General features: G+C 38.5%; 11 protein-coding genes, 1 long non-coding RNA gene and 2 pseudogenes across 16 annotated transcripts in view; 11 read left to right on the top strand and 3 right to left on the bottom strand.

The window, feature by feature from the left end:
- The first annotated feature begins 10,157 nt into the window (after nucleotides 1-10,157).
- LOC121811697 (alkane hydroxylase MAH1-like) lies at nucleotides 10,158-11,896 on the top strand. The gene has a single exon (XM_042133364.1). The coding sequence runs from the start codon at nucleotides 10,241-10,243 to the stop codon at nucleotides 11,738-11,740; it is 1,500 nt and encodes a 499-aa protein (XP_041989298.1). The 5' UTR covers nucleotides 10,158-10,240; the 3' UTR covers nucleotides 11,741-11,896.
- A 3,878-nt stretch (nucleotides 11,897-15,774) lies between these two features.
- Nucleotides 15,775-17,577, top strand: LOC121810242 (alkane hydroxylase MAH1-like). The gene has a single exon (XM_042211008.1). It carries the CDS (start codon nucleotides 15,859-15,861, stop codon nucleotides 17,356-17,358), a length of 1,500 nt encoding a protein of 499 aa, XP_042066942.1. The 5' UTR covers nucleotides 15,775-15,858; the 3' UTR covers nucleotides 17,359-17,577.
- Nucleotides 17,578-19,572: 1,995 nt separating this feature from the next.
- Nucleotides 19,573-20,433, top strand: LOC121741022. Its single transcript, XM_042133704.1, has one exon. The coding sequence runs from the start codon at nucleotides 19,630-19,632 to the stop codon at nucleotides 20,251-20,253; it is 624 nt and encodes a 207-aa protein (XP_041989638.1). The 5' UTR covers nucleotides 19,573-19,629; the 3' UTR covers nucleotides 20,254-20,433.
- A 27,728-nt stretch (nucleotides 20,434-48,161) lies between these two features.
- LOC121811416 (auxin-responsive protein SAUR71-like) lies at nucleotides 48,162-48,813 on the top strand. The gene has a single exon (XM_042212273.1). It carries the CDS (start codon nucleotides 48,267-48,269, stop codon nucleotides 48,624-48,626), a length of 360 nt encoding a protein of 119 aa, XP_042068207.1. The 5' UTR covers nucleotides 48,162-48,266; the 3' UTR covers nucleotides 48,627-48,813.
- A 10,575-nt stretch (nucleotides 48,814-59,388) lies between these two features.
- LOC121742079 lies at nucleotides 59,389-65,571 on the bottom strand. Its single transcript, XR_006037965.1, has 3 exons — nucleotides 65,372-65,571; nucleotides 64,886-64,975; nucleotides 59,389-60,593 (listed from the first exon to the last, which is right to left on the bottom strand). It is a non-coding gene; the product is annotated as an uncharacterized LOC121742079 (long non-coding RNA).
- Nucleotides 65,572-68,757: 3,186 nt separating this feature from the next.
- Nucleotides 68,758-77,924, top strand: LOC121742078 (annotated as a pseudogene).
- A 972-nt stretch (nucleotides 77,925-78,896) lies between these two features.
- On the bottom strand, nucleotides 78,897-81,052 carry LOC121742403 (porphobilinogen deaminase, chloroplastic-like). Its single transcript, XM_042135527.1, has 5 exons — nucleotides 80,739-81,052; nucleotides 80,080-80,485; nucleotides 79,590-79,796; nucleotides 79,346-79,523; nucleotides 78,897-79,254 (listed from the first exon to the last, which is right to left on the bottom strand). The coding sequence occupies exons 1-5, from the start codon at nucleotides 80,951-80,953 to the stop codon at nucleotides 79,142-79,144; spliced, it is 1,119 nt and encodes a 372-aa protein (XP_041991461.1). The 5' UTR covers nucleotides 80,954-81,052; the 3' UTR covers nucleotides 78,897-79,141.
- A 9,044-nt stretch (nucleotides 81,053-90,096) lies between these two features.
- On the top strand, nucleotides 90,097-90,597 carry LOC121741066 (annotated as a pseudogene).
- Nucleotides 90,598-92,935: 2,338 nt separating this feature from the next.
- On the top strand, nucleotides 92,936-100,070 carry LOC121742598 (peptidyl-prolyl cis-trans isomerase CYP59-like). Its single transcript, XM_042135791.1, has 14 exons — nucleotides 92,936-93,553; nucleotides 94,639-94,743; nucleotides 94,987-95,104; nucleotides 95,214-95,264; nucleotides 95,801-95,892; nucleotides 96,005-96,104; nucleotides 96,730-96,852; nucleotides 96,949-97,026; nucleotides 97,154-97,200; nucleotides 97,292-97,347; nucleotides 97,985-98,025; nucleotides 98,755-98,857; nucleotides 99,019-99,157; nucleotides 99,244-100,070. The coding sequence occupies exons 1-14, from the start codon at nucleotides 93,456-93,458 to the stop codon at nucleotides 99,815-99,817; spliced, it is 1,725 nt and encodes a 574-aa protein (XP_041991725.1). The 5' UTR covers nucleotides 92,936-93,455; the 3' UTR covers nucleotides 99,818-100,070.
- Nucleotides 100,071-106,109: 6,039 nt separating this feature from the next.
- LOC121810669 (auxin-responsive protein SAUR78-like) lies at nucleotides 106,110-106,451 on the top strand. Its single transcript, XM_042211420.1, has one exon. It carries the CDS (start codon nucleotides 106,110-106,112, stop codon nucleotides 106,449-106,451), a length of 342 nt encoding a protein of 113 aa, XP_042067354.1.
- Nucleotides 106,452-106,459: 8 nt separating this feature from the next.
- LOC121741698 (serine/arginine-rich splicing factor SR45-like) lies at nucleotides 106,460-112,807 on the top strand. Its single transcript, XM_042134580.1, has 12 exons — nucleotides 106,460-108,158; nucleotides 108,603-108,671; nucleotides 109,238-109,326; nucleotides 109,538-109,584; nucleotides 109,670-109,750; nucleotides 109,827-109,992; nucleotides 110,095-110,314; nucleotides 110,417-110,482; nucleotides 111,850-111,963; nucleotides 112,169-112,229; nucleotides 112,328-112,377; nucleotides 112,496-112,807. Exons 1-12 carry the CDS (start codon nucleotides 107,932-107,934, stop codon nucleotides 112,572-112,574), a joined length of 1,269 nt encoding a protein of 422 aa, XP_041990514.1. The 5' UTR covers nucleotides 106,460-107,931; the 3' UTR covers nucleotides 112,575-112,807.
- Nucleotides 112,808-113,320: 513 nt separating this feature from the next.
- On the top strand, nucleotides 113,321-115,284 carry LOC121742633 (60S ribosomal protein L27-3-like). Of its 2 annotated transcripts, XM_042135833.1 has the most exons (3): nucleotides 113,322-113,852; nucleotides 114,347-114,394; nucleotides 114,991-115,284. In XM_042135833.1, the coding sequence occupies exons 1-2, from the start codon at nucleotides 113,452-113,454 to the stop codon at nucleotides 114,348-114,350; spliced, it is 405 nt and encodes a 134-aa protein (XP_041991767.1). In that variant the 5' UTR covers nucleotides 113,322-113,451; the 3' UTR covers nucleotides 114,351-114,394; nucleotides 114,991-115,284. The 2 variants fall into 2 exon arrangements, with proteins under 2 accessions (XP_041991766.1, XP_041991767.1); XM_042135832.1 differs by lacking the exon at nucleotides 114,347-114,394 and having other exon boundaries at nucleotides 113,321-113,852.
- A 1,159-nt stretch (nucleotides 115,285-116,443) lies between these two features.
- On the bottom strand, nucleotides 116,444-122,498 carry LOC121741606 (BTB/POZ domain-containing protein At1g04390-like). Of its 4 annotated transcripts, none has more exons than XM_042134448.1 (9): nucleotides 122,239-122,484; nucleotides 122,013-122,124; nucleotides 120,990-121,113; nucleotides 120,384-120,885; nucleotides 120,160-120,293; nucleotides 119,627-120,072; nucleotides 118,293-119,426; nucleotides 117,713-117,868; nucleotides 116,444-117,113 (listed from the first exon to the last, which is right to left on the bottom strand). In XM_042134448.1, exons 4-9 carry the CDS (start codon nucleotides 120,856-120,858, stop codon nucleotides 116,672-116,674), a joined length of 2,787 nt encoding a protein of 928 aa, XP_041990382.1. In that variant the 5' UTR covers nucleotides 120,859-120,885; nucleotides 120,990-121,113; nucleotides 122,013-122,124; nucleotides 122,239-122,484; the 3' UTR covers nucleotides 116,444-116,671. The 4 variants fall into 4 exon arrangements, with proteins under 4 accessions (XP_041990382.1, XP_041990381.1, XP_041990383.1 ...); XM_042134449.1 differs by lacking the exon at nucleotides 122,013-122,124 and adding an exon at nucleotides 117,227-117,281 and having other exon boundaries at nucleotides 116,928-117,113; nucleotides 122,239-122,498; XM_042134447.1 differs by lacking the exon at nucleotides 122,013-122,124 and having other exon boundaries at nucleotides 122,239-122,497.
- A 17,520-nt stretch (nucleotides 122,499-140,018) lies between these two features.
- LOC121810667 overlaps nucleotides 140,019-144,179 on the top strand; it is an 8,623-nt gene continuing 4,462 nt past the window's right edge. The window contains exon 1 of the mRNA XM_042211419.1: nucleotides 140,019-140,280. Coding sequence (XP_042067353.1) covers nucleotides 140,019-140,280 — 262 coding nt within the window. The remainder of the gene's footprint in view (nucleotides 140,281-144,179) is intronic.

The following is a 144,179-nucleotide window of genomic DNA, read 5'->3' as shown; positions in this document are numbered from 1 at the left end:
CGAATAGCTCGCAAACTATTATAGGAACCTGCGGCATTTCGTCCCGGGCAGATATTCCACCGGTCAGTTGGCAACGCTCGCAACTTCTGCAGAACTCGTACGCATCTTTGTTGAGTGTTGGCCAATAAAAGCCGCTATCCATAATCTTCCTTGCCGTCTTCTTGGATCCGAAATGTCCTCCGCATGCTAACGAATGGCAGTGGGTTAGAACATCCCGCTGCTCCCAGTCAGGAATGCACCTTCTTATCACTTGATCGGATCCTACCCTCCATAGGTAGGGGTCGTCCCAAAAGTAGTATTTTGCTTCACTCTTGATCTTCATTCTTTGTGCCTTGGTAACACTTGGTGCTTCTGGAAGTTCTCCAGTTACTAGGTAGTTAGCCAGGTCCGCATACCATGGCTCCTGCCCTACCTTCTCCTTTCCTTTTGTTGTATCATTCTGACCAGTTAGTTTGTGCACTACTTCCCAATCAATTTTTTTGGGCACAAAAATCACCTCAAATAAATGTTCTTCTGGAAACTTATCATGCACTCCGTCACTGTTTCCATCTTGCATTATTCTGCTCAAATGGTCTGCCACCTTGTTCTCGACTCCTCTCTTATCTTCCACCTCCCAATCAAATTCTTGTAACAAGAGTACCCATCGGATCAAGCGTGGTTTGGATTCCTTCTTGGCAATCAGATACTTAATGGCTGCATGGTCAGTATATACTATGACCTTGGATCCCAACAAATACGGCCGGAACTTCTCGAAAGAATACACCACTGCCAGCATCTCTTTTTCAGTGGTATCGTAATTCCGCTGGGCTTGATTCAAAGTCTTGGACGCATAAAAAATTACGTACCTCTTCCCATCGATCTTCTGACCCAGCACGGCCCCTACCGCAAAGTCGCTGGCGTCGCACATTACTTCGAAAGGATGGTCCCAGTCAGGAGCCCGTATGATAGGTGCGGATATCAGCTTTTCCTTGAGGAGATTGAAAGCAGCCTTGCATTGCTCATCAAAAACGAACTCCAGGTCATTTTGAAGTAGCCTGGTAAGGGGTTGGGCGATTTTGGAGAAATCCTTAATAAATCGTCGATAAAATCCGGCATGCCCCAGAAAACCCCTAATCCCCTTCTGATCAGTAGGAAACGGTAATTTAGATATAACGTCCACCTTTGCTCGATCTACCTGGATTCCCCTTTCCGAGACCACGTGTCCCAGAACAATCCCTTCGGTGACCATAAAATGGCACTTCTCGAAGTTCAAAACCAAACTCTTCGCTTGACATCTCTCAAGAACTATATCCAAATGATGAAGGCAAGAATCGAACGAGTCTCCGTAGACCGTAAAGTCATCCATGAATATCTCTATGCAATCCTCAATCAAATCAGAAAATATGCTCATCATGCAGCGTTGAAACGTACCTGGAGCGTTGCATAGGCCGAAAGGCATGCGCCGGTATGCATACGTTCCAAATGGGCAAGTGAAGGTGGTCTTATCCTGGTCTTCAGGATCCACGTAGATTTGGAAATATCCGCTGTACCCATCCAAGAAGCAAAAGTACTTCTTCCCAGCGAGTCGCTCCAACATCTGGTCGATAAAAGGCAGAGGGAAGTGATCCTTCCTTGTTGCATTGTTCAGCTTGCGGTAATCGATGCACATTCGCCAACCCGTGACTAGCCTCGTTGGAATCAGCTCATTCCTCTCATTTTGGACGACTTGGATTCCCGACTTCTTTGTAACCATGTGGATTGGGCTGACCCACTCACTGTCTGGCACTGAATAGATAATCCCTAGCGACAACAACTTCAAGATTTCCTTCAATATTTCCTCTCGCATGTTAGGGTTTACTTTCCTTTGGGCATCTCGATGTGCCCTTGCTCCATCTTCCAGCCTAATATGGTGCATGCAGACGTCGGGGCTAATTCCAACTAAATCTGTAAGACTCCATCCAATCGCCTTCTTGTTCTTGCTCAGCACGGTTAGTAGCCTAGCTTCTTGTTCCTTCGTAAGGCTGCTGCTGATGATCACTGGATAGGAGTCCTCACCTCCGAGGAAGGCATACTTCAAATTTGGTGGCAACTTCTTCAGCTCAACTTGAGGTGGAAGTGTGTCTTCGGGTAGAGGGTTTTTCTCAATCTCTCCTTCTTTTTCTAAACCTCCCTTCGATGGTTCTTCTATACTGGCTGGTAGCTGAACCCCTGCGGCTCCAGTGAACTCCGATTTCTGACAGAATTCCTTGATTGCTACTTCTATTTCTTCATCAGTCAACCCTTGGCTACTGATCATTTCACACCATGCAGCGGCTTCGACGTCAGCCTGCTCATAAACATCTAATGTTTGGAGTTTTTCCTGCAATAGTTCGGTCTCAAGGAAATCTTGGACAAGGGGGTCAATTCCGTCAACATAGCACAAATTTTCAGAATCAATCGGTTTCTTCATGGCTTCATTGATATCAAAAGTAAATTTCTCTCCATGGAAATCAATGCAAATTGTCCCCTCGGCCATGTCTACTATTGTCTTAGCCGTTCTCAAAAATGGTCTTCCTAACAAGACTCCACTCGACTCCCTCGCTTCATGCTCACTCATTTTGATCACATAAAAATCAGCAGGATAGGTAAAATCATGCACTCTTACTAACACGTTTTCTAAAACTCCCTCAGGACTTATGCACGACCTATCAGCCAGTTGGATCAACACCCTAGTATTAGACAATCTAACTCCCTTCAATCGGTTATAGATAGACAATGGCATAACATTTATGGACGCCCCCAAATCACACATTGCATGTTTGACCTTCACATCTCCTATAGCTATAGGCAAAGTGAACATACCTGGATCGGCCCTCTTGGGTGGTAACTTCTCTTGCACTATTGCTGACGCTATTCCTTCCACCACAATCTTGCCATCCTTCTGGGCTCTCCCGGCTATGAAATCCTTTATGAATTTCCCAAGGGGGGGTAGTTTCACGGCTTGGAGAAATGGTATGGTGACATCCAACTTCCCAAAAATCGACAAATAGTCAACCGGGTTCTCTTTCTTCCTATTTGTAACAAATCGGAATGGGAATGGTTTCTCCCCTTTTTTCTCATCTACTTGTCCCTTAGCACCCTTCTTGGAGTCTTTCCGGGGTAGTTCCTGAGTCTGGGCTTCCATTCTGGGCTCTTCCTCTCGATGAGGTTCCTTTCTGGTCAGTAGGGTTTCGGGTTCATCTCCTGCAATTGGTGTAGCATCCAAGAAGAATGGATCCTGCATCTGAGGCATAGGTCTCCCTAGTTCTTCCGCTGAAACGGTATCGCCTCCTATCTTCGTTCCGTTAGATCCTCCACTAGGTCGTTTGGGTTGAGGCGCGTCATAAGTAGTTCCTGACCTCAACGTAACCTTACTCACATTTGCCTTTTCGGGCATTTGGACTGTAGATGGTAGTTTCCCTGCATTTTCCTTCAAATCACCCACCGAACTGGCCAGTTGGGCTAACTGCCTATTCATCATATCCATGTTCGCCTTATGTTCTTTCTGGGCATTTTGCATCCCCTGCACGACCTCGTTATGGGATTGCAATTCTCCTTTGATGCTCTGTTGTGACGCTAGCATTTCACCCATCATGTCCTCAACGGACCTCCTTGGCCTGTTCGGACTTTGGAAATGATTCGGCCCTTGGTGTTGGTAGTTCTGGAAGTTTTGTTGGCCTTGATTAGGCGGGTATTGGTTATACTGGGCAGGAGGGACGTACTGATCTTGAGGATATTGATTCTGGTGCTGGGCTTGAAACTGATTTTGGTTTTGATGGTGTTGGGGTGCATGATTTGGCTGATTTGGAAACTGTGGAAGTTTCTCTGGTGGGGTGGTACATAAACAGGATTCGGGTTTTGGCTTTGTGGGCTTTGATTTTGGGTTTGTTGGTTTCTTCCTGACCAGTTGGGCTGGTAGTCTGGGTTTGCTAGTCCACGGTTAGGGTTTTGGTTTGGATTGGGGTTATACTGGTTCTGTCCTTGGTTCTGATTTTGGCCCCCGTCTCCCCATCGAAAGTTTGGATGATCCCTCCATGGTGCATCCCGTTGTCTACCCTGAATCCAATGCCCACTGGAATTGAAGTACCCCGCAGCATTGACATGTTCCATATTCACGTAGTCACTAGGCTGTTCATAGTTCGGTCCTTGATTTCCCTGTTCTGCACCTTTGTAATTCCCAGCTGGGGGAGGTGGTGGGGTGCTCTTCTCGATCGCACTCAGAAGTGACTTCTTCAGCTCATCCATCTTCAAGTCCATTTTCTGCTCCAGTTTATTTTCCTGATCAGTAGACAAGACAACAGCAGCCCGCTCTCGGTTGTATCCTTCCCTTGAATGGTCATACTCTTTCTTTGCATTCAGTAGCTTCCTTAGGACTCTCTTCGCTTCGCTGACCCGTAATTGTGTGAAGCTTCCTCCTGACGATGAATTTGCTAGATCCTTGGTTTACCGCGTTCATACCTTCGTAGAAAGTATGATGTACTTCAATGTCCGCCATGCGATGGTTGGGACATGATTCCAAAAGACCCATGTATCTTGCCCAATAATCGCTCAAAGGTTCATCATATCCTTGCTTCACATTAGTTATTTCCCTTTTCAGCGCGCTTGTCTTTGATGACGGGAAAAACTCGCCTAGGAATGCTGACTTGAAATCGGCCCAAGTCTCAACGGAGTTGGGGGGCAGGCGCATGAACCAGGTGTTGGCTTCCCCCTTGAGCACAAATGGCAAGGCCTTCAACCTATAATCATCCTCATTCGCTCCTGCTGGTCTCCTCTGCGCCCTACAAATTTTACAAAACTCATGCAGAAACTCATACGGCCCTTCATAGCTCTTCCCACAGTATGTAGGCAGAATCGCGATCACATGAGGCTTCACATCGCAGACGGTTTGCCCTGGAGTGACGACTATGGCTTGCGATGGTTCTCCCTCGGTATGCGCGTTAAGGGTACCGATCTCTGGATCCTCATCTCCGTTGGCGGCCATCAGAACTGGAATGCCTTCCAACAGTGGTATCTCCTCTGGTATTGGTCCTTCTATGTTGTATTGCTCTTCGTCGCTACTCGAACCTAAGTCAGATAAAGCCGTCGACAACCCGGATCGAGTGGTTACGAGTATCGATCCTCGCTGAAGTATCTTCGGCCTCCACTGGTCAGGAGCCGAACTGCTTCTCATAAACTGAAAAGAAAAGGAAAAAAAAAGAAAAGTTATGCACAATATATACACCGAAGTATCACTCACAGTAATTGCAAATAACGCGTTCGATCCCCGGCAACGGCGCCATTTGAAAGGACCTAAGGTGCGGAGGTGTCGTTCAAGCAAGGATATATCCTACTGATCAGGATAGAAATCCTAACTAACCTAGACCTTGGTTTCAAAGATTCCTCAACCCACTTCTACTGATCAGTATAGTGGTGGTAAGGGTCGAATCCCACAGAGATGGTGCGTTCTTAAACTACCGCGGTGACAGTCGGAAGATTTGGTTAGCTACCACGCTGGGTTGAGTTTCTACCTAGGCTGGAACTTAAAGGAGGTGTTCTACTAGTCAGACGGTAAGGAAAACATTTGGAATGTAACTGTGTACGTGGAATGGGGAGACAATTTTGTAACAGAAAATATTTGGAAGGTACGGGTTTCTATTTCGGGCTAAACAGAATATTCAGAGTGTAGTGGAAGTTTTGTGACTGGGCTGACAGGGCTTAACTAAAAGTGAAGGACAAAAGCAAAAGCATCTTGAAAAGTAAGTGGTCCCCTCCAATTGAAATAGACATCATCTTCTTCAACAAACACTTCCAAAATTCAGATAACAATTCCAGATTCCACACGGAAAAACTCAGATTAACAGCTTACAAACACAGATCCAAAACTAAGAAATCAAATCCGAAATCAAACACTGAAACTGGACTTCTGCATACTGGTCAACATGAAAGAACGATTCAGAAATTAAAACTAAGCTTTGCATGCAACGACCTACTTTCCGATCGAACAGTACTTGTTTATCTATCCTAAAGAAATTTGTTACGTAAACGGAATTGAGAGAATCAGCACTTTAAACACCGAGAAACTTTAGATCTAAGCTAACTAGGCAAGGGAATAAAGAAACACCACAATAAACGAAACGGAAATCAACTTCATAGCATAAACACGTTCGGATCTTCAACAAAGTATTTCAAAAGCAGAAAATATCCCAAGGTAAACAAGATCCAACGTAAGGAAAGCGAGAAATTTAAAACTACGAAAGCAATGTAAAAGTGTTTTGCCACTCCGGGCGATGAGACTCTAAACTACGATCTTGCTGGCTGGAATGGACGATGACTGGAATTCTGGGAACATCTGAACGTCAAGTGATCATGGCTACGGCGAGGCAAGAAGTGGGACACGGCTGAAAGACTGAAACTACCGAGAGAACTTTCTACCTAAAGATGGTGTTAAATGAGTCCCCCTTCCCCCTCCTCTCCAATTTGGCTTCCTTTTATAGGGAGGCTACCCTTGATTTTAGGGTAAATCCTCGTTGCAATTTGACTTCTTTGCCCTTAATTGTGGGTAATCCGTCCCAGCTATCCGTCTTCTCCATCTCAAGCCGTTTTAGCACGAATACTGATCAGTATGAGATCATGCTAGTGCCTTCTTCACCTGAACATTCCGAAACTTCCCTACTGGCTAGAATGCTTATCCTGCACACTTTAAACAACTGTTTTGCAAATATAATCAATTAAGCACATCATACTGACCCGTAACCAAGGCCTAGAATACGACTTATCAACAATGTTGGGAAAATCGACTGGAACTAAGGTTGTTGCACATTGGCCTTTTTGCAGCTTTTTTTTACTTTTTCTATCATTTCTCAACAAACACGTCAAAATATCAAAATGTATAATATATGCAATTTCAAAACATAATTTGTATGATTGATAAAACAACTCAAATCTAGGTCTTAAAAACATGCAAAACCCGTATTTGTCGTTGTCCCAACTCATTACCCATATACATCAATTTATTTATAGCATCTTCAACCATTTACACTAAACTTAAACTCATTTTAGTGTAAATGTCACATTAAATATGATTTTACTCTAACTATTTACACTAAACTCAAACTTAAAAGAATATTCTCTATATTATGCTTTTTTTACTTATAAATTTTGAAAAACTTTTGGGTTTGGGTTTAGTGCAAACCTAAAGATAGGTATTTTTTTCTCAAAAACCAAAAATGAGATTGGTTTTGGAGTACTATTGAAGCTAATTACCTATCCTATATTAAGTTTTAGTGTACCATTGGAGATGGTCTTAAAACTTATACCACTAGGGCCGCCATTAAACACTAATAATAATATGAGTCATACTATCCACTAATACTACTATTCACATCATCTCTCTTAATTTACCAATTTTGCTTTAATTCTTGTGTCATTTTTCAAATACACATATTTTTATGAGCGGAGTGAGTATAAAATTAATATATAAAAATGTGACTCGCATTCTACTAACTTTCACTCATTTCCTTTACAAAGACAAACAATTTTTAAAAACGCGTACTGAATCCAAATGTCTCTTTAAATTACAGGCGGAGGGAGTGTAAAATTATACTCCATCCGTCCGCCATTAAATGTCGCATTTTTCCTTTTTCGTTCGTCCGCTCATAAAAGTCCCAATTCATTTTTCCTATTTTTAATAAGTCGACCCCTCATTCTACTAACTCAATTCACCCACATTTTATTATAAAAGTAATATATAAAAATATGACTAACTTTCCACAAAATCAAAAAATTTCTTGAAATGTGAAAATATTTAGTGGTGGACCGAAGGAGTAACCGCATTCCATTAACCTTTTACACTCACTTATAATCTAAGCCCGGTCAACTTATGCCAATTAATGGTGAATTATTTTGAATATAACAAAATCTTATAATCTGCTATTTAACATAATCTAGATGGTTGAATGTTGATCATCCTAATTTCTCTAATTTGATCTCAATTTTGATTTAAAACTTTTCTGTATTTTGTTCCAGAGTCTCATTATTCACAAATCCAGTCTTAAAAACCGAATTAGAGACCAAATCAGGGTCCTCCATTTTCTTAATCTTGTGGTTATGATTAATTTATAATTAATTTAATATTTTATTCAATAAAAACTCTTTAATTTTTTTTGTATATTTTTATATTTTTTATTCAATAAAAACTTGTCGGAGTAAATAATGAACTATATTCACTAAATAATGAACTAAATGAACCTATGTTATGAAGTAATTTTTACATGTTATTGAAATACATTAATGATACAATAAATTTTAGTGTTAAACGTTAAGCGGTAGTAATGAACTATATTCAATAAATAATTAACCAAATGAACGTTAGTAATGAAGTAAATATGACATTTTATTGAAATACAATGTTAACTGTGTTAAACGCCTAGCAGTAGTAATGAACTTATTACTTCATTCAGTCATACTATTAATTCATTCCATTAGTTAATTACTTCATTCCATTAGTTTATTACTTCATTCAGTCATGCTATTACTTTATTCCATTAGTTTATTAATTCATAATGTGTTATGACATAATTATCTTTCAGTTAAAGTAAATTCGATATGTAATGAATGCAAAAAATTACTTCATAACATAGGTTCATTTAGTTCATTATTTAGTGAATATAGTTCATTATTTACTCCAACAAGTTTTTATTGAATAAAAAAATTATAAAAAAAATTTAAAAATTTTAAAAAAATTTTAAAAAAGTTTTTTATTGAATAAAATATTAAATTAATTGTAAATTAATCCTAACCTCAAGATTAAGAAAATGGAGGGCCCTAATTTGATCTCTAGTTCTGTCTTTAAGAAGGGTTCGACATTGATCACAACCCATTTGTTCCATTCCCTATATATAATTACATATATTAGTAGTTTTTATTTTTGGAATACTGAAAATACATTTTGATCCCTCTAGCTCATAATATAGTTGTTCTGCGTGCTCTCTACTTTGTTAATTGTTTTTAGTTAGGGACCAATCTTGCCGTTTAGACTTAATAGCATAATTTCAACATTTATACATAACTAACTCTAGCTAGCTAGCTACATCCATAAAAGGAGCGAAATGGCATATCATTTTAAATATAAGCCATTTTTATTTAATCATTAATCTAAATTTAGTGATTTCAAAGAAATAAAGATCACTTCACTTCTAAAAATGTAAAGAATGATTTAAATAATCGTTTTGTATTAAAAAATGTTTGATCTATGTATTACTTTGACGATCAAAGTCTTTTAACCAACATTAGCAACATAATCTTAGTAGATCTGTGGTCCTTTGTCTTTCTTTTATAATTAATCTACTCGTTAATGTAATGCGTACACGACAACAATTAAAAAAACTGTGACGGACATTTTTAATGCAATTAAGGATGCTATTTGGATTGCGGACAATTTGAGTCATGGTACAAATTTTCGGATTGCATTACCATATCTACTTACCTTCACTAACATAAATTGCAAGGCGTTCAACTACTTGTTTGTGTATAGACAAGTGATCAATGTATAACTCAATCTTAATGCATTAATAGAGAACAAATCTCAATCGTTAGATCAAAAAATGAAAAGATGAGATTGATGTATTTTGAAAATATAGAATTTACTATAAGGACGTTTTGGTTCACTCCATGTTTTCAAATCCATTTTATGAACTAAACGTCCTTATAGTGAACTAAACGCTCTTATAATAAACTACAACATCCTTATAATTAAATAAACCTAATTACCATTCACTATAATGACGTTTTCGTTCACTCCGTATTATGAACTAAAACCTTTATAGTGAATTAAAACGTTTTTATAGTGAACACCGTGTTTTGGTCTCTAGTTAACATTTAAATAGCGGTTGCGTATATGATATTTTGAACATTAACACTTGATAAAAAATATTTGTAGTATTAAGTTTTTATAGTGGAAATTAGGCACTTTTATCAGTATGTATTCAAACACGTGAAAAAAATATACACCATGTATTGTTGAAAATTGTAACTCTATTCAGAAACTAGTACAATAGAAATAAAATGTACCAGTAGTAGCTACCTAATTCAAAACACACTAGTTACCACGAAAGTGGCCATAGCTGCCATAAATTTATATACTCCATAAACCTTTTTCTTGAATCGTGAATCCGAGAGTTAACCAATTCGGAGCAAAATGAAATGATTAAATCAAACACATGATATAATCAAACCCTAACAAAAAAGATAAGAAGGAGTGAAAAAAATGGGTTTATTAGATTACCCGGAGCTTGTGCTGTTAATCCCATTGATAGCATACATAGTAACGAGAAGAGGAAAGGAAATCCTCACCCCGACGAACTGGCCGGTGTTGGGAATGCTTCCCGGAGTCCTCCTCAATCTCCACAGCCCGCACGAATATCTCACTCAATTCTTCCACGACCGCGGCACCACCCTAGAGTTCAAGGGCCCGTGGCTCTCCGGCATGAACATGGTCTTCACCTGCGACCCCGCCAACATCCACCACGTCTTCAGCCGCAACTTCTCCAACTACCCCAAGGGCCCCGAGTTCCGCAAGATTTTCAATGTTTTGGGCGATGGAATCTTCGGCGCCGACTTTGGCCTCTGGGAGGTCCACCGCAAGACCACGCTTTCGCAGTTCAGCCACGCTACGTTTGCGGCCGACCTCGAGGCCACCGTCTGGGGCAAGGTGGAGGCCGGCCTCCTCCCCTTGCTCCGCGGCTTTTGTGAAATGGGGATTGAGTTTGATCTGCAGGATATATTCCAGCGCCTGACGTTTGATAATATTTGCAAGCTTGTGTTGGATCATGATCCCTGCAGCTTGTCCCCCGAGCTTCCGCACATCCCGTGCGAGAAGGCGTTCAGCGCCGTTGGGGAGCCGCTATTGTACCGCCACGTCATCCCAGAGTTCATCTGGAGGATCCAGGCGCGGTTCAACATAGGGAGGGAGAGGAAGCTGGCGGACGCGGCGCGTGTGTTTCATGAATTCATCTATTCACGAATTGGATTGGGATCTGATGAGGAAGGGAAAGGGTTTAACATGTTGAGGGCTTTTGAGAGGATGTATTTGGATAAGAATCTTGGGCCGGCGTCCGGGTTGAGGGATTTTCTCAAGGATACATCGCTCAACCTGATGTTCGCCGGCAGGGACACCACCAGCACCGCTCTCACTTGGCTTTTCTGGCTCGTGGCGCAGAATCCAGCGACGGACAGGAATATCAGGGAGGAAATCAAGATTGAATTGAACAACATGAATGGAAATAAATGGAGATATTTTACCTCCCAGGAGTCGCACAAGCTAAGATATCTGCACGGCGCTCTGTGCGAGTCGCTGAGGTTGTACCCACCGGTGGCGATGGAGCACAAGGCGCCGCTCAGGCCGGATGTTCTACCGAGCGGGCATTGCCTCGAGAGTAACTCGAGGCTCATAGTGAGCTTCTATTCGGTGGGGAGAATGGAGAGCGTGTGGGGGAAGGATTGCTTGGAGTTCAAGCCGGAGAGGTGGATTTCTCCGAGTGGGAAGATCAAACACGAGCCGTCGTATAAGTTTCCGGCGTTCAACGCGGGGCCGAGGACTTGCTTGGGGAAGGAGATGGCGTTTGTGCAGATGAAGATGGTGGCGGCGGCTATTATTTACCATTACCATGTTGAACTGGTTGAGGGGCATCCAGTTTATCCCCGCGATTCGGTAATTCTTCAAGCCAAGCATGGGTTGAAAGTGAGGTTATCTGCCATTGATTCGTGAATCATAATGTCATTATAAAAAATATGTTACGTTTAATCAACTGTAATTGTATACTGAGCTAGTGAAATTAATTAGGTTATTGTATTAAGAATAATACTACTAAGTGACTAACAAGTTACAAGTTGGGTCGGTCTGTACAATTATGTGGTCAGATGATTTTATGTGATACACTACATAATATATTTATTTGTTTTGTTTATAATCAAAGGAAAGGAGAAAGAAGCATATCCTCTTAAACGCGAGTTTTTCCTGGTAAACAATAGATGCAAAAACACAGTGGCGGACACAGTAAGGAGGGAGGAAGGGCTTAAGCCCCTCCCAACAACTTTTTTTGTGTTTTTTTCTACTTCAATTTTTGCAAAATATTTCGTATACACTCTTTAGCCCTTCCCAAGTTTATATTATTGAAGAGTAAATCATCAAAATTGAAATGGTAGAAGGGGCTAAACTTTGGAATCAAAAAATTGCAGAGGTGAAATTACATAGATGAAAATGGCTCCTTGTTTGAAGGAAGAAGAAGACGTCCTTTTTAAAAAAAAATTAATAAGTGGAGCAATATAATATTATTTTATTCTAAAAGTTTCCTTGTGAATAGTGTAGAATATGTGGACTAGTTAAGCTATAATAATTAATAACTACTCTGTTAATATATTCACACATAGATTAAAAGTACAATCAATTCATAAATTTAATTTCAAAACATTTTTTTTGTAATAATAGTGTTGCTATTAAATTGTTAATTGTGTTCAATTTCCATTTAGGTAATGTAATAATTCTAAATTGATAATATAGCTTTTAGTACTATACTATTAATCATTCTGAAAGTATATACAATGTACCAAAATTTCAATTTAGTAGTCAAATTTTTGTTGTTAATAGTTACATCAATGATAGGCTATAGTAATAATTTACTAGTAATTGATATTTACTCTATTGAATATCTTACAACCTTGTGTAAAATAGAACATTTCATTATTTATTTGCAATAGTAATTTACAAAAAAATTGATAAGTCTAATTATAATAATATACATTAAAACTTTAATTTTCTTTAGATAAATTGGCCGACTATTATTTGATTTGAGTTTAAGATGTTAGAATTGGAGTTTGGTTCAAATTAGATTCATATACTATTTTTCTATCTTTTTTTATATATATTTGCAACATAGTAATATATTGATTTATGCATTATAATAATTTTTTTTATAATTTTTTTTTAACATTTTTATAGTTGTATTTGTGATTTTTTTAATATATTATTAAGTTTTATTATATTTAGTGTTTTATTTATTGAATATAGTATATATATATAGGGTATAAATGCAGCCCCTACCAATAATATTTTCTGCGTCTGCCACTGCAAAAACATCAAATGAGAAAGTCAAATTACACGTTGTAGTAAATGTCTCGTATTTAATCCGTGTGTTCTAAAAAATTATTTAACTTTGTGAAGTATAATGGATAGAAAAAATTAGTGAACCCTTCTTTTATTAATTTTATAATAATTGTGAATAGAATAAGTAATGAATTATAGGGTTTACTTACTTAAAATAATAAAATTAAAATGAGATATTTATTAGGGACCAGAGGGAATAATAATTAGTCATTAATTTGGTTTTAACAATAATGAACTTTATATTTGATCTCTAAAAATTGCACTTTGCACCTCTTTAAGTTCTCGAACTCAAAATAATATCACTACATATCTCTAGGAATGAAACATAGTCTCCCTCCGTCCCACAAAAGTATGCATTTTTTATAGTACATGAGTTTTAATACACAATTGGTAAAATAAGAGAGTGATAGAAAGAAAAAGTAATTAAAGTATTATTATTGGAGAAAGAAAAAGTAATTAAAGTATTTTGTTTATTAGTACTATAAATTTCGGATATCCTAACTTCCGCTTCTTGCCCGAGGATGATGATTGACACATTTGTTTTGTTAGTTTTGGCTGTTGAAATAATTTGCTTAGTACTCCCTCTGCCTGCCAATTAAAAATACATTTGACTCGACACGAGTTTTAAGAAATTGTTTGTCTTTATAAAGAATATGAATAAAAAGTTAGTGGAAAGTGGATCTCATTTTTATATACTCCCTCCGTCCTTAAAAAATAGACTAGTTTTACCATTTTGAGTGGTCCTCCAAATTTAGACCAATTCTAAATATAGAAGGTTTTTAACTAATTACACACCACTAATAATGTGGACTCCACAATCCACTTATACTACTTCTACTACATTTTCCCTCTCACTCTTACTTTTTCTTATCTTTCTCTTACTGTACAAGTTTGTCTATTTTTTGCATAGTACACTATTTCCACTATACTACTTCCACCAATTGCACATTAATACCCGTACTATTTACAAGTTTGTTTATTTTTTTTAGGAAGGTAGGAGTATTAATTTTATAGTAGAATGTGAGTGTAATGAGTTAATGGAGTATAAGGTCCACCTACTAAAAGTGAAAAAAGGTAAATGTGTCTTTAAATGTCGGATAACCCAAAATGGCAAAATGTGTTAGGTTTTGGCGGATGGATGGAGTAGTTTCTTAAGTTGATTGTAGTTGTTGGTTAGATTTTGATTCAATGGTTGTGCCCGACTTGTGGGGCTCCTAGATTTTGTTTCTTGTTCTGTTGTTGGGTTCAAGTCACTTTCGGGCTTGGGTTGTGTTTTGAAACGATTATTTTTTATGTTAATAACAAAATGCACTAGTTAACCATTTGTTGCAACAATATACAAATTTTGAGAGTTGATTTTAACAATTTTATGTGAATGTGGTAGTATTTTATACAATTGTGATATCTTTAAATTAGTTTGAGTTTTATGTAAATTGTTAAATTACGCTCTTGACTCATTAAATACCAGTAGTATTATTATTTTTTAAAATTTTGTGTAAAAAAAATCAACTATTTATTTTATGCGTCCTCATAAAAGGTGAATAGTTTATATATTTAAATTGTAATTAAAGTATTTAAATTGTAATTAAAGTATTATTAAAGAATATGGACTCTTATTATTGTTTCTTATGTCTTCCTAAAGGTGTATGGTTTATGTATTTAAGTTTGATGAGCGGATTGGTGGACCGCTGGAGTTGGAGTTATGTATATCCAATAATTGAACATAATTGAATGGAGGGGCCTCCACCTCAACTCGCAACTAATTGAGATCTACGACACGTAAGTACAAAATGCTTAATTATAGAAACAAAATTGATAAATTATTGTCATATATACAGATTATTGTCTTTATGCACGTATTCTATATGTACACACACACATATAGGAGGTAGGAGGTGGATCAATTAGTCTTACCATCAAGTGTCCATCTTGCAAACTATTGTGCTGTCGCCAAAGCCTTCTCATATCAATTTAAATACGACGATCGATTTATTTCAAATGAAATCATCATCACCACTAAGATTCAAACTTCAAAGCTTGAATATATCGTCAAAGAACACTTGAAAAAATCACATCAGAACTAGCTCAACTAAAAATTAGATAGATATGATCCTCTTAATTGATTTTATCAAATCCAACTATCTCAATTACTGTTCGGAAAATGCATCGAAGAGAAAAATCAAAGGATAATAGAGATGTGAAATACTCCCTTCGTCCATCTGTAGTCGAGTCGTATTCCTTTTTGGATTGTCCCACTGTAGCTGAGTCATTTTCTTTTTTGGCAAAAAATATTTTATTCTCTCTTCATCTCTCTGTCTTTTTCCTTTCTACTTTATTCTCCTTTTACTTAACTCATTTAAAATAATTTTTCTTAAATCTCGTGCCAAAAAAAATGTTTCTACTAAAGAGGGACAGAGTGAGTATTAATTTTATAAAAAATGTGAAATATTAAGTTGATAAACATCATGATATTTACCTAAAAACCATTATTATATCATCAAACAAATCAACTTCATACCTAAATTTGAGCGTAACTAATTATTGTCAAGTTAATTAATAGTTCAACCATCAATTAAATCTCCCATAACGAGATGATTGCCCCATTTCCAAGGGTCTCCAAAAATCATTATTTAAAGACAATGTATCCAAGCAAAAAGCCAACATTAGACACATACTACTATTGAGATAGGCAAAAAAAAAACAAAATCTTCACTCTCTCCGAAATGGCCATACTTGAATTCCAATACCAGTCTCTGCTGATGATAACACCACTGCTTGTGGTTTGGTACTTAGCAAGCAGAAGAGGCAAAAAACCGCCGGAGCCTACAATATGGCCGGTTCTTGGGATGCTGCCGGCGGTTCTTCTAAATCTGCGGCGGATACACGACTATGCGACGGAGGTCCTAACCGCATGCGGCGGCACTTACCGGTTCTTAGGGCCGTGGTTCTTCAACATCGACATGCTCTTCACCTCCGATCCCGCGAACATCCACCACGTTTTCAGTAGAAACTTCTCCAACTATCCAAAGGGCCCTGAGTTTCGCAAGATCTTCGACGTCCTCGGCGAGGGAATCTTCGGCGCCGACTTCGAGCTCTGGGAGATTCACCGGAGAACCACTATGGCGGAGCTCAAACATACCGATTTCAACGCCTATCTCGAGAGGACTGTGTGGGATAAAGTGGACACCGGCCTTTTCCCGATTCTCGATCAATTTTCAGGAGGGAATCATTTGGATTTGCAGGATGTTTTCCAGCGGTTTGCTTTTGATAATATCTGCAAATTCGTGCTGGACTACGACCCCTGCACTTTGCGCACCGGCTTGCCCTTTTTCCCTTACGAGAAGGCTTTCAGCACCTTGGCGGAGCCGCTTCTGAGGCGGCACATATTGCCGGAATGGATGTGGAAGCTGCAGAGGTGGCTCGACGTCGGAGACGAGAGGACCATCGCCAAGGCTAAAGCCGCGTTCGATGACTTCATCTACTCACATATCACTTTCTCCCTTAGCAGTGATAATAAGAGGAGTGTCTTGGATGCGTTCGAGAAGGTGTATAGAGAGAAGAAATCAGTGGTAATCAATGGCACTCTAAAATCGTTCATCAAGGATACCTCGTTGAGTTTGATGTTTGCCGGGAGGGACACGACGAGCACGTGCCTCACGTGGTTGTTCTGGCTCATCGGTCAAAACCCTACCGTGGAAGCGAAGATTCTAGAAGAAATGGAAGCGGAGCTCGGTGTAAAGAGCAAGTGGAGGCCGTTTTCCGAGGAGGAGTCGCATAAGCTAGTATACCTGCATGGAGCGCTCTGCGAGTCGCTGAGGCTGTTCCCGCCTGTGGCGCTGGAGCACAAGGCACCTGTGTCGCCTGACATTCTACCAAGCGGGCATTACCTCCCGCGCAACGGGAAGCTCATCATATCGTTTTATTCGGTGGGGAGAATGGAGAGTGTTTGGGGGAAAGACTGCTTGGAGTTCAAGCCGGAGAGGTGGATTTCTCCGAGTGGGAAGATCAAACATGAGCCGTCGTATAAGTTTCCGGCATTCAACGCGGGGCCGAGGACTTGCTTGGGGAAGGAGATGGCGTTTGTGCAGATGAAGATGGTGGCAGCGGCGATACTCTACGGGTACAAGGTGAGACTGCGCGAGGGGCACAAGGTTTCTCCACGGGACTCGATAATTCTGCATGCTAGGGAAGGATTGAAGGTGTTGTTGTCAAAGAGAAATTGATGGGTAGGGTGTGAACCAATGATTACAAATTAAGATAAGATAATACAGACTGTTATCTTTTGCTTTATCCAACTTGCAGTTGCAGACAACCATTGTGCTTGTATTTGCTTCATTTGTGTATTTTCTTCTTTTCTAGTAGTACTATTTGTATTGCTGCTTAGTGTACAAAACCATTGATTTTATGTAATAAACACATTATTCACTTTTACGGATGATAAATAATGCGGGCTTTGTGTCATAGCAGAGCAGAAAAAGTTTTTATGTTGTTGTTTGGTAGCAATGGTAGGCAATAAATTTTCTAAACATGCTATTGCTTTTATAAACTTAATATAATTAGTTGCCTTGTCCCTCTCAAAAGGTGATAGTTTTGTGAAAAGAAAGTAGGTTTCTGGGGTTCATTGATTAGTACACCTCCGGTGCTGGTAAGGTCGGCAATAAATTTTCTAAACATGCTATTGCTTTTATAAACTTAATATAATTAGTTGCCTTGTCCCTCTCAGAAGGTGATAGTTTCTTGACACGTCTAGATATAACGGTAGCATAAGACAAAGTATCTATTGTTCGAGATCGAATGATACAAATGAGAACCATTTAGGCATTTACCAATGTCCCGTACCATGTATTGTATAGGTAGGTGCGCCTTATGTGCAGGCCCAGTGAAAGATTAGGACATGAGTGTCAATTGATAAAGGTCCACTTCTCAACCTGTAGTGACAAGAATTAAGTCATGGATGTTCCTACCTTCTACTTCTACTTCCTCCATACCTCATTATTTGTCCATTTTTGTTATTTTCATCCAATCTCTATTAATTATTCATTTTCACTTAAATTGTAAGTATGTCTCACATTCCACTAGTTAATTTCACTAATATTTTATTACTCCCTTCATCTCATAGAAATAGACCATATTTTCTTTTTCGTCCGTCCTATATAAATAGTTCAGATGCATTTATGGCAAACATTTTTCTCTTTCTCTTTCAATATTGGGGCCAACCATCCAGTACAAATTCTCTACTTTTTCTCTTTCTCTTCCACTTTATCAATTACACATTAAAACTCGTGTCAACCCTAAATGGCCTAATTCTGTGGGATGATTGAGTGTGAAACATATTTTGAGTTATTCATGTATTTTATTTTATATTTCATTCTTTATTTTAAATTTTATAGTAATTTTTAATACCATTTGATCCAAGGTTTCCATTCAAATTCCAACAACGACAATTTTCTTTGGGTGTGTCGTATTCAATGACGATTAACAAAAGTCAAGGTCAATCTCTCTCATGTTGGATTATTTATGAAAAAGTCAGTCTTCCGTCACGACAACTGTACGTTGTTGTATCCAGAGTCATAAGTCGTGAAGGTTTGAAAATTTAAGTTTGTGGAGAAGATGATGATAGTAGGGGTGATTCTACCATTATTTATAAAGAAGTTTTTCAAAATTTATGAACTATTGGTTTGTTGTTATTTTTTTTAATATTTTGTTTCTATTTATGAATATCTATGTTTTGTTGATCAAAACTATTGAACTATTTATTTAATCATAATATATGCTTATTTCCTCTTTGTTATTTATTTTATTTTATTTTACTCTACTCATATCAGAAATTAAAATTTTATAAAATCTTTTGTTGAATATTAAATGTTTCAGTTAGAGTGAGTTGAGAGAAGTACATTTCTCTTTTTTTATTGATTATAATATTTTTAATTGTTTATAGTGTTATGAAATTGTAATTAACACATATTCTTAACTATAAACATCATTATATTCTACTCCCTTCGTCCCCGAATAAGAGTCGCTAATTTCCTTTTTTGGGCCGTCCCCCATTAAGAGTCACTCTTTATTTTTACCATAAATGGTAGTAGGTCTCACATTCCACTAACTCACTCCACTCACATTTTATTATAAAACCAATATAAAAAAAAAGTGGGTCTCACATTCCACTAACTTTTTCAACCAACTTTTCTTTACATTTCTTAAAACTCGTGCCCAGTCAAACAACGACTCCTATTAGGGGACGGAGGGAGTATTTATTATATATTTAAAATTGAGTAATTTAATTAATTATTGTTATGGAGTAATTTAATTAAATATTTAAAATTGATTAAGATTAAAATCAAATAAATCAGCGTCCGGCGATTCGACCGTTGCAAATTAAAAAAGAAATAAATTCGAAAGCGGACCGTTGCATATGAAAACGCTCACGCTCACTCTCATAAGTCATAACTGTGTTTCCTAATTCTCTCTCAATAATCTGAACAGAGCAGCAATAAATGGGCGACAGCAACAGTGACACAACAACAACATCATCATCATCATCGTCATCAATTCTAATGGAGGCAAAGGCAGCGCACCCGCTCCAGCAGATCGCCGGCAACCCGACCCACAAACTCCTCCTAAAGCAGTGGCTGAAAGAGGAGGACCTCATCTTCAACCGCCTCTCCCTCAAGGAAACCCAAATCGACGCCACCCGAAGCCAAATCACCCACCTCTACTGCCTCTTCTTCCTCTTCCACTCCACCTCCCTCCTCCTCCTCTCAACGGGGCACCCCGCCCTCTGCACGCGCTCCTGGCTGCCCTCCCTCTGCTCCCTGCTCTTCTCGCTGCCCTTCATTTGGGCCATCCGCTACAAAACCGATGTGGAGTCGCATTTGGAGAAGATGCTGAGGCGGGAGAAGGAGGACTCCAAGCTTCTGGGCAAGTGCGTGGAGGAATTGAAGAGGAAGGGCGTGGAGTTCGATCTGCTCACCGAGGTGGATGCGCTTCGTCGGGCCAAGAGCTTGCGTGTCGAGTCTAAGGCCGTTAGGACATGGTCGGCCCGGGATTTTGTTACCATGTTTTTCGTGACGCTCTCTTGTGGTGTCATGGTTTTGAACAGGCTCATCTTGTGCACTTAAACACGCACTCTGTTTTGCTTGTGCACTATAACTTTCGGCTTTATTGTTTAGATTATAGTGCAAATCTCTCTTTTGTGTAACGTGGATAGAGACATATAGTTTCATTTGTTATTACAAAGATTTGAATGTAATTTGAATTTGTGTTATAGGTGGAAACTTGAAAAGAAAAGTGAATGTGTGTCGAATTTTAGTGGAAAATATAGGCCCATAATCTTAAATTTCTACATTTCATACGATGCATTAAGAACGGAATGAATTAAAGAATAATACAAACCCATCTATCTATATTATAAAATTATCCAAACCAACCATTTGAAAATTCCAAGCCCCAAATCTATCACACTAACTAAGCTGGGCCATGCCACCACTTCAACCCATTGAAAGAACGAATTCTATACATCACTCATTTTTCTCCAATAAAAATGTTTAATGGAACCTCAATTTGTTTTACTTACAATAATCATTTTCTTTGGTTATAATTTATTGATTAGCGCCTCTACTCAAAATCTATGATTGCGCCACTATTCTTGGTTGTATTTATATTAGGGATTGCCAATCGTGATCGATTCTATAATTGCATGATGAATAACTCTTATTTTATTTTTTTTAAAATTATCCTACCTTTTATATTATTTATTTATATGGGGTTAAATTATTGATTCAAATTAGTCATGGTTATTGGTAGTCCGGGTGGATTTCCGTAAATTATGAGATTTATATTTGTACACTATATAAGTTTGGGGTTTTCTGAACTGTCATCCACTTAATATATTGGGCTTAATAATTACTATATGACAGAAATAGGCCCAAAATAATTATGAAAACAGTTAAACGGCTCTTATGGTGTATGAGGGTCATTTAACAACTCAAAAACAATCTATTAGCTTTAGTGACACAACCATATCAACCCCATGTCACACTCAACTTACGAACTACTCCTAGCATTTTTTTTTTCAATCAAATAAGACGCACTGTATCATTTAATAATGGAGGTCAATGAGTAAACTTATCTCAAATCCACTGATGTTGGTGAAGAAATATGTAGAATAGTGAAAAAACAGCACAATATAACTTGATGGAATCAATATCACCATATCAAGAATGTGCATAATGCATTATCATCCCTCTGAAATATGTAAGTGCGCACCTTTAATATTAATGAATTATAATCAATCAAGCATATCATAAAATGCTCTTTTCTCAAGATTAGATTAATTTGATAAGTGAATACGATAAGGAAGCCAAAATGTAAGAAAACTTGGCTCTTGGAGCTGTGAAAACACAATTCAACAGTCAATACATTTGGGTTGTCTTGACTTTACAAATGCATCTAAAGACAAAGGTGTCGGCCTCTGTTTCACTACTCTTATCAAGATTTTCAATGGAGTTTGTTTAGCTTAACAAAATCAGATCAAACTCAAGTGAAGACGTTTAAAATTAATCCTAATCTAGTCTATTCCTAAAAAAATAACTAAAACGTGGTACAATTAGATTATAAAACTCATTCAAAACAAACTAGATGCTTCATTGCTCCTAATTTCTTGCCAAAAATGCCATCACTTTGAGAAGCATTTTGGGGAGACAATAGACAATTGATTGAGAGCATTGTTGACACGTAAAATTAAAATTAAGATACAATAAAATTTTGACTTAGTTCGTTATACATGTGAGGCTTTGGGCTACATGTTAGCATAACAAGAGGTGTTCTTACATTTTGTTGAAAATAAATAACTCATCATTGTATGAAAGATAATGCAACGTGCAAGTATACAATTAGAGGCCGTCAAACTACTAAACAATTCAATAAAATGTTGAAGAATTAATTAGTAAAGAGAAACAAATATAGAAAAATCAAGTCAAAGCAAGAGAAATTGGATGGGGATGGGGCCGAGTACGTAAATATCGCACCTAAATTGGTGCTTGACTCGACATCGTAATATCAATATCAACATCTGGGCCCCACTCCTTTTCCATTTACGGATGGGGTACCGACCTTTTCTCCACGCAATTCAGTTTCCCTTTTTGCACCATTTTCTACCATGCCCACCTTTTACTTTTATTTGTGCACTGATTATTTTCTAAAATATATTTGTGCAAAGATGCAGTGCTATACGCATATTTCTCCTTTTCCCCTCTCCCCATGTCAAGAATTAATAATAAAAACAATAGTAGGTAGGCGGAAGAGGTTCATGGTTCACTTGCTATGGAAATATTATTCACACGAAACTAGTATGTTACAATAAATCTGAAATTATCAAACTCATACTTCAATTTATAATTGTATGATAAAACAATGAGAGACAGTGGATGGATGCGCACTTAAGTGTATATGCATTAAACATTTACTTTTATCCTCCTTTATACAGAGATAGGCCACCGGTTTGTGGAAATCCATGTCATGTCCATCACTAGCGGGCCTCCCTTTCTCTATTTTGTGTACGATTAAAGACTCCTAACTCAAATGGAAATGAATAGTGTGTGGATGCGTCTACAGTATTACCGTACGGCTTATCAACGGCAAGCGGGCCCCACCTCATTGTAGCACGTAGGCCGTACGTCGACGGTATATGTCTACGTTGCGATGCTACACTTTTTGTAGCCCAATCTCTAAATTTTATAATCTCTCCTACCTAAAATATAATCCCTCCCATCCAATGTACTACTCCCACTGTTCCCAAAATTTGTCGAGTTTTTAAGAAATTATTTGACTGTGTATTAAATGAAGGTGTGCAGTGGAATAAGAGTTCCACATTGAGAAAGTTGAGATTGTATTTAATACTCCCTCCGTCCCGGGCTACTCGCACATTTGCTTTTCGGCACGGAGATTAAGGAATGAGTGTATAGCAAAGTCAACAATTGCGGTTGTAGGTGATAATTTTTACTAAAAATGGAAAGAGTGCAAATAACTTGGGACGCCCAAAAAGGAAAATAGTGCAAGTAACACGGGACAGAGGGAGTATCTATTTTTGGTAAGATTCCAAGTGGGACAAACTTTGTGGGACGAACGAAAATGGTAAAATTGGACAAACTTTGGGGGACAGAGCGAGTATTATTTTTAATAGTAGAGTGAACTACATAAATGATACCTCATCTTTCACTTTCGCACGTAAATGATACATGATCTTTATTTTATATCATTTTTGGTACCCCCGTAACAAAAAATAACCCTAGGTACCAAACATATGATTTTTTTTGTTATGGAGGATATTTTTGAAAATTTTAATTAAATAGTCCCAAACATTTCTTTTTAGTGTTTTATACATACATCTAATTACATTCATAATATAAATCAAGAACAAAACACCTAATTAAATTAATTATTTAAAGTAATTAAATTAATTGAATATTTTTTTATTAAATTATTTTAAACTCATTTTAGGGATCAAACACCCAACTAAAAATATTCAACTCTTTATATCATTATGAATACAATTCATAATTTTAAATTTTTATTAAGATTAGTTATTAATTTAATTTAATATAAAATAATAATTATTATTATTATATAATTTTATATGATTCATAATTTCAATAATTATACTATAAATTACTACTACTAGTTTTTAGTATTAGAACAATAATATTATTATAATAATTAAATATATTTACAAATATAATTATAATTAAGTATATTTGAATAATATTAAAAAATTAATTAATTATTAATTTATTACATCAAAATAATAATATTAATATTGATTAATAATAATAGTATAAAGAGTGAGGAGAATGAGATAAGATATTATAATATCACTTTTGGTACTAGTTTTGTGTATGATCAAAATATCCTCTATGACACATGAAAAAACATATTTTTTAGAGGGCATTTTGGCGTGAAAATCGCATCAGGTACCAAAAATGTGATTTTTAGGTACTAACATCGATATAAAATAAAGATCAAGTACCATTTATGTGCGAAAGCGAAAGATCAGGTGGCATTAATGTAGTTCACTCTTAATAGTAAGGACGTGTTCACTTTGCCCTAATTCCAATTCTGCGATGTTGAAGATTTGAATTCTTCCCAGTTTTGAAGCAGATTTGAGAGTATATATACGGAATGGCAGATTTGTTCATCCCAGCACCGAGAAGTGCTTTCCCGCCTTGGCGTTAATTTCTTCAAACACTTCTTGAATGAAGATTCTCGGGAAGGTAATTATTGGCCACGACTTCTGCCTAGCATCTCGAACAACGATCGAAGCAAAAAGAAAGACGAGATCTGCCGTCCATCGCCCCTTGTACAACCAACCCTCCTGAGGCGGAAGATTCAGCAGCATTTTTAGCAAGGAATTGCCCAATTCGGGCAAAGTGAACACGCCCTAAGTGTAAATACAAACATTATTTTTAAAACGTGGTTTAGATAAATTTTCTTCTTGTGCACATCGGTTTCAATTTTTTCAAAAAAATATTCCCATAAAGAAAATTAAGAAAAAATAAATTACTTCCTTCGTCCCTTATAATTTGTCATCATTTGACCCGATACGAGTTTTAAGAAATATAATAGAAAGTGAGTTGAAAAAGTTAGTGGCATGTGGATCCTACTTTTATATATTAATTTTATAATAAAATATAAGTGGGAATGAATTAGTGGAATGTAGGGTCCACTACCAAAAATGGTAAAAGTGAAATGTGACAAATTTTTAGGGACGAACGAAAATGAAGATAAGTGACGAATTTTCAGGGACAGATGGGAGTGTTATCTTTTGTATATTGAATATTTTTACAAAATGATATATATAAAATTAAAATTGTTAAAGTAAATTAAATTGAGAATAAACATAGAATGAGAGAGATGAATAAAACATTAAATAAATAAAGAGAAGAAAATGAGAAAAATAGAAAATAAATACTCCATCCGTCCCATTTAAGATGACACACTTTCCTTTTTAGTTTGTCCCAATTAAGATGACACATTTCTATTTTTGGTAACTTTCTCTCTCCAATTAATACACACAACCACTTTTCTCTATCCAATTAAATATTCAACTCCATTTCTCTTTCTATTTAATACTTACACTCACTCATTCTCTCCAATTAACTACATTAACCATCAACTCCTAAAATCTCGTGCCGACTATGAAATATGTCATCTTAGTCAGGACGGGGGGAGTAGTAAACATAAAGACCAAAGTATTCTTTAAAACTAAAAAGGATTCAAAAAAAGGCAAAAAAGTCAGAAAATAGTACAAAAATTCCTCAAATGAAGTTAAATTTTTGTCCAGAAACCTTTAGTGATATACTCTCTCTGTCCCATTAGAAATGAAACGTTTTCCTTTTTGGTCTGTCCCATTAAAAATGAAACGTTTCTAAAAATAGAAACAATATTCTCTCTACTTTTTCTTCTCTCTTACTTTACTCTCTCTTCATTAACTTACAAAACAACACTACATAAAATCATGTGCCGAAAAGCAAATGTTGCATATTTAATGGGACGGAGGGAGTATTTTTTTTCCGGGTACTAAAAATGTGCAAACCATATTCAGAGACTTTTTTGTAGTCATTCAAAAAATATCCTTCATTGGATATAAATCAAGCAAAATTAGCGTAAAAGATTGTACTAATAGTCTTGAAATCTCACAAAATTTCAGTTCATCTTAATAAACATCTTATAGTTTCGATACTCTCCACTTTTCGAAAGGAAACGCACTTCAGGACTATTACATAACATAGGTTTCCAATGGATAGTGATAAAATGCAAACTTATATATTGTACAAACTCCAAACTTTTCAACACAGTGTCAACATATCATCAACACAATGTCAACACACTGTAAAATTTCAAGATTTTGATGTCAATACAATGTCAACATGGTGTCAACCGTTGACACTGTGTTGATATTTTCTGTTGCTATTATTTTATAATTTGCTGATATTTTTTAACGGTCCAGATCATAGTTTGGAGTTTGTATAATATTTAGAGTTTGCATTTGATTACATTCATGTTTGCAATGCCTCATGGTACTCATTAATAAATCAAGTCATATTAGCACAAATAAGACTCTATCCATTCCACAATATGAGTCATATTTAGTGTGAGTACAGTTTTAAGAAAATTAAAAAATAGTGGATTAGAAAAGTTGGTGGAATATTGGGTACACTTTTTATATTGATTTGATAATTGAATGTGAGTGAATAATTGAATGTGAGTGAAGTAAGTTAGTAGAATGTGGGACATACTTAACATTTATGGTAGAAGTTAAATGTGACTCTTATTGTGGGACGGGCTGAAATGACAAAATGTGACTATTGTTGGGGACCGAGGGAGTAATACTTTGTTGCATATATACCAAAAAATATTTGTCATTAAGGTGCATTATCATATACTCCCTCTGTCTCACAATAAGAGTCACACTTTGCCATTTTGGTCCGTCCCACAATAGGAGTCACACTTCTTTTTTACCATAAATGGTAAGTATGTCTCATATTCCATTAACTCACTTCACTCACATTTTATTATAAAATCAATATAAAAAAGTGGGTATCATATTCCACTAACTTTTTCAACTCAATATTCTTTACATTTCTTAAAATTCGTGCCTACAATACGAGTGACTCCTACTGTGGGACGTAGGGAGAAATTAATATAAGCCTGACAGTTCATATATACAGTACTATGTATTTAGATATAATCAAATGAGTAATATTCTTAAGCATCTGATTTTTAATAAAAGAAGTCAATTTGAAAATGTGTTAAGTGCCGATAACGAAATGCAATGACCTTTATAAAGACATGTATCCTACATTTTACCCATGAAGACGACAACACACGTATGCCACATTTTTGTTCTGTTATTTCATACACTTTTATTATCCATAACTTTCTTGCTCTATAAGTCCAAATCCAATCTACTTTCCAAAAAGTGGGACCCAAATTTAAGAAAAGCAAAAAAAGATAAGAGAGAAAGTGAGGTATGGTATTAGTTTATTTCAAACAAGATGCGAACATCGGTGTAGCTTTTTCTTCTTTAAGCTACAAAGCCATTAACTTATCTGGACATCTTTACCAAACACCCTATCACTTTCATATTAATATTATCGGCGCTAATTAAATACTTCTAAATCAAAAATCATAAATATATTTATGAGTAATATATGTCATATTCATAGTTATTATTGACAATTGAAACTAAAAAATACTACTAACATACTTCCTCCATCTCACGTTACTTGAGGCTTTTCTTTTCGGCACGAGATTTAAGAAAGTTGTGTTTAGTAAGTTAAATAAAGTAAAATAAACTAAAAGAGATAATAAAGTAAGAGAGAGGAGAGAGTAAAGTAAAAAATAGAATAAAGTAGGTGTGATTAAATGTTTTATTTTTAGTCAAAAGGATAAATGACTCAAGTAATTTGGGATAATCCAAAATGGAATACGACTCAAGTAACTTGGGACAGAGGGAGTATAACTATATATCACACATTGATGTCAAGAGGAAACAGATATCACTGTATAAATCCTATGGACTACTCACCTTATCACAAATTAGTTTTCAAGATGAAATTCATATATTTTTACTATTAGTTAGTATTCTCTAACAACTAATATTCATAAATACTAAAAAATTATTATTATTTTTATTATTAGTATTATAGACACTGGTCGAACTTAAAATTGACTAATTTGGGCGAAAATAAATAAAATAAAGGCGGAAATGGCATGATTACGCCGGAGAGCGTCAAAAGAGATTATTACTATTATGGTGACAACTGATACAAACGATCTACAGAAAGTAATACCAATAAAATAGTTTAAAAGATAAAAAAACAAAAAAAAATATAGAACAAAGATAAAACAAGTAACGTAAAGCTATATTGGCTCATAGGATATCAAAATAATTGTACAATTAGTTTATTTTTTTATGAATGTCACGCGTCATATGACTTAAAACTTCAATCTATTTTGGATACTTTGTTATGAGATGGGATACAGAGAATTTTGATACTCAAACTATTTTTTCTGTTTTATTATTGTTAACCTGAATATATAAAGTATTTAATTATTTACCGTGAATAAGGAGAATAATGGAATGTGAAGATTGATAGTATACTATTTTATTAGATAAGTATACTTATTTTTAAATATAACATTTATTAAATAATATAAATAGTAATATTAGCAAAATTTCTTATTGCTATAACAAAAAGTAAAATGTTATGGGAAATGATTATCCTCAGTTACTTCTTATTAAAAGTGATGCCTGCAGAAACGATGAAACAAAAGTGAGGTGTTTCAAATCGGACGTTGTTTTGTAAAAATGATATAATAAATAGTTAGAGTAGAGATAAAGTGAAGTAAATAAGATAATAATGTATATACGACCTGCTTCTATTTTATTCTCCCTCTTACTTTACTTTCTCTCCGCATTAACTATTTATTATCATATTATCAAAACAATGATAAAAAAGAAACGACTCACTTGTAGTGGGACAGAGGGAGTATGAAACAACAAAAATTATGTGTCGCGCATAGGATGATTGGAGTGCATCCCATAATGAATATTATAGGCAAAAAAGAATAACCACACTATTTAAATTACGTTTTCTTTTACCTTAACGGGCCCACCACTAGCTGAATAGTAGGAGTATTTCTTTTTGAAAAAAAAACTAAAACCCCAACTCCAACGGCCTTCACATCCCGGCCCGACAATATTGCGAGGAATGTTCAATCTAAGTATGTAGTAGCCTGCTAAGAGGGATGACTAGACTATTTTTAGCAATTAAAATGTCACCCGCAAGTGTACGGGTTTTGTAGGTCGTGGCAAGTTAGAATTATCGATCCTCAAACTCTAGTGTAGGAGTCTCCTCCCTACAATTCGAGACCGACTCCCAAAAACAACGAATCCAAGTCCTCTCTCTATTTCATGCACTGGCGGAAACACATAGGCATGAGGGATGGCTTAAGCCCTTCCCAATTTTATTTTTTTTTACTTTTCTAGTTGTATAATATTAAAATTTTGTTAGTAATTTGTGTGAATTAATGTGCAAAAGCCCCTACCAAAAGAAAAAAGTATAAGAAAATTATTATCCCATATAAAATTTGAATATATAGCCTCCACCCTGACAAAGTTCTGCGTCCGCCACTGATTTCATGCATCTCTCAATCACATATAAAACACGTAGTTGTTGATTATCTAACTAGTCTAATCAAGTATTTCTCAATGGCAATAATTAGAGCAAGATTTACTCAATTGTTAGCTAGGCAATTGAATATAGAAAGAGCAATAATCAACAAAACCAATACAAGTGATAAATAAGCATTAAACCAAGATCAAACCATGGATTTCATGCAAACTTCACCAAATCCTAAAAGAAATCTAGCTACTCATAATCAAAGACAAAACAAAAAAGAAACACAAAGAAATCAAAGCAAAACATGGATGGAATTGGAACTAAGAATTCCCTACAGGTGGAATTGATGGTGGGGAGTCTTCTCCTTCAATCTCTTGAAAGGGGGGAACTCATTGCCTTCAAATCCTCTTCAATCTCTTGTTTCAGCTCAATTTGGATATAATGGAAGTTAGAGATCGAAATTGTTCAAGTCCCTTTTATACTTGGAGTGAAAATGGGCAAAAATGGGCATCCGTTGTAATCGCCCGGCCGGGCAATTTGTAAGTGGGAAAAGGCCCGGCGGGGCGTTTCCTCGGCATCGTGATCTCTACTACAAACGCCCGACCGGGCATTTTTTCGGATGAAAAATGCCCGACCGAGCAAACTTTTTGTATTTCTCACCGAAACGCCCGGGGCGGGTGTTTTGTGACTGAAAAATGCCCGACCAGGCGAACTATCTGGAATCAGGCCGTTTGCTCCGTTTTACCCGTTTAGCCTGTTTTTACTTCAAAACTCCAACAGACTCATTAATTCATCTAATTAGTGATTAAATGAGTAAAAATCTATAATAAACACCTTAATTCAACAAAATCATGTGTTAATCACCTCTAAAACCATCCAAACTATGGGTTTGTCAGGGGAGGGTCGTTAACCCACTGTCCTGCTAGAAGCCCACCTCGTACAGCCTCACACTTGTGCCTGAGAGATGTTGTAACTACACGACAATAGTGTAATCGATCCTTGCCCTTTCTTGCTACTCTGCCTCTCCGAAACCAAATGCGTTGCCCCCTGCGAGCGTAGGATATTTCAAGAATGTCTCAAAGTGCAAGGGCTTTTTAATACATATGTATTGGTTAATACAATATGATACTCCCTGATTCCCATTAAATATGAAACATTTGGTTTTCGACATGAGATTTTATGTAGTGTTGTTTTGTGAGTTAATGAAAGAATAAAGTAAGAAATTGGAAAAAGTAGAGAGAGTGTTTTTTCCATTTTTAGAAACGTTTTATTTTTAATGGGACAACAAAAAAGGATAACGTTGCATTTTTAATGGAACTGATGGGGTACTTAATAGGTGAATGATATGTTACATATCTTATGTGACACTGATGGGGGGTTGGCAGCGGAAGCACAAATAAATTAGAGAATTAGATCTATTTTTGATTCTCCAAAGAATCGCATATTGCTCGCTACTTCTCCACGTGAAGATCTTGAGTACTAGACCACAGATCTTCTAACTGGTTCCCGAACTATATTCCGATATCAGTGTGGGCTGATCTTATCAGGATACTAGGACTTACATAATGAAGACAGAACTCCCACTTAGTGTAGGAAGAGGGAAAAATCATCCACTCCTTAGCGGGGGGGGGGGGGGGAAATTTTATAAAAATAAATTGTATTTCTATCTATCATTTATTCTCCGATTTATATTAAGTTCATATTTTGACCTAGTCAGGGATCTATGGAGGTTTGGATGTGGCCTCACACAATTAGCTTTACTAATTAAATTGAATCCACAATTTAATACAAGCTTATATTGGAATATCATTATCAACCACTACAGTAATAATATTGCACTGCCCATCCAAATCCGAAATTACAAGTAATCCGAGTTTCCATTTTGTTAAATGTTTATTTCCCGCACTTAAGATAGAAATGTCCATTAATTAATTATTGTCTGGTATAGACGTAATTAATTAACTTCTTACTAATTCCAAGAGTGGACGTAGCAAGAAACACTAATTTATTATTCATAGAGTAATCAAACTCCAACTTGCTAGGTTCCGATTAATAAAACCTTGTTTCGCGCTCCTCTTGAGGACATTATCAAATAAGACTCACCCCGCGCACGTTCTAACATAATAGCAATCCTAGCACCGCTGGACATTAATCACCACTACCCAATATATCAGGATTATTGGGTTGCGAAAAGCCTACACCATTTGATAAGTCAAAGTAGTGCATAATCAATACCGTATGCTCAATGCTAAAATATGTTGTTTAAGAAATAGTTATTTATCAAGACCTCGTCTTTCAGTAGATAGCATAAAGACATGTCTTGCTGTTAGATCCGTTCAGTGTTATACCACACCAATGTCATCTTATTTAAGTAAGACTTAGAAATATGTGGACTGACATTGCAACCTTACACGATAGGTAGTCAAGCCCTGTCTAGGTTGTGAAATTCTGCTCTTTCTTTATTCAGAACTGACCGTGTTACCTTAAAGTGGACGTCGCCCACAACCGGTCTACTTAAACAAAGACATTGACTTGTTATGTTTCTTATAATATTTAAATATGTAACAAACAACCATTAAATGCAAAACATAACATCATTATGACAAAAATAATCTGTTTTATTCATTGGAAAATAAAATAAGAGTTTTTACAGTATTCAATCACTCGAAAGGTGATTTCTAGTATACCAACTCTAACAAGCACCACTCTTGTTTGACGCACGTTTAATGTTGTTCGTTTTGATTTATATTTAGTTTGATTCTAATACATTGAAAAGTGTTATTGAAAATTATAATTTCTCAAAATCCCTATGTCGAAAAGAAACGTCTTTATTATAGATGGATGGAGGGAGTAAATTTCAAGTAGGGTTGGCTCTAGGATGGTTGGAATGTCACCTTACATGCATTAGTTGAATCTGACATGTCATAGTACAATTTTTGGCTTTTGTTTTAGGAATCATGGAAGCAACTACAAGAATATTTAAGGTTGTTGATTTTTAGTTATAAATAGTATGAGGATGGTAACTCATACTACTAGTATTTAAATATTATCTAATAACTCAATTTGGACTATCTAATTTTAAAATATGTGGTCTAAATTGATTTCAGAAAAAATACTAATTTTATCCGATATTAGGAGTCTTAGTTTACCATTTTAGTTTATTTGTGATTACGAGTATCGGTTCACTTTTACTATAAAAGTTAGATAGACCCCAAATTTTACTCACATTTTACAATAAAATTAATATAGAAAAATGGGTCTCACATTTCACTATTTTTTTTCCACCCACTTTTCTTATATTTCTTAAAATTTGTGTCGAACTCAAACAAGACTCCTACTGCCGGACGGAAGGAGTATAACCAGAAATTAACATCTCAACAAGACTCATTTTTGGACTGGATATTTTGGTCATGGTGTAGTTAAAGAACAAAATGCTCGCTCAGTTGGATTTGGAACTGATAAATTGTTCAACAAATCAGTTATGAATTGTATTTAAATGGAGGCATGTAGTTTGATTTAAACAACCAAACATCACTAGAAAACAATACTCCTTCCATCCCAAGATAAGTGAGGAGCTTCTTTTTCGCCCTCATTTTGGAAAAATAATATAAAATAGTTAGAGTGGAGAGAGATTAAAGTAAGCGAGAGAATTATGTAGAGGAGAGTCTTCTATACATAATTCTTTCTCTTACTTTGATTTTTCTCCACTTCAACTATATAGTTTTTCAAAACGTGTGCGAAAATGAAGCGCCTTACTTATCTTGGGACAGGGGGAATATCATTTTTCATTCGAAATGTATCATTTTCAATCAGCAAAATGATCATTTTTACCACTTAGGATACTATTTTTGATTTAGATAACAATAAAATAACAGTGCATTACCATACCATTTTTCATTCGAATGCTTCGTTATTAGTCGAAATTTATTACCACTCAAAATATTATTTTTAATTTAAACAACAATAAAATAACACTGCAACATAATATTATTTTTCATTTGAAGTCACCAAAATGATCATTTCTTACCACTTATAAAATTTATTTTCTTAAATCTCATACCCAAAAGAAATCAATTAGTTATAGTGGGATGAGGAAAACTTAATAATTTGAAACGGAAAAAGAGGAGGAAAAAGACTATCTAATTACACAAAAGAAATTAAAAAATGATAAAATGACATTAGGGAAGGTTGAACTCATGGTTCTTCACAATCATCACATATATTTTTGTAAGATAATTCTGAATTCAATATTAAGAAATACTCCTTTAATCCGTTAGTAGGAGTCTTAGTTTACAATTTTAGTCTCCCCGCGATTAAGAGTTTCGGTTTATTTTTACAATATATGATAGATAGACCTTACATTCTCCTAAATCATTCTCCTCACATTTTATTATAAAATTAATATATAAATCCGGGTTGCACATTCAACTATTTTTTCCACCCATTTTTTCACCCCTTTTTCTTTATATTTCTTTAAACTAGACTATTTGTTGTTGGACTTATGTATTTATTCGGTTGGGCTGGCCCTGACTGATTAAATGCAGAGGCTCAATGTATTGAAGTCCATTACTTACCTGATTAGCTGGATGGCCGCAACGTGTCCCCACCACTCGGATCACCATATGTAACTGTTGATCTGAGGGTTTTGTTTGGTGAGTGTGTTAAGTCACTCAGCCTCTTTGGTTCTCATTCATTCTAGAATCATCTCTCTCTCTCTCTTGCTCTTTGGTTTTCTCCTCTGCCTTCTCTCTTCACTTCAGGCGAATTTCGCCGGTCATCTCCTCAGATCTTTAGTGTTCTCCGGTTAATCCTTGTTTTAGAAGGATCTATCGGAATAGATCTTGAGTTAGGTTACTCTCTCGGTTTCCTACAGAGTTCATGGTTGAATCTGACCTAGAGTTTTAGAGTTAACTTGGTTTGGCGTTTAGAGTGTTAGTTTCAGTGAGGAGATTGTGAGATCTTTGAGAAGTAGCAGTGTTTGTGAACCGTGGTGGATTGACTAGTTGTGGTGGTCGAAGCTAGGGTTTCTGATCTCCAAGTTCAACGGTTTCTCATCTTGTGAATTGTGGTAGAAGCGTGTGGGGAGGTCCTTGGCCTAGTGTAGTCATTGTTGTGACCTGAGCCATATCCTTACTTGTTCTTCCTTGGTTTCTGATTGTTCTTGTTTAGATCCGAGAGGATCTTGTTTTGGTTTACTAATACTTCCACTTAGTGTGCAGATGATAGAAGGAGCTGGAACCTCAAGTCTGGTGGAAGACTTGAGAAGAGCTAGGGTTTCGATTAGGTGGTTCTGTAATAGGTAGACTTGTATTCTTGTATTCCTTTTGTATCTTGGCTTGTAATTCTGAGATTAGCCATCTCAGATCAATTTTAATAAAAGAGGTCCTGGTAATTAGTGAATCCCAAGTGATCTGATCTCTACAGTGGTATCAGAGTCACGGGGGGATCACTTAGGCACGTCGGGTCGCAAATTAAGGAGGTGGGCTCGTCAGAGTAAGGCTCAGCCTCCAGTACAGGCTCTGAGGTAACTCGGGTTCTTCTTAACGATAGGGTTCCTGCTCTGGTATATTGGCTAATCCCTAAAACTTTTACAGCTTTCTAGTTTTAGGGGTGGGCAGTTGTTTCTGGTAGTAGCCGTTGGCCGTGGCTTAGGTTTTTTGTGCTCTTGTTTTGTCTCTTGCATGTTTCTTGGTACTTACAACTTTCTTGCTTCCGTTGTTGTTTTCTGTGTTACTATTTTAAGTTTAAAGTGTGAATTACCTATCAACCATGTGCCTTAACCGCCTTGAGTGACCCCATGTAGAAATGCCCAAGGTTTTCGGTTCCGGCGGTTAACCGCGGAACTGTAACCGCCGGTTCCAGTTCCAAACCGGAACCGTGACTTTTTTCTTGAACCGAAACCACCATATTTTGAACCGCGGGCCGGTTCCGGTTCCAAATTTTACGAACTGAAATCGAGCCGGAACCGCCAGTTCTGGACTGTTCCAAACCGGAACCGTGAAAAATCGCCGGAAACCGGCAGTTCGGAACTGGAACTGGAACCGGAATTGGAACCGGAACCTCCAGTTTTCGAACCGCAACCGGAATCGTGAAATAGCCTCACGGTTCGGTTCTGGTTCCACATTTCTCGAAACCGGAACCGGCTTACGAACCGTGGGCATGTCTAACCCCATGCGCCCTTATTCATTGGGTGATTGTGAACTGGGAAATCCTCTTGCCGGGGTACATGTGACAGATAGGGAAGAACTCATTTTTGAATTGATTCTTGTGTCTGGGATCACTTTGAATTGTCTCATGTGTGTGCACCTTGCTGTTAGTTGCATCTGTGTTTCTTGCATGAGAAATCCCTGCAAATCTGTTCTAAGTGGACTCCTTGACTTGTTCTGTGTTTAAGTCCCCTCTCTGTGATAGTAGGGTTGCTTGTTGTGCCTTCTGTGTGGTTGGTTCTTTTGTGTGTGTAAAAATCTTTCTCAAAATGTCCCAACCTGTTGGCATTGTTCCCTTCAATGGGAAAAATGATTTTGTTATTTGGAAACAAAAAATAAAGTGTGTGTTAATTCAGCAGAAAGTTTTTAAATCAGTAGAGGGAACTATTCCTGATACTGAATCTGCTAAGAAAGTGGCTGAAATGAATGAGTTAGCTAGGTCTACAATCATTCTCAACCTTTCTGATTATGTGATTAGAAAGGTTGGGACCATTGAGTCTGCTTCTTAGATGTGGACTAAGCTAGATACTCTGTTTACTGAAACCTCTATGTCATCCAGAATGTATCTTCCTGAAAAACATTTAAATTCAAACTGAATCTTTCAAAGGACATAGATGATAATATTGACAGATTTCAAAAACTTGTCCAGGACATTAAAAGGTCTGAGGACAAAACTATTGATGTGTATACCAGCATAGCCCTCATGAATGCTATCCCTGATACTTATAGTGATGTCAAGACAGTTATAAAGTATGGCAGGGATAGTGCCCCTCTAGACCTCATTATCAGTTCTTTAAAATCAAAGGAATTGGAAATTAAGGAAAACTTGGATGTTAAATCTTCTCAAACTAAGGGTCCAAGTGTTAGAGGAAGGTCTAAATCTAGGGGGGATGGGAAGAACTCTGATGAGAATGGTAAGAAGCACGACAAAGGCAGGTCTAGAACTAAGAGCAAAGACTTTAAATCAAGAAGAAAATGTTTTAATTGTGTGGAAGTTGGCCATTATAGATCTGAATGTACAAGGCCAAAGAAAGGTAAAGTCCACAATAATAACAACCAAATTGAGTCTGTTGCCAATCTAGCTACTAAGAAAGGTTCTGATGGGGTTTGCTTCATGAGCCATGATCTGCTTTCTGTTAATACTGCCTCTGATTTCTTCTTTACCCAAAATGACTGGCTAATTGATTCTGGATGCACCTTTCATATCTCTCATTTCAAAAATGTTTTCTCAAGTTTCAAACCCATTGAAAATGCTTTTGTGTCTATGGCAAATGACAAGAACTTTCAAATTCTTGGCATTGGTACGTGTGTTTGAAGTTTGAAAATGGTTATGTGCTTACTTTGAATAATGTGAGATATGTACCTGATCTGAGTTATAACTTGCTTTCATGTTCCTGCCTTGAATCTGAGTTTTGAGGGTAAGTGGGGGCAAGGGGTTATGAAGATCTGTAAAGGTGTTATGTATCTGTTTAGAGCTGTTAAGAAGTGTAATCTCTATGTGTGTTTTGTTCAGTCTATGGTCAGTGCTGGTAATTCTACTAATGTGGTCAAGGTTGATAAAACCATGTTGTGGCATAATAGGCTTGGTCATATGAGTGAAAAGGGTCTAAATATTTTGAAGAAAAATGAGCTTTTACCTGAAAATGAGTTTCAAAATAGTCTCCCTTTTTGTGATACTTGTGTTTTGGGCAAACAACATAGAGTCCCCTTCCCTACACCTACTACTGAACATATCAGTACTAGTGTGTTAGAGTATCTCCACATGGATGTATGGGGTCCAGCCGCTTATGTTTCTACTCATTCAGGGTATGTGTATTTCTTGTCTGTTATTGATGATTTTTCCAGAAAAGTGTGGTGTTTCCTTTTGAAACAAAAGTCTGAAATCTTTGAAAAGTTTTTAAGTTGGAAAAATCTTGTTGAAAATCAAACGGGAAAAACCATTAAGGCTATTAGGACAGACAATGGTCTTGACTTTTGTAACTCCCAAATGGATGCTTTTTGCTCCAAGTATGGGATTAAGAGACGCAAGACCACCCCTTATACCCATCGGCAAAATGGAGTTGCTGAAAGGATGAACAAAACCCTTTTCGAAAAAGTTAGGTGTCTTTTGTCTAAAATTGGTTTATCTAAAAAATTTTAGGGTGAAGCCCTTCTGACTTCAGCCTACCTTGTGAATAGGTCACCCTCAGTACCTGGGTAAATGTCCTGAGTATATATTCATAGGTAGAAAAATTTCTTTATCCCATTTAAGCATTTTTTGGTTGTAGTGCCTTTATGCATTCCAAAACTGACAAGCTAGATCTCAGATCCAAGAAATGGGTGTTTTTTGGATATTCTGAGGGTGTAAAGGGTTATAGGATTTTGAATAGGAGTAAACCAGGGTTTAGGGTCACAATAAGTAGGGATGTGGTCTTCAATGAGGATGAGTTCCCCTGTCTTAAAACTGCCCCCGATCCCTCTCCAATAAGTGTTGACAGTGAGCCTCTTAGTGAGGTGGAGTCCACTAACACTCTCACTGAGGTGGAGTCATCTAATGATGCTCCAAGTTGGATGGAGCACTACTGGAATACAAATCCTATAGCCCCTAACCCTGAGCCAGAACCTGAACCTCAGCCTGAGCCCCAAAATGTGACTCATCGTGATGACCAAGTTGTTGAGCCTCAACATGAACCTAACCCTGTTCCAGATTTGAAGGATTACCTCCTGTCTAGAAATAGACTTAGAAGGAATCCTAATCCTCTTGTTAGGTACTTAGGTCTTGTGAATTTAATTGCTTTTGCTTTTAATGTGCATGAATCTGATGGGGTGAACCTCAGTCTTATAAGCATGCTCTCAAATCTAAGTTTTGGAATCTGTGGCACAAAGCCATGGAAGATGAAATGCTATCACTTAAAGTGAATTGTACCTGGTTACTTGGTCCCCTCCCAGCTGGTGCCTCCATTGTTGATTGCAGGTGGCTTTATAAAATTAAAAATGAGGTGGATGATTTAAGGTACAAGGCCGGACTTGTGGCCAAAGGGTTTACTCAACAAGAGGGGGTAGATTATACTGAAATATTTGCTCCTGTTGTGAAATTTACTACTGTTAGACTTATGCTTGCTCTATGTGCTCATTTTGATTGGGAGTTGAAACAAATGAATGTCAAAATTGCTTTCTTGCATGGTGACCTAGATAAACCTATCTACATGAGACAGCCTGAAGGTTTTGTGGATCCTAAGTACCCCAATCATGTTTGCTTGCTTAAAAAGGCTTTGTATGGTTTAAAGCGGTCCCCTAGACAATGGAATATCAAGTTTAATTCTTGTATGCAAAAACTTGGGTTTGTGAGACGTACCTTTGATGCTTGCCTATATGTGAAATATCTTAATAAGGTTCTTGTGTTCTTATTGCTATATGTAGATAATATGCTGATTATGGGACCCTGCCTTAAATCTATCAAGCATGTGCAAGCTGCTCTGTGTGATAACTTTGATATGAAGGATCTTGGTGATGCTCAAAAGATATTGGGTAACAATATCTTTAGGAACAGAAGGGAGTCTGTCCTTGTGCTTCACCAAAAACCCTATGTGCTTAAGATCTTGTATAAGTTTAACATGACTGCTGCTAAAACTACTTCTGTGCCTTTAGCTGCTCATTTTTTGTTGAGTAAAGATTTGTGTCCAAAGTCTAATGCTGATATTACTGCTATGAAAAATGTGACTTATGCCAATGCTATAGGTTCTGTAATGTACTTGATGGTCAGTACTAGACCTGACATTGCTTATGTTGTTTCTTGCTTAAGTAAATATATGTCTAACCCTGGACCTGTGCACTGGGAGGCCCTGAAATGGCTTCTTAGATATCTGAAACATACTGCAAAGTATGGTCTGTGCTTTCCTAAGTGTGATGATGATGTTGATCTATGTGGTTTTGTTGATTCCAATTATGCTAATGACAAGGACAAGAGAAAGTCAACTACTTCCTATGTGTTTACTGTGTGTAGGTCTTGTATAAGTTGGAAATCACAACTGCAACATATAGTTGCCCTCTCCACTGTTGAGTCAGAATGTATAGCCATCACAGAGGCTATGAAGGAGGCTATATGGTTAAAGGGGGTTCTCTCTGAACTTAAATTCTTGAAAAATACTCCTGTTGTGTATTCTGATAGTCAGTCTGCTATTCAATTATGCAAAAACCTTGTGTTTCATGATAGGACCAAGCATATAGATGTTAGGTTCCATTTCATCCGAGATGTTGTTGGAAAAGGTGAGGTTTTGTTGCATAAGGTGCATACTGATAAAAATCCTACTGACATGGGTACTAAGTGTTTGTCTGTTGATAAATTGCTCATCGGCCGCCATATCAGTAGCGGTCCGTTATGAGAAATTTGTGCATGGAATGAAGACTCGCCCAGCGACCGCTGTGCAATGTGTGGCGACCGCCACCCAAGAGACAGAAACTTCGGATCAATGCATGGCGACCGCTGGCCAAGGTGCAGCGGTCCACCACAAAAATGCGGCGCACGATAGCCTGTGTTCAAACTCATTTTTTCGACGATACCGAAGTCTGATCAGGTAGTTCTAGATTTCATTCTCTGTCTTTGAAAGAGTTTCGCGTTGGCATCAAGATCATCTGAATTGGAGTTCTGTGGACAAAGTTATGGCCATTTTACGAAGGTCGCGCAAAGCTGTCAAATGCAGTTTATGTGGAAATTTAAAGAAGGAAATAAGACATTACCTTGTGAAGCCAAATCTTTTCCTTCTACAATGGGGCACGAAAATTTCATCTTTACTGTTGCTTGGAGGAAACTTTTTTCCAAATTTAAATCCTTTTCAAGCCTATATATACCACATAACCTAATTCATAATATTTACCCTTCCATAGCCCCCAAAAGGGGAGCCTTCATAGCTCCTCCTCCAACCCTAATTGATCTTCTTTTTGCCAATTAATTCCATAGCATAAATTTGAGAGTTCTTCATAGTGCAAGGGGTTGAAGAAGGAAGTAAGAGATCATCAAAGAGCTACAAGGATTCAACCTTTGGGTTTTATTTGCTTTACCACTTATGTTCATTTGTCTTCACTTCAATCTATGTTTTTAGCTTATTCAATTATGTATAACTAAATTAATATGATTCTTTGGATGTTTTAGTAACTTTTATTGGTTTATACAATTCCGTTTTGCTATTTAATATCCATTTATTTTTACTTTGTTTCTTCCCTTAGTTGTTGGATAATGTTTCACGTTTGAGTGTCACATTCTGTGATGAATTAATATAACTTGCTACATAATCGTGAGAGGGGGTTGGTGAGTTAGGTCCACTTAGTAGACACTACAATTAGCTTCCCTTAAAACGACATTGTTAATTGAGAGTGAGGACTTTATAAGGGTTTTAGGAGCTTTTAGGAGTTACGGATCTAGGATTCCCTAGTGATAGTAATCTACGCTTGTGTCGCATGGACAAAACTTATGTGACTCGTTCTATCGAAGTATAAACTGTGCTAGGGTATTGTAGTTGGAATTTGTATAACCATAACTGTGAACGCACATCCCTAGAATTCTCTTATCTCTCATACTTTATCTTTGTGATTTAATTGCAATCAGGTGTTTATTTGCCTAAATTACTTGCTTTATTTATTTAAACCCAAAACTTATTTGTTTCTCTAGATAGTATTAGACGCTTAGTATATGATAGCTAGTTGCAATTATATTCCACGTGTTCGATATCCCGATTAGCTGGCCCTGATTGATTAAATACAGAGGCCTAATGTATTGAGGTCCATTACTTACATGATTAGCTGGATGGTCGCCACGTGTCCCCACCACTCGGATCACCATCGGTAACCGTTGATCTGAGGGTTTTGTTTGTTGAGTGTGTTAAGTCACTCAGCCTCTTCGGTTCTCATTCATTCTAGAATCCTCTCTCTCTCTCTCTCTCTCTGGTTTTCACATCCGCCTTCTCTTCACTTCAGGCGACTTTCACCAGTCATCTCCTCAGATCTTTAGTGTTCTCCGGTTAATCCTTGTTTTAGAAGGATCTATCGGTATAGATCTTGAGTTAGGTTACTCTCTCGGTTTCCTATAGAGTTCAAGGTTGAATCTGACCTAGGGTTTCAGATTTAACTTGGTTTAGCGTTTAGAGTGTGAGTTTCGGTGAGGAGATTGTGAGATCTTTGAGAAGTAGCAATGTTTGTGAACCGTGGTGGATTGACTAGTTGTGGTGGTCGAAGCTAGGGTTTTTGGTCTCCGAGTTCAACAGTTTCTCATCTTGTGAATTGTAGTAGATGCGTGTGGGGAGGTCCTTGGCCTAGTGTAGTCACTGTTGTGACCTGAGCCAAATCCTTACTTGTTCTTCCTTGGTTTCTTATTGTTCTTGTTTAGATCCGAGAGGATCTTGTTTTGGTTTACTAATACTTCTACTTAGTGTGCAGATAATCGAAGGAACTGGAACCTTAAGTCTGGTGGAAGACTTGAGAAGAGCTAGGATTTCGATTAGGTGGTTCTGTAATAAGTAGACATTTTAATCTTGTATTCCCTTTGTATCTTGGCTTATACTTCTGAGATTAGCCATCTCAAATCAATTTCAATAAAAGAGGTCCCGGTAATTAGTAAATCCCAAGTGATCTGATCCCTACAATCACGGTATGAATATTTTAAATACTTTAGAAAATAGAAATCTTAAAATCACTCAATGTTTCAAGTTATTTTATTTCAATTCAATATTAATTCAATTAAATTAGATTTATTAGTATATTAAATTATAAAAAAAATTGAATTGTAATCCGGTTCTCATTTAGGAACCGGTCGGTTCTAGTTCTAACCGGAACCGGTTTTATATAAAAAGTTGGAACCGATACCAAAACTGGAATCGGTTTTCTGGTTTTCGGTTCCTCAATCAACCGGCTGGTTTCGGTTTCGATTAACTGAGAACCGAGGAACCGTTTAAGCACTCCTAGATATCAATAATTAACAATCATTAACACTCTTATACTTACATACCACTAATGAATTGATTGGATAAACCAACCAAAATTTACCTTATGGTAACAGTCATAGCAAAATTTACTTATGTTAGTCAAGCGGTAGAGTGGGTGCTGCTCAGATCAAAGGTCACGAGTTCGAATCGATCATGCCACATCCTTTAAATTTTTATGTTTATTTGTCAATAAAAAAAAGGGTATTCTATTAGTGACATGGTCTATTATATTTACACCTCATCCGTCCTATAAAATTTGACACTATTGTGACGATACGTGTTTTAAGGAGCAATTGGTAAAGAATGAATGGAATAGAAAAAAATATGATTGAAGTATGAAAGAGTTCTTCATTAGAGTGAAAAAAAAATTACTACAAGTAGAAGTGGACTATTTTTATAGGACGGAGTAAAATGAAAAAAAAAAACTCTATTTTTATGGAATGTATGGAGTGTATACTCCATCCATCCTATAGAAATATGTCATATTTCATTTTTCGTCCTTCTCATATAAATAGTCCATATATATTTATCGAAACTTTTTCTTATTTTCTAGTACTTTATCATTTATGAGTCACACCATCCACTAATACTATTGCAACTACCTTTTCTTATTCTCTCTAACTTTATCTTTATGGATTCCACCATCCACTAATATTAGTTCAACTATCTTTTCTTATTCTCTATAACTTTATCTTTATAGATTCCACCATCCACTAATATTATTTCAGTTACCTTTTGTATCATTCTTTCTTATTTTACTAATTACTCCATATGTCCTACAATAAGAGTTACATTTAATGTGTACATGATGCACTCTTTATTAACACTAAAAATACATGCAAGTATACATGGTAAGAATAGTATAGCTAAAGGTCAGTACCGGATATCGAACACAGGGAGAATAATCACAAATTGGCTACCTTCTACTAAGCGTATTTCACTATTTGAAAATCCGAGAGAATTTTGGATTTTTGAAAATAAAAACATAATGAAAGCAGAAATAAACAACTTTTGCAAATAAAACACAGAGATAGATATATGAGATACGGGAATTCCAGGGATGTGCGTTCACAGTTATGGTTATACAAATTCCTACTACAATACCCTAGCACAGTTCTTACTTCAGTAGGACGAGTCGCCAAATTTATGCTCATGCGATACAAACATAGATTACTAACACTAGGGTTGTCAATCCTAGATCCGTAACTCCTAAAAGCTCCTAAGACCCTTGAAAAGTCCTCACTCTCAATTAACAGTGTCGTTTTAATGGAAGCTAATTGTAGTGTCTTCTAAGTGGATCTAACTCGCCAACCTCCTCACACGATTATGTAGCAAGTTATATTAAAACATCACAGAATGTGTCACTCAAACGTGAAGCATTATCCAATTACTTAGGGAATAAACGAAGTAAGAACAAAACAGATATTAATTAGCAAAACGGAATTGTATAACCAAAATAGTTACTAACACATCCCTAGAATCCTATGAGTTTAGTTACACATGATAGAATAAGCTAAAAACATAGTTTGTACGGAAAACAAAGTGAACATAAGAACTAAAGTAATAAAACCCAAAGGTTGAATCCTTGTAGCCTTGATCTTCTCTTGATTCCTTCTTCAAACCCTTGCACCTTGATGAACAAGTAAGAACTCTCAAATATTATGCTTTGAAATTATGTTGCAGAAAGAAGATCCTTATGGAAGAGGTTTGAGGGGGTATATATAGTTATAAAATCATCCATCAGCAAATAAGGCAAAAAGTGGCTAAGTATGGTAAACCTTGGAGGGAAAGTAGGTCAAATTTGTGCACCGCATTTTCCCAGCGGACCGCTGCACCTGGGCAGCGGTCGCTGTGGGTAGATCCGTAGCCTCTGCCTCTCGGACAGCGGCCGCTACACTTCGCTCCAGCAGTCGCTGGAAATCGTCCCGTAGCTTCTGGACCATTCGAAGCGGTCGTTGGGCGTGTTCCTCTTTTCATGCACAACTTTCAACAGTTGGTGGTCGCCAGCGGTCGCTGGCTGAGTTGCAGCAGACCGCTGGACGTCTCGAAAGCTCCAGATTTCCAACTTCAACTTTTAGCTATCTTTTTAGGTTCGAATACGCACATTTCTCACAAAACACGTCAAGATACCAAAATAGATAAAATATGCAATTAATGGACGTGTAATGGAACTGTGACACTCAAAATAGACCAAATAAGGGTCTTAAAACAGTGCAAAATCCGAGCGTAGCAGTACACTAGTTTTAGAAATGTAAATAAATAGAGGATTGGAAAAGTTAGTGGAAAATGATTGAAGACTTGAAGTGGTCCATTTTTTTATATTGGTTTTATAATAGAACGTGCGTGAAGTGGGTTAATGGAATGTAGGTCCTACTTACCATTTATGGTAAAAGTGAAATGTAACTTATTGTGGGACGAACCTGAAACGATAAAATGTAAATCTTATTTTGAAACGGAGGGAGTATGTATTAAAACTTGTGTCATCCTCGAATAACTTATTTCTATATAACAGAGGGAGTATATATTAGACTAAATTGAGGAAATAAATATATGGATTTATTGATATACTATTATAATATATAGTCCAAAGTCAAATTTCTTCTCGAATAAATACTTCGAAAGGGTTTACTGGACAAGGTCTGATTGAATCATGACTCCTATTATTTATATGAAGTTTCCATACTTAGTGTTTATAGTATAAATTTAATTTGTTAACATAAAATAATACTATACTATTATTTTAAAATGACGGAAAACTTCATGAAACTACAATGCAAATACGCGTCTCATGTTAATATAATACTTATAAATATAGAAATTCCAGCAACGTAACCTGTTTATGTTCTTGTACACCACGTAATTAATACATAGTGCTAATGATTGATTTTAAATATTTTATAAATAGGAATATAAATAAATAATTAAACATATATATTTAATCTAAAAATATCGTCGGCGTACTGCCTATTCCAATGTGAATACACTTGTTTTAAGTCTGAACTGGATGTGGAAAATTTCTTGAATCGGAAGAATCCCAGTAGACTCAACTGTCAGAATCATATTGTTTATTTTTATTTATTTACATAAATATTATTCTATTCAGTTTAGTAGACTGTTTCTCACCCATTGGACTATGGTTTAATTAAAAACAATGATTGTTCTTTGTTTATAAGCATAATTAGGTGAACATTTTATTTAGTCACCGTTTTCCGTTGGTACTTATATTGGGCTGAAGAGTGAATGAAGTCATAATATATGGTTTCATATATAGTGGAAGAAATGTGGCTTTATGTATCAATATTTTTTAATAGTTAATACTCCCTCCGTCTCGCACTACTTGCACTTATTTTCTTTCTGGGCATCCCAAGTTATTTGCACTCTTTCCATTTTTGGTAACAATTTATACCTACAGCCGTAATTGTTGACTTTGTCTATCACTCATTCCTTAATCTCCGTGCCCAAAAGGAAAGGTGCGAGTAGTGCGGGACGAAGGGAGTATTTAGTATCCAAATTCTTATATTTTAGAATTATGTCTAGGTTCGAATTTGTTCGGCATCTGAAATTCAGCGGGACATGGAATTCCAATCTGAGTATTTATATTTAAAATTCATATGTCGTCAGCTCAAAACGACATTAGGCCATCCACAACGCTGTTCCTATACCGTTCCTATACCGTTCCTTAAACCACTATTTGAGGGCCCTTCCTCGCTCTAGCCGTCTTCGCCGCCTTCGTCCCTTGCGGCCGACGGCGCCCACGGCTGGATCCCCCGTATTCGTCGGGCGTTGGATCCCCCGTACCCCCAAACACCTGCGGTGTACCCTCGCTGGCCTCACCGGTGTCACCAGACGAGTAGTGGTCGCTCGTCGTGTGCTTCGTGCGCTTTGAGGTTGAGCCCGAGCTCGAGCGGACATCGCCGGCCCACCTTTCCTCGTCCTTGACGAGCTGCCAAATATCAACATATTTGAACTGTAGACCGGTGTCCTGGTAGAAGACGCGCAAAGCCGCCCTCAGAATGTCGGCGCCCGAAGCTCCGCTTTGGTAGTTCGCCGCTTCGGCCGAGTAGATGCCGCAAAATTTTTTGACCTGTGCGTCGACTCGGCCAAAGTGAGCACGGAGCATTGTATATTTGCGCTTCCGGACCCCTTTCGGCTTAGTCTGGTGGTAGACATCACGGACCTTTTCCCAGAAGCACTTGGCGGCTTGTTGGTTCCCGACGATGGGATCGTACGAGACGGTGAGCCAGGCGGTGTACACCGCCTTAGTTTCTTCGTTGTTGTACGGATGCCGGCCCAGATCCTCCAGTTCCTCCTCCTCCTCCTCCTCGGGTGCCTCAGACGCAGCCCTAGAGCTTCCACCGCCTCGGCTTCCTCCCTGGGTGGCTTCTACGGGGATATCCTCCCGAATCTGGGACAAACCCTGAGAAAGCCGCGAGCCGGGTGGTCGAGCGTAGGCATCCACTTTGAAAGTGAGTGGTTGGTACCCACCCGGCGTCGCCGACCCCTGGGTGCCCGGCGTCGACGACCCGGAACCACCTAGTGTGTTGTACATGGTCTCCCAATCGCCGAACGCGTTGAGATCCCACCCACCGGAGCCGCCACCGCCGTATTTTCCGTCGCCGGACATTTTGTGAAGGAGATTGAAATAGAAAATTGGAGAGGAATTGATGTTGGTTTAGGAAGAGTAGATGTGTAGTTGTGTGTGAAATGTAATAAATTAGGTGTATTTATAGAATAAGAAAATAAAAATAAAAATAAAAAAAATTAAAAAAAAGTTAAAAAAACGGTAATATGACCGTTTTAAAAAAAAATTTATAAAAATATATTTTTTTAAAAAAAAATAATTATTGCGTCATCGCTGACGTGTCCCACTCGCGGGCCGACGAGTGGGAAGCACGCACGAAGCGGGGAGCGCCACGTCGCCCGAGCGCGTGGCGGCACAAGCCGTGCCGCGTTCCGTGCCGTCGGCACGCGGAACGGAATGGGAGCGGAACGGTGCGCCGCAACGCGTTCCGCGGCGAAACCGTTCCGGCGGAACGGCACGCGGAACGCCGGCGGAACGCGTTGCGGGTGCCCTTATTCTGATAAAAATTGACAGTTTCGAAATATATGAAATAGTATTAAATTTCTCAACTTGTCCACCGCCTCCATATTTGCTTCTCTTTCAAAATGTATGAGGGAGACATTAGAATAAGTGTAACTTAAATGCTCATGCTTAATTTCAGGAGCTCATTAAAAGAGTTTGCGCATTTGACTACATTCCAGCATGGAATTTGGAAGAAATTTTAATCAAATTGACAGTTGATCATTTGTAGTACTTGTGAAACTCCAAACTTTTGGTCAATTAATCAAATAAGAAATCTCCTAAACTCGCAAATGAAGATTTAAACAAGTTAGTCCCAAAGTAAAATTTGTAAATTAAATTTAGTTTAGGGTTTTAAAATTAAAAGCAGTTAAAATAAGGCGAAGTAGCGGTGTCACATGATTTGTGTTTCCCGGTCCGTGAAAAGTGCAATTTCCACTCCGGGAAAACATTTGTGTGTAAAATGTTAGTTAGTTGTATAAAATTAGGCAAATTATATTAAGCAAAAAGTTAATTAAATAAGTCTAATAATTGTACCTGCCAAGTACGCACATCTGTACCTCTCAATAACCTTTCTGTGTACACTCAGTATTTATACCCCTACTCTTCATCTTCCCGTCCATTACTCTCTCTCACTAAACCTAAACACCTCTCTCTTTCGATTTCGATTTCGATTTCGATTTCAATTTCAATTTCGAGATCTCAATCGACATGAAGAAGCTCATCAGAAGATTATCCAAAGTCGGCGACTCGTCGCAGTACTGGCTGCTCAGATCGCAATCGAAATCCGAGTCGCTGCGGAAGCGCTCCTCCTCCGTCGGCGTTCCGGAGGGGCACCTGCCGGTCTACGTCGGCGACGAGATGGAGCGATTCGTGGTGAGCGCGGAGCTGTTGAATCACCCGATCTTCGTGATGCTGCTGAATAAATCGGAGCAGGAATACGGTTACGAGCAGAAAGGCGTGCTGCGCATCCCCTGCCACGTGTTCATCTTCGAGCGCGTGCTCGAGGCGCTCCGCATAGGCGTCACCGACGCGCAGGACCTTCTCAATTCGCTCACCGATCAGTTGTAGAGCTGTGCTATAATTTTTCCTTTTTCTCTCTGCCTTCTGGATTGTACAGTATATAACTTTGTTGTGAGCAAAGTGGAAGCGGAGAGGCTTGGGTTTTGTTCAATAGAAAGTTATGACGGAAAAATAGGATTAATTAAACGTATTTTTCTTCAGCTCTGATATAATAATTTGTTTGATTTCTCTGAAATTGAAATTGCAGAAGAATGTTACTACTCCAGGTGATAGGCAACGTATAATAATACACGTGAATATACGGAAAGGTACAAAATGAAGTATAGAGGGGAATGGTGGGATTGGGAAAGTGTACGGTTCGTACAACGAGGAAAACGGAAAGTAACGGTAGAAGCGGCGTGACTGAGTTATGGAGAAAGGCGCCGTCGCGTGCGGCTTTCGAAATTGGAGCATCGGATTCCAAAATCGAGGGGTAGTTTCGTCACGTTGGTCATTTCGTGAGAGGGGTAGTTTCGTCACGTTGAAAATATCTGTTTATTCTAGAGGAATATTTGGGGTGTACGGATATGTGATAATAGAGGGGTGGTGTGGTGTCCATGCCATCTCACCTACTCTCAACGGTAGGTGTCATCAATTTTTTTCCATTTTTTCTACCTCTTGTGTTGTTTATCAACTTCTTTCAGATTTAGTTCAAAATGCATTGCCTAATTCAGACTCGTTAATCTGTTAACAGAACTTACAGATAAAGTATAATCGTGAAAACTTCAAAGGAGTAGTAGTAATCAAAACAAATAAACACATATCTAATTTATGTGATTAAATTGTAGTAGCATTCCAGATTCTTCTTTATCACACATATAAATTAGCGAAATATTAAAAATTTAGTTCCGTCAATGAAAAAGTAGTCTTCCTCCAAAATCTTTCTTTGGAGCGACTTAGCAATTGCCGATAATATTCAAGGTGGAAATTGTAACAGAAAGTAAGATAAAATGATTTGGATTTGAAATTAAATTCAAATTTTATACACATTCAATTTAATAATTTGAATTCTATATTTAAATAAATACCATGGAGTGTCAATTAAGTATTATTTAAATTAAAATATTATAACTTCAAATTTAATAATCTAAAATTGCAATTACAGTGACAATATAATTACAAATTCAATATACAAAATACTCACCAAAAATGATTTTGATTTATTTTATTTAGAAAAACATGATTGATGATAATTGTGCCACGAAATCCGCCCCTTTGGGCCAACATTAGGAGGTGGACTAGAAGAAGTATAGCTCAAGTTGGTAGGAAATTATGAATTTTGATTTTTGAATGCTAAATCCGCCCCTTTCCTTTTTTCAAATCTCTACTGCATGCTAAATTTTTGACCAGGAAACTAAGCCCTACCAGGCTCATTATTTATTTACTTGGTTCTTGTCCTACCAGCTAGATCAAAGCAAAGCATATGCATGCACCCAAAGGTTTCATGAACTTTTTTATTAGTTACTAGTATCATTTAAGTGTTTGTTGTTCAACTATTCAAGGCTGATATGCCTGCTGAATTTAAGGATACTTGCATGATTAATAATTAATTTACTTCTCCTTTGGAAAAAGGAAAGGATTGTTTTTTTTAAATGTAGTTCTGGGCGGTGTCATTCTGGTAAAGGAAAATTAAAGTTATATAAGCGAAAATGGGGAGTAGTATATAGTAGTACAAAAAATATGATCTAGATTTATATATGAAATTATGAGTCCGGCATTAGACTATATAACATAGAGAATAATTCTTGTGTAATACTTTCAGCAATTGAGTGAATCATGTAGAAGAATTCACTAATATTAATATTCATAAAATTATCCGATGCATGAACATTTTCTAGAACAGTTCAATTTAAGAAGGCAGGGAGATCTTAAATATTATGTTTGCTTCAATTAATTAATTGGAGTACTTAAATATCATATACGTACTTAATATATATTAATCCAATTTATATATCTTTTCACCTATCTTAAGGTGTGATTGAATGTAACGTGAAATTAATAGAATTGATCAAGGCCGCTCTTTTTTTTTTTTTTGCTAAGTTGTTTGAATGAATTACAAAAAGAAGTTATGGTTTCTTTTTCTTTTTTTCTTTTTAGATTTTTATGAATCAAATTGTATTTTATATCAAATCAAATAAGACTGGATCGGAGCTTAATCAACGGGATTCTTGTCAAAAACCATTTACGACAAAAATTTTACCAACGATCTTAATTTTTGGCCCAGTCATAGTTGTCTCTTTTCCACACCTAAAGCAATTATTATAGACGTTTCTAGTAATTTATTCGATAATTAATTAACATTTTCTTAGGAGTACTTATCACTATCAATCGGTTAGAAAACGTTTATAATCAGCTACTTAAATATGATCTTGTAATAGCTAAACTTGCATGGTCATAATCAATATTGAATTAAATCACGGTGGTTAAATGAATATTTTTCGAGTAGGGGGGCTACCTAGTAATGACAAGAAATATGTAACTCCTAGTCCTATTTAAGAGCTTGCATGCAAAAAAATATGCTTTATATATATGCAAGAAAATCAATTTTTATGTTACCGAAGTTTGGTAGTTATATAAAGATAAAATGGTCAAATACGAAAACTACCAAACTATCATGATCGTTTATTAACTCAAGCATGAACTATCATTTTTTTACCATATGGAGTAGTTCAAATAAGGACAATAAAACTAGAAAATAGAGTTACAATCGTATTCCATTTTAAGTTATATCCTTTTACATGTTGTATCTCATCATTATTTAGACCGGTCAATACCCAACAATTTCCTCTGCTTTTATTGTTAGGTTTTACAGTCTCCTAATCTTTTGTTAATTATACAAGTGCGTTATATAAATGTGCACTATATAAAATTGAGGATCATCTACTCAAACTACAATAAGAAATTTAGAAAATCATTCCAATTAATCATGGAGCCAAAGCAAAAAAATGATTTTATTTATTAATCCATGAGAATTTCTTTTATGCTTAATTAAATACGAACATGTGGATGGATCAAAGTCATCGGTTTGTGGAGTATGTTTTTTAAAGGGGATACTTAAAAAAATCTATTAATCCTGGCATACTTTGGTTCAGATTTAGTTCCATCAATTGATAATTCAGGTCAATGGAACATTTTCTAATAATACCCTTTCCTAGAGGTCTACCCTACGAATTATGAATTTTTGATACATAGGATCATTAAATAAGTGACACTTTCACATTGCTATTTCCGTTACATTCCATGCTAGTACTAAAAAAATCAAATTAATTAAATGATTGATCGATTGTACTTTGTAGCTTTAGAAAATTGAGAATACTAAAATGTAGTCATATTATCTCCAACATAACATGCCAAGTGGTGGAAGGATTCGTCTTCATATGCAAACTGCTTTCTTATAAGATGACCCACATGATATTGGATTGAAATTAGCTAAATAATCAATCAATTGATTTCGAATAAATCAGACCATAAATTATTAAAGTTACATTTAGACCCACCTACAACTGAAAACGATACCTCAAACTGACAGCCTGGATTATTTTATTTTTATCCGATTTTCATTGCAGAGGGATGGCGAAACGGGTTACCCACGGGTACCCATACCTGATTTTAGCCAAACTTGTTGTCTCAATACCCGCCCCGCGACATACCCCGTGTCGGGTATCTCGTACCCGACCCAAAATCCTAATAAAAAATTTAAAAACCATAATAACCATCAATGTACCCTAATTTACTTTGTTAATATCGATGGTAAACGTTGAATAGATTGAGAATAAAAGTGAGGGGACACTCAATAGCTAGTTTCGGTGAGTTTTCAATTGTATGTTTGTTTGAATATAAAATGTTTTAAAAGAACTCTTAGATTATATAAAGTACTCTCACTGTTCCGCCTTAGTAGAGGCATTTCATTTTCTTCCCTCATTTTGGAAATATAATAATATAAATACACGTCTCTACATTATTATCTATCTTACTTTATTTTTTCTTTGTTCTAACTATTTATTTTTAATTTTTCAAAATGAGTGCGTATATGACTATTATTATTTAACTATTTACTTTTTTTCTCCACTTTAACTATTTGAAACATCCTATTAATATGGAACGGATAGAGTATTAAAAGATGGAATATGACTAATACTAATAATAACGGGTATTATCGAGACTAACGGGTATACCCGCGCGGGAAGTGGGTATATCCGCTACCCGCAAAACTCTAAAACACACTACCCGATCCCGCCCCGTTTCCCGTTATCGTCAGGTAGCGGGTGTTGAGAAAAGGGGAAGTATCAATAAGCATTAAAGAATAATAGAGTTCCAAGAATGGAGTTCCAAGAAGCATTGAAGATGTGCATGTTCCAATAATAGTGTAGTTCCATGAATATACATTTATTGTAGGATCTCAAAGGTCACCAACATCCCTATAAATATATGGGTGTTGAGTACCATTTCATCATTCAATCAAATACAATTATCTTCTCCCATTGCTTTCTTCTCTAAATATGTTGTCTATACCATTTAACATGGTATCAGAGCGGGTTTGGACTCAGATAAGGTATCATCATCGTCCTTGATACCTTTCTCGGCCCCTTCTCATTTTTTTTTTGTTTTTCCTTTTTCCGTTGTACCTGTAACCATAAGCCAAAATGTCAAATGACAACTATATAGTAACCGAAACCTCAGATTCATCTATGGCAGATGAATTTGCCCGGCAGTTTACCAATTTTATGCGCAATAGTTTTGCGATGAACCAACCAAATCCACCAGAAACAGCTGTCGTGCCATTCAGAATCGACACGCAGCCCCTCCACATTGGTGGGAACAAGTTAAATGGAGAAAATTACGCCCTTTGGTCCGTATTGATAAAGACGGCAATAAGTGGTCTGGGAATGGTCTCTCACGTCACCGGAGTGCCTCCTTCCCCACCTCGAACTGATCCAGCCTTCACACAGTGGCAACAAGCCGATCACTGTGTGATCACTTGGTTAATACAAAACATCGAGCCTCGACTGGTTAGTCGAGTTTCACAACATCCGACGGTGAAGCATATCTGGGATGCGTTGGCCGTCACATATGGGAGTGGAAGAGATAAAATCTAGGTGTATGACCTTCAGTTCAAAGCAACCACACTAAGACAAGGAATCAGTTCATTAGAAGAAATATGGAGCCGGTTGGGAGAGATCTGGATTTCAATTGATCAAAAACAGACGAACCCAATGAAATGTCCAGAGGATATGGAGATTCATAACAAATTCATACAAGATCAGAGAGTATGTCAGTTTCTATATGCAATTGATAGCAAATATGAAACAACCAAGAGGGAGATACTGAAAATGGACTCGCTTCCCTCCGTCGACTATGCGTACAACCTGATTTAGCAGGAGGAGACACGACTCCGAGTGTTACAACAGGCAAACACCGGCGGAGCAGCTGCCACGGATGGAATCGGAACCGGCCTCGCCATCCGAGGGTGGCAGAACCCTACCGGCAGCTCTCGGGGTGGCGGTCGCGGCAGCAACGGTGGTGGTCGCGGCAACCACGGTGGTGGTCGCGGCGGCAATGGCAGAAATCGGCAAAGTGATGAAGAAGACAAGTCAAAATTGGTGTGTTCCTACTGCAAACGGAAAAGACACACAAAAGATTCATGCTTTGAACTAATTGGGTATCCAGATTGGTGGGAAGAGAAGCACGGCAAGCCGCCGCAACCACAAACACCCTGGAACCGTGGCGGGCACGCCGCCGCAGCAGTTGGAGGCGACGGTGGCAACGCCGTGCAGGGGGTCGCACAAACCGCCGGTGCTGTCCAGCCAGGAGGAAGAACCGGAAATGAAGCTGTTCAGCCGGTGAACACAACCGGGGCAGCAAACTTCGTCACCGGCGGAAGTGGGAGTGTTGTTCGTGATTGGAGTGAAGAATTTATGAGGGAAGAGGCGGTGCCCGATTCAGGTAGATTAGGGTTAGGGGGCTCTTTTATTGGAAGCCCCCAAATCTTTGGGAAATTGCAGGTTTTACCCCACCAAAATTCTCAGTCACAATTAGCCCCCAAATCTCCTGAAAATTCCATAATTTCCCAAACTACTTGCCAAAATGGATTTCAGCCTCTCGAGAAGCTTGGAGTTGTGTGTGCAGTATCTAATAGCCATGAGAAAAATGATAAATGGATTTTTGACTGTGGGGCAACCGATACCATAACATATGATGCCTCAGACCTTACCAACCTTCAGAAACCTCTAAAATCTCATATCCAAACTGCCAATGGGGAATTTACAGTGGTTGAGGGGGCTGGAACCGTTAACATTTCCCCAACTTTGCAGTTATCAAATTGTCTATATATTCCTTCGATGTCTCATAAGTTATTATCCATTAGTCATGTCACAAAGGAATTGAATTGTACGTTACTAATGCAGCCACAATTTTGTCTGTTGCAGGATATCCGAACCGGGGAGATAATTGGGCTTGGCACTGAACGTGATGGGCTTTACTATGTGGATGAGATAGCTCAAAAAGGGACTGCCATGTTAACTCACGGATCAGCTGACCGGAAAGCTTGGCTTTGTCATCGGCGCTTGGGTCATCCATCTATCGGTTAATTAAAATTGTTATTTCCTAGTATTATTCCTAAGCATGACATGTACTGTGAAACTTGTCTTTTATCCAAAAGTCATCGGAACTCTTACCCATTAAGTAATACTCGTGTTGAAACCCTGTTTGCCTTAGTACACTATGATGTTTGGGGACCCGCACCAGTTATTGGGGGCAAGGTTTTTGATATTTCTTAGTTTTTGTGGATGATTGCACTCGCATGACCTGGATATATTTCATGAAACAAAAATCTGAAGTTTTGTCACACTTTACCCATTTCTATAACCTTATCCAAACTCAGTTTCACAAAACCATCCAGGTCCTTCGGTCAGATAATGGGGGGGAGTTCGTTAATTCTACCATGAAACAATTCTTCCAAAACAAAGGCCTAATACACCAAACCACATGTGCTCATACTCCCGAACAAAACGGTGTGGCAGAAAAGAAAAATCGATCTATCCTCGAAATGACTCGTTCTATGCTTATAGAGTCAAAAGCCCCGAAACACTTCTGGCCAGAAGCCATTGCCACCTCAGCCTATCTCTTAAACCGATTGCCCACAAGTATTCTCAAACACAAAACTCCTCTACAAGTCTTGTCCACCTTCACAAAAATTCCTCCGCCCTTGACTCTTGAACCTCGCGTCTTCGGATGCTCTGTTTTTGTCCACATTCCTAAACATGAAAGAACTAAACTATCCCCATGCGCTATCAAATGCGTTTTTGTAGGATATGGGGTAAATCAAAAGAGGTATAGGTGTTTCGATCCAAAGTCCAACTGGATGTTTGTTACAATGAACTACAACTTTCTTGAAACTGAGTACTTCTTTACCCATCTTAGCGGTCAGGGGGAGAGTAATGTTAGGGAAAACAATGATACGGACCCGCTAAGTTGGATCTCAATGCCACTGCCAACGCCAAGCAATCCTGATGTGGATCTATCAGAGAAAACAGTAAACAATTCCGCTGAGCAAGTCTCTGATGTGGTAGAGTCCATCGTAGAAGGTGGCATCGCCTCAAATATTTCTTCGTTAAGGTTATCCAATGTAAGTAATCCTGTGGATACAGATAATTGTTTGGCTAACACTGTAAGTGCAGAAGAAAATTCAATTGAGACCGAAGAAAGGGAAATTGAGGAAGTCGAGGTCGAAGGAGTTGACCCTGACACTGGGAGGTACATACTTCCACCAAGGTCAAACAGAGGAGTTCCACCCAAAAGGTATACACCAGAGAGGATTGACAGGAAAAGCGGTACTCTGTTGTGAACCTAGCCAAAGGCCATTTATCAGACATGGCTCGGGCTTTCGAGAATGCACTATATGAGGAAGAAGAAATACCACAGACATGGGAAGAAGCTATGAAATACAAGCATTGGAGGGAAGCAATGAAGAAAGAGATTGATGCACTGATTCGAAACCACACATGGGAGAAATGTGCTCTACCAGAAGGGAAGCGACCAGTGGGTTGTCGATGGGTCTTCACTATCAAAAGAAGACCTGATGGCTCGATAGAAAGGTACAAGGTACGACTTGTCGCAAAAGGCTATACTCAGACATATGGAGTTGACTATTCTGAGACCTTCTCTCCAGTAGCTAAGATGAACACTATTCGGGTGTTGTTATCCATTGCTGCTAATAGGGACTGGCCATTACACCAGTTTGATGTGACGAATGCCTTCCTACATGGAGAGTTGAAGAAGGAAGAAGAAGTTTACATGGAGGCACCCCCAGGTTTTGCAAAAGATTTTAAAGCATGTGAAGGGTGCCGATTGAGGAAGACCTTGTATGGATTGAAGCAATCTCCAAGAGTATGGTTTGGGAAGTTTGCTGGGGCAATGATTAGCTATGGATATACACAGAGCAATTCAGACCATACGCTATTTTTTAAGAAGCATGGTGATAAGATCACATGTTTAATCATATATGTTGATGACATGATTATTACAGGTGACGACCTAGAAGAGATTGAGGAATTAAAGAAAAATCTTTTTCAGGAATTTGAGATGAAGGACTTGGGGAATCTCAAGTACTTTCTTGGGATTGAAGTGCTAAGGTCAACCAAAGGAATTTTTCTGCGACAAAGGAAGTATATCTTGGACATCCTAGCAGAGACTGGCCTACTGGAATGTAAACCAGCAGACACTCCTCTGGCAGTTAATCACGGATTACAAATCAGAGAAGGAGCCAAGTTGGCTGACCGTAGTCGATATCAGCGACTGGTCGGAAAACTCATATATCTCTCGCACACTAGGCCAGATATTGCATATGCAGTTGGGGTCGTAAGTCAGTTCATGCATAAGCCGCAGACAGATCACATGGAGGCAGCACTTAGGATTTGTCGGTATTTGAAGGGAACTCCAGGGCATGGAGTGTTGTTCGTCAAAAAAGGGCATCTTGAGATTCATGGTTATACAGATGCTGACTGGGCAGGGAACCCAAACGATAGGAAGTCTACAACAGGCTACTTTACCTTTGTTGGAGGTAATTTGGTAACATGGAGAAGCAAGAAGCAGAAGGTGGTGGCTCTTTCGAGTGCTGAAGCAGAATTTCGTGGGATTAAAAGTGGGTTGACCGATATTTTATGGTTAAGGAGATTGATGAAAGAGATTAATCTCTCTCCAAGCAAGTGCCAGTCGTGTTGTGATAACAAAGCTGCTATAAGCATCTCACAAAATTCAGTACAACATGATCGAACGAAGCATGTGGAGGTTGACAGACACTTCATCAAAGAAAACATTGAGAATGAGATTGTCGAACTCTCTTTTGTTCGCTCTGAGGATCAACTTGCCGACATCCTAACTAAAGCAGTTAACTCAAGGAGCTTTGAAGATGTGCTTTCCAAATTGAGTTTTGGAGATCCCACCACTCAATTTGAGGGGGAGTGTTGAGAAAAGGGGAAGTATCAATAAGCATTAAAGAATAATAGAGTTCCAAGAATGGAGTTCCAAGAAGCATTGAAGATGTGCATGTTCCAATAATAGTGTAGTTCTATGAATATATATTTATTGTAGGATCTCAAAGGTCACCAACATCCCTATAAATATATGGGTGTTGAGTACCATTTCATCATTCAATCAAATACAATTATCTTCTCTCATTGCTTTCTTCTCTAAATATGTTGTCTATACCATTTAACAGCGGGTACCCAATACCCAGCGGATAGCGGGTCGAAATGGGAATTATCCATTACCCGCTATCCATTTTGCCACCCCTCACTCTAAGTAAGTCTCTGAATCCTAAATTCATACCTTAATCAAAGTATCGTTTAAAATTTTTAGAGCATATCATTTCATCAATAATCAATAATCAACAATTACAATTGACATGTATTATCTTACACGGTAATCACTAATCTCCCACCAAACCAAATTTCACTAAATCGATCTATTTATTGATATATACGAATTTACTTTATTAATGAAAAATCAAATGTCAAATCGTATTTGTCCTCTTTGAATTCCGCGTTTGGGAAAGGAAGACTCCCAGAATTTTGGGACATATATAATATAATTAACAGAAATGAAGTGAGATAATGCATAATTAAAGGAGACGCAACTGTCAACCATAATCATTAACCGTAGAAACGCGTTTGTGAATTGACACCATTCTTGATTCACGTTCCACCCACATGCTATCAAATCTTCGAGAATGAAATTTTCATTATTCGTTCCATACATTTTCGAAGAAGCCAAGCTATTTTGCGTAACGTAGGATTCCCAAAGAGAGAGAAACATGTGAGGGACAATTGGACAAATGTAAGAAGAGGTAACATGTGATAAAATCCTACCCCATCACTTTGTGTAAAATACTACTCACATTGTAACTGCCAGTACACAACATTTATGTAACAACTAATCTGACCTAGTCTTCATAGGAGTACTCGATTTGCAAGATTGTATACTGAAATTAAATATATAGTGCATTTGGTTCATAGGATTCAATCGCACAACTCAATTCTAGATAGATAATCATGAAATAATTAGTCATAGTTAACCCCTTATGACTAATCTCACAATTCAATTCTAGATTATATCTTGATATTATTATTTTATCTAGAAAACGGAACGCCACCCTAAGATACTAATCATCACACTCAAATGATATTTAAGAGAAATCAGGGCATTAAGAGTAGATCAAATTGAAAATTAGTTTAGTGACATAACAAACAACGAACTAAGAAAAGATGTTTGGGGATGATTAATCACAAGGAAATTCATATAATTGACAAAGAAATGACATACTACCAGCTGAATTGGCATACTGAACAAACATCAGGACGAAACCAACAAAGTAAAAGGTGTAGGGATCAGACCAGTCCGGGTTCACTAATTACCAAGACCTCTTTGTTCTTCTTACAAGAGAGCTCAGTCAAACTCTCAACCAAGCCGCTGATATTAATCAAGAATTACAAGTATGTTTACAAGTAATATATCCTAGCTATTACAACTCTCTGTTGGAACCATAGCTAGCCCCTTGATTACTTCACAACCTGCACACTAAGTACACGAGTCAGTAATAACAAGTAAGATCCAAAAGGATCCAAGGTATTACATACAAGAAGAACAAGAAAAACAGAGGACACCGAATAGATCAAAGATTTTGGCTCAAACACCCGCCAACAGTTCAGATCTATCCAAGGGAGAACCATTGAATCGACTAGAGATCAGCCTCAAACCGTCAATACCTCCACCACATAACCCCTTCACACCGGATCAAGATCCACCGAACACAATCTCAGACTAAAGCCCTCACACACAAAACCCTAATTCTCACCAACACACAGGCAATCGAAGAGGTTGCCTTCACCAGCACTCACACTGATCAATCACATTCAGAGTAGTGAAGGATCAAGAAGAAGATTGCCAGAGAACTCATCGGAGAAGAAGAGAGAAGAGAGAGCACACACTGAATTGAGTGAATAGAGAGAGAAAGAGAGAGAAGTGTAAAGTGAGGAACAAAACCAGCATACACTTCACACATAACAAACACAACCCTCCATCCAATGGTGCAGAAATATAATCCAAGTGAAAAGGAGACGTGGCAGCAATCGGATGGTGGAGAGCAAAGGTCTTTGGGCTAATAGGCTTGGTCACATGGACTAGGCCCAATAATTTGGCATTGGACCAAATTAAATCACAGCCCAAATAAATGTCCACCAAATATATTCAATAGAAGGCAAACACAGTAACAGATAGAATTCTTGTTTTATTACTGACTGATGTGCTGATGATATTTATCTTGGACATATGCTTTGTTTCAGAGCCATTTAAGAGAAATGCGCATACCTTCCTTAATCTCAAGTAGGGGACTAATTAGTTGCATCTTCAGATTAATCTCAAGAGAAATGCACATACCTTCAGATCTTGATCAGATGAAACAGCTTTGTAGTCTGCATTTACCTGCAAGCCTTCAATTGTAAGGCAGTTTATCATAACAAAAACAAGCACCAAACACTTGAACAACAGAGATATACCTCCGGTCTAGTCTTTAACATCATAAGAAAACTAATGCAGCAATTGAGATAAATTACCTAAAAAGGAAACTGCATGCAATCAAATACTCAACACAGAAGATAATTAGATAAATATCACTGTTTTGTTTTGATCTGCTACGTTCTTATTGATTGCTTAAATATGTGCAGCAATTTTAATTCGGGAGCAGCTCGTACCAGCTATTTTAATATCAAGTAGTCACCTCATAAAATAAAATAAAAATCAAATTTTGTTTTTTACAGACTGATCAAATCAGTATAGATTTAGCATAAAGTAATCAATAAACTCTCAAACAAATCAGAACATGCAAATAACAGGAAAAAAGGTGAGACAGAATGTTTGTTTATATCAGCAAGCATGGGCGAAGCACAGAACCATGCATCTTTTGACAAGACTACATTAATCTTATTCACTTTTTTCGCTAAGAAAATGCTAGTATAACTTGGCAATCCTATGGAATTTATAACATTGTAAGGTTTATCATGTCAAGTTACTAGTTTGCATCTAGAACGAACCAAGAAGTAACATAAATTTTTAACGACTCTTTGTTTTTTTTTTCTTTTCAATTTTATTGTTCACTCGGTAATCCACACAATGTGTTCTGTGATACAATCACGACTCTGTTGAAGGCCTTAGGTGGACCTACGACTCGTTCGATGTCCAAGAAGATGCTCGAGGGTGTGTTCGTGCTTGTCAAGAGGTTTTGGAACGAGGAAGCAAGAATGAAGCTCGGGGGGAGGCGGGACAGAGAGATGGAGCGGACTGCTCAGCCCTTGCGGAGGAGCCGAGCAGCCCGCTCGTGAAGACCGCACCATGGCTGGAGGATAGGAGGTTTGGAGCGGACTGCTCCAAGCTTGCGCCAAAGTAGAGCAGCCCGCTCCGTAGGTGGCGAAATGGAGCTGGAGGTCTAAGACTTCGAGCTTGAGTTATTTTTGTTTGCCTTTTTAAATTTACCTTGCATTATTTTTTAAGATATAGTTATTTTTTGAGAAGGTATATAAATTATTTTTTAAGAAGATATAATTATTTTTTTTAGAAAATAAATGAAAAATATATTCTCAATTTATCTTTCTCCTTGGAGTATTAATTAAAGAATAATAATGACATGTACTACTAAGTTTTAAGCAGGCCTGTAATTTCGAAAATGAAGGTAGTCGAGGGAGGTAAATGCAATTTAGAAATCATATTAGGGTTTAGACGACTCGCATTAGGGCACCCGCAACGCGTCTCGCGGGTGCCCCTTATCTCGTCCCTCCGAGACGAGACTGCCGCGGGACGCGTTGCAGCGTCCCATCTCGTCCCCAGCCCGCTGAGACGCCCGTCCCACCGAGACGGCGCGCGAGCTGTCTCGCGACGTGGCGCGCTCCGGCGCTATGCGTGACGCCCACTCGCCGGCCCGCGAGTGGGCGTCGTCATGCTGACGCAATAAATCATTTTTTCGAATTTAATAAAAAAAAAATTAAAATTAAAAACGGTCGACCGTTCAACGGTAATTTTCAAAAAAATTATATTTTTTTCTTTTTTTATTCTACAAATACTCCTTTTTCACACACACAAACACACATCTATTCTTCTCAAATCATCTCTCTTTCCTCTTCAATTTTCATCTCAAATCATCTCTTTTATTCTTCTACCAAAGTTAATCCATTCATGGATCCATTTGAGCAAATGCGTCGAATAATGGAAGAATCACTTGAAGAAGATCGACGTAGGGAGGCGGAGGAAGCCGCGCTGCCCCAAAGACGATCCCGGACTTACATCCATCGTAACCAGGAGGAAGCCGCCGCAAGGTTAGTACGCAACTACTTCTGTGATAACCCGGTATGGGGAGATACCTACTTCCGTCGCCGTTTCCGCATGCGGCGACCGCTATTTCACCACATCGCAAATACATTGGCAGCCCGGGAAGAGTTCTTCCAAGAAGGGTTCGACGCCGTCGGCCGTCCCAGCCACACGACGCTGCAGAAATGTACTGCAGCAATCCATCAGCTTGCGACTGGACAAACGGCGGATTTGTTCGACGAATATCTCCACATTGGAGAAAGCACTGGGAGAATGTGCTTGATGCAATTCTGCAAAGGCGTCTGGGGCAGCCTTCACCAACGAATTTCTCCGGAAGCCAAGCACGGCAGATTGTCAGTTATTCTCCACCTTCACGAAGAAGTGCACGGATTCCCCGGGATGCTTGGCAGCGTCGATTGCATGCATTGGCAATGGAAGAATGCCATGTGGCGTGGAGGTGGGCATACACGAGCGGCCACAAAGTCACCCACCCACCGTTATACTCGAGGCCGTTGCCAACTACTGGCTAGGATTTGGCATGCGTACTTCGGGGGCCCCAGATCGAACAACGATGTCAACGTGCTCAATAATATTATCAAATAGCGGATATGGCGGCGCCATGGCGCTATGGAATGACGTTCGGTGGTGGAAACGACATAGCACCATGTCGCTGCCATAGCACCGCCATATCCGACATTTGACAATATTGCGTGTGTACTGCATTTAGGAATAGAGTATTATGCAAGAAACATGGTGGTTAGAGTGGTATATTATGCTTTATTAATTGTTTAAAGTGTTTTAGATGTTATATTTTTAATATTTTTAATTTTTGAATTATATAAATATATAAGTATTATTTTATTTATTTAATTTTTTACCGTCATATCCACCATACTAATACGCCATATCCTTGTGGCGGTTTTTAGGCAAACCGCCATAAGCTGCCATGCGAGATTGATAACATTGGTGCTCAACCAATCCGACCTCTTCGCCGAAGTTTTGGATGGTAAAGCGCCGGCCATCAACTTCTTCGCTAACAACCGGCGGTATAAAATGGGGTACTGTCTTGCCGACGGCATCTACCTGAAGTGGCCAACCTTCGTGAAGACGTTCAATAGGCCGGTGAATGAAAAGCAGACTCTTTTTGCGCAGAAGCAGTAGGCTGCTCGCAAGGATGTGAAGAGGGCGTTCGGGGTTCTCCAAGAGCGCTTCAACATTATCAAAGCTCCGGCTCGTACGTGGTTCATGGAGAGTATGGTCGACATCATGTATACGTGCATAATCTTGCACAACATGATTGTCGCCGACGAAGGACCCGAGGCGGGAAATTGGTTCAACCCAAAAACCCCCGGAAGCTCTACCGCAAGTAGTCCGCCTCGCAGTGGAGTGCATCCGTCTTTGCAAGATCGGTTGTCTATTCGGGCAAGGACACGTGATTCTACCGCCCACGCCCAACTCCAAGATGATCTAATGGAGCACATTTGGGAAAAATTTGGCAACCGGTAGACGCACATGATCTTTCTTCTGCTTCTTTGCGCTTTGAGATTTTGAATTTAGAGAGAGTGAGCGGAAGAAATTAAATTATGTATTTTAAATTTTTTAGGATTTTTAATTATGTTTTTTTTAAGAATTTTAAGTTGTAATTTTATTTTATTTAATGAAGTGTGTTTTTATTAATTGAATTTATTGGAAATAAAAATAAAAAATGAAATTGAATGAATAGTTAAGGGATGAGATAAGACACACATAAGAGATGGAGGGTTGTAGGATCTATCTCTTAGTTAAGAGATGGAGTGAAAAGTACAGTGGGGCCAATGAATAGTTAAGGGATGAGACGGATAAGAGACAGCGTTGCAGATGGCCTTATAAATCTTAGTGGCCTACTCCCTCTCTGCAGCCGCGAGATTTCATCTCAAGTAAGTTTTATCTCTCTAATTCCTTTTCCATGCTCCTCTGAATTCATCATTTTCTTGACATGCAATTCATGTGTTATACATCATTTTTAGCGCTGACTTCTTAACACCATGCTGTCTAATCTCTTTAGATGGTTACTTAAGTAGTAGTAGGAGGAGCTAATATACACATCCTGTTATTAATTGTAGGTACTTTTGCTGATTTGTGAGACTCCGTCAAAATGGTAACCATGTGGTTTAATCACTTTTTGGTTGTAACCTATTTATAAAGTTATGTGATCTGATCAAACACTGGGTTCACAATTTATGTTTGCAGGTGAAGTTCACAGCAGAGGAGCTCCGTGCCATCATGGACCTCAAGCGTAACATACGTAACATGTCTGTTATTGCCCATGTTGATCATGGTATGCAAGTTGCAGTATTGATATAATTAATGTTTTTTACAATCATCTCCATTCTGTATGAATTGCGTTACATGGTTCTCTAGTATGAAAGAAAGATTACCTGTGAATGGTGTTGCAGGAAAGTCCACTCGAACAGATTCCCAGGAGGTTGCTGGCAATGTTAGAATGACAGACAGAAGAGCTGATGAAGCTGCAGAAAAGGAACTACTGAACAGGATGCATCTTGAACAAACCAACAAGTAATATAAATTTTTAATTACTCTTTACGGTTTTGTCTTTTCACTTTTAATTAATTTTTAATTGTGCCAAAAACATTTCTCGTCATAAAAACACGCCCCAATACTTGCTCCACTTCCTCCTTTGCCTCTTTCCTTAATTTCTTAATCATCAAACGTTTCCCAACCATACTTGGGATATCCAATTTACCATACTCCATAACCCATCCCAAATTGTACTGTTTTTCGGTTTTTGAACAATAATACTCCAAATTTGGAGTAGCATTGTAGCTACTGCAAATACTATTTGAAAATTGCAATTGAATCCTTCATATTTATGTATTTTTTTGAATAGAGGCAAGCAGACTTACCCAGAGAATGTTGGCGGAAGAAAAATTTCTGGTGCAGAGAAAGAAATCCAGAAGATGGAGCGGCGTGTGCAGAGTAAAAGAATGAAATTAGGTTTATATTTGTAGTTTTAATGGGCTGGACATGTTTAAGTAAATGGTAGCAACGAGGAAAATTGTGACTTAGCAGCAGGAAAAAGTGAGAGAAATTGCTTCTTTTTGAACACCAGTAGTGTTAAAAAATTCGTTATGAATTGCTTACATTGAAAAAGTATGTGATGTTAATTATATGCATTGATTCTAGAAAATGAAGAAGAGAATGAAAAATGTTATCAAATGATGGTATTTGACTTTAATATTGAAAATTTTCATGATAATTAGTTAAAGTATGAGAAATTAAAGTGAATGAGAGAATAATATGTATGAGACATCTTACTTTATTTTCTCTCTACTTTAATTATTTATTGATTTTTTCAAAACACGAGCGAAAAACAAGCGTGTCTTATGAAATGAGACAGATAGAGTAATATTTTAAAATAGGAAGTCTCGTGAAAATAAGTTAGTAGAAAATACAAAAACAACATAAATACAAAATTAAATACTCCCCCATCCCTTATTAATAGTCATCAGTTGATTTGGCACGAGTTTTAAAAAATGTAGCGAAGTGCATTGAAAAAGTTTATGGAATATGTAGCTAACGGAAACTTTACCCTCAATTTTAAAATGGGTTAAGCCCACAAATCTGATAAATAACACCAGTAGAATAACAAAATAGTTAATGGCCTAACAACGTAATAAAACATTGGTTGAGCCCAATAGGTCACCTTCTCCAACAGAATACAAAAGAGACGAAGTCACAACCTTTATCACACTTCTGTCAATTTTGGTGCACCTGGGTCCAGCTCCGGCAAAGCCCCAACTGGAGCGGCGGCTTAGCCTAAGCTTGATCCGTCACTATGTGGATTAAAGGAGGAATGGAGGATGGCTCATTTTCATGTGCAAATATATGCTTATATCCGATTTTGAAGTAAAACAAGTTCTGTCACGACTGCCCTTTTTAGGGTTAATAAATGCGGGTGGTCGCGACTAAAGGGACTTTAAGAAAGGATAATTTTCTAGGGTTTCGATAAAGAGTTTGACAAAGATAATTAATATTCAAATAACGAGGAAAAATCAGAATAAATGCTTAGGTTTTAAAACCCAAGTCAAACAATTATCATAACTTATAATCCAAGAGTGAAAAGGGGTTCACAAATATCATTTGCGAAAAATAGTATTATCTCAGCGAAAGCATTTAAGAGTAAGAGTGACACCATGTATGAAGACACGACGCCCCTCGGAGTTCAAAATAAATCCAACAATAATTAAGGTTCGACTCAACACCACCCCAAGCTCGTCGCCGCTCAACCTGCACATAAGGAAAACACATGTAGGGCTGAGTACTATAAAAATACTCAGTGGACTTATGGCGAAAACAAGTTATAAAAAAATATTATATTTATCATGTCATTTTCAAGTAACCATCGGGGTTTTAGCTTTAAAAAGGCCTCAGGCACCAAAATATTCCATCGTTCAAAATCACGGTCGGCCGACCAATTTCCCATAGATGTCAACCATATTTGCTCATGCATGACTTGGAATGTGGCCACAAACCAAGTCACTAGACCGGCCAACCCATACACTGGCACGCGGTCTACCATAGGTGTACACTAATCCAAGTAGGGTTTGCGGTAGGGCTGGGGAAAAATATTGAAAAAATGATATATCGCTCGTATCATATTGAAAAATATCGAAAAATTATCGAATTTTTGATATATCGTAATTTTCGATACGATACGATACCGTATCATAAGTTTTCGATACGATAACGATATGCATTTTCTTATATCGCGATATATCGTTTTATATCGAATATACGATATATATCGATATTTTCGATATATCGTTTTATATCGAATATACGATATTATATCGTATATATCGAAACATATTGAAATTCAATACATATTAAAATTTAAAATTATAAATATATATAAATCCATTTAATTGTACTTGGTTGTGCTGTATTTTGACTATGGAGATAAGAACACTATTAATTTTATTGTGTTGAAGTTTTATTAATTTTTGTGTGAATTTTAAGTTCTGAAATTATAATTTTCGATATACAGGTATTCGATACGATATCGATATTTCGATTTTGATATTATCCATATCGAAATTCGATATATCGAAATTTTCGATACGATAACGATATGAAATTCTTTCATATCGATATTTTCGATACGATATACGATACAACGTTTTCGATACGATATCTCGTATCGACCCACCCCTAGTTTGCGGCCTACAAGGACCCAAAATCGATTTAAATAATAAATGGCAAAGCCATTTCAGATAGGCGCATTAAAACGAAAATACGTCATGATAAACAATTTGCATTTCATTTCCATCGATAAAATAGTTAGGATATTGTCCTTATTTAAAAAAGAGCCCAACTCGAGTGCTTAATTCGAAATTATATTCATTCTCTTACGATCACGATTTACTTGCGAGATAACACATAAATCAACCCAATAAATCAAGTATTAAATAAGATGCATGCCTATTATTTTTATTAATAGGATTTTAAATATTTCCCAATTAGAAACTTAGGTATCCAATAAAACAAAAAGACATATGTACTCCCATTTTAAAAACACGTACACCCACTGCCATTCCGTTTCAACAAACCAACCTCAAACATAGGCCATCCACAATAGGAATAGCCCGACCATAGCCTAGCCACAAACTCCTCCTGCCACATCATCAACACTAAAAATCCTCCTGCCACATCATAAATAGCTCAGCCATAGCCTAGCCACATCATAAATAGCCCAGTCACATCAATAGTCACATCACTCAAAATTATATAAAACAAATAATTAACAATCACACAAAATACGCAATTTAATTTACGATACATATACGAGAAAATTCAATAATATTATTAAAATTTAAAAAGTACATTAATTAAAAAAAATTACATAATTAACAAAAAAAAACTACTGCCGTGCAGTCCTCCTAACAAAAAAAATCAATAATATTGTACTTGTACTCGTTAATACAAGTGGTGCGAATGAAAATGACGGGCAAGTCGCGTATATATAGTGTTTCGGAAACAAAAAAAAAATTAAAAATTCGCGCCAGGCGGTGCGCTAGGCGATCCGGATGCTGCAATAGCGCCTAGCGGATCGCCTAGCGCCACGGAACCGCCGAGCGCTAGGCGGTTTTTTTTCGCGAAAATCGCTGGGCGGCTGCAATAGACCGCCTAGCGCCGGCGCTCGGCTAGGCGGTGCGCTAGGCGCTATTGTGGATGATCTTACAAATTCCAACATAAAATCTTCAATTACACCCCAAATTCCAACTCTCTCTTTCACATTCTTCCTCCTCCAACAACAATTCTCTCTCTCGATTTTTCTCGCAAAAAAAAAAGAAAAGAACGAATCAAATCAGATCCCCAAAGCAGAACCCGCCGCTGCTTCTCGATCTCACACCGAACAATCCCACAGATAAGTTCTTGGTTTTAATTCCGATTATTTAAAAGTTCGATCTTTAATTTAGTTTGCTTCGATTGATGTTCAAACAGAATTTGCTAAGGCAGATTATGCATAAATTACATGTTCATGCTCTTGACGGAAAGTGGGATGGAATTAGGATATTAAACAGAATATGAGGATTACCTCTGTGGATTTGGAGCAGAGATTACAGAAAAGGGTGAGGCGTCTCCTTGTCGGCTTCTGTCATGGAATTTCAAGAATGAGTAAAAAGAGTAGGGGTATGTGAAACGGAATACGATCGAAATTTACCTCTTGGACTTGGGTAAGGGAGATCGAATTTAGTGAGTGTAGCTTGAAGCCTAAGAGCATCTCCAGTGGGCGGATGTCCCACTCGGACATCCACTAGGACATCCCGAAAACACCTCTCGCCACGTCACTAGGACTTCCCATCCCACTGCCACGTCACTAGGACATCCCCTTCACAATCCGCCCTTCCCATCGCCCTTCCCACTAGGACTTCACGCAATAAAAAAAATCACAAATTCATAAATAAAACAATTTACGTTTACGGAAATAAAATTTCAACACGAATACGAACGGGAAAAATTAACAACTTCATTTAAAAAAAACATACATGATTTGAAAAAACATACACGAATACGAACGGGAAAAATTAACAACTTCAACGAGCCGTATATATAGAGTTTAAAAAAAATTTAAAAATCGGACGTCCGACCTACGCCACAATGGCGGACGTCCGCCCGCCCGTCGCGCCGACGTCCGAGGACACCCGACGTCCTCACGGAACGTCCGTATCCGACCTCCCCTGTCATAATGGCGGACGTCCCGGTCGCCCGTCGTGCACGTCTGACCGGACGTCCGCCATTGGAGATGCTCTAACTGCTTAACTCTATGCCTCCTCTCTGTTCCATAGAATTCCATAAGTTGATTGAAAAAAAACAGGAGCTTGAGATGACAGACATGGTTAGGGAATACCTTAATCGAATTTGAATGCGAATTTAGGAGGGGTCAGCCTCGTTCTTGAGAGTGGATGTTGGAATCATGTGGAAAATGTGAGAAATTGGAAGGGTCTCAAAGCCTTTCATTTTCTTAAGTCTTTTGGCTTTTCAACTTAAGGTAACCTCCATGTGGTTTATGGGATCCTTAATGCCAAGACTTTTGAAGTGGTCTCTCCTATCCTATAAATAGGTGGGTTTGAGAGATGAGAAATACACCAACACCACAACAAGCATTCTCTCTTCTCTAGCTCTCTACATCCTAGTTCACATATAGGAGCATTGTCTAGCTCGATTCTCGGAACTCCATCAAGTTCGCCGGTGCCTAGCGGGTTTGAGGTGCTTCTACACGCTAGGAGGAAGTCGTTTTATCTTTGGGGGCAATAAGCCATTCCGTGAGCACTAGCCGGGGCGTAATTTGTCTTGCGGAAAGAGGGCTTTCCTCGACTCGACTTATAAATTTGGTTTGCTTTATTTCCGTTGTAATTTTCATTCATCTTTTTGTTGCAAGTTTTCTTTCGATTGTATTAGTTAGAGTACCGCCTGTACACGGCTTGGGAATTTCTTCCCACTATTTCTAACAATCGCAAGACAAATTAGTGTACTCTTCTAAGACAGGGTTATACCAATTGAAGTTGGAGGAAACATGAGCACCAAAGCTGGAATGAAGAAACGAACTGTCGCAATATTCATGGGCTACGAAATGGTTAATTCCCTGAGATCAATTCTCTTGAGAATTGTGTTTATCGTTTGTCAGTTGATAAGCAAGACCAATTTAGACTTGGTAGTAGTAATTGGGATGCTTGTGGTGTTGAATATACCAATGCACATATGGTTCGATATAATTGTGTACTTATTGTTGGAGACGATATTGTGCAAATTATTTGAACGAGTTGTTATAAACAACAATGATCACAAGGTGGTCGCAATGGTCTCCGACGTGAACCATGGTAACAATCCAAATGAATGGTTTGTTGATACGGGTGCCACATGTCATGTGTGCTCCGAGAGAAGCGTTTTTTCTACCTACAAATCTGTTGGAGGTAGAAAAGTACGTATGGGAAACCAAGCCTCTTCTAAGGTGGTTGGTGTGGGTAATGTGTTCCTAAAATTAGGATCTGGAAAAGTTCTTACCCTTAAGGATGTACTGCATGTCCTAGACATCCGAAATAATTTGGTGTCAGACTCACTTCTAGTAAATCATGGATTTTCACTAGAATTTGAGTGTGAAAAGGTTTTATTGACCAAATATGGAAAGTTCATAGGTGAAGGCCACCTAGTAAATGGACTTTTTGAGCTGAATGTTACGGTCATTCACCGTGGAAAAGGAATAAGCAATAAGGAATATGACACGTCCTCTTATTTGCTTGAGAGCTCTGATTTATGGCATAATAGATTGGGACATGTAAATCTAAATGCTATAAAAAGATTAGTAAATCTTAATTTACTAAAAGTAGATAAGTTTAACTCACAAGAAAGATGTGAAGTGTGTGTTGAAGCCAAAATGGCTAAACTGTCGTTCCATTCGGTAGAGCGAAGCACAAAACCTCTTGAATTGATCCATACAGACGTATGTGATTTAAAATTTGTGCAAACAAGAGGTGGTAAAAAATACTTCATCACATTTATAGATGATTGCACAAGGTATTGTTACCTTTACTTATTAAGAAGTAAAGATGAGACAATTGAAGCGTTTAAAGACTTCAAAAATGAAGCTGAAAATCAACTTAATTGTCGAATTAAGTGTGTTCGAAGTGATAGAGGTGGTGAGTATGTAGCTCCGTTTGCAGAATTATGTCATGCAAGTGGTATAATTCACCAAACCACAGCTCCATATTCTCCTCAATCAAATGGTGTTGCTGAACGCAAAAATCGAACACTAAAAGAGATGATGAATGCCTTGTTGATTAATTCAGGATTACCCCAGAACATGTGGGGGGAGGCTGTGTTAACAGCGAATCATATCCTGAACAAAATTCCACTAAAAAAATAGGGATGTGACTCCTTATGAGTTGTGGAAAGGGAAGAAACCTTCGTATTCATACCTCAAAGTGTGGGGGTGTTTAGCGAAGGTAGAAGTACCACCTCCGAAACAAGTTGCAATAGGTCCTAAAACAGTCGATTGCATCTTTATTGGACATGCACTTAATAGTAGTGCCTATCGTTTCCTAGTCCATAGATCAGCTGTGCTTGGCGTGGCTGAAGGAACAACGATTGAGTCAAGGAATGCTATATTCTTTGAGAATGTTTACCCTTGCTAGAGGCAAGATGATCGTTCTAGTGAAAGAATGATGGATGAATCCACTAGTTCTAATCCTCCAAAAAGGACGAGGTCAAGTCTTGAGGATGTTGAACCAAGACGTGGTAAAAGAGTTAAAGTTGCTAAAACATTTGGTCCCGACTTCATAACTTTTATGTTGGATGACGAACCAAAGTCATTGGCGGAAGCTCTGTCTGGCCCAGACGCAGCGTGGTGGCAAGAAGCTATCAATAGTGAAATTGAATCCATCATGAGAAATAACACTTGGGTGTTAGTAGACTTGCCTGAAGGCTGTAAGGCTTTAGGGTGCAAGTGGATTCTGAAAAGGAAATATAAGCCCGATAGTACTATAGATAAGTACAAAGCTCGCCTAGTTGTCCAAGGCTTTAAGCAGAAAGAAGGGCATGACTTTTTTGATACCTATTCACCTGCTACGAGAATCACTTCCATTCGGGTGCTTCTTGCGATTGCTGCTTTGCACAATCTCGATATTCACCAAATGGATGTAAAAACTGCGTTTCTGAATGGTGATCTGGAAGAAGAAATATATATGGAACAACCCGAAGGATTTGTTGTGCTTGGGCAAGAGCGTAAAGTATGCAAACTGGTAAAGTCATTATATGGGTTGAAGCAAGCACCATTACAATGGCATTTAAAATTTGACAACGTGATGTTGGGAAATGGATTCACTATCAATGAGTGCGATAAGTGTGTTTACATTAAGAACACAGATAACGATTTTGTTATTGTGTGTCTTTATGTAGATGATATGTTGATTACGGGTAGCAATAGTGTCATTATCAACGAAACCAAAAATATGTTGAAGAGAAATTTCGACATGAAAGATATATGTTTAGCTGATGTGATTCTCGTAATCAAAATTAAAAGGAATCATGAGGGAATTGCTCTGACACAATCTCATTATATTGAGAAAGTGCTAAAGAAATTTCACTCGTTCGATTGTGAGCCAGCTAAGACTCCATTGGAACCCAACGTGCATTTGAGTAAGCACACGGGTGAGCCTATAGCTCAAGAAGAATATGCAAAGATTATAGGGAGTTTGATGTTTATCACAAACTGCACCCGACCAGATCTTACGTGTACGGTGAATAAGCTGAGCCGATTTACGAGCAACCCAAGCAAGGAACATTGGAAAGCTCTGCGTAGGGTTTTGAGATACTTGAAGTATACTCTTAACTTTGAGCTGCAGTACACAAGATATCCTCAAGTACTTGAAGGGTACTGTGATGCAAATTGGATCTCTGATTCAAAAGACTCGTTCTCGCCGAGTGGTTATGTGTTCACTGTGGGGGGTGGTGCTGTTTCGTGGAAGTCGACGAAACAAACGTGTATAGCTCGTGTCACCATGGAATCTGAGTTTATCGCATTGGATAAAGCAGGGGAAGAAGCCGAGTGGCTCAGAAATTTCCTAGAATGTATTCCACGTTGGAAGAAGCCAGTGCCGACAGTAGTGATATACTGTGATAGCCAAACAGCTATAGGGAGAGCACATAGTGGCTTATACAACGGTAAGTCTCGACATATTCGTCGGCGACATAATACCGTCAGACAATTGATCACAAGTGGTGTTATCACAATTGACTATGTAAGGTCAGTTGATAACTTAGCGGATCCGTTAACAAAAGGTTTAAACCGTGATCAAATGCATAAATTGCTAAAAGGAATGAGACTGAAAACCACATCTTAAAAGATGATTATAGTGGTAACCCAACCATACGATTGGAGATCCTATGGGCTTGGTTCAATGGGAAAATGAAGCTATATGAATATAGTTGTAACACTCAGAAGATTTTTAATCTTCGCCCATTCTTTAGAAAGCATTGAGTGTTGTAACCTGCATGTGGTAAGAGGCTAAGTTTTGACTTTTAATGATTCTTAGAAACCTCGAGGAGGTGGGTATTGCAGGATACCTAGAAAAGAATCACCTATGTAAGTGAAGAAGTGTGGGCCGCTTCAACATGTGAATCACTTATGAATCCAATGTGGTGTTCCATGGCCAGTAAAGGACACAAACGTGAGAACTGAAGAGTTTGTAAATAATATTGTGTCAATATTATTGTCTCGGTATACACCAAGGAGGAATGGTTCAAGGCATCACGTCCACCAGGCCGCCGGTATGCCCGATAGTGTTGACTATGGAAAGTTCAAAGCCCCAAGCTACTATTCCAAATGCAATATTGTTTCTCGAGAATTGAGGAAAAAGTCTGCATGCATGCATACACGTCTTGTGTTGGTTTGAGCTTGCAGTGCTCTAACCAATGTGGGGGATTGTTGGAATCATGTGGAAAATGTGAGAAATTGGAAGGGTCTCAAAGCCTTTCATTTTCTTAAGTCTTTTGACTTTTCAACTTAAGGTAACCTCCATGTGGTTTATGGGATCCTTAATGCTAAGACTTTTGAAGTGTCTCTTCTATCCTATAAATAGGTGGTTTTGAGAGATGAGAAATACACCAACACCACAACAAGCATTCTCTCTTCTCTAGCTCTCTACATCCTAGTTCACATATAGGAGCATTGTCTAGCTCGATTCTCGGAACTCCATCAAGTTCGCCGGTGCCTAGCGGGTTTGAGGTGCTTCTACACGCTAGGAGGAAGTCGTTTTATCTTTGGGGGCAATAAGCCATTCCGTGAGCACTAGCCGGGGCGTAATTTGTCTTGCGGAAAGAGGGCTTTCCTCAACTCGACTTATAAATTTGGTTTGCTTTATTTCCGTTGTAATTTTCATTCATCTTTTTGTTGCAAGTTTTCTTTCGATTGTATTAGTTAGAGTACCGCCTGTACACGGCTTGGGAATTTCTTCCCACTATTTCTAACAGTGGATTGCAGAGTTTGAGAGTTCTTGATATTTGAGTAAGAGTAAGAGTGTGAGAGGCGGTAGAAAAGACAATAAGATTAGGGATGAAATAACGTGTCTTGCAGGAGTGATTGTGGTAATTGATTCTCATAATAAATGAGATTAAAGGATGATGCATGGTTATTTTTGGAGCAGATTGAGGAGTGGGAGAAACGGTAGGAGCGTGAGGAGAGGGTGTAAAAAGAGCAATTTATTTCACAATCAAATTGGGGATTTATTGTTGCCTTTGACTGATTTCAAAAGTTGTAAAATTATATGCAGATTGGGAGAAGAAAATCACGGTAGAGGGAGAAGAGATCAACACTAGGATCCTTTATTTTTCTTGGAATTATTTAGTGTAGGATTTAAATTATTTGGGCTAAAGACCCTTTTTATTTTATTTGAATTGTGTAGCCCACAATTTATGTTTTACGAGATTGGACTTATATTATTTATTTAATTTATCAGATTCAACACGGAACTGAGTCAAATAAATATTCCTCACGGAAAGTAATTATTTAAGTGCACTATCGCGATTTCAACCCATAAAACACGTTCTCGTGTCTTGCTAAGAATTCTAAATACCCGAAAAAAACAATTATATCACAAAACATCAATTACTCTAAAAGTCACGTCACGTAATCAACGAAGTTGACTCATTCAAAACTCCAACTCGAAACTAGGTCACAAAATTATCAAATAACAATTCCACTCGACATTTAATCCATGGACTTCACGACATTAAAAGCATTAAATGCAAAAAAATATTAGGGTTCAAAAAGTGGGGCGTTACAAGTTCGTTGTTATCTTGATTTTTTAGCACAATGATTGTATCTCATTGTTGTACATTGAAAATTTTGACTCTCATTTTGTATACTCAAATTGCGATGTATTTTAAATTGTGTATACATGAACCGGGTGTTAATGTAAATGAGTAGTGACGATTTTGATTATATGATTATTGATAATTTGAAATTGTATGATAGAACGAGTAACTAAATATTAGTACAATTGCATAAATGATGTTGAGGTTGCAGGGGTTAGTATATAGAACTCATGGTCCAATGTATAATCAACTAGTAGAAGATAATTTGGTTGATTTTCTAATGTTGAATTTGTGGATGTAGTGTAGTTTATAGCTCCTGAATTTTTTTAACATGGTGTGCATAAACAAATTTGAAATTCAACTAGTAGAAGCTTGGCATAGTGATGAAGTCTGAGGAGAAGGATTTGATGGGTAAAGCTTTGATGAAGCGTGTTATGCAAACATGGCTTCCTGCTAGCTCTGCTGTCTTGGAGATGATGATATTCCATCTCCCCTCACCGGCTACTGCTCAAAAGTATCGTGTTGAGAACCTGTATGAGGGACCTCTGGATGATCAGTATGCTACTGCCATCAGGAACTGTGATCCTAACGGTCCTCTCATGCTGTACGTGTCTAAGATGATTCCTGCCTCTGACAAAGGTAGGTTCTTTGCTTTTGGCCGTGTGTTTGCTGGAAAAGTTTCTACGGGTTTGATAGTCTGAATCATGGACCCGAACTATATTCCTCGTGAGAAAAAGGACTTGTACACCAAGAGCGTTCACAGAACTGTCATCTGGATGGGTAAGAAGCAGGAAACAGTGGAACATGTTCCTTGTGGTAACACAGTTGCTTTGGTCGGGCTTGATCAATTCATTACCAAGAATGCTACCCTAACAAACGAGAAGGAAGTTGATGCTCATCCAATCAAAGCCATGAAGTTCTCTGTCTCACCTGTTGTTCGTGTTTCCGTGCAGTGCAAGGTTGCATCTGACCTACCAAAGCTCGTTGAAGGGTTGAAGTGTTTTGCCTAATCTGACCCTATGGTTGTCTGTACTATTGAGGAGTCTGGTGAGCATATTGTTGCTGGTGCTGGTGAACTGCACCTTGAGATCTGTTTGAAGGACTTGCAGGATGATTTTATGGGTGGTGCTGAAATTATTAAATCCGATCCTGTTGTTTCCTTCTGTGAGACGGTCCTGGAGAGGTCTTGCCGTACAGTTATGAGCAAATCAGCTAACAAGCACAACCGGCTGTACATGGAAGCCAGACTGATGGAAGAGGGTTTGGCTGAGGCCATTGATGATGGGCGAATTGGTCCAAGGGATGATCCCAAGATTCGGTCAAAGATCTTGGCAGAGGAGTTTGGGTGGGACAAAGAACTTGCTAAGAAAATTTGGTGCTTTGGTCCTGAAACTACTGGTCCCAACATGGTTGTTGATATGTGCAAGGGAGTCCAGTACTTGAATGAAATCAAGGACTCTGTTGTTGCTGGTTTCCAGTGGGCCTCCAAGGAAGGTGCATTGGCTGAAGAAAACATGAGAGGCATTTGCTTCGAGGTGTGCGAGGAGGGTTATCTATGCCTCCCAGATCACAGCAAAGCCTCGCCTTTTGGAGCCTGTCTACCGTGTGGAGATCCAGGCACCGGAGCAAGCCGTTGGTGGTATTTACAGTGTGCTGAATCAGAAGCGTGGTCATGTGTTTGAGGAAATGCAGAGGCCGGGCACCCCTCTCTACAACATCAAGGCTTATCTTCCGGTTATTGAGTCCTTTGGTTTCTCAAGTACTCTGAGAGCTGCAACCTCTGGTCAGGCATTCCCACAGTGCGTGTTTGATCACTGGGAGATGATGGCTTCTGATCCTCTTGAACCAGCTTGTTACTGATATTCGCAAGAGGAAGGGTTTGAAGGAGAACATGACACCTCTTTCTGAGTTCGAGGACAGGCTGTGAGTTACCGATCAATTTTGTCAGTTCAGTGGCACCGTCACCTAATTTTGGTGTTACAGCATTTTTTTTTCAGTTACTCTTTTTTATAATGTACTGTGATGAACAAGTTACTTCTGGATTATGCTGAGTATTTTCTGTTACGTGATAGTATTATTTTCTAATTTTGCCTCTAATCTGATTTTCCTGTGCTCAAACTCAGTGTGATTTAAGTTCCAGCGTTTAGTAGACATGATTAGTACAGATATAGGTGTAATAGTACAAGTTATTTCACTGCTTGCTAATACGGGTTAGAAGTTTGTGATGTTGTAATAGTATTAAACCTAGACCTAGTTGAATAGGAATCCGGCTTTAAAAAAGTAAGTAAAGTTATCAAAAATACAAATGTGTTGTTTTGGTTGAGACAAATTGAAAAGGAAAGTGTGGCATCTGATAGAAATCCGTGGGTTCCATCCTAAAACCAATTGGTTATAGGAGGAGGGGCCCATGAGACTTATATACTAGTTTCAGTTTTCTCTTGACACCGATGTGGGACAGTGGAGGAGGGGCCCATGAGACTTATATACTAGTTTCAATTTTCTCTTGACACCGATGTGGGACAGTTATATGTTATATTTTTACTTTCAATTGCCAACACCCTCCCTCAAACCCTTCAAGGTGAACCTTGGAGGGGTTGGACTTTTTTCTAATCGATTGGACAATCGGCCCAATTTTTTTCGATCGGTTGGACCACTTGGCCCAAATTTTTAAGTCCAGATATACTGCTGGGTCAGTCATTTTTTCGGTTTCGGCCCAGATATACTGCTGGGTCAGTTAAATTTGACCCACAGTCGGCGACCCGCTCTGATACCATGATAGAAATCCGTGGGTTCCATCCTAAAACCAATTGGTTATAGGAGGAGGGGCCCATGAGACTTATATACTAGTTTCAGTTTTCTCTTGACACCGATGTGGGACAGTGGAGGAGGGGCCCATGAGACTTATATACTAGTTTCAATTTTCTCTTGACACCGATGTGGGACAGTTATATGTTATATTTTTACTTTCAATTGCCAACAGCATCTTAGTTAGTTGGGTAAAAGGAGTAAGTAAAATACTTTGTCTTTTACATGATCAAATATTATTGGTACACTAAATTTAATTTCCCAAGGGCAAACTGGCCACACATGAGATCATACTTTTCAATAACATGAATATTCTACAAAAATTCCAACGGTATATCAAATGGACTTTTAGCCAAAAATTCCAACAAGATTAACAAGATGCTATCCATAGTACAACACTACAACCAAACGCAATCTTTACTAGTGTCTAGGTGCTAACCAGAAATGGAAAAACGTGACTCCGGTTCTCTTCTCTCTCTCTCTCAACATTTGACTACTCATCGGTCAAAGAAATTAGGACCAGCTCGAGATAGAAGCTCCTCACCGGCATCTTTTCCCATCTTAACCATATCATCAAAAGCATAAGGGCCACTTCTAGAGGTTTCAAGTACTGCATTTGTAACAGAATACGGATATGTCAAATGCCCCTCGAGAATAATAACACGGCCGTTTTGAGTAAATTTTCAACATTTTTCAACTACCTTGGATTCCATCAGGAGATGCCACCAGTCCTCTGAATAGACAGTTTCCATCCTCATCACGACAGGCATATCCAGCTATTGGAGTACGGCACGATCCATCCAATTTCTCCAGGAACGCCCTCTCACATGCAACTGCTAATCTGGTATCCTCATGATTCAAGGCTGCCAAATAAGTGGCCTGAATACAAAATGCTTCAATTAGATGAGCATTTTCAAATATTGATAACAGCTCAAGAGGGCATACCATCTTTTCATCATCACTTCTACATGCAATTCCTATAGCCCCTTGAGCTACAGCAGGGAGCATATCATCAATGGATAGAACAGAAGTGACATTTTCTGTCATGTTTAGGCGCTTCAATCCAGCCAATGCCAATAATGTTGCTTGGACTACTCCTTCATTTAATTTTTTCAACCTTGTCTGTACATTACCTCGAAAATTCTCCAGTACCTACACAGACAAAAGACGCGCAATGACTGCACTACAGAAACATAAATCAAGCATGGGAAAAATCACGATTTGTGCCTAGTTTGTATGATTTTACTTTCAGTTGCAGCTCCGAAATATGTATTAATGGAATAGATGAGATTTCGCGATCGATATCTTTTAAGTCAATAAATCATATAGGTACATCTACGCATGAAGCTAAAATGGGATGACACTAAAATGCAAACACATGGATACATCATATATCATACTACAAAAGAAAGCAGAAACAAGTGAACACACTCACCTGAAGTGATGGATACCTGTTGAGAAGTTGTGACTTCCTTCTCAACGAAGCTGTGCCTACAGTGCTTCCTACAGGAAGCTCAGCCAGAGAGGCTGCGGTCAAGCAGATAAAAGCATCCCGGACATCCTCCCTCGGGAGATTGCAAGGTATCATTGTATTTTGGGGAAGATACGTTGGAACATCTTTCATCGAGTGGACAGCTATGTCGATATCGCTGTTAATGAGCGCCTCATCAATCTCCTTAGTGAATAAACCCTTTCCACCGATATCTGCAAGAGGCTGAGTCAGAATTTTGTCCCCTGTTGTCTTGATGACCACAATTTGAATTGCTCCCGTTTCAGCTAACTGAGGATTCGACCTAATCAGTTTATCTCGAGTTTCGTAAGCTTGAGCGAGGGCGAGTGGACTGTCCTACCAAGAGTATTAAGATCAATCAAGCCATTCAGTAATGAATTGAATACCAAAGAGAGAAACTAATCAATGATTTGTGCACATTAATCCAACTAATGAATTATCAACCAACAACCAAGCAAATCGCTAAAGTAATAAAAGCACAAATTCAAACATTACATACTCTATTTTGGGAACCAAAACCAATAATTCTACCCAAACGAAATGCAACATCATCCATTAGAACAAAAATCAAGGATCAACATTACCTCCCCCTAGTTCCGATTCTGATCACGGCAGCTTTACTCTCGGCCAGCTGCTCGACAGCAAGGGAAGCCCTAATAAGCCAAGTCCTACCTCGAGCAGGCGAAGATTTCCGAGTGATCGAGGGAGAAAAGGCGAGAGCTGAAACAGAGCAGGCGGCGAAATTAGCGGAAAGAGGCCTACATTGAGGTGGATTTAGAGTCGGTAATGCTACCTCCATTGATGAAGGAATGGAGATATGAAAATGGATAGCGTTGAAAGGAAATCTGTTTGGAGTTTTGTTTCTCTTTTTTCGTTATCTTTTTAAGCTGAAGGTAAAAGATTTTGGTTTACAGTTATCCGATCTCCAAGTCAATAGTACTAGTAGTTAGGGACGGTGGTGCAGATGTCCCGGCAGAATTCCCCGCGGAATTCTCACTGTCACGTCATAAGGACTTCTCACTACCCTGCCACGTCATACGGAATTCCCTTTGCACAGTGGCGGAATTCTTCTGCGGAATTCCCGACGGAATTCCCACATAAAAAAAATAATTAACAAATTAACCAATTTCCGGAAGTAAAGAATTTACAGAATTAAAATTTCGACGCGAATACGGAGAAAACGAATACACGTTATTTAAAAAAACATAATTAATTTTAAAAAAGTACATTATTTTTAAAATAAAAACCGGCTCCTCACTCCACGGATTCCTCGCCGCCGGGATCAGGGGCGTATCCAGGATTTTATTGCAAGAGGGGCAAAATGATATATATAGGAAAAAAATTTATATTTGAGCAGGGGCAATAAGTACAATTTTTAACATATATTTAAAAATGTATAACAAATTTATAAAGGCAAGCAAGAATTGAGGAGGGGCATTTGCCCCACCACCTAATAGGCTAGATTCGCCCATGGCCGGGATAAAATGAAGTTCAACGGGATGTATTCATAGAAAATAAAGAAAAATTAATGCAAAGGTCGGAATTCCGTGCGGAAATCCGTGACAGTCCACGCAATGGTGGACGTCAGGACGGAATTTCGCGCGGAATTCCGCGGAAGGTCGCGGACTTACGACGTCCTCTTCCGAATTCCGTATCCGCGCGTTGTGGCCTAATGGCAGACGTCCGCCACGTCCGTGGGAATTCCGCGTCGAAGTCCGCCATTGCGGATGCTCTTATATATAGATGTGCTGCCACGTCACTTGTCGCTTTTACACCGTGGAATTAATTCTCATTTCAGATTTTCTTGTTTTAAAATTATATTCATGTGAAATCATAATAGCACCCAAATTTAGATTCACGATGTTTAATTTGATTCTACATTTGAATCTTTAGGCCATCTGCAACGCTGTACCGTCACTTAAATTACTATTCATGGGCTCCACTGTGCTTTTTTACTCCATCTCTTATCCGTCCCTTAACCGTCTCTTAAATTACTATTCATTCAATTTCATTTTTATTTTTATTTCCAACCAAATTCAATTAATAAAAACACACTTCATTAAATAAAATAAAATTACAACATAAAATAAAAATACAACTTAAAATTCAAAAATTAAAAAAACACATAATTAAAATCCTAAAAAAATAAAAATTACATAATTTAAAATATAATTTAATAGAAAATAAAAAAAAACTACTCCGCCGGCGAATCATCCGAAGGTGATGGAGGTGCACTGAAGCCACCTGGAGGCGGAATACCAAGTTGTCTTGCCATAAACTCAATTCCGGCAAGATAAGCTTGGTATTGGGGAGGCGTTATGTGGGAAGTGTCCGCCATTGTGGCGGTCATGTACATGGACATTAGGAAGTTCGAGGGTGCCCCCGAGCCCGAGCCCGCCTGGCTTGATTCGGCTCGGCCAATCCTTCCTCTAGCCGCCTTCGCCGCATTTCTCCCTTGCGGCCGACAGCGCCCACGGGAGGACCATCCGGCATCGTCTGTCGTGCCCTCAACCTCCTGCGAGGAAAACTCTTGTGCGGTGCTGCCCGAACCGCCCTCACTAGACGAGTATTGGCCACCCGTCGTGTGCTTCGTGCGCTTCGAGGTCGAGCCCGAGCTGGACCGGACACCGCCGGCCCACCTTTCCTCGTCTTGGACGACCTCCCAAACATCGACATGTTTGAATTGTTTGTCGGTGTCGTCGAAGGAGACTCGCAAAGCCGACCTCAAATCGTCGGCTCCCGTGGCTCCGCTTTGGTAATGAGCCGCTTCATTCTTGTAGATGGCACATAATTTTTTGACCTCTCTGTCGACTCGATTAAGGTGAGCGCGGAGCACTTCTCTGTCGGCTCCCGTGGCTCCGCTTTGGCTTAATCTCGTGGTAGGCTTCGGTGACCTTTTCCCAGAAGCACTTCCGGGATTGTTGATTCCCGACGATGGGATCGTACGAGACGTTAATCCAGGCGTTGTACATAGCCAGCGTTTCCTTGGGGCTGTACGGATGCCGGCCTAGATCCTCCTCTTCCTCGTCTGCCTTCGCCCTGGAGCTTCCACCGCCTCGGCCTCCTTCATCGCCTCGGCTGCCTCTACCGCCTCGGCCTTCTTCCAGAGTGGGTTCAACGGAATAATCCTCCCGAATCTAGGATAATCCCTACGAATACCTCGGGGCTGAGAGACGGGCGTATGCATCTACATCAAAATGGGGTGGTTGGTACCCCCCGCGTCGACGAATCCTGGGTGCCCGGCGTCGATGAACCGGGCATTCAAGTAAAATGCGGACTGGCGGTTTTCTTTGATTCAAGTTATATGGAAGAGATAACTGAACCAGATGGATCAGCTTGCAAATGTCGTTGCTACTTGATCAAGTTGCTCTCGCTCTCGCACGCCACCACTATAATTTATAAACTCTCAATTTTGCACTACTTTAACAGTAAAGCGGCAAGTTCGGGGTCGATCCCACAGAGAAGCTCGTGTATCAAGTGTGTGAGTAGTGAACAGGGGGTTGGCTGCTGCCACGCTTTAACTTTTGGGAGTTTTTAACTACTGATTTTACCTTAGACAGAAAAGTAACTAACTACTTGCTCAAGGGAATTTTAACTACTAGGTCAAGTGAAATTCAGACTGGAATGAAAATTAACTACTTAGAACAGTAAACACGATGACGAAAACAGAATAACTTCGATTTTATATTCAGAATCCAAACGAGTGCAGCGATAATGCGGAATACAAAAAGATCGAAACTTTAACTACAAAGCAACTTGAAATTAAACTAAGCTAACACTTCGGAAAATACGAAAGCAAGTAAACCGAGAAGATCCTCGGCAGGAAACTTGAGACAACGGTGACAGATATAGAGTATTCTGTAGCGCTCCCTTCGGTCGCCCTTTTCTCTAACTAAGTATTACTTTATCTAAACTATCTAGAGGACTGGACTAAACTAGAGAACTAACTAAACTAAAGACGGAAAGTAAAAGATCGGATTTTTTTCTGCGTGGTGGTACATCCTCTATTTATAAGCTCGACAACGACCTCCAGCTGGATAACGATCTGGCAGGGAATATTCGCTCACGCTGAGAGAGAGCGAATCAATTGCTACGTGCTTTCCTTCTAGAATGACGATGTTTTTCAGTAACAAATTCATGACTCAGCTCCGTCCTTGCATCTCATATATCAGCACGTGTCCCCTTCTAGAACGTTGTCCTTGCTAACAGAATGATGCGCACCATCCAGCTCATTGCCTCTCATGTCCTTCTTCTGGAAGTCAGTGGTCCCCTCCTTGACTGCTTGATTACTCCCCTTGATCAACTCCCCCGCTTTCTGGCCTTTTCTGCCTATTGTACTTGCTTGATCAGTTTGGCCTTGTTGCCTTGGTCAAGCGGCATTTCTGCACATTTAACACTTGCTTTGCGCGATAAAACCGATCAAGTAGCGTACATTTTACCCCTAAACCGATGCATGAAATGGGCCTTATCAAACTGCTCACACTTAAAACATACTTATCCCCAAGTATAAAGAAAAAGGAAAGAAAAAGATAAGGCAAATTTCAGGCATGGTTTACTCATTTCAAGAAAGTAAAAGAAGACGAAAAAGAAAACAAGACTCGAAATAAAAATACATATTCACATAGATGCATTAGATCGAATAAATTTTCAACAATCATACCCGAGGTCGAAGTCAATCCATTTGCCAGCAGCTTATGCTTCTTCCTTTTCGCTTTTATTTGATCAAGGTGTCAGTTCGTCAAGATTGCTCAATTTTGAAACCACTGTTGGATTCACTCAGTCACTCATTCTCACCAGAGATGTTAGGACTGTTCACTCGGTATTGCCACAAATTTAATACCTCGAATCGGATTGCACAAGATAGTTCCTTAAGGTCTTCATTTCGGGTGTAATGGGTCTTAAGGGTAGTGGTGTATCAAGGTAGGGTCCTAGGGGTTCTAAGTTTAAAAATATTAAACATAAAAGGAAAAACACATGAGTCAAGAGACCAAAGATTTGAACTTTTTATTTTGCCACTAGATACCTCACTTGGTTAAGTGGCGACTTTTAGCCTTAAATTTTTGGCTTATTTTTCTAACTTTCTACTTACCGGGTCAGGTTACAACTTTTTCCTCCCCCCCCTTTTGACTTGATTTCTGACTTGATCAACCTGATTGATTAACTCGCTCAACCCGGCTACCCTTTTATTTTTACTTTCTATCGTACTACCGCTTACTTTGAAATGACTCATCTCTTGACCTTTTCCTCACGTGTTTGTAAAAGAAAAGGAAAAGTGTATGGATATGGGTTCTGGTTTCAAAAGAACGGGTCAAAGTGTATGGACTCAACTTGGTTAACTAAGGGGTGCCTTGCTTGACGAGGCGGGTTCGTGGAGCGAAAGAAGAAAAGGCTCAAATTGGTTAAGTCCTAATGCCTTTAGTCCTTACTTCTTGTGCAATTTCATCTAAATATAAAACATTTAGCCTCTCGTAAAAATATTTTTGTAAAAATAGTAAAAAGTGTTCTACTTTGGCTTATAACTCACATATAGAGAGGCTTCACAGTAAGTTTTAAAATTGAACATTTCCATCATACTTGCGTCGTTCAAACTGATCAAGTTTTTTTGCAATCAAGTTTCTGCATGTAAACATACTGATTCCTTTCTCTAACTCTTCCCAAAGTAATCAACTCTTCCACTTATCCAATTTCATGCATATTGCCTATTTATTACCAACTGATATTTTGTGTTTTCAAACTTTTGACATGTATGATTTTTATTTTCTGGAACTAACCCTCCCCCTCCCACTACATATGAACTCGTCCTCGAGGGACTTGATGCAGTGGAAAAGGGTTAGATACAGGCAATGGCACGACAGAAAAAAAAACAAGGAAAACTTCTCACACTTAGACCAGACACTGGGCTAAGTGTAAAATAGTGCCAATAGTCAAACATGCCAACCAAAACAGAAAAACAAAAATTAAAACAGATATAGGCATACCAACAAACACAAACAAAAACAAACATGCATAACTTCTCACAATTAGACCCAACACATGTCTAAGTGTGAGGTGGAGCAGAAAATCAGTTATACAAACCAAAATCAAATAAAACTAAAATTGTTTTGAGATTGAAATGAGCTGAGATGGGGGTTGTACTTATGCTTCCGGGGAGATTGACCGGGGGGAGCTGTGGGTGGCCTAGAGGATGATGGGCGTCGGGTTGGAGGAGAGCTTGTAGAGGGAGGTGGTGGTTGGCTGGCAGGGCTCTGTTGGTGGATAGCCTCCAGAATCCTAGCTTGAGCAACCAGCTGGGCATGTGAGTTCTCCACCAGCTGCGTAAGCATCTGCTCCATACGGAGCTTCCATTCGCGGTCAGCGCGTGCAGCCTCCTCTGTCTCTGGCTCTGTTATGGGCACCATCTCCAGCCTTGGCCTCTGCTGCCTCTCAGGGCTAGCCGGGCAATCGGTCGTCTGTCTCCTCCCCTCCGGCCGCTCCTGCTGCTTTTCCTTCTGCCTCTCCTGCCGTGCCTTAGTGTAGAAACGAAGCTTCCCGCCGGGTAGCCGTTCAAGTACCTGTATTCTGACAAAGAAATCTAGGTCAAATAATTCGGGCTTGGGGCAATGGCTGGGGCGCTCCACTTCCTCGTGGAAAACCAGGGTCCAATTGCGCCTTAGGTAGGCTTCAAGTAGGTGGCAGACATTGAGGTAGCGGGCAGGGCGAGTGGCGATCTGATTTATCGAATAAGCAAGCCAGTAGCCAGGGTGCACCCTCTTCTGCTCCCTCATGCTCCACATAAAGTAGAGCTCGGCCAAAGTAATGATCGCCAGTGTATTGGCTTGGCCAAGGAGATTACAGGCAAGGTAGACCTAGGCACGGCGGAGGGCCGGATCAGCAATATGGATACCTCTGGACTCAGAGGCTTTAAAGTCGGGGGCACGTCCGTTGCACAAGGCCTGCCAGACGGCCTGCTGATCAAAATCCGGTTTCCTCTGAGGAAGGCCAATGTCGTGGCCGAACCACTCCCCACTGGCGACCTGTGCCTCTGTGTGGAGTCCCATTCTTATGGAGAACTCATTCAGGCTCATATTCTGGGCAAGGCCGAACACCCTGAAGGAGACGCTCCTGGCCTCCAAGTCTATGCTTCCGGTGAACCGGAAGGACGTGAAAAATTCCTTGGCCAGGGCCTCCGGCACGAAGGTCTCCTCAATCTCCAGCAGCCAGTCAAAACCAATCCCAGTGATATACTAGGTAAATTTCGCCTCGATCCGGATAGTCTCTAGGGCTGGCTGGTGGAGTTTCTTGCCGGTCTTTAGCCGCTTCTAGGGGGTTACCCTCAGGTGGACCTCCTCCTGCCACTTGGGGTTTTAAAATTCCAGCATCCGCTGGAGGAGGTCCGTGGTCAATACCACAGTGGTGTTGGAGTAATCGGCGGTGGGGGGTGTTGCAGGCCTTCCTTGTTGCCTGCGTGATGTTCGGGCACATCGAAGCTCTCTGGCCTCGGATTCGCTGCCCTCATCTTCTTCTTGTGGGGGAGCAGGTCGGTCTGTATCAGCAATAACAATGCCACAGGTTACGGGGCGCATCCTCTTCGGAGGAGGAAGAACACTCTTCCCCTTCCTTTTCCTTTCATGGTTGTCCTCAACAGCCTCCCTCTCCTCACCGGCTTCTCTCTCTTCTACGGCCTCCCCGACCCCTTAATTCGCCTCCTTCGGCTCATCCATCAGCCGCCGTATTACGCGGGGCCTCTGCTCTGGCTCCTCCTCTCTCCCTGGCTTATCTGCCACCCTGGCCTCTACCTCCTCTATCATCCGCGCCATGTTCCTCCGGCGCGTCCGGCGGCGGAGTGGCAGCTCTTCCCTATCCTCTGGCTCATTCTCCACCGCTTGGTGGAAAACCCAATCAGCCTCCCTTGGCTGCAGTAGGACGTCGCTGGGAGGCGGCTGAAGGTCCTCCGTGGAGTCGTTGTCTATGGTCACAACCTCAATCGGTTGTGACGGCCCTTGGAGGAGGGAAGTAGAACTCTCGTCACTCGGTGGTGACGGGGCGTTTTGAGCAGATGTGCCCTCTGCATGTGGTGGCGGCACGGACTCTGCTTTGTCAGCCAGAGCGGCGGAGGGTTGCGCGCCTCCCTCCGCTTCTTCATCGGAGTCCTTACTGTACTGTACCAGTGGGAGAATGGGTATAGGTTCAGGTGCATGAAGGGGGGCTTGTGTGTGGGAGGAAGATGGAGGGTTTTGGGGAGTATTTTGGGGTGTGGAAGTTGTAGCGGGGTTCCTCGACCGGGAAATTCCAAGTCGGGCTTTTAGGGTGGCGTACACCGTCGCGGTATCCATCTCGGAGGGCATACTCCGGAGGATTCTATCTAAACGCCGTATGGCCTCTTCATCCACTTCAAGCAGTGGAGCGGCGACGCTGGTTTGTGGTGGAGGATTAGGATTTTCTATTTGGGGTTGGACGGAAGTTTCCCGGTCACCACTGTCGGCGTCGGAACTGGAGGAGGAGGATGAAGTCGGGAGTTGTTCAAGCAACATTGTCACTGGTAATGGCGGTAGGTCTTGGTGAAGAGGATGATAACTTGGGCAAAGGTTTTGATCTTGGGAGAATTTGGATGAGAGCAAAAGGAATGTACTATAGACGGCTCGAGTAAAAGTGGTATACGGATCTGAAATCTTCCTTTTATAATGATATCGCGGTTGTTGGGATCCTCGACTGTTGAGATCCCTGCGGTTGTTCAGATCCTTGCGACTCTTCACGTACAGACGCGCCTTTTCAGAGTGCCAGCTGGCTTAGCTTCTCCGATACGCTTCCTTCCTCTCTCTAGGACGTTCTGTCCAATGTGGCAGTTGGCGCTTCCTGCCCTGATCAACGAAAGTACTGTACCACCAATTAAACTCGAATTGCTCTGATCAAGTGGACAATTAATTCCAGATGAAAACTCAAATAGTTCCACTTGATCGGCTTTCGTTCTTACTTCCGACTTTTAATTTCTAAAATTAAAATAAAAAACATGAAAAACTATTTACACTAACTATAAAGCATAACTTGATATGGCGGGAAGTAAGAAATTTATTCGTTCCAATACAAAAAATTCATTTAGTCTTTGGCCATGTATATCAAGTTATGTTATGCTCTGAAATTAAATGGAATAAATAAATAGTCAACTAAAGTGTGATTATTGGATAATAAAATTTTCTACCTTGACTTCTCAAAGAAGTTTTAAATTTATATGATATAAATCATTCATATATTTAATATTCTATATATTTTTTTCAAATTAATTTTTTTTAAATTAAACTATTATATTTATATATTAATTTACCTTTTATTTGGATTAATGACTTGTATAGCACTGATAATAAACATCTGTACTCACACGTATTTTCTTTATTTGTATATCTTATTCTAATTAACTCATACTCTTTGATCATTAGTCACACTTCTTCTTTTAGTCATTAATTTTATTGTTTATACTCCATTCGTTTAGAGTGAGACAAGATAATTACAATTATGTTTTTTAAATCTCCATATTGCCTTGAATTCTTATTATTTTTATATGTTTATTATATTTTGTATTTATTATTTGAAGTTTTTATGTCCCGTGCATAGTACGGATGTTAATACTAGTGCTATTAAAGTAGTAGTTGTATTCAAATACTTGAATGTTTAAAATTAATTAATGTGGGTGTGTGTTTATGTACAGCACAACAATGAAGACTTAATAGAAAAGGGAGAGGTGAACCATTCTAGATGGACGCGCTTTGCTGAGTATTCACAAACTGAATTTTCTTGTGCGTGTATTAGTTGTGACGCCTTCCACAATCCAATAATCTTCATACATTCATACATAAACATATAAATATATATATCCATCCTTCCCCTCTCCATAGCATTCTTATTCACAGCTTTGTCTCTCTTATCAAAATTCAAAACACACAGAAGCGAGGAAGGGAGCTTTGACGAGCCATGAGCCAATACGATCAACATCAACAAACTGGTATGTAAATGTAATGTCACAATGTCATCTCGTCTTAATCTATTTTGATAACATGAATTGGCACTCCACAGCTGCATATCCGGCGCCACCAACTTCATACCCTCCTCCGCCAGCATACGTGATGCGCCTCCACCAATGGGATATCCGACAAGGGACGACAACCACCAAGACCATGCCGCCATCCAGACCACAAGCAGAGGCGGCGGCCTCTTCAAAGGATGGTAACCATTCCCTCTTTAACTAATATTATGATCTCAAATTGATGATTGATACACTAACATTGATGCTTGTTGTTTCACAGTTTGGCCGGACTCTGTTGCTGCTGGTGCCTCGATTGCTGTTTCTGATCACTCTCGTTATTCATTTATTTATTATATATTATTTGATTCATTGGTATATGTATCCTATATTTTACATGTATTCTTATATAAATATTGATGACTAGAGAAACTCTAACAAGCATTTAACAATTTCTCCCAAGCCACTCAATCAATACAGATAGTGTTATATCATAAAAAATTCTTGTTATTGAGCAACAAAAAGAAATGATTCTCAGTATTACAAATCACTAAAATTAGAAAACATAGCTGTAAAATGCAAAAGTATAAAAGAGGTTGATGTTGGGATGTCAAGGTACCATATATTAAAAGTGCATGAAAAATTACTAGCGTGTTCATATTCAACGAGAACCAGAAGAGCAAGCTCACTTAACATAGGTGAGTACACCAAATACAAACCCTCCCCTATATAAAATGTAAGAGTTCAGGAGTAAGGAACAACATACTATTTCATTTCAACTTTAAAATTCTAAGTCTAAAAGCCGTTCACGATTTGCACAACAGAGCAACAAATGTAAGCTCTTGAGTAAGAGAAAAAAAATGACAAAATACAGTCCACGGAGAGCCCAGCTACAATGAGAGATGGTGAAACTCATTGCAAAGAAACCAACTTGGGGCATCTGATGGAGGTGACTTGCCAACCTTAGCCGATTTCAAAATCAAATATGCCAATATAATTTCGTTTCAGGGTGCAGCAAGTGGTTTGTGATGCTGATGCCTAAGGGTCATAGCGATAAGATATGTGCCAAAAGGCATGCAGGTGATCATGAGCTCCCACTCTGACCACTAAGACCAGCTACATGCATAGTTCCAGCAGCAGTTTTCTTTGCTGGTCATTTGTGTGAGGAAGGCTTGCATCAAAAGAGGCCTGTTAGAAATGCTGCAACTATCAGCAGCATGGGGGTCAGTCAGATGCTCAGTTGCAAGAACAGATTTAACAACAACAGAAGCTCCATCTCCAGCAGAAGGAGGGTCAACTGGACGCAAAGGAGGGTGCTCAGCTGAACAGACCACTGATGCAAGGCAGGCTGCTAGTGCCTTGAGCTCCATTCGATGGATACAGGAAGATATAGTCTTTGCAAGGTTTGCAGTTACCATGGATGCACCAGGATCAGGAGAAAGATTTCCAAAAAAGAATCTCAAATTTCGGAAGATGGCCATACAGACAACTCGAGCAAGAAGCTAATCTCAACAAAACAAGGTCATCCTTGGATGATAAATTCACAGCATTGCCATTATTCCCTAGAGGGTCAATCAGATGAAAGGATGATGCTAGTTCTTCAAGAAAAATTTGTTTTCTTTGTTTCAGCTGAGCCACACCATCTGGTAAATGATTAAACTGCAAAAAGCTGTCAATATCATCAATATCAAGATGGAGGCAAATGCCATCTTCAATGGTCACCCTAGCTGCAAGCATAGGCTCCTGCTCCAAAGGCTTCTCTCCAAGTTTTGTTTCAGCATCAGCCCCACAATATCATCAGCTCGCATGGACGGCACGAGCACAGCTCTTTAACTCAGGCTGCCTTGGGGATGCTCTTAATCTCTTTACCGCATGGCCAACTCACAAACATTGTTCTTGTCTGCTTTTCCAATAATAGTTTTCACTCCACCCATCCATCATCAATATAATGGAAAGTTAAAAAAATTAGTGAAAGATAATCAGTACTCTATAATACTATAATAATAATATAAAAGTGATATATCTATAAGTTGAGCTTTGAAAAATGATCTAAAAATGAACTCATGTTATCTAATAATGAACTCCTTGTTGGTTTGACGGTTCAATACTAGGAATTAGTTTTGCATATGGTAAAGCCCTTACTAAGATATTTTTTTGCATCCGCCTCTGTTCATTGGTTAACTCTTCCTCCGTCTTTAATCATAGAATCGATTCTAACATGTTCCGCGTCAACCACCACTACAGAGCATCTGGTGAATGTCATGAAGGAGCTAGTAGTGACAATGGACTAATAATCTTCAATACTCGAGTCCTGCACGCCAGTCTATATCCATACGTCGTTGGATGGTCGAGTTATCGACATTTTAACCAAGCTTGTCGACGACACGCGCACAATAACATGCGATGAATTTGTTGTTGGATTTGTGGATTCAACTGTGGAAGAATATGTTCCTTCTTTGTTCCATCATTGCCCTGATACCGATGTCAATATGATCTTTGCGGGGATTGTTATTCAAGAAATTCTGTTATGGTGGCTTTTTCCCGCCATCATTTAGCTCACCAATCTGACCGTCGGAGACTTGAAAACCTCTTAATTTCCAGCGAGATTCGCATGCCCAGGACAATTAAGGTTGATTCTATTAAGATAAAACCGTACATTCATTATTACTACTATAATGTAGGAAATAACGAGATTAGTGTAAAGATTTAAAGTAATTTATGATTACAATGAGAAGCCCAGTATTTCAAATTTGTTTAGGGCTCATCTTTTAAATTAAGAAAGGCCCAACTGAGTGTTTTGTCTGTCCATTATCGAGCCATCGAATCGAACCAACCCTCTCTTCTCTTCTTTATTCTTCTCAATTCCCTCCGACGAATTGATTGGAATCATCCTTGCAGACCGCCGCCTTACGCATCCAGATTTGTTTTAATCTTCGATTCAATGTGGTAGCAGAGGTTAACATAGTTGCTCACTGTTATTACAATCTCTCCCTACCGCTTCAACCATCTTCTGCAAGTCTCCCAATTTACGAAATCCTCTTTTTTCTGTTAAAACTCCGGAACACAACTCCGTCATACTCCCCGACACATCACCAATCGCGAGGCAGTTTTTGAACTTCCACACCTTCTAGACTTCTAGTTCAATTCCTTTTTTCAGAAACACTAGAAATTTTGTCAGAATTTAGTTCCCCACTCCATTTCTCTTATTCACTTTGACGACCTCTGCATTTTTTTCTTTCTGAGAGTTTGTAGCTAAAACCCTGACTTCCATTTTACAAAAAATTTCGGTAACTGGACAAGTGCATGAAATATGTCGGTTATGCTAGTGACGAGTTTGGGAGAGATTGTGGTGGATTTGTTCACTGATCGTTGCCCTTTGACCTGCAAGAATTTTCTCAAGCTCTGCAAGTAATTTTCCTTCTGCCTTTTTATTGTTCAACTTTCATGTTTCATTGCTTATTCAAAGCTTTTGGAATGGAGATCGTATTATCACCTGAGGAACCAATTTGGAACATTTCCGAGATTTTGTGTAAATGACTTGAAATCCAATGATTGCTGCTTAAATTGATTCGGATAATTTTGTTTGAAACTATTGCAAATTGTCTCCAAATTATTTTATTTGAAGCTATTGCATTGTATAGCTGAGTGTAATGGGAACGTGTTTAGACCCGGTGAGGAATTAAGTTGTGTTTCTATTTTGGTATTTTGTGCATTCACATACTGTCATTGTGGAGATATTTTCACATTTATATGTAGTGCCTTCAGATAGTAGGAACTTTACACTTGAAACTGATGCAACTGAGTATCCTAGTTTTCTTACCATCAATGTTATCAAATAGCAGATATGGCGGTGCCATGGTGCCATGGCGCTATGGCATGGCGTTTGGTGATGGAAACGCCATATTACCATGGCGCTGCCATAGCACCGCCATATCTGCCATTTGACAACATTGCGTGTGTACCCCATTTAGGAATGGGGCATTATGCAAGAAACATGGAGATCAGAGTTGTATTTTATGCTTTTTAATTGTTTTAATAGTTTTAGATGTTATATTTTTATTATTTTCTAAATTTTGAATTATATATAAATATATAAGTATTATTTTATTTAATTATTGACCGTCATATCTGCCATACTAATACGCCATATCGCTGTGGCGGTTTTTAGGCGAACCGCCATAAGCCGCCATACGAGATTGATAACATTGCTTACCATTGAGAAGTCACATGTGGTGGGCGGACTTACTCATAATGCGGTCTTGATGTTGGGGGTGGGCTGGTTGGCCAGTTTGCCTGTGTACAAAATGTATATTTCCTTTATGCTTCTATAGTTTTTGGAATTCCTTTGGTGCCGGAAGTTGTAGCTTTTACATTTAAAACTGTACTCTTTATTTTCAGCCAAACGTTTTAAATGTGTCTCTGTTGGTATAAATATTTGGAGGATAATAGTATATTGGATGCCTATTGATCTTACTATGTTTCTTCGGTTGCAGAATTAAGTACTACAATGGATGCCTCTTTCACACGATACAAAAGGATTTTACTGCACAGACAGGTGATCCGACAGGGACTGGATCTAGTGGTGATTCTTTGTATAAGTAAGTAATTTTGTTGGCTGAACAAGTGAACATTAAAGTCCTGTAATTATTGTATCATGTCAAACATCAGTTTGCATTTTTTAATGGATAGCCAGCACTAAGTTTGCATTGGTAATATCGGCTTACTTTAGGTTGAATCTTTTAAAATATATGTTTTCTTGCAATCATATACTTACGGGACATTGATAATTTAATGGGATATCCGTTACTCGTGCATGATCCTTCATTAACATGTGATTTCAGATTCTTATACGGTGACCAGGCTCGTTTTTTTGGCGATGAAATACACCTTGATGTGAAACATTCAAAGATTGGAACTCTGGCCATGGCTAGTGCTGGGGAGAATCTTAATGCTTCTCAGGTGTGATTTCCTCAGCATATATTATTGTTTATAAGACATTATTACTTTTTCAACATGATATCCTTGCCATAGAATGTTTTCTCTTAACGTGTCATTTTTTTCATGTCAGTTCTATATCACATTGCGGGAGGACGTTGATTACCTGGATGGCAAACATACTGTGAGTCCTCTCATCTAAAGACTATATATTTGAACCTAAGGACTGGATGCCATTTTACCTCCATATTTTTTTGAATTTTTATTTGGGTGGGAGAGAGAGAATGGAACTGAAGTTTTTAGTTATAAGTTTGTATCCATTTTCCATAGTTATCTTTTTGTGGTTACTGACTTATTTCAGTAGGAAAGTTTCCAGGAAGATCATTATGTTTTATTCTCCTTCTAATCACACAGTTTCAGTGAAAGTCAGGCTATCTTACCAGAAGGAACAGCCAAACAAATAGGTGAAAGAATGTAACAAGAAAAATTGTTCCTTGCCTTTCTTTAAGCTGTAATATACTCCTAGGCACCTCTTCCAGTTCCACTCATGGACTAGACAACAGTTGGATGCTTCAATAATAGACAGTGTCTATTAGACACATTAATTATTGGAATGCTTGAGCCACTCTTCCATAAAGAAATTTACTATATCTATTGAGGATTTCTGCACTTATTGACTTAGTTTACTCTTACTGTTGCTATTGTTATTGTGATGAAAAGGTGTTTGGAGAGGTTGCTGAAGGGCTGGAGACACTTACTAGAATAAATGAAGCCTATGTGGATGAAAAAAACAGACCCTATAAAAACATCAGGTCAGACTTATTTGCTACAGCCGGCATGTTACTGATTTCTTTTTAATTACTACTTAATTTGAGCGATTTCCCCTATCCATACTTCTGTCTTTTAACTATCTCATCTATGCAGGATCAAACACACTTACATAATAGACGATCCTTTCGAAGATCCTCCGCTACTAGCTGAGCTTATCCCAGATGCTTCACCTGAAGGAAAACCAAAAGATGAAGTAATTGATTACTTGACCTTTTTTCCATCACTCTTCAACTTATAGACATTTAGTCAGTTACATTTATGCGAATATGGTAGTGGCCAGTAGTTCTGATCTGCATAAGGGCATATTCTGAGAATCGACGATCACCCCTTTTCTTTTGGACTGCATTTCTTCTGTATTTTATTAGAGATTCATAAGATAATTTACATTTAAACTTTACGGTTGCTATTTATGTACTTCACACTGCAGAGCTTAGCCTGAATAAAGATAGATTTTAGGTGCTTGATAAATAGACCCTTGATCTGGCTAGTGCTGGTGCTTGTTTATTGACTAGTCTGGTTGAATGAAAGTTCCATGCTGTTTTCCTGCTCAAGTTATAAAGAGATGTTACCTTCTTGTTCTTGCTCTTTGATTGTCGCTTCTATTATATGAATTTTGAATTCTACTTTGCTCAGCAACTCAAGCATACAATATCGCTTGGTTAAATAAGATTTAAGAATTACTGTTGTAACTTTTCTAAATATGTCTGTTGTGTATACTGTATTATCTGTGACTTTAGTGCAGGCTGCAGCCGAAAATGTTGATGGAATTTAGTGTAGTTGATTTTAATGAAGGGCTTTGTTATTTGTACTGAATTTAGGTTGATGATGATGTGAGACTGGAAGATGACTGGATCCCTATGGATGAACAACTTAACCCCCAAGAGCTTCAGGAGGTCTTGCGTGAAAAGGCCGCGCATACCAGTGCAGTATTACTTGAGACTGTATGTTATGCCTCATCTATAATTTTTCTGAGTACTGTAGCATACCTACATATACTAGCAGGCCCTTTCTAACTCACATGCTACTTTATGTCATAGATAGGGGACATTCCTCAAGCTGAGATGAAGCCTCCTGAAAATGTATTGTTTGTGTGCAAGTTGAATCCAGTGACTGAGGTAATTGGAAGCCTAATGCTTTTATGCACTCAAGGGGATATTTTATTTTAAAGTTGATGCTGAACCATCTCTTTAGATTGACCGTCAAATCAAATGTTTTCTGATATGTGCTTTCTTCTATCTGTAGGATGATGACTTGCATACGATATTTTCTCGTTTTGGAGTTGTAACATCGTGAGTTCCGTAATGGCTGGGCTGTTAAATATTCTTTTCACAGTTTATTTATTTACTCCATGAGTTTCTTTAACTTAATTGACATTCACAGTGCTGAAGTTATCCGAGATCACAAAACTGGTGACAGTTTGTGCTACGCATTTATAGGTGAGTTTCTTATTCCTATGAAGGCACACCTTGATTATTGTATCAGTATTCAATTGAAACAAAACTGTGATCTTATAATGCATTATTCCTCAACTACTCGCAGCTGAACCTTGATTATTCAACTATCATGCAGATTCATTTCCCTTTTTTTTGTTTTGTTTATTAAATATGGGAATTGTGTTTATGACAATCGTCTTATGGCTTCTTGATTTCCTACAAAAAGTAATCTTGGTCTGGCCGATGTTGCTCCCATCAAATTTGTGCCGATTCAAATATTACGCCATAATCACAAGCTAGCTTTGATATATGACGCTATTGGATTTTACTACCAGATAGTACTCCCTCCGTCCCACTACTACATAGTACTCCCTCCGTCACATGCTACTCAACTTTTCTTTTTCAGACTGTCTCAAACTACTTGCACTATTTCTATCTCAAGTAAAAATTAGGGTATTTAATTAAGATATTAGAGTTAATTAAGTGTTCCCTTATTACACTTAAATGCAAAATTTAATTACACTAATTACTCATTCTTTAAATAACATGTCAAAAAAAAGGGCGAAGTAGCATGGGAGGAGTAGATAATAACAGTTTATCATTGCTTGCGCTACTTATATGTGATTTTCTCTGGCTGCAGAATTTGAAGACAAAGATGCATGTGAAGAAGCATATTTTAAGGTATATTTGTTGACTTCTAGAAGCTGATATTTGGATTTTCTGCCAGGATATTGAACCTTAGTTCTGCTATTTTAATTTGATCCCACATTTTCATAGTCTAGATTGATTCTTAAGAGTGGTCACATCATATATTATACTATGATTAGCTCCTCTAATATGCTGTTATGTTATATACCCCAAGTTCTTCAGAAGTCTATGATATTTCATGTATGTGTCTCAGTTAACATATCTGGACAGCTTAGCCATTTCAAAGAACTGCACTGTCGCAATATTTAAAGAAAAAAACTGGGAACAATAGCTCATAGTTGCTTTTAATTTTCTCTACTGGTAGATATTCATTAGTATTTAGTACTACCATTGGAGCTGATTCATATAAGCTGTGGGTTTGTTATATGAATCTTTGTTTTCAAGCATTTACTTTAGGTTTTCTGTCAAAAGTTTGGGTTTGGTCTCTTTTACACTTAACAAGACCGTACTTGTTGCATCTCTGTAATCTTATTCTCTGCCGAGGGCTGTTCCCAAGTGAATCAAATCCTTTATGTACTTAATTCAGTTCCTGCATTTCTTTGCACCATCCGTCTTAATGTACATGTCTTTATTTCCACCATCTCATGCTAATGTCTGTATTCAATAGAATGATAGGTTGCTTTCTATCACTCTTGCAGACATGATTTAACAATTGATGATTGCTAAACAAATCCTGATTTTTGCCTTATTACTTGACTGTAGATGGACAATGCTCTTATTGATGACAGGAGAATACATGTTGACTTTAGTCAAAGTGTTGCAAAGCTGTGGTTCCAATATAAAGGCAAAGGTCGAATAGGTGGAGGTAATTTGTCTGGTCTCTTCTATATCTGCTGGGATGGTTTCTATTTCCCTGATATATGCAGTTGTGTTCAACAAAATGCTCGAGTCAAGAGCTCTTGTATCTATGTTTCTATTCCTAGTCTGAAGCTTCTTTTTTCTCATGTTTGCCAACTTCTTTTACAGGTGCTGGGTGCTTCAAATGCGGTTCTTTTGATCACATTGCTAAGGACTGCCCTGGAGGTCCCACTGCCACCGGACAACCGCTTTCCAAATATATGCTGAAAGATGATAATACTCAACGTGGAGGAGACAGAAGCACGAGGTAGTCTTATGGAGTGCTACTGAAATTTTTCTTTCAAAATACCCACTGACACGTGCTCTCAAATCTTGCGTTTCATCGTTTTTTAGGTATGAGATGGTTTTTGATGAAGATGAAGATGATGGAGGGCCAAGGCATAGTAAAAGGCGAAGAGACCATAAAGCTGAACAGAGTGACGATAAGCAAAATAACAGTCAACGTGATGAAAGGAGAAGGGATACACATGACCGGCCGAGACGATATGAAAAAAGTAAGAGCAGGGAAGATGAGGGTTATGCACGGCGTCAAATAAGTCCACACAGGAGAGGAGCAAAAGATGAATACCCAGACAGAAATGGAGGAGATGAGAGAGAACGCAGCAGAAGGCATGGCAGTGGGGACCGTGAAAAGAAGGATGGAGATGATGCTCGCCACGGACACACACACATGAGGGATACAATTAAGTATGAAAAGAAGCGTGTAGATGACGTCGGCCATGGAGACAGGAGAAATGAAAATGAGATCAGGAAGAGAAATGGCAATGAAGATGTACGAAGGAGTCACAGGGACAGACATGATTTTGAAGATGATAAATATAATCATAAACATAGGGGTGAAGAGCGACGCTCAGATAAGAGAAGCTCGAGAGGTGATGATTATCGCGGAACTACTAGGAGGAACTGAGTTGAGAAAGTGCCTCCATTCTCTCTGTGGCTGGGAAAGGTGAAAACGTTCTAGTCGATCATTTGGCTTTCATCATAGATTAAGTGAAGCTACAGATGCTATGCAGGATTCTTTTAAAAATTGTACCGGTGCTAGAGCAGTTTTAACTGAATCCCGCCTCAAAAAGACACTGTTAGGGTCCGTTCGGTACACGGAATTAGAATTCTACGGAATTGAATTATAATTAAATTCCAAATCCTTTGTTTGGTACAAATGATAGGAAATTGAATTTATAGAAATTATGCGCACACACTGACATGGGTGTGTAGTATGTGTGAGTGTGTAACTGTGTGTGTGACTGTGTGTAACTGTGTGTATGTATGTGTGTGACTATGTGAGCGTGTGTGTCTGTGAGTTTGTGTGTGTGTGTGTGTGTGTGTGTGTCAAACTCTTTGTGTTTGTGTGAGCATGTGAGTGTGTGTAAATGTGTGTCTATGTGTGTGTGACTCTCAGCGTGTGTGTGTGTTGTGTGTGCTTTGTTTATGTAGTGTGTGAAAATATTCATTTTTATAATTATTTGAAATTCTAATTTTCTACTTCTTATATGGAATTCAAATTGTGGAATTGAGAGAATTGGAATTATAATTCAATTCCAAATCCGGATATTTTGCGGTATCAAACATCCAATTTGGAATTGAGCCACAATTCCGTGATACTGAACGTAGCATTACAAATGGTTTGGAGTTTTTATTGCAAAATATTTTTGGAACGAAAATGCCAAATCAAGCAATTCAAATTAACGAGTTTAGAGCATTAGCAATGGAAAGGCCCTCCCATAGGGCCCTTTCATTCCACATCAGCATTTGGCCAAAGGGCCTATCTCCCTGCAATGGAAGGGCTCTCCCATTCAGGGGCGGACCCATATATACTTAGGGTGGGGCTAAAGCCCTTAACAAAATGGTTTTTTATTCTTTTTTCTTTTGTAAATATTTAAAATTTATCTAAATTTAAGGCAAATTAGTATATAAAAGCCCTTATAAATAAGCTAAAACACCTAAAAATATAGTTTAAAACAAAATTTAGAAATTATAGCCCTTATCGTTATTTATTTCTGCGTCCGCCCCTGCTCCCATTCCATTTCATTTCCACATCATCACTATTTTGTTTTAATTTTTTAGCACTTCTATATTTAATATGTTATCAAATTAAATTAATTTAGAACCAAAAATATTAATACGCAAATCTTCGTTGTATTACAAAATTGGAAAATAGAATACAACGAGATGCAAATTTTACATAAAACTAAAAATAAAAATAAAGCATCAGTGTGTATGCCTCTTGTGCCCAAATTTCTTCAATCATATCGTGTTGTAGACGATTGTGGGTCTCTTTTTGGCGCATATCAACAAATGCCCGAAGACGCTCAGCGTATTCGTGAGGGACCCCTTGCCGGTGGGACTCGCTAGCGACACTGTGGCTGGGGCCTTCAATGTGTTCGACGGGGACGTCAGCGACATCTTCACATTTCATTCTCCACTATCATGTTATGCAATACGATAGCGGCGTAGATGAACCGCGTCGGACCTTTGACCAATGCAAAACGCGATTGGAGCACATCGAAAGCCTGTTCCACATCCTTTCGCTCCGCCTCTTGCTGTTGGGCAAAATAACTCCTTTTCGGCTCAGTTGGACAACTGATCGTCTTCACGAAAACGGGCCAAGTTGGGTATATGCCGTCCGCCAAGTAATACCCATCTGATACTGGTTGTCGTTGGCGGTGAAGTCAACCAAGGGGCCTATTCCCTGACACTGGTCGTTGAACAGAGGCGAGGACTGTAAGACATTTAGGTCGTTGTTCGACCCAGCCATACCGAAGTACGCATGCCAAATCCATAGGCGTTGGTCGGCAACGACTTCCAGAATGATGGTTGGGTGTGTGCCTTTAAACCCACTGGTAAATTGACATCTCCAAGCGGTCGGACAATTCTTCCACTGCCAATGCATACAATCTATGCTTCCCAGCATACCTCGGAAGCCGTGCACCCTCCCGTGCAAATCAAGCAGGAACTGGCAATCTTGTGCGGTCAGCTTCCGCAGATAAGGGGGGCCGAAAGTCTGAATCACGCCTTTACAAAACTTTTTCAGACAATCGCGACCAGTTGTGTCGGCGACGTGAAGATATTCGTCGAACATGTCGGCACATCCTCCGTATGCCAACTGCCTAATTGCAGTCGTGCACTTCTGCAATGGTGACAGTCCAGGCTTTCCGGCTGCGTCCCAACGCTGTTGGAAGTCCGGGTAACGCGCCGACAACCAGTTAACGACGCGCAAGAATAGCTCTTCCGCATTCTGAAACACCGACGGAAAACCGTCGGGCCCCACCGTGGGTCCTCGGCAAAGTAACCCGCGTACATCGGGTTGTGAGCCTCAGTGTGGTCACAGTCGACCGATCGTCGGCGGTGGATTGGCCTTGGAATCGCCTCCTGGTTCGCTTCTTCACGACGTCGTGCTTCCCTTGCAAGCACACGCTGCACCACTCGGTTTATGACTTCGTCGTCGGAATCGCTACCGGAAGACATTGATAATGTACTAGAGAGAGAAAGTGTATTGAAATAAAATGAGAGAAGATAAGATGTTGGTATGGGAATCGTAAAGAATGGGATATGGTATTTATAGTGGAAAAAATGGAATAAAAACAAAAATACAAAAAAAGGGAGAGGCCGATGATCGGCCCATCCTCCACAATGGATGGCCAATCATCGCCTCATTTCAACGGCCTTGGCCGATGTATCGGCCCATCGAAGGGGGCGGTTGATCGGCCCTCTCGCTGCAATGGTTGGCGATGAGGCCGATGGGGAAGGCTCTCCCATCGGCCTCCGTTCAGCCAACCATTGCTAATGCTCTTAGTCATTGCTTAGGTAGTATATGCAGCTATACAAACGATGGTCCTTTAAATTATACGTTCAAACATACCGTAAGAAGGGCCTAAATTTTTGTTAGATCGGTAAGAAATGTCATGGCTATCCTTAGATCATTTTTGTAAAGAAGACATCAAACAATGTCACATTTGAAATTTAAATTTTATCATTCAAGTGAAAAATTTTCAATGTTAATTCACTTTGGGTGCAACCGTGCAACCTTTATCATATATTGGATCCGCCGCTTAAAATTATGTAAATTTTCAATTATATATCCAACAGATTGTGATTAGGTGGATTAATTATCTACGTCAATGAGACGAAGAGAATTTTGTAACTTTCTCATAAATAGTTGTTCCCCTTTATTGTGCAATAAACCGTTATAGTCTTATAGAGATGCCTATAAATAGACACGCAAACAGTTAGACAGTTCCATTTAGTATAGGTTACTATGTATATAGTCGAAAATTGTTTGTGCACGTGATCAATTACGCCTACGTACAATAACCATGATTCTATATCGAATTGAAGAGTCCACATTCTTGATTGACACAAAGTTTTAAATGGAATAGTCGTTTGTGATAAAATAGAGTAAAAAAATAATTAAATATGTTAATGAAGAGAAAGAAATTTATTTTCAAATACTATAAAAAAATTGACATCTTGAACGTAACAAACTAAAATTAAATGGTGGATATCTTGAGTGAGACGGATGGAGTAGTATATTTTAGAACTTATCAAACTAGTGCACAATGCAACTGAACGGCATGGATATATAGCAGTTTAAGACCAATATATTATTGAATACTACTCCACTATTTAATTGGAAATTTGGAAATAGTTTCGTCTACTAGAAGTCTGGAACTCACTTCTTATCATTATTAGTCATCAAGAGCGAAGTGTTAGATGATTGTCATTTGTCACACCAAACTTATACTCCTGATTAAGATTTGTTACGTAGAACATAAGATTTAATAATTCAAGATTCAAACTTTGTAAGTTTATTTTTGTGGTACTGAATAATGGAATACAATAATACTCCGTGCTTCATATAGATTCAAACTTTGTAAGTTTATTTTTGTGGTACTGAATAATGGAATAAAATAATACTCCGTGATTCATATTTTTACTTTATAATAAAAGACAGTGAAAACTAACATTTCATTTAATTTATACACGTAAGCAAACTAGTGAACTAAATGACTTCATAAATAACTAAAATCGCTAAAGTCATATCTCATCATTTATATCAAATGCTAATCCATTTTTGAGTATATGTAATATCAAAAAGTTGCTCTGTACATGATACGACCTTCACCAATAGAGCTCCGCTCAACGACGAAGAAGCAGAGCTGCATGAGCCCATGCAGCTGGACGAGTCTGAAGAAGGAGAGAAGAGGGAGACGAAGTCACGAGGCCGACCCAAGAACCGATGGTCCAAGAAAGATCGACCAAAGAGGGCAGCTTCTCGGCCCGCCAAGTATCGAGACTTCGTCAGCTATTAGAGATAGACATGAATGGAATTCTTTTTTATTTCTTTTGATTTCTTTTTTAGTTAATTCCTTATTTTTCATTAATCCTTTTCCTTTTAAGATTGAGTCAAGTCTTTTGGGTCTCTATAAATAACATAGAACCCTCGTAGATGGAGTCAATGAGAATTAAAGGAATAAACACTTTTTCTCATCTTCAAACTCTCGGTTCTTTTTTGCTTCCTAATTGTGCTACAACGTGTGCTCTAAACTCTCGGTAGGATCATTGTTCCTATCAGTACATGTACACCAAATTCAAATTGTACACTACTGCATGTCTCACAAAATTTTCAGAGTAGTTAATTATAGTAACACCATATTTGGTATTGTTCCATAGACAAGCGTAAAAATGGGTTTGTGTTATGCATTATGATTGGAGAAAGTTTTAAAAATGATTTAGTGTGTGTTAAAGATGGTTTTAGTTATCCAAAATGCCATTATTTGTATCCTATTTACATCTGACTGTATTTTGCTGTTTTAGTTAAATTTTAGAGCACAACGTTACAATAAAGTTTTAGCACGAAAGAAGCAATCAATTTGTGGTGGAACCTGGATTGACAAACACTGATAATTGCTATAGTATAATTGAAAATGAATAAGGCATGTGGGTAGGGTTACCCTTCAAAAACTTCACACGTCCAAATTTTTGTCGCTTAACTGCTAAAACCATCTCTAGCTTTTATTCCTTTCAAATCTTTCACATGATGCAATCATTTTGTTTTAAATTTAACATAATTTTTTTAAAATAAAGTAAATTGTCAAATAAATCACGAACAATGATCAAATTATAGTGTGTCCCATACTTTTCAAAACTAGAATGAAAAATCCCCAAGTTTAAGAATTTTGCAATTATCTCACAGTACATCGTTTTTCTGATGAAACTCACGGTAATGTGGCAATCTATGTGGACAAAGCGACGGTGACAGATAACAAAATTGTGTGGTTTACCTAGAAACGATCGTGGGATAATTGCGAAATTAGCCGGTTGCCACATCATCGCATGTTCTATTGGAAAAATGACGTATGTGATAATTACAAAATTGTGAAACTTGGTTACTTATTATTCTATGTTTGAAAAGTATAAGACAAACCATAATTTAACTATTCTTCGTAATTTATTTTGACAATTTATCCTAAAAAATAATTAAATCATATTTTAATGTCCATACTTCATTAAATTTTTATCCCATGTGTGTAGGGTATATATATTACTTTATTCGTCCTCCCTCGTGTGGGAGGGGTGGAGCCCTTGAACGGCCACTTGAAGTATAATTGTTTAGTTTAGTGTATGCACTTCTTGTTATGAGCTTTTTCCTTTTGTATTCACATTGCGATTCATGAATCATTTTGACAGATTTGATGAGAAAGTCTCTAAATACAAGCTGTAAAATAAATGTCTAACAAGGCCACTTGTAATTAGTAGGCAAGATCTAAGGTAAAACTTCAATTTTTGATGTGGTAAAAAGAATGATTAAGTTAGTTAACAAGTTCGGTGAGCAAGATAAGTCCATCCATTCCTGACAAAGAAGGTGGCATGTTGATATCACATGGTCAGTTGCGGGTGGATCTCAAATACCCGTACCCGCTTCCCAGGAACAACGACCCGTCACCAAATGACCAATCGAGTTATATACTATCAACACAATGACAGAAGTATGTCAACTATGTCTTTGTGTTGACTTTGTATATTTATATTTAAATGTCAATACAAACATAGTTGACACACTTATGTCATTGTGTTGTGTTGATATTTTTTATATACTGAATTGATGAATTATCGCAATTATCACATCAAGCTAGTTATCATCCTAACACGAACCCAATATATATTAATGAATAAGCTCATCCATCACCTATACAACAAACATGAAGAAACGAATCAACCACTTGCTCCGGAAATGCAAGACCCTTTCGCGGCAGCTGAGCCGGAGCTCTTCCTACACGAGCTTGAGACCGAAATCCGCCCGGGAAGACGGTGGGGAGGAGATCTTCGTGGGGAGCTCGCGGAGGAGGTACGTGATCAGGTCGGAGCACTTGAGCCACCCGCTGGTCACCGCGCTCATCGAGAGGGATTCGGGCCCAGCTGCTGTGGTCAAGTGCGAGGTCGTGTTGTTCGATCACCTCTTGTGGATGCTTGAAAATGCGGATCCCAATATCGCTTCCGATTCTCATTCACTCCAAGAGCTGGCCGACCTCTACGTTTACTGACCATCACCACTCTTCTATATATATAATTATATTAAACCCCCTTTTTTCCATCTCTTCAATAATTATAGAATAAGATTATGTTAAGGGTGGAGTTTCCTTAACACGATAAACGGTAGTCGCGGGAGCTTTGCCCGTCGATCAAACCAAGATTTGGGGTTGCAAAAGAAAGTAAAACACGATAAAAGAAAAATAAGATAATTTGATATTTCTTGAATGATGGAAAGGAATAACAAAGTCTCTATTTATAATGCTAAATACCCTAATTTAGAGAATAAGAAACTAATTATATGAGAAAGATATAATGCTCGTATCAGATTATGTTCAAACTTTAGTCATTCATATCTTCATTGTTGTTAAATTCTCATCTTGGAATTAATTTCCACAGGATATATATAGGTTTACGGATTTTCTTTTCATTCTTGTGTTCTCTTTCTAACCAATCCATATAAGATTCTATCCTATGATTCGGTTCCTTGCAATTTTTTATGTTGTTGGGGTTGAAACTATCTCAGATCAGATAATTAGAAAATGTACTAGCAAGATATAAGCGGATTCCTCCTGTATTAGTATGAGGCCTTTTGGGGAGTGACCTTTAAGTAAAACCGTGAGGGCTTTTTCCTTGTGCAGTTGTGGTTAGTTGTTGCCTCTGTGCAGTTTAGGGTCGTTTTAGTTGTGCTTGTTTTCAAAATTGTGTGTTCGGTTTCTCAAAATTTTATTTGTGTGTTCGGTTTTCAAAAAATTTATTTGTGTATTTGGAGTTCCTTGATTAATTGTGTATCTTCGTGTTAATGTCATTTTCAGAAAGAGACGTCGTTTCAAAATGGCAAACCCAGGTGTAGGAATCACACCTTTTAATAGAAAAAAAAAGATTTTATTTGGAAAGAAAAAGATAAGTGTATCTATATAACCAACAAAAATATCTTTTCAAAGCCGAGAGCAATAACAGTCTTTATGTGACTATTGTCGTGCCCATTAGCGAGCCTTTTAAAATCAATAAAACCATCATATAGAACAATAGGTTAGAGCTTTTCGTTTGTGAAAAATTGGTAAAACTTGTTCTACATGAGCAACCGTGAAATGTTTATGATATCACTTTTTAAATTCGTGACAAATATGATAAAAAGCAAATAAAGAACCTTGTTGATTTAGTTGTTTCAAGAAGGATATTGATCAGCCTTAGGAATATAAATATTATAATATTTTAGACTAATTTTAATATTGATGGAACCAATATCCTTACATAAGAAAAGTGAATGTTCATATAATCAATAAAATTAAATTTTAATATAATCTCATTTGTACAACTATTTAAATGAAGATAGAATTTCAACGAAATATACAGTAGTACTAGTATGTGGTAAAAAAAGGTGGTGAAAGAGGGTAGAGCTAGAACAATAGAAGCACAAATCCTGTCCGTTCATTTACATCTTGAAGTGAGTTAGGGTTTATCGGGGGATAGGATTTGAATCGCTATACTCCGATGGCTAAACCCGCCCGCGGCCGCCCGGCGTCGCCGTCGGGATCGGTTTCTCGCTCTTCCTCCCGCTCTCGTTCCCGTTCCCGTTCCCGTTCCATTTCTCGCTCCCGTTCTTACTCCGGATCAGGCTCCCGCTCCACTTCCAGGTCGCGCTCCCGCTCTAAATCCATATCCTCCTCCTCTTCTCCTTCTCGTAGCGGCAGCTCCCACAGCCCTCCGCCGAGGAAAAGGTGAATTTCGTCCGCTCATTCTGGAATTCTTCTAAGATATCTTAATTAAGTGTCGATTTAGATTTTATAGTAACAAATATTTTGTGTTACTTTAGAGGGTGATTACATTGGCCTATGATCTAGCTTCCAATACAGATTTTGGTACTCCAAACCCATAGTACCGTTCTGATTTGTAGTAGAAATGTGGTGGGACAGCTCTATAACGCCTTTCAGTTGGTATCTGGTTGATTAATTTGTTAAAATGTGCCTTTGCTACCGTCTTTTTCCTAATTGAGCTCCATCCCTCGGACCATATATTGTTCTCCTGTGATTTTACACCAATTTGCTAACAGAGGGTATAAGACATTTGGGTCTGGTTGCGCAACATATGTGTGGTCTTACTTGTTTTCATGTTTCCTGAACTTCACCCGATGATACTATTTTATTTCCAATTCTTTTGCTTAGCCCTGCTGACGGAGTTAAGAGAGGTCGCTCACCTCCACCACAAACCAAGAAATCTTCCCCACCTCCAAGGTGAGATAACTTTTTCCTTAACTTAAATTGAAAGGTGGAATCTTGTTTCCATTCCATTTTTGGTCAATTATTTTGCACTCTACAGATTTTTGGTTTTTGCGAATTGATGTTAATTTTGCTTCCAATTATTCATGTATTGTAAATTGGATCGTGAAATGACCTTGCCTAGCAACCTAAATCTACTTATTGGAAAATTTGTGCCTCAAAAGGTTAAGATAATTTCAATATTCAATAGCCTGATGCGGCATCTTCTGATTTTTTCGGGCTTATGGAAGACAACTTTTTTAATATTGAGAATCAAAATGTCTTATGATTCGCTTTCTTTAATAGAAAAGCCTAAGATTTCATTCATTCGGATTTTCAAGTTCTGATAGTTATAAGTTAGAGGGTCGATTCTGTAACCATGTACTTTATCTGTTTTTCTTCATTGCAGCAACTCTGCTGGTCTAATTCCAATTCTGGTTCAGCTGTTCTTTTAGTTTCATACTTTGGGCAATTGTCTCTGGTACTAGTATCTCAAGATATGTGTAGTGCTTTTCCTCTTCTTATATACTATCTGTCTCCAGGAAAGCTTCGCCTGCTCCTGAATCTCTTGTGCTGCATGTGGACCAGCTTAGTAGGAATGTTAACGAAAACCACTTGAAAGAAATATTTGGTATATTTACAGTACTTATTGAAACATTTGATCACTTGCTATGTTTATTTTGTTATAAATTACTATAGATTAGATGCATATTATGCTAGTTATACTGGGAGTGTTCAATGACTTCAATCAATTGAACATATGTTGACATTATCAAATAGTTTTGTTATTCGGTTCTTAAGTAAGTTTTCCATTTTTGTTACTTCTCTATTCCCTTTTGAAGGTAATTTTGGTGAAGTGGTGAATGTACGGCTTGCAATGGATTATGCTGTAAGTCTTATGCACCAATTCGTTGTATTACTCTCAGATCAGTGGTACTTGCTTCAGTTTTGACTTTGTTATTTTCTATACACAGGTTAACCTTCCAAAAGGATTTGCATATGTTGAGTTCAAGATTAGGGCAGAAGCTGAAAAGGCACAGTTATATATGGATGGTGTATGATTCTATTAGTTTTCCTATTGCTCTGCTTCATTTATCTGCAATCAATTTCTACCTGTCCATGTATTTTCAGGCTCAAATAGATGGTAAAGTTGTTCGGGCAAAGTTTACATTACCTGAGAGAAAGAAGGTTGCTTCTCCTCCCAAAGCTGTTGCCACCACATCAAGGAGAGATGCCTCAAAAGCTGAAGAGACTGCTACGGATGGTGATAGAGATGGAGGAAAACGTGCAAGAGATGGTAAGATCTCATTCTCAAAATGCTGCTGTGTGTTTTCATACAATTTTTTTTATTTTATATAGTTGTTTAAGCAGATTTGGAAAATTTTCATGATATTATCAGCTTCTCCTCGTCGAAAGCAACCATCTCCTCTTCGAAGAAGATCTCCTGGGCCACGAAGAGGATCTCCTAGACGAGAGCAAGATTCTCCACCCCCACCTCGTCGTAGAGCTGATTCCCCTTACCGGCGAGCTGATTCCCCTCCAATCAGGAGAAGGCCTCCATTGTCTCCTGCTAGAGGCCGCTCACCTTCTCCTCCGAGACGCTTCCGGTCACCACCAAGGTTTAGCTCTTTTTTACCCCTCCCAAATATCCCTGCACTTATTTTCTTCTGAAAGCAAGGGTTGGGGTCTCGAGGCAGCTTCTGATGATTTGATCTTGGCAGGTCATCTCCAAGAAGAATACGCGGTAGTCCTGTTCGTCGGCGATCCCCTCCTCCACCTAGGCGACGGTATGTTAAATAATGACTGCATTCTCATCCGTTCTTATCATAATTCTGTTACTCCCTTGTTTTTCCCTTTCTTTTTCTACTGTTCTCTAGTGTTATGAGGATGATCTCTGCTTCAAATTTGATTATCCTTCCACTCCATTTGTATTGGCTCTATCATGGTTCCAACGCTACTTTTATTGGTGTAACATTTTTGTGATCGAATGGTGTTTTTTGAACTGGAAAGATTCCTTTTAACTTCATTTTTAGGCTTCAAAATCGGAATTACAGCCATTGGACAAATCATGTTGGAAATCCACTGATTATTGTCCTTCGTCGTTTGATAGTTCAGTCAAATGATCATTTGAAGGAATTTACAAGCCTTACTAATTGCTATCATTGCTTAAAATATGTACTTCTACCATTCCTTGTGACTATAAATAGTGACTTATATTGAATAGAATATCTAGACTAACATTGGGTAAATAGCTAGCGAAGTTAGTTTGAGATAATTCTATGGAATATTGCAAGTTGTACGATTTAACATAAAACACCTGGATTTAATTAGATTTGGAGTGATTATGATTTACATACAAAATGCGATATCATATACTCCCTCCATCCCCCATTAATTGTCCACTTTTGGCATTTTCGTCCGTCCCCCATTAATTGTCCACTTTCACCTTTTACCATAAATAGTAGGTATGCCTCACATTCCACTAACTCATTTCGTTCACATTTTATTATAAAACTAATACTCCCTCCGTCCCAAGGTAGATGTCACACTTAGGAGATGGCATGAGATTTTAGTAGATGTTATTTTGTGTGTTAAGTGGTGAGATAAAATATAATTTTATAATTGATGTGAGAGGGAACTTTTTCCAAAAGAAGAAATGTGACATCTTTTGTGGGACAAACTAAAAAGGAAAGTGTGACATCTGCCTTGGGACGGAGGGAGTATTTAATAGTGGGACCCATATTCCACTAATTTTTTCAACCCATTTTTCTTTACATTTCTTAAAACCTGTGCCGGAACCAAAGTGGATAATTATTAGGGGACAGAAGGAGTAGTACTTCTCTAATGCTCTTGCCTACAATTGGCTGAAGAAGGTCCTTTCTCAGCAGTTGATTCTTCATTCACATCTAGATTTTTGTATAATGGTAATCTATGTAATTACCCATCTCTTGTAAAATGGTGCATCCTGCTTAATGTCTCAGACTACTGAGTTCACCAACCTAATGAATTAACTACCTAGAACCTGCATAGCGTACTGTCCCATACTACCGAGTTTAACATCCTTGTGCGTGGATTACATCTCTCTTATCGTCATAGTGGGTCGTTTACTATAATCATAATTGGTTATCCTGAATAGTCATTGATTATGTTTTAGTTCACCAAGGCGTCTTCGAAGTCCTCCACGAAGGTCTCCTGTTGGTCGCAGACGTTCTCGCTCTCCTATTAGAAGGCCAGCTCGTTCGCCATCACGATCACCCTCCCCTAGAAGGTGATATTTGAATATTGCATTAGTGTTGGTCGATTATGACAATATCTTCATGACTACTACATTGCTTTTATACCCTCTGTTCTGTTTGTTAGCCATCCACGGGCAAGATCTTTAGATAATAATGAGAACAAATTTTATGGGAATTAATCTGCCCATTGGCTGTTGTCTGTCTTAATCATGGTGTTTTCTCTTGCCATCTGTGCAGAGGTCGAGTGCCGCCTTCTAGACGTGGGAGGTCTTATTCTTTGTCGCCTAGTCCGCGCAAGGTTTGTATCTCTTCTCTTGATATTATATGTAATCTAAGCTGCAGGTTCTTTTTAGGTCAGCACAGCTAATGCTTGTATAACTTGTGAATATGCTGCAGGGACCTCGCAGGGTATCACGGAGCCGGAGCCGGAGCCGGAGCCCTCGAAGGTAATTTATCAAATTGTATTTTGTAAATTGTGTGTCGACTATGATGAGCTGTCGAACTGTTCATTTTACTATGAAATTTCATTTGATCTTGTGTGATTATATTATTATATCCTGTCAGGCCTATTAGAGGGAGGAATGACAGCAGCAGCAGCAGCAGCAGCAGCAGCACCAGCAGTTCTCCTCCGCCTAAGCCATAAATCATGATACAATCAAGCTGTGTTAGAGTTTCAGCAGTGCTCTATAATTTGGGGTTACTTTTGTAATCCCTAGTTCGTGCCTGGATGCTGTCAATTAGACATTTGTTGTAGTGAGATACTATTCTCCAATGTAATTTAGGGACCTGCTTGAATGATTATATTAATGCCCTTTGCTGATACTAAAATAGGAGACCTCGATTTGAGATTATGAAATAAACGTTTAATTACAACAACAAAGACGTGTAACATTTCCCATACAAAACTTAGACAATCCAATCTTCATCACGCATTTTGATGGTGGAATAGGTGTTGACAATTTGTGTAGGCATTTTGTGGTGGAAGAAAAATATGTACATCTACATCACCTGAAATAAGTATCATAGCAATCTAAAAATATGTACAACTACATTTACTTTTAGTAATTTTCTTTTATGTTTTATTAATTTTGTAAAATTCGTAAATTGCACATATGAAACTATTTTTAGTTGCCGGAGTATTAAAAAGATAAAATATACTCCACCGTCCCATAAAAAAGGCACACTTTCATTTTTCGTCTGTTCCAATGAAATTATTTCATTACTACCAGTTTATTGAAAGTTCTCTCAACATTAATTCTTGGTATAAATTTGCTTTTTTTTTTTAACTATGGAGGGAGTATAATTTATCCACAATCTACTTAACAACGGGGTAGAAAAGTAAAGATATTGAGCCCACTTTACAGAGGCCCATTCATTCAAATTAAAAATTGAGAAAAACCCTAGAGCTAGAGGGCCATTTCCCCCAAACTCATATAGGAGTATACTATGAATTCCGCTTAAAACCCTAATTCTCCGATCGGCCTCTCACTTCTGCGCACACACACAGAGAAGCTCCAACAATGGTGAAGTTTCTCAAGGCAAACAAGGCGGTGGTCCTCCTCCAAGGGCGTTACGCCGGCCAGAAAGCAACCATCGTGAAGAACTTCGACGACGGAACGCGCGACCGCCCCTACGGTCACTGCCTCGTCGCCGGCATCGCCAAGTACCCGAGCAAAGTCATCCGCAAGGACTCAGCGAAGAAGCAGGCGAAGAAGTCGCGCGTGAAGGCCTTCGTGAAGCTGGTCAACTACAATCACATTATGCCCACGCGATACACGCTCGACGTGGATCTCAAGGACGTCGTCTCCGTTGACGCGCTCGTCTCGCGTGACAAGAAGGTCTCCGCCTGCAAGGAGGTGAAGAGCAGGTTCGAGGAGAGGTTTAAGACCGGGAAGAACCGTTGGTTTTTCTCTAAGCTCAGGTTCTGAAGCGTCTCACTCACAGAGTTTCGTTTCCTATTGTTTTTATCTAGTTTTGATTAATGAAGTTGTTTGTTTATGAGACTGAATTTATCATATGGCTACGATTTTAATTTTATACGAAATCTCAAGTTTACATATGCCTACGATTTTTTATTGTTTTTTTTACTGCGAATTACTCACCGTTGTTCAGTATATTCCTTGATTTTTGATCATAAAATGCAAATGTGCCATGTATTGATTCCATTATCGACTTCTGATTGTTTGATATTGTACGCGGTTTTAACCTGTACTATCACAGAGGTCTTCATCAAGTTCATTTCTCGTTAATTTGAAGGCCTCTCTTGTTGATTTAGTGGGGTTTTTAACTTTTCATTTTCCAGTTTTTCCTTTGATAGGCATGATATTGATTAATTTTTTTTCAAAATGGAATTGAAATGAGTATGTATAGTTGTGCAGTATATTAGACAACTCACATTTACTCTCTCTGTCCCAGATAATTCTCACTTTGACCGGGCACGAGTTATAAAAAATGTAATGAAATGTGAGTTGAAAAAGTTAGTTGAATGTTAGCTTACTTTTATATATTAGTTTTATAATAAAATGTGAGGAGGAATGAGTTAGTGGAATATGGACAAATGATGTGGGACGGATTGAAATGGAAAATGAGACAAATTATCTAGGATGGATGGAGTATTTTGGAGTAAAATTATACACTAATAAAATAATGACATGTGGCTATTTATTAAATTAACAAAATAAAAAACTAAAAGATTAATTATCATCCTATATATCCTCATACACCAACTTACTCAAACCAATAACGGATAATAACACTTCCAATTCCATCTTGTTGGAGGAGAAACACCATATTACTACAAGTCATGAATGCAAATTTTCGAGCTGCTCCTTTATCTCTACTATCTATCCTATTATTATATTAAAAATGGAAATGTATATGTATCCATCTGGCCACTAGTGTCGGGCAAGAACTTCTTGATATGGCTGATAAATCTCTTGTAGTTGCTATAAAATCTCTCAAAGTAGGCGAATTTCAAGGTATTGAAATTGATGATCACACTTATTTCATTATTATGTAGTTAAGGCAATCTGACAATCAGCATCTGTTTTATTATTCAGGTGTATCACTATCGGCACTAAGTAAAAGTATTGTATTAGTTGACCCCGACACACCGGAAGCCAAAAAGCTGAGATCTTGGTAAGGAAGAGTAATTCTATCAATCTGCAAACTCTCTCTTTAGGTCTTGTTTATGAATCCAACTATCTGGTTAGAAATTATTGTAATATAATGCTAATATGGTTTTGAGCTGCAAGTTCTGTTTGGGAAGGATCTTCACATTTTGTAGAAGTTTAATTTAGCTTAAACAGCTTGATCATTTTATATCAGTTCATCTTTGAGCTGTTCATGCCAAATCTGGACAAGTTCAGGTCAAGTTTGGATTCAATTTAGGGATGTTGAGCTCAAAGTTCAATTTATTATTGAGTTTGAATATCATATAGTTCAATTTAGGGCAATGTCAAATCATTACACTCAATACGCATACATCCAATGTCTTATCTCTAGAAGAGAGAAGCAGTTGATTCTATCAAAAACTAGGACAAATAATTCTATGAAAAATGAGACACTATGGGAGTCTAAAGCTGGTGATCACAGCTACGATTTTATCGAGTAGGCTATATGCATCCTCTTCTCCTACTGTGACGGACTTGTCCACTGCTAGTAATGATGGAGGCTCTCTGGGAAATCTGTAAAGAGTCTGTCAACCCCAACCTCATTTATACGAACAAGTTCAAGAAAGTGTTGTGTTCGTGCTGACAGACTAACGGGCTATACGAAATTGCTATGCACAATCATGTTAGGTGAAGCAAACTACAAGGCCAACATCACCAGTAACTAAGATTAGAGTTACTAACTTAAGAGATCACATTTCTTTCGCTGAAAAGTAAAAAAAAACATGGCTACATGAGGTTTATGAGCATGAGCTCTGGCTACAAGATAGGTTGGAGTTTGCAAGTATTTTTTTGCTGCAAGAATAATGGTCTCCTTCCAAGGCCCGATTCCCACAATAATGGTGTATGAGGATATGTAGGATGATAATTAATCTTTTAGTCTTTTATTTTGTTAATTTAATAAATATCCACATGTCATTATTTTATTAGTGTAGTATGAAATGGTGTATTATGTGAATGAGCAGATCCGCTCCGGTGTAACATATACTCAAAAATAAAAAAGGATGACCAATAGGTTTGAGTTTGGTCACTCACTCCCGAAGAAGCTAATGACACAATTTTCTTGTTTACAATATTTTCACCAAGTATTTTGAGATATTCTGGGTGTCAGATTGATTGGGGCTTGTACCCGAAGGTCAGGCTCGGGCATCAGTTTAGCACTGACCAGGCTAATCAAATTTGTTAATTATTCAGCAGTTTATTTACTTTCACAAGCATTATTTCTTGCATAACCAAAGAAGCTCATCAAAATTTTAAGATAGCAAACTAGTACTCCTACCACTTGGGGAAGTGTAGCCTAGTATACACCGGTGATGCGAAAGTGAGTTGTATGTTCCAATACTAGCAGCAATAATTCAGTTTGCCTCTACGATAACATTTCTATAAAATACAAATCGTTGTGATCAGCTGCGCTTTGCTCCATTCCACCCTAATTCGCCTGTTTACAATAATATATAGTTCCATTTCGATGCCCACCCAATTACCAAATAGGTTAACATCACCTGGCAAGATTTCAATTGGGATGAGTCACCGACAATAAGATAACACTGATGATATATAGTTCACCCAGTCATCTGAGCTGAGCACTCTCTCGAGAAAGCCGGACTGATGCAGCCCGCACCATCTCAACAAGATTGTTGTCTAAGCCATCGAGCTCGCCAGAATTGCGCAGACGATGATATGAAGGTGCCATATGGTCTGCCGCCACTTGAGCCAGTCTCCACTGGGAGAAATTAGCAGCAGTTTGAATTACTTTAGTAGATAAATACTCCGTTGAATCTAAGCAAGAGATGACGACTTCGTAACATTCTTCATGAAGGTCTTCAATAAACCAAAACTCAGCAAGCCAACACAGCTCTATGTACGTCTGGATTTCTTGAAGTTTGATCTCAGGATCCAAACTTTCCCATAGACAGTCAAAAGTGGGCACAGGCAAATGCTCAGAGTAAAACCAACTGACCAGTTTATTGAGAGACTCCCAACTTCCCGGGACCTTGACAACTTGCAAATGACTGCAATTAGAATCACAAGTAACGAATTAAACTTTCAGGATTTGCAGCAGCAAACACATGGTCTTTTTGGGCCAAATACTTCCTGAGACATAAAATTTGTTAGTAAGTGATACCTGTTTAAGACGATGATTAGGCTCTCTAGTACTCCTTATTTTATTATAATTGGTGCTGTCGGCAGTGTACATGAGAATGTCTAAGGTAAGTGGTTTTTCTATTCAGGGCTGTCTACCTTCAGAATTCATGGAAAAAAGCCCTAGAATGCTAATTAGAACATATCCAACTTGTGGAGAGAACAATAAATTCTACTCGAGAGGACAAACAAATTCACGATTGGAATTAAATGAAGAAAAGCATGAAGGTGCCATCTCATCTAATGATCCATAAAAATGTAAGAATATTAAATGGATTCTCAGCCACATAGTCTTATCAACAAAACTGCAAATACAGAAGATAAAAACTTATGTTGGAACCGAACAATGTCTCAGACTTCAGTCTACAAAAGATTCAATAAACAGCTAAAGGTAGCAAAACATTTGATTTGATATGTCAACTATATTATACTCCATGTAAAAACTTATGCCCACAAAATATCTGAGTACCTTTCTCTCATTCCTGATTGAAATAACGCCCGTAAATAATCACAACTTGACTCCACTATAACTTTGTGAACATGTAGATGTGGAACCAAAGAGGAGCAACTATTGCACTTCCAATTCACCAATGGCATCGTGCTGCTGGCTTCAAATATGAGATCCCTGAATCCATGAATAAAACAAAAGAAAAATATGAAAAGAGAGCTACGAAAAAATGTGGGGAACAATACAAATAACCGCAAAAATAAGAAACTCCCCACCCAACACTCCCATCAATATAGAATAGCCCTTCTCCAATTGTGCATATAGTAAGATAGCTTCATATACGCATATCCAGCAATTGCTAGTCAGTGTATCCAGGACTGTAAGTTATATTTTGCAACCTCTTATTAGACCAGTGTCAATGCCCATATATTTTTAGGACAAAAGAATATCAATAACAATGTTTAAGATGGTGTATGCATAGCAACCAGATCAAGAATTCACAAGGCCACATGACCTTCTGAAACATGGCCCAATATCCAAACAACTATTCCAAGATAGCATGCAAATGCCTATGGTCATTAACTGGGGAAATGGTACTTACGAAAAATGTAGTCCGCCTGGCCTAAGAGCAGGACTCAAATCGAAGCTTGGTAAAGGGATACCCCATTTCGGGTTTCGTTTAGAAAGCATTTGCACTAAAGGTTCCAGTTTACAATGCCTGGAGATGACTTTAAGCTTTCTGACATGGCCTTCTTCTGCTTGTAAATAACCTGAGTAAACATACTCCAGCAACTTCAACAATGATTGCTGATCCACATGAGCAGATAGATGTACTGCCTTTGTAATGTTTCTCTCAATATCAAATTCTGTGCTCACTCCATTGGATGATTTCTCATCAGGAACTACTGTCCCAGGAGGAAGTAATGATGGACATCTTACAGCGAGAATTACTTCATGAACATGGACAGATTCCTCATTAACAAGAACTATATTTATATTGGAATGATCTCTCACCCCTAGGGATTTCCCAATTCTCTTCCCCAAAGTACTTGGAAAACCATATAGTCCAAAATAGCTAAGCACATATGCAGCATACCATCTTGAACCATGAGCACTATGGTTTCTGCATATAGCTTCCAATTCCTCAATCAACTGGGATTTAGAAAATTCTATCTGGCTGTCAGAGGGATGAACTTTCCCATCAGTAAAATGATTTAACAACTCAGCAAGGATCCACAAGCTAAAAATCAAAAGCACATCTTCCCCTTCCCAATCTTCTATGCCAGAAACACAACAACTCCTATCACTGAATGGATCACGTAAATGAGACACCAAAGCAGCTCTTTTGACATGGACAGGATTGTTTAACCACCATAGTATGAAGGCCAGCACAGTCTTCATCCCTTGGAATTTAACTATGAGTTCCCGATATGCAGGTAGGCTACAATAACTAGCCAAACCAATCAAGCTGACCATAATCTCAAGGTTTCCTGGAAGACCAAACATGCTACCAGTCAATCCAGCATTTAGAATGTTCAGTAAGTATTCAACATAATCCTTGGCATCCAGCCTAAGTACTTCGTGTAGTATGGACCTGGCTGAGGATGCAATCCATTTGCAAGGAGAATAAACCATCATAAGAACTGCCCTACTTGCTGATTCAGATTCGCTCATATATGTGAGACCATATTGAGAGACTTGACGTAATGTCCGAACTGAGTTTGCGAAGGACAAGCTGCCAAAGAGACAAGAAAGAGAAAAGAATATAAATAGAATTAGCACCACATGTTAAACCGCCACAATCAACTGTAATAACAAGAACTAATTACAGGGAGTGTCAGGAAAAAACCCACAACAATAATACTAATAGGAGAAGAAAAAGAAAATATTCCAACCTGAGCTACAAAAGCACTCTCTTGCAGATAGATGTATTACCATGCACATATTATGAGGACATTAAGTTGGAGTTCATTCCCTTGCACCTTATGATTGATATTTCCTGCATAATTAGCCGCAAGTCCTCCAAGAATATCCCATACATATGGTCTGTAGGTAAGTAGAAAATTTGCTTCATGGCTCTCCCGCACAATAATTATCAGATCATTCAAGGAGGACTCACGCTGCATTTTTTGAATTTTGGGATAATCTTCCAGAAGAAGATCAAGGAGTACTCTATCTACACCAGCTTTCCAAAAGTGCATGTGGTGATCACCGACCCATAAAGTTATTGAAGCCAAACGAAAAGCTTCCTCCACAAAAGATGGTTGACTTTTAGCAGATTTTTCAGCAATTGAACTCCGACTCTTCAATGCATTGATGACAGCTTTGACAAGCGGCTCGGAGTATATCTTCAGCATTTTTGTAGATCCTCTCCTGCTAAGCTGATAAAATTCATGAAGTAGAGAAATTCAAACACAGAAATGTCTACAAGATCAATTAAGGATAATGGTCAATACAAGAAAGGATACCACTAAGCACCGAGCAAGTTTAAATGACTCCATGCGGACTGAATCAGTATTTGAACTATCCATGTAGCTAACAACCATCTCAAGAAGGTGCTCTTCCTTTTCAAGAAGCTTCTCCGCACCATTTACACACAAGGCTGGCAAGCACAAAAGACAGAAAAAGTTGTTTACATTTACAAGATTAACTTCAAACAATAGGAAATATATCATAACAAATAATGTGATACCTAAAGAAGAATATAACTGCAGCACAGCAACTACTGAGTTTTCAGACTGTATGATACCATCCAAGATGTTTAAGAACTCAGAATCATTCCACACGGAGTATCTAAAGGTTGACCACCGCCACAATATTTTACTCAAAACAAATGCCATCTCTAGAAAGTACTGAATTGGTTTTCCGTCTATATAGAACTGCTTGATATTTTGGACAATACAACTAACTGCATTTGCTTCCTTCAGAAGATGCCACACTTCTTTTTCGTGTCTAGAATTTAACTTGGATAGAATGACATTCATGGATGCAGCACATGACATTGCAACTTGCCATTGTTGGCAAGATAATAAATCTGCTAAAGGATAGAGTATATCCAGAACATGAATATTCAGTATTGAACTTGGCAAAAAATTAACCAGCTTTACGGTAGCATTAGAAGCCAGGCTCAATATTGATTGACTTTTGAACTCCAATATGCTCTTCATTGCTCTGACTATATCAATCACTGAATCCTGGAACAAAATGAGTTAAATGGGGCAAATAAAAGTTAGACACATGTGAATTAAGGTTATGAGCAATTCATATCGCTTGTTTAGATCTCTCATAATCTATGTACCTTGACAAGTGGGTATTGCAATGTTTCGCGAGAGATACACTCAAGGAACGCATCAATTGAACGAAGCACTTGTCTTTGTATCTCATTGTCTGAACAGTTCCATTTCTCTTTCCTCTCCCAGGTTCTGCAATCACAAGTTGCAATATAATGTGATGTAACCATTTTTATAAGAGGCTGCATTTTCTATCTTATTGTTGTTAAAAAGCTATTACTCTGGTAACTCTGAACGGGAAGACGTATCTACCAATATTATACCCAAGAAATCAAAGTGGATTAAATAAGCAGTTAACCAAGCAATGTTTGATAGAAAATGCGAATATTTTAGTTTGAGAAGTTTCTAGTGGGAGTTTAAGCAACAGAATGCTCAGATAGAGGATACAATATGAATAATGATTGACTTGAATTAATTTGTTTTGGAAAACTCCAGCATTTTAGTATAGCTCTGGGCCCCTGGCCATGAAAGGTTTTGCTATTAACGACTTCAAAGATTAGCATTGAGCAATGCTACTTCAGATATATGCTTGGAGAGGCTTAAGTAAGAACTGCAGCAAAATATTGAAATGACTAGCATTTCTGGTATTAGGCAGCAGAGCTCCATGCCTCCAGATTAAATAAACAAGTATTGATATTTAACAGACACAGGAAAATCTATTAAGGATAAAATGAGTACAAGGGGATGAGGTATCCATGCTGATTAAAATAAGGTAGGATCTGATGAACCATTTACAATGAACTATGCATTATAACTTGCACAAGGAGAGGCACCATGAACGTTTTGGTATTCATACCTAATCGAAACAGAAGTTTTTCATTCACTACTGAGGTGCTCACACCACATTTAGCAGCCTTACTAGATACCTAATACTCCTCTCTAGCATAAAGCCTGCAGTTGATCTATATGTATGCAGGCAATGCATATGTAAAGAAATTTCTGTAACTTATCCGAAGATAAGAATGAATGATATCTACACAAACCGAAATTGTTCAGCAAGATTGAACTCTTAAATAGGATGAAATAGTTACTTCTTCACGAGTAATCCCCATTCCCCAGCAACTTCAAATAGCGCCGAAAGCAAATAGATGAAACCTCGAGCCAGAAAGCATAAACTATGTTTGAGCTCACAATCCTAGATGTCTGCGCTTGAGCAGCGCGTACAGTTAATTGAAAGAGAAGGTTCATACGGCCAAATAATGCATATAACAAGACACATCAATTCAGAAAAACAAGAGGTGTTAAATGGAACGATACCCGAGGCTGAGGGCGTGGTGAAGGCGTTGGTGGAGCGTGAGGACGTGGCGGCTTATGCCGCGGTTGTTATCGGCCGCGGCGTGCTTCGCCGAGGATCGCATCTGATTATAGTCGAGGGATGAGGGCGCTCCGGGGTGAATTCAGGAAAATCGTGTTAGAGCAATCGCACCTCCTCCTCCAGTGGATAAGACAAATTTATCGTAGAAAGTTCAAGTCTCAAACCGCCATTGATGAGAAGTTGAGGGTTTACACGTCTTCTACGACCCAACCCGTAATCATTTTAATTCACTAAAATAAAATAAAATTTGTTTATTTTTTGAAATATGGAATCGAGGATTAAATTAGTTAATCTTTCAATATCAAATTGAGGGTATGCGAATTTTTAATTAAGAGATTTTTGTGTTTCTAATTTTTCTCTATTTTTATTCTTACTATTATTTTCCTTCCAACAATTATCAATTGACCAATCTAAAATAGGAGTGGGTAAACGGTTCTCGGTTATTCGATTAACCAAGAATCGAACCAGAACCGGTCGGTTATCGGTTAACTGATAATCGAAATTCACGGTGTTCGGGTCGGTACCGGTTTAACATTTTTCTCGAAGTCGGTTATCAGTTATAACCGATAACCGAAATTAAATTCAATTTTAATTCAATTACATTTTTAATTAATAAACTTCGATAATATTTTTATACTTTTAAATTTTCATATGTATATTATATTGATTCTGCACTTCTTTACGTGGCATCACAATAGAAGAAAATGTAATTTACTTCCAAATTTTGTCAAAATCTATTTTAAGTTGTGTCACTATCATGTATAATATCTCAAAGTCAATAAAGTGCCTAAACATTATTTTAAAAATAAGATATCCCTTCGCTTAATTATCGTAAAAAAGTTTTTAAATCATTTAAAGTTTAAACTTTTGAGGTGCCTAAACAAAATTAAGTATTACTAGGAAATAGGAATAAAAAATAAATAATAATAATAATAATAATAATAATAATAATAATAAAAGTAGATGGAAAGTGAAAATTTTAAAAGTTGAAGTGTTGGACTTTGAAACATTCGGGTATTTCGCTTATAACTGATAACCGACCGATTCTAACAGAGTTGGTTAGTTAAGTAACCGAACTAGAAACCGTTCTGATTAGTTTTTTTACCAATTTTTAGAGTCAGTTAACCGATAAGTCGGTCCAGTTATTAACCGAACCAACTGTTTACCCATCCCTAATCTAAATCTATCAACCTCAAATTTGCATCCAAATTGTAAAAAATCAATTGAAATTTCTGTTCCACCTCTATCCTCCTCTTCCCGCCACATCTCCCATTCTTAAACTGTCACGACCGCCCTTCTAGGGTAATTAAATGCGGCGATCGTGACCTAACAGGACTTAAATGTAACCAAATAAAATGGCTAGGGTTTTATAAAAAGTTTGACCAAGGAAATAAATGAACAATAAATCAAGAGAAAAGGGGGGTCAGGGTGACGCTTTGACAGATGGACCAGAGGAGAAAATAATTATAATCATTGTATTCAAAATAACAAGGGTTCAACGTACTCCAAAACGTATCATGTCTTTAGATTCTAAACGGAACTCAAAATAGTGTCAAGATCTCAAACAGTAAGTAAAACAGGTTTCAGCGGAAGCATCCAAGAGAAGAGTGAAGGTATGTGTGAAGACACAACGACACTCACAGATCAAAGATAAACAATTCATTCTTCAATTAACTTGCTCAACACCACCATACTCTCGCCACCGCTCAACCTGCACATAGGGAAAACACATGCAGAGCTGAGTACTATAAAGATACTCAGTGGACTTATGCCGAAAACATTTTTATCAAAATTATTATTTATCATGTCATACATAAGTAACCATCGGGGGTTTAGCTTTAGAAAGGCCCGAGGCACTCAAAATTATTTCTCATTGTAAAAGTCGATTGATCAGTCATTTTCCCATAGACGTTAGCCATATCTGCTCATACATGACAAGGAATGCGGCCGCAAACCAGGTCACTAGACCGGCCAGCCCGTACGCTAGCACACGGTCTACCATAGGTGTACACTAGCCCAAGTAGGGTTTGCGGCCCTACGAGGATCCGAATTCGATTTAGATAATAATGCATAAAGCCATATCAGATAGGCACGTTAAAATCAACCAGGCATGATAAACACAGTTTCATCTCCATCGATAAAATATTTAGGACATCGTCCTTATTTAAAAGAAAGCCCACCTCGCTTGTTTAGATAACACAATACACAACTCAAAGCAACCCTCGTTCCTTGTGCTCACGTACGCACGACAACCCTTGTCAACACCACAATACAATCAGCCTTTCATCACAAAAATTATCATGCATGCCCTAACGTTCCTTCCATCGTCTCTTTACTTTACCTATCCCAAACGTTCATCAAAACAAGGAAACACACCATAGCTTACATCAACGAACAACACATCACTTCATCATAGAATGAGTTCCTTAACACATATGCATCATGTATATCATTCAAAACTTAACAACATAGATTATTTTTGTGTGATAGAAATCTGGCAGAACAGCGCAGTCATTTTGTAAAATTCATTAAAAGTTCATCCGACCTCCGTTGGGGCTGAAATTTTACCACAATACAGTAGACACATCAAATATCATCCAGTTAAAATTTCACATCAAAATCACATCTTTAGGTCGGTCAAATCAAAAATGAAACTCACTGGACGAGACTACAATTTCTGGCAGAACTGCGCAGTCAACTTTAAAAATTCATTAAAATTTCATCTTTCGTCCAAAATGGCTGACATTTACACACAACACAGAAGACACCTTGAAGTTTACTCAGTTAAAAATTCGCACCAAAATAAGGTCGTTTGGTAAGTCAAACATACGTCGGAAACTACTGTCCGAATACCACAGTTTTCATGCTTCACAATTTCGAATTAGGTTTAATCAAATATTCATCCAAACACATATATTCATGCTTCAAAAGACCTCACAATCATGTTCTCATATATTCACATAGCATTCACCACAAATCATCCCCAAGTTCATTCATATACCACCATAAACGCATATACATAATTTTATCTCATGAAACCATAAATCCCACCCGATTAATTCTTAGATCTACGATCTCTAAGCTCCTTACATGCATGAGGGAATCAAAATCAAGGTTTCAATGGAGAGGATGAGGAAAGAAATTTGATTATACCTTTCCTGATCAAAAGCAACGGTGGAAACAAAGTATAATCTTGATTCTTCAACAATTCTTGAGGCTTCGACTTAAATTCTTCTCGAAGGATGAAGAATTTATGGAGAAATATAGAAGAATAATTGGGAGGGTGAGGGAGAGAAAATGGCGTGAGGGAGGGAGAGAGGAGGCGTGTAGTGTAGTGATTTAGGTTTATGGTGTTCCCCTTATTTATAGAGTTCAAGAATAAAATATCCCACAATTAAATAAAAATTTGGGAGAATATGAGGGAGTGGAGAAATAGGCGTCAATTTGGGGGAGGAATATTTCAAAATCTTGGCTATTCACTTAGCCTATGATTTAATTTGGTATTTTCACGGAGTGGAATAAAATAATACGGAGCAGAATAAAATAATAATTTCCACCATTAAAAATAGGGAAATAGGCGATTTTTATTCCTCTCCCACAAGGAATTAAATTCAAATCCTAATTTAAATTGGATATGGCAAGATCTCCTTAGATATGGTAAGATTGTTAGGATATTTGTATTTATTCATGGAAGGGAATAAATACAAATAATATAATAAAATAATTTCCTTCTCCCATAAATAGGAGATTTTTGAAATCTCCCTTGGAACAAGCATAGGGGTCGAAAATGCCAAATGAATACGGATGCTCCTATTAAATCTCACTCATCCCTTAAGACAATAATCCACCACGATATATTTCACCCCGCATCAATAATCAAACAGCCATGTCATAAATTCAATGAAGTTGACTCCGTCAACCCAAAATCATAACTACGAACCAAAATTAGGTCACCAAAGAAATCACATAACAATTCGTCATTTAATTCACGACATTAAAAAAATAAATGAAATCGTCGTAGGGTTCGAAAATTAGGGTTCAAAAAGTGGGGCGTTATATAAACAAAATCATCTTCTAGTACATATGAAAAAGTTAAAGTTCATGCTTAACAATATGGGAAAGTTTAGCTTCCATTCAGTCTTCCTAATTCATTCGAGTTCAATTATAGCACGTAATGATACTTGAGATGCAGCATACCAAACCCTATCAATTACTTTATTGATTCAATTTTTAACAGTTACTGTAAATTTTTTGTTTCAGAGTTATATCCAACGACCACATTCACATTTGTAAACAAAAACTTCACTATGTTGGGCATTTTGGGTGGGATCTCGCCGCTTGCTTAGCTTCTCGCTACAGACCAGCGAATCCAGAATCATCGAATGAGGCAGATGCTGAGGTTTGGAGCCCCTTGCACAGCGGAAGTCATGCATTCACAAATAAATCATACATACAGATCTATTTAACCGATTATGGGATTAATTAACTACATGTTAAACACAGAATTGCATCCAAGAACGCACATAATTCATGTAAAATGAATTAAAACCTAAAACATGAATTCCTACGGTTTAGAATTACCGATCTGATTCTCCAAAGAATCGTCGTTTGCTTGCGCCTTCTCCACGTGATGTTCTTCGTACTCAACCAAAAACCTTCTAATCTGTATCCCGAACTCAGATAATGACCTTTGGGTGGGCAAAGCTTGTCAGAATCGAAAAGGGGGGCTTGATTAGAAAGAAGACATAATATCAATTTTATCAAAAACCGATTTTTCGTCCACTCCCAGAGGGGAGCACGAAAATTAATGATTAAATTCATTCTTAATCTTTTTTCTAATCTCCTTTTATATAGAGTTATTATGGGCCAGATTAGGGATCCTTGGAGGTTGGACTTGGGCCAAACCTGTTGGACTTTTACTAATTAAATTGAGCCCCAATTTAATACAAGTCCAACAGAATATTATTATCAGCCACTATAGTAAAATAATATTGACTGCCCATCCAATCCCAAATTACGAGTAATCCGGACTTTACCTCTTTAATTTATTATTTCTCGTGTTTAAGATATAAACATCCATTAATTAATTTAAGCATGTTATTTGACTTTAATTAATTAATATCTTTTTCCAAGAGTTGTCTAGTTCAAAATCTTTATTTATTATTCTGGAATAAATTCCAACCGGCCGGGTTTCTGAATAATAAAACCTTTTTCGAACACCTCTTGAGGATATTATCAAACTGGACTCACCCAGCACACGATTCATTACAATAACAATACTAGCACCTTTATACATTAATCACCACTACCCAAGATATCAGGATTCTTGGATTGCGAAAAATCCGTACCATTTGATAAATCAAAGTAGTGCATAATCAATATCGTATGCTCAATGTTATATCAACAATGATTAAGAAATAACAATCACCGAGACCTCGTCTTTCAGTAAATAGCAATAAAGACTTATCTCAACTGTTAGATCCTTCAGTGCTATACCACACCAGTGTCGTTTATTTCCTAAGGTAAAGAAACATGCGGACTGACACTGCAACCTTTCACGATAGGTAGCCAAAGCCTATCTAGGTTGTGAAATTCTATTTCTCTTCTACAAAGGACCGACTGCATCACCTTCTGTGAACGTCGTTCACGACCAGTCTACTATGCAGAAGAATTAGACTTATTTGCTTCTTATACATTTAAATGTTTGAGAAACATCTTATAAATGCATAAACAAACACCAATGCGATAAAATTAATTCTTCTCGCCTTGGGTTAAAAGTGGATTGTAGAGTTTATGGTGTACAAGCAATTTTATCCGTGCAACATGCTCGAAATATGCTTTTCAGTATACCAATCCTAACAATCTCCCACTTATACTCAAAATCATGCTTTCGAGTATACCCACTGCCAAAACTCTCCCACTTATACTCTAAGAAGGTCTCGGGCCATGATACATCGAACTACCGTACTTTTCACCTCATGTGTAAAACATGTTGCCATATAGGCATTTTGTGAAAAGTTCTGCCCGGTTGTTTTATGATGATATCTTGAAAACCATAACGTCTTGCTGCGCACTTAATCCTTAATTAGTTTCATACTTCATCTCTATGTGATTGCTTAGCTTTATCAGATCGTGCTTCCCTCGAGTTAGACATCTGGCTAGAGTAATCATAACAAAATATTATACTCATAGGCATACTCGGATTCACGGTCAAAGCTATCAAGAAATTACTGAGATGAACAACTACCTTAGCAGTTTCTGAAGAAACTACACTTGTAATTTTCATGATAGAGTCTGTGATGTAATCACACTCCTTCACAACTCAGTTTTCAACTCCTAACTTTAACACATAGTCAGAGGATAACTCGATCATCAATCAATTATAAAATCGAGTCGATATAACCTAAAGGACATAACATGGATGTCTGGTAAACTAGAGCATACCGTTTAGTCTTCTTCAAGTACTATAGTATATTCTTTACCCAATCCAATGTCCTTGGCCATGGTTAAAATGATATCATGCTTCTATGCCAACGACAAAGCTAATATCTAACTTAATACACAACATAACACATATGAGACTTCCAATTATGGAACTTGTCTCATTCTTCTTGATCTCATTCAATGTCGAAAAACACTTGACTAGAGACAAAATAATTCCGTCTAGAAAAAAAACATTTTCTTGGAATTTTCAATGCTAAAGTGTCTAAGTATTGTGTAGATGTAGGATTCTTTAAGAAAATATACATTCTTTTTCTAGCAATCTAATGACACAGATGCTTAGAATGTAACTAGATTATCTTAAATCCATCATCCTTAAAGTGGGTAGACGACCAGTTTCCTACGCTAGATAACCCTCTTAGTTGTTTATCAACTTTTATAGATGTCATCATCGTAGAGTACCAAGAATACCAAATATAGTGCACTTTCAACTTTCTTGCCATGTATTACATAACCATTAAGATGTTCCATGCAGATGATCTCCTCAAGACTTCTACTTAAAGAAAACTGTCTTGACAATCATAGTACATACATCCTAATTTATGTAGGCTACAATAGACAATATACAGATCGACTTAGGCAAAAATGGCAGGCAAGAATATAATTCTCTCTGGGTATAACCCTTTGCCATTATTCTAGCCTTTTGAGATCCATGCTTACACTTGCAGGTCCACTAGCTCCCACTGACTAAAATAGTCTATGGTAGTATCGCAAATCTTGCAAACATTCTTGTGTATTTAAGATTGTTATTCAGAATCTATCATCTTATCAAGAATGATTATCTGAATAAGTCATTGCGTCCTTGTAGTTACAGGGATTATGTTCAAGTTGATCTAAGACTGAGTCTTAAGACTCTTTTAGACCTATGAACTTATTATGTTCGCAAAGAACGCTCCCACTACGACACGACTCTTACAATCTTAGGTACAAACGTTGATTTTCTTAGTGCATAAGTTTCTAATGGTATGACTTCTTGGTTAATATGAAAAATAGATATTCTCATTATCTTGAGAATTATCATATTTGTTAGGCTTGTGGTTCTCCTCATAATCTTCATCAAAGAATCTAGTATTCGTGTAAACAAACACATATCTTGCCGTGAAGATTATAGAACCTGTATCTTTTCTATCATTTGGGACAACCTTAAAACATACCTCAGTACACAACTCCAATTACTAGGATACCTTTTCCAAAACATGTGTTGGAATAACTCCACACCTTGAGATGTGCTGGACTAAACTTGGCTCTAGTCCACAACTCGTGTGTTGTAGAAGGTACTGATGTTATGATAGTTTCTTTAAGGTATAACTCGTTGTTTCCAACGTATATCCCATCAATGATAAGGTGTTATTGAGTAAAACTGTTCACTTATCAAACTTGTCTTCGAGAGACTTCGATATCTTCTTATATGACTATCCCATTCTTTAGAAGAATGCTTGGAGTAGTCAACTAGGATTTAACTCCCACTACTGATCTTAACTCATTTGCTCGTCTCCTATGGTGTAAACTATTGAGACTTACTAGTCTTTCTATGTTGCATCTCTATAAGTATTCTGAATCCCTTGAACCACCAAAGGATTCTAACTTATAGTGCATCAACCAGACTTACTTGACCTTTAAGCTATTTAACAAACAAGTTGTTAAAATCTTGATAGTCACTTGAGTTAGGAAAAATTAGTTTGAACAATTACTAAGTACTTTCTTGGCCTTATGATTAAGTACCATAAATACTTTATCATTCATTGTTTAAGAAGTTGAACTATGGCGTTAAACTCAATCTTTTTGCAATTATATTGTTTAGATACTATGATGTATAATTTGTTTTTCTATGGTACTATGATAGATATTCGATCCACATTTCTCAATAATGCACGCATTATCAAATGACATCGAACATCATTTAATCATTAACAAGTTCAGAAACTGAAACTGAATTCTTTCCAAACTAAACTGTACCAATAAAACAGTCTTATACATCAAAACAAAATAATAAAGTGAGCATAAAAAATAGCTCCCACTGCAACAACTGCCCAACTGGATCTAGATCTCTTTTTTAGAAATTGCATTGTTATCTAAGTCATTGTCCTTTTGTAGAAGAGGTCAATCCGACTCACAATGCATCTTCTCTTTTGCCTTTTCACCTAATTTTTCTTGCCTTTATAGCTTTCATTGATGACAATTCAGCTCTTCCCTCTTTCAATTGCTAGTCTTCTGTTCGATTGAACTAAGACATAGGAAAGATGCAGCCTTAATGAATTCGTCAACTATCATGTTATCTTCCTCCAAAAATAATAAAGTGAATACAATGCTGAAGGTTTCCAACATTTCAGTAACAACCTTCTTGTACTCACTTCTTATTACATTTGGCGATGAACTGAGTATAGAAACTATTTGAGTAACTGAATCAGAAGATTCTTCAAAATATTCTAACTCTTTTGGATGTTTCAACAGAATTTGGACAACGTCCTCATTGAATATCCCTCTTTCATCAATATAAACCAAGACGTGTCTTACTACTTAAAAGAAAGTAGTTTGACCTTCTATCTCAAAGAACTTGTCAAGTGCACGCATAAAATGCATTCTTAAACTTTCTTCATAGAATTTTGTCAAGGAAATGGAGGACATGAATTGGTGAGTAAAAACTTTAAGTTTTCAGCAATGAGAATCTTATCCATTTAATATTTCCAGTCTACATAATTTTGGCCTTCGAGTTTGATTTCTTTAAGGTTCGCAGACATTATTAAGAATTTAGCTAAGAAGAAATAAAACTATTTATCACATACTATGCTTAATACATAATCGCAAACAACCACAAAACAATTTATGTATCTCGCAACCGTGAAAACCAAAATAAGTACGCCTCTAGGGAGGTCATACAAATTCGGATTCCAACAATTTCCTCGTCACAATACCGACGGATAGTCCAGAGACCACTAAGGTGGCATGGCCGCCAAATATTGCCTAAGCATTTACCATAAATATTTGCATCTAGGAATTTCATTTCTGTTTTGATACTCCTTCTAGGGAAGGTCGTACACCACTAACAAAATTTCATAGCTATCTTATAAATATGCTTAAACATACGAACTTGCAATTTCGTAAGATTATGGCTCCCACTAGGGTGGGTCGCGATAATATTAGTAACATGCTTCCACTTTAAACAATTTACCATTAAGAAGTCTAATCTTATGAACTTGCTATTTCGTAGGATTATTGCTCCCACTAAGGTGAGTCGCGATAATATTAGAAACTGCTTCATATATAGACCAATTTATGGAGACCATATACAACGCACTGTTGTAATTGTCGCTTAGTCATTTTAAACATGGTTTTTGCATAATTATCACATAAGTAGATAAGGCAGATAATCCACTTAAAACATATTAACACCAAATAAATAGATAAATCCATTTAATTCATGGTGATTAATCACACTGGATAATTATTGAAATTATTTAATAAATCTAGGGAGATTTATTTAAATAATTAGGCCATCCACAACGCTGTTCCTATACCGTTCCTATACCGTTCCTTAAACCACTATTTGAGGGCCCCACTGTACTTTTTTACTCCATTCCTTAACTAAGGAACGGAACCTGCAACCCTTCGTTCCTTAACCGTTCCTTAAATTACTATTCATTCAATTTCATTTTTTTTTATTTCCAACCCAATTCAATTTAAATAAACACACTTTAATAAAAAAACAAACACACTTTATTAAAAAACACACAACATTAAAAAAAAATTCAACTTAAACTTAAAAAAAATAAAAAAAAGCACACAATTAAAATCCTAAAAACATAAAAAAACACAAAATAAAAAACACACAATTAAACGTGGGAAAATAAAAAAACTACTCCGCCAGCGAATCATCCTCCGGAGGCGGTCGAGGTTGAGGGGGAGTCGGAAGGCCAAGTTGTGATGCCATATATACAATTCCGTTCCACCAGGCCGTGAATTGGGTGTACGAGAAGCGGGAAGTGTCCGCCATTGTGGCGGTCATGTACGCCACCATAAGTGTGTCCGAGCCTCCCCGCGAGCCCGATCCCGAGGCCGACTGGCTTGATTCGCCTCGGCCCTTCCTCGCTCTAGCCGTCTTCGCCGCCTTCGTCCCTTGCGGCCGACGGCGCCCACGGCTGGATCCCCCGTATTCGTCGGGCATTGGATCCCCCGTACCCCCAAACACCTGCGGTGTACCCTCGCTGGCCTCACCGGTGTCACCAGACGAGTAGCGGCCGCTCGCCGTGTGCTTCGTGCGCTTTGAGGTTGAGCCCGAGCTCGAGCGGACACCGCCGGCCCACCTTTCCTCGTCCTTGACGAGCTGCCAAATATCAACATATTTGAACTGTAGGCCGGTGTCCTGGTAGAAGACGCGCAAAGCCGCCCTCAGAATGTCGGCGCCCGAAGCTCCGCTTTGGTAGTTCGCCGCTTCGGCCGCGTAGATGCTGCAAAATTTTTTGACCTGTGCGTCGACTCGGCCAAAGTGAGCACGGAGCATTGTATATTTGCGCTTCCGGGCCACTTTCGGCTTAGTCTGGTGGTAGACATCACGGACCTTTTCCCAGAAGCACTTGGCGGCTTGTTGGTTCCCGACGATGGGATCGTACGAGACGGTGAGCCAGGCGGTGTACACCGCCTTAGTTTCTTCGTTGTTGTACGGATGCCGGCCCAGATCCTCCAGTTCCTCCTCCTCCTCCTCCATCTCGGGTGCCTCAGACGCAGCCCTAGAGCTTCCACCGCCTCGGCTTCCTCCCTGGGTGGGTTCTACGGGGATATCCTCCCGAATCTGGGACAAACCCTGAGAAAGCCGCGAGCCGGGTGGTCGAGCGTAGGCATCCACATCGAAAGTGGGTGGTTGGTACCCACCCGGCGTCGCCGACCCCTGGGTGCCCGGCGTCGACGACCCGGAACCACCTAGTGTGTTGTACATGGTCTCCCAATCACCGAACGCGTTGAGATCCCACCCAGCGGAGCCGCCACCGCCGTAATTCCCGTCGCCGGACATTTTGTGAAGGAGATTGAAATAGAAAATTGGAGAGGAATTGATGTTGGTTTAGGAAGAGTAGATGTGTAGTTGTGTGTGAAATGTAATAAATTAGGTGTATTTATAGAATAAGAAAATAAAAATAAAAATAAAAAAATTAAAAAAAAGTTAAAAAAACGGTAATATGACCGTTTAAAAATTTTTTTATAAAAATATATTTTAAAAAAAATTAATTATTGCGTCATCGCTGACGTGTCCCACTCGCGGGCCGGCGAGTGGGAAGCACGCACGAAGCGGGGAGCGCCACGTCGCCCGAGCGCGTGGCGGCACAAGCCGTGCCGCGTTCCGTGCCGTCGGCACGCGGAATGGGAGCGGAACGGTGCGCCGCAACGCTTTCCGCGGCGAAACCGTTCCGGCGGAACGGCACGCGGAACGCCGGCGGCACGCGTTGCGGGTGCCCTTATTTCCTTATCTAATCCAAAATAGGAATTTCGGATTTGATACGATTTATTTGGATAATGGCTATCCAAATTAATTTATGATTTATCTAGATAGAATGGAATTATCTAAATCCTCTTAGGATTATTCTAGATTTTACATGGATAAAATCAAATCCTAATATTCAAGATAAAACTAACCTTGGATTATCATTATCTAAATCATACAAGGATATTTCAGGATAAAAACAAGTTTCTCCAAATCCATAAGACGAAGATAAAATCCAATCATTCTAAGATTTAAACAATCTTAGATTATTTAGAATAAGAAACTAGAATTATCATATCTATTAGGATTCATACTAGATAAAATTAATTTTATCAAAATCCAATTAGATTAGGATTATCTTGTATTATCTTTATCCAAATTTATCTAGGATATTTTCTAAATAGAAATAAATCTATTTATATCCATAAAATTAGGATAAACTAGAATTAATAATAATTAATTCAACTAGGATTTAACTAGATAGAACTAAATCTATCTTAAATCCAAAAGATAATTACAATATTGGATTAACAATTATCTAAATCTTCTAAGATATATTATAGATAGATATAAATCTATCAATATCTATAAGATAGAGATACATTTACTTATCTAAATCTACTAGGATATTTTCTAAATAGAATTAATTCTATAAATATCCACAAGATAAAGATAAACATGGATTTTAATTATCCAGATATATTCTAGATAGATATAAATCTATCAATATCTACAAGATACGGATAAACTTAATTAAAATTTATCTTAGTCTATCTAGGATTTATTCACATAGAATTAAATCTATATAAATCCATAAGACAAAATAAAATTAATTATTATCCAAATTTATCTAGGATTTATCTAGAGAGAATCAAATCTATCCAAATCCATAAAATAAGGATAAAATCCAAACATAATTAATTATTTATCTAGTCTATCTTGGATTTATTTACATAGAATTAAATCCTACAAAAATCCATAAGACAAAATAAAATAAAATTAATTATTATCCTAATATATCTAGGATTTATCTAGATAGAATTTAATCTATCTAAATCCATTAGGATAAATACCAATTAATCCACAAATTGTAGATAATCCAACTAAAATATATTCAAATCTCATTTTAAAATCATATCTTGAATTAAATCCAAAGTTAGTTCCAAGAGTTTAGGAAACCCTAACTAATTTGGAAAGTGAAATCACGGGACGAAGATCCGCGCGAGTGTCGCTACTGTCACAACAGCCTGCTCTCGCCTCCCTCGTTGACCGTCTTTCGAGTCTGGGAACTGCCCACGAAGGGCTCCCACTCGCACATCTATTGTCCGTAGTCTCCGGCACTGTTGCCGTGTCGTCGTCGCATCGCGGCGCTGCCCTGCGGGATACCGACGCTGTTGTCGCTGCGTCGTCGCACCCGCTGCTGTAGCACTGATATCTTGCGGTTATCCCCGCAAATCCCGTGGACTCGCCAGGACCACGGCTTGTCTCCATCGCGAGCGAATCGTCGTCAATCCTGAACAGACGTTTTCAATTTAATCGAATAGTTCCGCGAAGATGAATTCACGTTACCAACTCACAATTGATTTAAGAGATTGAAACTAATCATTCCATGTAATCATTACGATTTGATTGGTTTTTTATTACATTTACTAAGGAAAAAACTTTCCAACACATCATAGCTATTCTCGACGGCGTGGCTTGCCCATTCGGCAACGTCATCGTATAACCATTCTTCGTAATTGTGATAAAATAAACAACCACACAAACCAACGAAGAAACTCATTGTTCACAATTCACATAACATGGAATTAATCCACATAATCAGAGCCAAAAATTGGCTTTGATACCAATTGCTGGGGTTTGGAGCCCCTTGCACAGCGGAAGTCATGCATTCACAAATAAATCATACATACATATCTATTTGACCGATTATGGGATTAATTAACTACATGTTAAACACAGAATTGCATCCAAGAACGCACATAATTCATGTAAAAGGAATTAAAACCTAAAACATGAATTCCTACGGTTTAGAATTACCGATCTGATTCTCCAAAGAATCGTCGATTGCTTGCGCCTTCTCCACGTGATGTTCTTCGTACTCAACCAAAAACCTTCTAATCTGTATCCCGAACTCAGATAATGACCTTTGGGTGGGCAAAGCTTGTCAGAATCGAAAAGGGGGGCTTGATTAGAAAGAAGACATAATATCAATTTTATCAAAAACCGATTTTTCGTCCACTCCCAGAGGGGAGCACGAAAATTAATGATTAAATTCATTCTTAATCTTCTTTCTAATCTCCTTTTATATAGAGTTATTATGGGTCAGATTATGGAGGTTGGACTTGGGCCAAACCTGTTGGACTTTTACTAATTAAATTGAGCCCCAATTTAATACAAGTCCAACAGAATATTATTATCAGCCACTATAGTAAAATAATATTGACTGCCCATCCAATCCCAAATTACGAGTAATCCAGACTTTACCTCTTTAATTTATTATTTCTCGTGTTTAAGATATAAACATCCATTAATTAATTTAAGCTTCTTATTTTACTTTAATTAATTAATATCTTTTTCCAAGAGTTGTCTAGTTCAAAATCTTTATTTATTATTCTGGAATAAATTCCAACCGGCCGGGTTTCTGAATAATAAAACCTTTTTCGAACACCTCTTGAGGATATTATCAAACTGGACTCACCCAGCACACGATTCATTACAATAACAATACTAGCACCTTTATACATTAATCACCACTACCCAAGATATCAGGATTCTTGGATTGCGAAAAATCCGCACCATTTGATAAATCAAAGTAGTGCATAATCAATATCGTATGCTCAATGTTATATCAACAATGATTAAGAAATAACAATCACCGAGACCTCGTCTTTCAGTAAATAGCAATAAAGACTTATCTCAACTGTTAGATCCTTTAGTGCTATACCACACCAGTGTCGTTTATTTCCTAAGGTAAGGAAACATGCGGACTGACACTGCAACCTTTCACGATAGGTAGCCAAAGCCTATCTAGGTTGTGAAATTTTATTTCTCTTCTACAAAGGACCGACTGCATCACCTTCTGTGAACGTCGTTCACGACCAGTCTACTATGCAGAAGAATTAGACTTATTTGCTTCTTATACATTTAAATGTTTGAGAAACATCTTATAAATGCATAAGCAAACACCAATGCGATAAAATTAATTCTTCTCGCCTTGGGTTAAAAGTGGATTGTAGAGTTTATTGTGTACAAGCAATTCTATCCGTGCAACATGCTCGAAATATGCTTTTCAGTATACCAATCCTAACAGCAGAGCCGGCAGTGGGAGGAGGGTAGAGGCGGAGGAGAGTAGAGGCACCCGTGAAGGAGGGAGGACGAGGGTAGAGACGGGTAAGAGAAAGAGGCGGCGAAGGTGGCTAAGAGTGGAGGCACCTGTGGAGGAGGGAGGGGGTGGAGGCGCATGAATTTCAATTGATTTGTTGTAACACTCCGAAGTTTTTAATTTGCATGTGGTAAGAGACTAAATTTTAACTTTTAATGATTCTAACAGCGAATGGATCTAACAACAAGACATGTCTTTATGTTACTTAAAGATGAGGTCTTGATAAATAACTATTCCTTAATTTACACACGTTAGCAATGAGCATACGGTATTGATTATTCACTACTTTGACTTATCAAATGGTGCGGGGTTTTCGCAACCCAATAATCCTGATATTTTGAGTAGTGGTGATTAATATATAGCGGTGCTAGGATTGCTATTATGTTGAATCGTGTGCGAGGTGAGTCTCGTTTGATAATGTCCTCAAGATGAGCTCGAAACAAGGTTTTATTATTCGAAACCTAGCTAGTTGGAATTTAATTATTCCATGAATAATAAATAAGTGTTTCTTGCTAAGTCCACTCTTGGAATTAATAAGATGTTAATTAATTAAGTCAATAGCAGACACTATTTAATTAATGGACATAAACATTTAAACAAAATGGAAACCTGGATTACTTGTAATTTCGGATTTGGATAGGCAGTGCAATATTATTACTGTAGTGGCTGAAAATGATATTCCAATATAAGCTTGTATTAAATTGTGGGTTCAATTTAATTAGTAAAGATAATTGGGTGAGGCCACATCCAAACCTCTGTATATCCCTGACTGGGCCCAAATACGAACATAATATAAATAGGAGAATAAATGAGAGATAAAAATACAATTATTTTTATCTGAAAATTTCATCCCTCTCTCTGCTTTGTAGTGGACGGAATTTTCTCCCTTTTACTACTCCGTAAGGAACTTCTGTCTTCTTTATTTGAGTCCTAGTATCCTGATAAGATCAGCCACACTGATATCGGAATACAGTTCGGGAACCAGTAAGAAGATCTGTGGTCGAGTATCGAAGATCGTCACGTGGAGAAGTAGTAAGCCATCAATGATTCTTTGGAGAATCAAGAAGGTATAACTTCTATTCCGTAGAAAGCATGTTTTAGGTTTCAATTAATCAAAAGCATGTTTTAATTCAAGTTATTAGCATGATACATGTGATACTTACGAGAATACTACTAAATAGATCTTATTCTCAGATTTATTTGTGCTTCCGCTGCCAACCCCTTCAACCTCTATGATACTATGTTTGTTGGGGCACACACTAAGAGCATCTCAAAGAGGAAATGTAATTAAAGAAGTAAAGTCTTATAACTACCAAGGAAAAAGGTATTTGAGAAGGTTTTATACATTTTCTCATCTTAGAGGGATCCCATTACCTTTCCATGGAAAGGTAAATTCTTAAAATTACCATATTTTGTCTTCTGTTCATGAAAAAATGTTCTCCAGAGGGGAAGAATGTAACAGCACCTGCAACGGTGAGCACACGCTCACCGTCCGTCCTTGCCGCTAGCAATGACGAGCTTGTCCACCGCTGCGCCTTGCCGCTAGCACGAACGTGCTCTATGCATAGAGCACGTCCGTGCCAGCGAGAAGGGCGACGTGGCGTGTTTCTATGTGCCGTTGGCATTTCCTTTTTTTCTTTTTTTAAAAAAATTGAAAATAATACCAAAAATAAAAAAAAATATTTTCGGATTTCCAAAAATATAGTCGTTTTATTACCGTTTTTTGAATTTTTTTTAAAAAATTTAATCCCAAAACCATCTATAAATACACACATTCATCATCCATTTGGACGAAATTCAGTAACTTATGAATTTAATTATGTAATTTTTAATTTTTAGGATTTTAATTACATACTTTTTAAATTTTAGGATTTTAATTATGTACTTTTTAATTTTTATGATTTTAATTATGTAATTTTTAATTTTATTGTAATTTGTAATATTATTCCGGGTATTTTTAATGTATTTTAAGAACGTATTTAAGAAGGTATTATACCTTTATATTTTGAGATGTATTTTGTACTATTTTTTTATTTTAGAAAATAATTTACTTTTTTTTTTCTTTAGAATATGTTACTTTTTAAAATGATATACTATTATACGTTTTTTATATACCCTAGTATTGTCCTCCACAGTCCACACACATGCTGTCCTACTTGTTTGAGAATTTGAAAGAGGCTTCTCCCATCCTAGCTCCCAACATTCCATCTTTTCCTTTATCATGCCCTTTATCATGCCCTTTTGCTGATACTAAACTGCCCATTTCTTCTCTTTATTCTCTATCCAGACTTTTTTTTACAATATTTATGTTGAAAGCAATTTGATCCTTGCGCTGAGCATCGCGAAATTTTGCATGTTAGCCTATGATGGCGTCGGCGTGCGTTAAGAACATCGGAATGCCGCCGGATAACTTCCTCGACTGTCCTCCGGCGGCGTTTCCCTCTTACGGCTGGCTTAGCCCGAGGATATCGTTCAGTCGCGAGTTTCCCGATGAGGACGCCTCAAATAGGTTGCCTCCCAAGCGTCTGTCGCTTCTGCACAATGCGAGCTATGAGAAGCTGAAAGAGCCAAATCTGGAGCTCTCCAGCAAGGATTTCGTTGATTTCGAGTTCCGCCTCGAAGATCCGGTTGCAATGTGATGGGGTGCGTACTAAACAAGCCCAACAGCAATGACGGCCCATCAGCCCAAAGCCCAAGGAAGAGTATGAGTTCGGCATTACCAAAGAGTTCGGCCTCAGCCTACAGCTCGTTAAACCCAAAGCCCAAGGAAGAGTATGAGTTCGGCATTACCAAAGAGTTCGGCCTCAGCCTACAGCTCGGTAAAAGCCAACCAATCAAGCTCTGCTCTCAGGTCGGCATCAAGCTCTACTCTCAGATCGACAACTAAAGCAGTTCGGTCTCAGTATTCGACCGAACAAGGAGTTAGTGGACCCATGCAGGATTTCCACAACTTCCAACACACCCACTACCACGTGGTGTCAACTCAGGCCACGATCTTAGGCCATGACCTACACGACATCCACGACTTAGGGTGGTGATGCAAGCCACGATCTTAGTTCAATATATAAATAGAACTTAGATCTGGTAGACAGGTTTTTCTAAGCTCTCTAGAGATAAAAGATCAAATAGCAAGTCTGTATTGTAAGCTGTAGAAAACAGATCAAGCAATACAACTCTGCCCTCTTTTCTTCCCGTGGACGTAGATTTACCTCAGTAAATCGAACCACGTAAATCTCTGTGTCGTGATCTGTATTCTCTACCAGCATTTACTAACATCAGAAATTCGCGGATTCATCACTGGCGCCGTCTGTGGGAACCAGAAAACCAAATTTGTGATAAAGCGAATTTTTGACCCTTTTTCCACCCCAAAAAAATGCATACCAGATCACATACTACCCGTAATACCGTTCGTGAAAACCATGAGGAAGCTAGTCCAGCCCGCAGGTCCGGAAAACAGCCTCGGGAGACATCTACTTCCAGTTTTCACGATGAAGGAACAAGCCGCTCAAAAGGTCCACATACCGAGTCTTCCCAGCAGCCTGATTTGAATGAGGCTGTCAAGCTGTTCTTGGCTGAGAAGCAGGATGAGTTCTTAGCCTTCCTGCAAAAGAGCCAACAGCCGAAGACGAAAACGGTGGATTCTCCCTCCTCCTCCAGACATGAAAGTCACTACCGCAGTAGTGCCGTGTCTTCCAGGAAGAAGAATCCTCCACCCGACATGTTCCTGTTCCTCCTCGGTACCGGAATCACAGGAGAACTCCATCTCCTCCATACCGAAGAGGTGTCGGGTTCGCCATGTACGGAGCAGTGAAGACTCCGTTCTCGGACGATATCACCCGAACTTCCTTGCCACAGAACTACCGAACTCCGTCAATGACTTATGACGGGTTGGTGGATCCTCATGACTTCCTGGGACGCTATCAGTATAATATGGCGAACCAGGGTCTCAATGAAGTCCATATGTGCAAGCTGTTCCCCGAGCTGCTCATCGGGAACGCCAGAAGGTGGTTCGACAGCCTTCCTCAAGGCAGCATTAGATCCTACCGAGATCTAATGGATGCTTTCCACAGGAGGTTCTTTCAGAAAGCGGAAGCCCGGATTACTTCGGCTCAGCTGCTTTCTATACGTCAAGGTCGCGACGAAAAGATCAGCGACTTCCTGACGAGATTCCATAAGGAATGCCTACAAGTAGATAATCTCAATGATCTACTTGTCTTTTCGGCATTCCAAAATGGAATCCTGCCCGGAGCTCTCTACAGAAAGCTCGTGGAATGCAGTCCGCAAACAGCTCAAGAGATGTGGGACATTGCGGACCAGTTCTCCCGAGCCGATGAGGCAGACCGTCGAAAACGGTCTTTAGACAGCTCATCTAGAGGAGACGAAAAGAAGCCCGATCATAGCGATCAGAGGCTTCCTCGCCGAACACCTTCCCCACCAAAGGAGGGATAGCGGTCATCCGAGGTGATCAAAAAAGAGCAAGAGTTTGCAGATTGCGCTTAAAAGTGCCGAGCAATCAGCTCGGCACCATCAAGCATAGCAATCACAGCAGCCGGAGTCAGAGGCAGGCGAAATGACCGAAGTCACACCGGAGCCGAACTCGATGGTGTACGGCACTGAAGCCGTGATTCCGGTTTAGATCGGCATACCCAGTCCCCGAACTCAATTTCTCCTCAGAAATGAATGGTGACGGACTGAGAGCCGAACTAGATCTTGCCGAAGAAAGATGAGAATTGGCCTGCATAAAAGCAGCCAAGTACAAGGAGCAAGTAGCCCGGTATTATAACCAAAGGGTGAAAAAGCTGCAATTTCAAGTGGGAGATCTCGTCTTGAGAAACAACGAAGTAAGCCGAGCAGAAAAGCTGGGCGAACTCGAACCCACATGGGAAGGTCCATATCGGGTGTCAGAAGTCCTCGGCAAAGGGTCTTACAAATTGACTCACGTGTCAGGAGCACAAGTACCCCGAACATGGTACGTTTCCAACCTCAAAAAGTTCCATTTGTAAGAGACAGTCCGGTCAGTCAGTCTTGAGTCCTGTTCGGTCAATGTGCTTTCTTTGGTTTGCTTGGTCTTTGTTTGTCTCTGTGCGTTTTGTCTGTGTGTTTTGTCTGTCTCTGTGCGTGTCGTCTCTTACAAATGTTGCTGAGGTATCTTGTTCTTCGAAGGCTGATCCCCTTCTTAGAACATATACAAGCCAACGATTGTGAGTCAAAGCTTCTAAAGAGGATACAAGACCACAATTCAGCTTAAACAAGCAGTTCGTCTGAAACGAACTGCAATAAGCCAACGATTGTGAAGTCAAAGCTTCTAAAGAGGATACAAGACCACAATTCAGCTTAAACAAGCAGTTCGTCTGAAACGAACTGCAATAAGCCAATGATTGTGAAGTCCAAGCTTCTAAAGAAGATACAAGACCACAATTCAGCTTAAGAATCAAGCACTTCGTCTGAAACGAACTGCAACAAAAGTCCGATTCACGCGATAAAACTTGCCTGAATTAGGACAAGGGAAAGTCCGATCCACGCGATAAAACTCGCCGAATTAGGACAAGGGAAAGTCCGATCCCCAAATTAGGACAACGGAAAGTCCGATCCGAGCGATAAAACTCGCCAAATTAGGACACAAACCAAGTCCGGTCAAAGATGTTTATTTCATCAGACCAAAGACGAGTCCGGTCAAAGATGTTTATTTCATCAGACCAAAGACGAGTCCGGTCAAAGATGTTTATTTCATCAGACCAAAGACGAGTCCGGTCAAAGATGTTTATTTCATCAGACCAAAGACGAGTCCGGTCAAAGATGTTTATTTCATCAGACCAAAGACGAGTCCGGTCAAAGATGTTTATTTCATCAGACCAAAGACGAGTCCGGTCAAAGATGTTTATTTCATCAGACCAAAGACGAGTCCGGTCAAAGATGTTTATTTCATCAGACCAAAGACGAGTCCGGTCAAAGATGTTTATTTCATCAGACCAAAGACGAGTCCGGTCAAAGATGTTTATTTCATCAGACCAAAGACGAGTCCGGTCAAAGATGTTTATTTCATCAGACCAAAGACGAGTCCGGTCAAAGATGTTTATTTCATCAGACCAAAGACGAGTCCGGTCAAAGATGTTTATTTCATCAGACCAAAGACGAGTCCGGTCAAAGATGTTTATTTCATCAGACCAAAGACGAGTCCGGTCAAAGATGTTTATTTCATCAGACCAAAGACGAGTCCGGTCAAAGATGTTTATTTCATCAGACCAAAGACGAGTCCGGTCAAAGATGTTTATTTCATCAGACCAAAGACGAGTCCGGTCAAAGATGTTTATTTCATCAGACCAAAGACGAGTCCGGTCAAAGATGTTTATTTCATCAGACCAAGGACCAAGTCCGGTCAAAGAAGTTTACTTCATAAGACCAAGGACCAAGTCCGGTCAAAGAAGTTTACTTCATAAGACCGAGGACAAGTACGATGAAATTTTTTCGCTAAGCTGTAAATACAGTGTTAGAAGCGAAAACAAAATTTCATTTTTCAAATCTTGTTC

Source organism: Salvia splendens, chromosome 7, assembly GCF_004379255.2.
Source record: "Salvia splendens isolate huo1 chromosome 7, SspV2, whole genome shotgun sequence".
In the NCBI taxonomy this organism is placed as follows: domain Eukaryota; kingdom Viridiplantae; phylum Streptophyta; class Magnoliopsida; order Lamiales; family Lamiaceae; genus Salvia; species Salvia splendens.
This window is presented reverse-complemented; position numbering and strand designations above follow the sequence as displayed.

Coding starts and splice junctions, on each gene's coding strand:
- LOC121811697 (XM_042133364.1), top strand. CDS start 10,241: ATGGGTTTATTAGATTACCCGGAGCTTGTGCTGTTAATCCCATTGATA.
- LOC121810242 (XM_042211008.1), top strand. CDS start 15,859: ATGGCCATACTTGAATTCCAATACCAGTCTCTGCTGATGATAACACCA.
- LOC121741022 (XM_042133704.1), top strand. CDS start 19,630: ATGGGCGACAGCAACAGTGACACAACAACAACATCATCATCATCATCG.
- LOC121811416 (XM_042212273.1), top strand. CDS start 48,267: ATGAAGAAGCTCATCAGAAGATTATCCAAAGTCGGCGACTCGTCGCAG.
- LOC121742403 (XM_042135527.1), bottom strand. CDS start 80,953: ATGGAGGTAGCATTACCGACTCTAAATCCACCTCAATGTAGGCCTCTT. Junction 79,797..80,079: donor ACAGGTATCCATCACTTCAG/GTGAGTGTGTTC, acceptor TTGTCTGTGTAG/GTACTGGAGAATTTTCGAGG. Junction 79,255..79,345: donor ATCTCCTGATGGAATCCAAG/GTAGTTGAAAAA, acceptor TTACAAATGCAG/TACTTGAAACCTCTAGAAGT.
- LOC121742598 (XM_042135791.1), top strand. CDS start 93,456: ATGTCGGTTATGCTAGTGACGAGTTTGGGAGAGATTGTGGTGGATTTG. Junction 95,893..96,004: donor AGACCCTATAAAAACATCAG/GTCAGACTTATT, acceptor TCATCTATGCAG/GATCAAACACACTTACATAA. Junction 96,853..96,948: donor GTGCAGTATTACTTGAGACT/GTATGTTATGCC, acceptor TTTATGTCATAG/ATAGGGGACATTCCTCAAGC.
- LOC121810669 (XM_042211420.1), top strand. CDS start 106,110: ATGAAGAAACGAATCAACCACTTGCTCCGGAAATGCAAGACCCTTTCG.
- LOC121741698 (XM_042134580.1), top strand. CDS start 107,932: ATGGCTAAACCCGCCCGCGGCCGCCCGGCGTCGCCGTCGGGATCGGTT. Junction 110,483..111,849: donor CCTCCTCCACCTAGGCGACG/GTATGTTAAATA, acceptor ATTATGTTTTAG/TTCACCAAGGCGTCTTCGAA. Junction 112,378..112,495: donor CGGAGCCGGAGCCCTCGAAG/GTAATTTATCAA, acceptor ATATCCTGTCAG/GCCTATTAGAGGGAGGAATG.
- LOC121742633 (XM_042135832.1), top strand. CDS start 113,452: ATGGTGAAGTTTCTCAAGGCAAACAAGGCGGTGGTCCTCCTCCAAGGG. Junction 113,853..114,990: donor TGGTTTTTCTCTAAGCTCAG/GTTCTGAAGCGT, acceptor TTTATTATTCAG/GTGTATCACTATCGGCACTA.
- LOC121741606 (XM_042134447.1), bottom strand. CDS start 122,339: ATGCGATCCTCGGCGAAGCACGCCGCGGCCGATAACAACCGCGGCATA. Junction 120,294..120,383: donor GCAGTTATATTCTTCTTTAG/GTATCACATTAT, acceptor TGTGCTTGCCAG/CCTTGTGTGTAAATGGTGCG. Junction 117,869..118,292: donor CCAGGCGGACTACATTTTTC/GTAAGTACCATT, acceptor TCATGGATTCAG/GGATCTCATATTTGAAGCCA.